General features: G+C 37.7%; 3 protein-coding genes across 5 annotated transcripts; 2 read left to right on the top strand and 1 right to left on the bottom strand.

Moving 5' to 3' along the window:
• Positions 1–2,043: 2,043 nt before the first annotated feature.
• ralbp1 (ralA binding protein 1) lies at positions 2,044–16,777 on the bottom strand. Of its 2 annotated transcripts, XM_084411913.1 has the most exons (11): positions 16,719–16,777; positions 16,543–16,625; positions 14,128–14,462; positions 11,123–11,563; positions 9,099–9,448; positions 7,741–7,902; positions 6,107–6,238; positions 4,371–4,481; positions 3,883–4,004; positions 3,617–3,737; positions 2,044–2,528 (listed from the first exon to the last, which is right to left on the bottom strand). In XM_084411913.1, exons 3-11 carry the CDS (start codon positions 14,372–14,374, stop codon positions 2,217–2,219), a joined length of 1,998 nt encoding a protein of 665 aa, XP_084268039.1. In that variant the 5' UTR covers positions 14,375–14,462; positions 16,543–16,625; positions 16,719–16,777; the 3' UTR covers positions 2,044–2,216. The 2 variants fall into 2 exon arrangements, with proteins under 2 accessions (XP_084268039.1, XP_084268038.1); XM_084411912.1 differs by lacking the exon at positions 16,719–16,777 and having other exon boundaries at positions 16,543–16,636.
• Positions 16,778–22,184: 5,407 nt separating this feature from the next.
• On the top strand, positions 22,185–59,008 carry creb3l3b (cAMP responsive element binding protein 3-like 3b). Of its 2 annotated transcripts, none has more exons than XM_084411768.1 (10): positions 22,185–22,321; positions 27,513–27,617; positions 29,217–29,472; positions 31,913–32,034; positions 40,399–40,509; positions 40,942–41,048; positions 47,291–47,359; positions 51,476–51,560; positions 53,117–53,204; positions 55,821–59,008. In XM_084411768.1, exons 1-10 carry the CDS (start codon positions 22,280–22,282, stop codon positions 56,069–56,071), a joined length of 1,236 nt encoding a protein of 411 aa, XP_084267894.1. In that variant the 5' UTR covers positions 22,185–22,279; the 3' UTR covers positions 56,072–59,008. The 2 variants fall into 2 exon arrangements, with proteins under 2 accessions (XP_084267894.1, XP_084267893.1); XM_084411767.1 differs by having other exon boundaries at positions 31,916–32,034; positions 55,821–56,414.
• Positions 59,009–63,453: 4,445 nt separating this feature from the next.
• Positions 63,454–65,715, top strand: rxfp3.2a (relaxin family peptide receptor 3.2a). Its single transcript, XM_084410175.1, has one exon. It carries the CDS (start codon positions 63,975–63,977, stop codon positions 65,172–65,174), a length of 1,200 nt encoding a protein of 399 aa, XP_084266301.1. The 5' UTR covers positions 63,454–63,974; the 3' UTR covers positions 65,175–65,715.
• Positions 65,716–104,846: the final 39,131 nt, after the last annotated feature.

Here is a 104,846-nt window from a genome sequence, read left to right as displayed (position 1 = left end):
ATGAAGGTGGAAATAGGTTATATCTGAAAAAGAATAATAATAATAAACAATCATCCAGTAGTACGTTAGCATTCAACAAGACAAAAATAATAATAAAGTGAAATCGACAGAATATATCAGTATTAAAAAGAAAAGAACTGGTAACAATCTAGTGCAAGTTTCCGCTAAAACATCAATCAGTGTGTCAGAACATCTGTAACAACTGTGCCAAACCTGGGTTGATCTCACAAAAACTGAATGTTCATATTTCACCCCCAAATCAAAAGAAAAGTAAGACCTTTTGCAGAAAGAAAACAAAGCCTTTTTTAGTGCCTTGTAATTTAATTAATCGCATCTAACATAAAAGTTTGTTAAAATATGTGTGTGTACATATACACATACATTTATACACACACACACACATTATATAAATAAACCTTTATGTCCGATGCGATTAATCGATTTGACAGCACTACTTTTTTTCATTTTCATGACTATTATTGTCAAAAAAAGCTTCATTTTTACTTATGCAAAATTTTCTTTTGATTTTGCGGTTAAACATTTCTTTTTGAGATTCACCGCATCACCTACACTTATTAAAGCATCCCATACTACTACCCCCTCGAAATTCATCATTAAATCAAAAATATTCTTGTGCTTCATGAAATTTGTTTAAAAAACATGTGACATAACGTGAAAGCACGGAAACGAACAAAAATGTTACCAATTCCACAACAACACGTTCTAGAAGTGCACATCTGCACACTTTAGTGCAGTTACAGGCCTATATACGTTGACTATTAAATAGTGAGATTTAGAATAAACGTTCAAAACCGATTCCTTTGAATATCTCAATAGGTAAAAATACAATCTGGTTGCATTACAATATCTTCAGAGTAATTCTTCTGTGCGGCAGCACACAGTCACCTATGGCACAGTGGTTTCAGAACACACACGACTTCATTTTCACTGATCGAGGCTCTAGACCTCGACCTACAACTGGAGAACTGGCAGCCCACCAGGATTTATGCACTTTTTTTTGTTTCCCACATTGGTAATAGACATCCAGGATACTTCTCGGTGTACTTTCTCAATTGAACTAAACTGCATAAATAAAGTGAAGCATTTGTTATTAATAACCAAAAAGGTAAATCTGCATGTTAGGCCAGGCGTCTAAAAAGATGATTGCAGTTTTTGCACTGAATGTCACATGAATACAGAAGATACGGATGTTCGTCGCCGGCGGTTTTGGAGCTTTCACACATCATAACAACCTATTATTTCATGGCTTAGTTTCTTGAAATGCTGAGGTGAATAATAAGAAAAGATGTCCAGAGGTTACATTTAAACGGAAAAATATTTTTGCATGAAGAAAATGCAAACAAGTGTTAGGACCATTAAGAAATATATATATTTTTTTTGCATTACAGCATTATTTTCATGACTATTAAGAACAATTTGCCCCTAAATTACTATAATTACTAATTTCTTAAATTTAAATCGGCATAAAGGCAGTACAAATAATGCTGTGATGTATACTTTCTAATGTAAATAATATAGCTTTTTTTTTTCTTCACACTTCAGTAATGAGATTGATGTTTTATTTGCATTAACGTAATGAGAATTATGGGAAAATGAGCTTAATTGTCATGCTAATAATTTTATAATGCAAATATATATATATATATATATATATATATATATATATATATATATATATATATATATAGTCCTAAAAAAGCTTAATTTTCTTCATGCAAAATATAATTATAAAATGTTTTGGGGGGATCGTGGGGTGCAACGTGAGCTGGACAGATAATATTCACTTTTTTAAACAAAAACCCCTAATACTCTTAACTGTTTACATGAAGAGAATTACCCTGTCCATTTAGGCACGGGTCAAATGGCAGATCTAGTGAATCCGAGCACTCACAAAGATCTGATTGTGCTGCTGCAACTTCACATACAAACTTAAACGTGTCAAAAGAATCCAATTTCAGTCTATTGTAAATAATGACCAATCAGAAACGTTTCCAACTCTCGTCTCTCTTTTGACCTACTGACCTACGTTTCACAGATTGAGTCCGATCACATCTTCCCTCTGTGATCTGCTGTCCAGTTTTCTCCCAGTGTAATGAACATCTCACTTCACCTTGTTGACCCTTCACCAAAGATGTCACAGTCATGTGATAAGCAAACACAAGAACAGCTGAAGTGTTTCATGATGGTCAGATGGTTTACAGGTTGGCCTCCCTCTTGTCTTTGCTGGGCGATGGCTTCATAGCATCTTTTCCAGGCTTTCCATTGGTTGAGGCGGCAGCTGCAGCAGCAGTGGATTCTATGGCGACTGCTGCGACACGTTTGATTGGTTCATCCGCTTTAGATCGTTCCTCTGGGCTGGGCTGGGAGGGCGGGGCCTGTTCGGCGGAGGGCGGAGCTATGAGCTCCTGCTGTAGCTTGTGACTCTGAAGGAGGCGGAGCTGAACACGCAGTTCCAATATGGCCTCCTGTTCCTCATGGATGGCCTGATTCAGATGAGTGTTTTTATTCTGGAGAGAAAATCAAAAACATGAGACTGATACATAGAACTCGATGAGAAGTCAGTCCTTTCTTCCCTATTGTGACAAGTGAAATGGCTTCTCAAACAAGAAAAACGGTTGATTTTCGCCATGGGGAATTGATTGGATCATTGTTGTTTGCTAATTGCTGCGATCTCATATGAGTGACAGGTTGCTGATACACTCATCAAAAGAGAAGAGATGTCATTGTGAGGGAGAGGGGAAGTTAATGTTTTTGATTAAAGATTATGAGGGCACATGAACGAAAAATTATTTATTTAATACTGCAATATTCCATTAAAAATTGATTTTGTGATCACAGATGTGTTGATGTCACAGTAGGGGGAAATTTGGAATAGCTTATACTATTGATATAATGTCAGCGCCACATAAACATTAAAAATCTTCTGTTTTTAGATGTACTAATGAACATAAGAGTATCCATAGACTCCCGGCATTCGAGCCACTGAGGACACACTGGATGAAGGTTTTTATGAAGCAAATGTGCCGAAGAAACTAGATAAAGTCTTATGTGTTTGTTCAAATCATTTTACACCCGACTGCTTCGCAAATGAGGGTCAGTTCGATGCTGGATTTGCACAAAAGTTGATTCTGAAAGATGGGTCAATACTGACATCCTACTAGCACCTTTACAACAATTCATGACGGAACATGCTAATCGATAGGGCTGGGACGATACACCTGTCTCCCGATTCGATACTATCACGATAACCCGGGAGGAATGTCATGTAGTCTCTACCAGCCGTTTGTTGTAGTCCTTAAAAAACAATTTCTGTAAAAGCAAATATCTCCCTTTGCTTTGAACTTTGAGCATTATAACTTTGCAGATGTTGTTCATGCTCAAACAGCAACATTACACACCAACTAAAGTTAGAAAAGTGAAATCATAATAAACCACCCCTTTAAACTTCACAGACACATTACGGGGAGACCTGAGACTTACATGACATCTTGTAAAAAGGGGCATATGTCCCCTTTAAAGTTAGCAGCAGTAACTAAAGAGGACGGAGCTCAGCAAATGGTCAAAGATTCACAAATCTTGTGTTCCTTCTTCTCACCTCTAGTTCTTCGTTCTGTTTCTGCAGGTCTTCCAGAATCATCTGCAGTTCCTCTTCATCTTCACTCTCGCTCTCGCTATCTGATGAATACTCCTCTGTTTCACTGCGGCCCTGCTGACGGCTGTGTGCGTGTCATTTCAAGCAGAAAATGGAAGATAAAGACTAATGATGACCCTTGCATGTTTCAGATGGTTTCCCACAGAAATCAAATGAATACAAACAAGCTTAATAATTAACAACAGATTTCCCAGTGGGTGAACTCTCACCTTTGTATATCTGCGATCTCAGCACGCAATCGTTCAATTTCTTCTTTCTCTGTGGCGATTTGCCGCCGCAGAACCTGCTCCAGAGATATCAGTTCCTCTTGCTCTGTTAGGATCTCATTCTCCTGCAGGGGGCGGCAGAGAAACAAATCAAACATCACACAGACACAGTCTTTGGCTGCATCCCAATCCACATACTATCCTTTGTAAAGTGCATTTTATTTGAGTATGTAGCAGAACAGTAGGGTAGTATTTGGACTGAAAAAAGGCCCTTTTGTCACATGCTGCTTGCACGCAGTCATCTGTACATTTTCTGTGACTTACTGTAGGTTCATATGTTACAAACGGCTGTATAATACGCAAAGTACAATGCAACCATTTGCTTATCATTGACCAGCTGATTTGTTTATCTGTCAGAGAGCTGTTTGAATGTCGAACCAGCACCTAAAGCGCAGTGAAAGTAGCAGTAGCGTCTGAACAGGTGGTCTCACCTGAGCCAGGAGAAGATTAATGACTTCCTCCTCGTTCTCAGACATCTCCTCCTTTGATACGTCCTCTTTAGACAGGCTGGCGATCTCCTGTGCGATTTTAGTCTCGCACTCCTGCAGATCCAGAAGGACAGAGTGGGAAGTGCGGCATGATAAAAGATGTGGTGTAAATTTAAATTTATAGTTGCAAATATTTGTTTTTAGTGGCCAGTTTCTTAAAGAAATGGAACGACAATAAAGTTTGTTGTGAGTTAGTTGTGATCTGTTCATTCATATACACTAACATTCAAAAGTTTGGAGTCGGTAAGATTTGTTCATGTTTTTGAAAGTCTTTTATGCTCACCAAGACCTCATTTATGTGATCAAAAATACAGAAAAAAAACATGAATTTTCAGCATCATTACACCAGTCTTCAGTGTCACATGATCCTTCAGAAATCAATCTAATATGATGATTTGCTGCTCAAGAAACATTTATGATGATTATCAATGTTGAAACCAGCTCTGCTTCATATTTTTGTGGAAACCCTGATCTTTGATGAATAGAAAGTTCAAAAGAACAGCATTTAATTGAAATAGAAACCTTTGGTAAAATTATAAATGTCTTTAGTGTCACTTTTGATCAATTTAATGCATCTTTGCCAAATAAAAGTATTCATTTAAGAAATAAAAGTAAAAACCTCTACTGATCCCAAACTTTTGAATGGTAGTGTAGTATAGTGCATTACTCTCAATCTTTCTCTTTCCTTTTCTTTTAAACATTATTTTTATTACTGATTTTTCAACTAAACGTATTACAGAAATATAGCAGAAAATAAAATAAAAAACAGAACAAGGGCTATACATTGTTTACATTACAGCACTCAATCCATTTCTCCCAATAAATTATAAATACACCCAATTTAAAGGTCAAAATAAAAGTCAGTTCTTCCATATTGTATATTTCCTTAACAATTTCTCTCTTGCTATCTCTATTTGGGTTTATAACTTTTTAATGGGGCTGTTTACACCTGGCCACTTCATGCGTTTTCTCAGATCGGATAGCTATCTGACTTATAGAAACGATTCCATTTACACCTGGTCACATTAATGTGTTTTTGCGAAACGGATATAAATCCGATCTTCAATTCCCGCGCTATATGCAGATTTAATGGAGCGCACGTCACCGAAAGCCACAGATATGAGCTGCATTTTATTGATCATCAGCTAAAAATTCTAAATCAAAGACCGCAATAAGAGAGAGCGGCAACAGCCCTGGTAAGATAATTTCGGTTCTTTACTTTTAATGAAGATGATTGCGTGTTAAGCGTCTGCGACTTACTTTCACTTTGATTTGCGATAGTTTGCACGTTGGCTTGATGAATAGATGCTCATCTGCTGTGATGCGTGTTGCAGTAGCGTCGTCATATCTGGCTATAACATGACATATAGCCTATAACATGCTTTCACGCGTTAATTTTTTTTAGCATTTTTGGGAAGTAAAATTTACATATGTGGTTTCAATAACCAGATGCATACACTTGTCTAGTTTCGTCTGGAGTACGGCCCAGACCTCCTCCTGAAGTGGTTTGAGCGATCGGATTTAAATCCGTCTCGAATGCGTTTCGTGGGCATTTACACCTGGTCTTTTCACGATCGGATAGCTATCCGGTCACAGAAAACGCATGAAGTAGCCAGGTGTAAACAGCCCCTATGTGTTCTGATGTGCAGGGGTCAGGGGTCAGAGTGTCGAGCTCTTGCCTGTCTCTTGGCCTCGCGGAGTTTGCGTTTCAGCGCGGTGACGATCCGCTGCACCTCCCAGAGTCTCTCCTCCTTGGACAGATCCTTCACACCGGCCTGCAGATCTCTGTGCAGACGGTTCAAGAGGAACTCCTGCAGAAAGACACGTGGACAGATGTGAAGACACGTAAGAACAAACACAAAATCACTGAAATTGATTTTTTTTTACTGAAACCGAAATTAAAATGTATTTTATAATCAATAATCACAAACATTTAAATTGCACACAAGACTAGAATTACGTTTCTACTCCAATTTGGATTTTAAACAGTGGCTGTAATAAAAACAGATTTGTTCAAACACACATTAAATAAGACATCACTAACAGGTTAAGTAAACATTTAATACGCGCCGTCGGAGAGGAGCCAATTAAACGTCACTGTTTCTGCTGTAGGTGATCACTACAAATTAATCTCTTTAAAATCTCAGTTGTCCTACAGCACATTTTTCCTCATGCTCTGTTTCCTGTTTCTCTTTCCTCCTGAGAAACACACATCAGCAATCTCTCTACTAGAGTTTCACTCAACAATGTTTTAAATTGTGTTCGGCAATCTGCAATCAAAAGTTAGAGAGCTCAATATGAACATTTCTCATCAAATTCTCCCAAGACCAAATGATCCGAACATTTTATAGCTCTAAACTCTAACTGTATGAAAACGATCAACTCATTTGTGTCTATTCTTATTATTTTCCTACAGAATTTTAGGAAAAACATCCGAGACAAAGTTGATACCTTTAACAAACATAACTTAAAAACATGAAGTTTCCAGAGATATGACAGAGCAACCTCTGAGCGACACACTGAAGCGTCACATCAGGGCTGTTTACGCCGTTCCAACTGTTTTTGTTTCCAGTCTCTCCACTCAGAGTTTGGATTCATCTCCTGTTTTGAATATCACATGCATTTCCCTGTTTCCCAAAGGACACATTTGCCTTTGACACATTCAAACTATTATGTAAAGCAAAACTTCTTCCATGATACAGGTTCCTCTTCCAGGTAGAAGGTACAATGTGAATCTATTTTTGAATGAAATTAAGTACATTTCTTTTAGTACTAAATGTCTTTATGCATAAATTAAAAGCACTACAACAAATACTACTGTGTTTTTATTTAATACAGATGTATTTCTTTCTTTTTATTGCATTAATGAGATGAGATTTGGAATGAAAGTGCAAAATTGCATTTTCTGAAAAGGTGTATTATTTTTCCTTCATCCAAAACAATTTATTTTCCTTCATGCTTTCTTTCTTTTGGGTGAACTGTGACCTGTTGAAGTGTTTTGCGAGATTCACACGCTTGAAGGCATTTTTTAAGTACATTGTACAGAGCAAAGTAACCAAACAGTTGATGGTAGCCATTGACTTCCATAGAAATATATAATAAAAAAGAAGTACTATGGAAGTCAATGGCTACCGTCAACTACTTGGTTACCCACATTCTTCAAAATATCATCTTCTGTGTTTAGCACATGGTTTGGATTGGAACAACTTGAGGATGAGTAAATGATGAAAGACTTTTGATGGGAAAAATCAGTTCTATAAATCTAAATCAGTCACAAATACAACGTCCTGTGTGTTTCAGTCGAGTGAATCACCTGTCTGCGGATCTCCTCTTTAATGCTCTTCTGGGTCTCAGGTAGAGTCGGCATGGTGGCCATGTTGGACCAGCGCAGTGGATGGACGACCGGCTTCAGAGGCACATCACCGAACAGCTCACGGACGTGCGTGAAAAACACGTACAGCACGCGGTTACCGATCTAGAAACCAGAGAGTGTTGTTGTCATACAGGAATAGTAATGGTAAACCACTTTAAAAAAGGTTTGTAGGAGTTAAATTTATGGTGTTATTGCCCAATAATATTCCGCCCCCTCTCTCCTCCACATAATTTGCAGTCGCTTCTCAAATAAAACTGACCCCAAACAAAGACCTCATTAGCAGTATGAGGGCACCTCCATCCTACATGTGTCCTGTGGGACTGTAAAGTAGGACAACCTTCAGTTTGAGAGCAGAAACACATCAAAAACTCTCTACTGGAACAGTGGGTGTATATCATGATTTTATTATACTAAACTTCCCATCAGAGAACCTTCACTGTGCAGTATACATCCATACAGAGTACAAAAGTAGCTTTTTGCCACACCTGTACATAATGTATTGAACATTTACAAAATATTACATATGGAAAAAGAATCTGTATTATCTCTGATATTTAATCTGAGAGGAAGATTATTGAGTAATATGAGAAACTAGAAATGTTGAATTTAAAATAATAATAATAATAATAATAAATAAAGTCTTGCTAATCAATCAAATCAAATTAGGATAAATGTTCATCCATAGGCCTATATCCAATATTTTGTAAATGTTTAACAGATTATATATAATTTAGTGAAATATTTATAACTTTTTAATATATTTAATATATTTATATATGTAAATACATTAAAAATGTATAAATATTTCACTAAATTATATATGATCTAGAATGATCATTTTTATGAAGCCCGTATATTTAAGTTCAGTAATTTCACTTAAATGGCAATGAAAATTACCTATTAATTGACATTTAAGTGAAATGACTGAACTTAAATAAACGAGCTTGATCAAAATGATCATTTTAGAAGAAAATTTCCGATGGCATTTAGAGGTTTTTGCATCTGTACTCTTCATATATATATATATATATATATATATATATAAAATGTATTAATAATGTATCATAAATTGTATATAATGTGTTGAATATTTACAAAATATTGCAAATGGAAAAAGGTCCAAAACGGTTCATGATATTTACACAGCTAAAATGAACTGTTTATAGATATATATACAGTATATATATATATATAATTTTTGATATATTGTCAGATTGACATGCCACTACAACCGTAGTATGATCCATATCATATCTAGAACTGATGATCAAAACATCACCTGTATATTCTAAGCTCACCTGTACAGTGGGATTGAGCACAATAGAGATGTTCTGGATGTTCATCTTGGTGTCGATTTCGCGGGCGATGACGTGGTCCATGTGAGTGATGAGCCAGGCCAGGAGGAGTCTGCTCCCCGAGGGCACTTCCCCCAGGAGCCTCTGAAACTCCTGCAGTTTCTCTGCCTCGCTGGGCCGCCCGCAGGCCTCCTCGAAGCGCAGGACCAGCTCTTTACCCAGCAGGTTATCGGGCAGCTCTCGCAGGTACTGCTTCAACAGGCTGGCCACTGTGTGTGGATCATACTCCTCCAGACACGGACACTCCTCACGGTCGTACGCCGCTTTCAGCTCGTCAACCTTAGACTTCATACCTATACAAACAACACCAGAGTGAACACAAAAGCTGCAAGGCGCATTTGATTTTGACTTTTTATGTCTTTGAAAAGAGCGGATAAGAGAAAAGCTGCTGTATTCACTGTCCATTCAGATATTCCTAACACATTTCAGATATTAGTTTTCAAGCATTCGCTTCGTTTCAGCAGTCTAGCTTTGCATTAAATATCATAAATGGAAAGTGGACTAATACTCTTATCACAAGAGGACCAAAAAGAGATCCAAGCCCACTTATGAGATGTACAAGTTAAAACTATTGTCTGCAATAACTGACTTCAAGGGTTAGTTCATCCAAAAATGAAAATTATCCCATATTTTACTCACTCTCAAGCCATCCTAGATGTATATGACTTTCATCTTTCAGCCAAACACAATCAGAGTTATAATAAAAAATATCCTGGATCTTATAATTTGAGTGAATGGTACCAAAGATTTTGAAGCCCAAAAAAGCGCCTCCATCCATCATAAAAGTGCTCCATATGACTCCAGGGGGTTAATAAAGGCCTTCTGAAGTAAAGCGATGCGTTTTTGTAAGAAAATATCCATATTTATAACTTCACAAACTATAATCACTGGCTTCCGGTAACGGCCGTACGCGACTCTAGTTCCTGCGGAAGAGTGACCTCTGACCCGACGTATGATGGATTACTTTTGCGCTTTTTTTGGGCTATTGTACCATTCACTCCCATTATAAAGCTTGGAAGAGCCTGGATATTTTTTACTATAACTCCAATTGTTTTTGGCTGAAAGAAGAAACTCATACACCTAGGATGGCTTGAGGGTAAGTAAAGCAGAACTCGGCAACTCTAGCGAACTCTAGTCACTTCTTCGCTGATTTTCCCTTTTGTTGTCGCATGTTTTGTCCACGAGCTCCCCCTATAGCTGTGGGGCGTATATTTCACTACACTGTCGTAAAAAACTCACTTGCGCCGGCCTCCTCCCCCTCTCTACCGCTGCTCATGTGCGTTTGTTATGATCGGAGCAAGCCAACTGTATCGTGTGGAGCTATGTCTACCGAGGTGGGTAATACATCATACATGCGTGTGTGTTTATGTCGAATTGCCGTAAAGCAATTCGTGTTTCGCGCTCGTTCTCGTTTCTCACGAGACTTCCAATTTCTATCTTGCCGGGACGCGATATTTTTTCCCCCAGGATTTGTAGGGGAAGACTCATGAATATTCATTAGGGAAGTCATCCCTGATTGGTCTGATGACCTACCCCTAACCCCGCCCCTAAACCTACCCGCCACTGGGGGTCTGATGACCTACCCCTAACCCCGCCCCTAAACCTACCCGTCACTTGGGTTAAGACCAATCAGGGATGACTTCCCTAATGAATATTCACGAGTCTTCCCCTACCATCCTGGGAAAAAAAAATATCGCTGCCGGGACGGTAGTCCCCAAGTTGCAAGGTTGGTTTTCCGCCTGGGAACGCTGGGGGGTGCGGGGAAAGTCACCAATATCACCAGAACAGGTTGTTTAACCATCCAAATGATTTCTAGACAGTTTTATTAAGTTAAAAAAGTTACCAAGTTCTGCTTTAATTTTTGGGTGAACTAACCCTTTAAAGTTGAGAACAACCCAGAATATTCCTTTAAATACACATAAACAAACATGAAATTTCAGTTCACAGGAAGTAGAAGAGGGTCATACCAGAGACACGATAGATGCCTTCACATTTCATGCCGTAGCTCTCGATGTAGTCCACGCACTCTCTGAAGACGGCCGGGAGCTGTATGCCATCGTACAGCGCTGTTCTCCTCACCGCCTCCACTAAAGGCGCTCCGAAGATCGGCCGCAACGTCGTCGTCGCCGTCGTCTCCGTGATCACGGGTTCGGGCTCTGCGCTTGGCTTTTTCTTCTTTTTCTTCTCTTTCCACTGTTTCACCACGTCCGCTGCCGTCAGGTCTTTGGACTTCTTGTCCTTGGCCTTCTCCTCTTTGGGTCCCTTCTCCTTCACTTTGAAATCCTTTTCTTTCTTCTTGGAGAAACTGGGCTTCTTGAAGACGTGGATGCCCTTGGAGCGCTTCATCTTAGACGGGCTCTCGGCCTCATCGGCAGAGCTGTCCTCCTGGAAAGCGGCGTATCCCTCAGCTACAGAGAGAGGAGATTAAAAAAAAAGAAGAGATAAAGAGACTAAATAAGAAGAGAAGAGAGAGAAGAGGTCACATCTTTCTTCCAAGACCTGATGCTGGACAAAAAAAACGTCCTATTAACTGCTGAGCAAAATTTACTGTCCCACCATCTGTGTCTCTCAAGGTTAGGCGAGACTGAAATGAGCAGAACGAAATGAGACTGAGAGAAAGGCACAGAAAACTGGTTTAAAGAGGTCAGCTAACAATTTAGCAATATCCCCCCGTGCCAGTTCTTTTTTTAGTGATCCATTTCCTCGTCCTGACACCGACCTCACCCTGAGCAGAACAGTAGTCGGCTGCTCACTAACAGCCCATCAGCCAGTGCTCGTGACGCCCCTCCTCAGCCACTGTAACACACCTACAGGGTGTGTCCTCAAAGCTCCATCACTTCCTGCTTGTGTGCAATAGGCTGCTGTAAGGCAGCTAAATATAGTGGCAGGAAAATAAAGAATTCACTCTGAAGAGGCACAGAAACTGGAACATTAGCATATCGAGGGCAAAAGTCCATACTACGAACTAGATCTCAATATATATACAGTGCTATGCATAAGTGAATACACCCATGCTAAAGTTGACTAAAAAGAGGAATAAAAAATCATATTTTAGAAATTGAACTTAATGCCTTAATTAAAAAAATTAGGAAAAATCCAACCTTTAAGGACACCAATTTTCTTTGTGAATGAATAATGTATCGTAAATAAATAAATGTTCTTCCTTAAAATACATGGTGCATAAGTGAGTACACCCCTATGTTAAATTCCCATAGAGGCAGGCAGATTTTTTTTTTTAAGTTTTTTTTTAGGATACTATGCATCCTGATAAAGTTCCCTTGGCCTTTGGAATTAAAATAGCCCCACATCATCACATAGCCTTCACCATACCTAGAGATTGGCATGGTTTTATTTCAGTTAGCCTAATAGCTGGTTTGATTTGCATTGAGAGATGATCTTATGGAAAGTACCCCATGCCAATCTCTAGGTATGGTGAAGGCTATGTGATGATGTGGGGCTATTTTAATTCCAAAGGCCAAGGGAACTTTATCAGGATGCATAGTATCCTAAAAAAAATTTTTTTTAAATACTTAAAAATAAAAATCTGTCTGCCTCTATGGGAATTTAACATATGGGTGTACTCACTTATGCACCATGTATTTTAAGGAAGAACATTTATTTATTTACGATACATTATTCATTCACAAAAAAAATTGGTGTCCTTAAAGGTTGGATTTTTCCTAATTTTTTAAATTAAGGCATTAAGTTCAATTTCCAAAATATGATTTTTTATTCCTCTTTTTAGTCAACTTTAGCATGGGTGTATTCACTTATGCATTGCACTGTATGTATGTATATATATATATATATATATATATATATATATATATATATATATATATATTCCAACCTTTTGATGACATTTGATACATACAGTACCAGTCAAAAGTTTGGGGTTGGTCAGATTTTTTAATGTTTTTCAAAGAAGCCTCTTTTGCTCACTAAGGCAGCAATTATTTGATTAAGATTACGAAATATTATTACAATTTAAAATGTGTTTTATATTTTAAAATGTAATTTATTCCTGTGATAAACAGATTTTTTTCCAGCATCATTACTCCAGTCTTCAGTGTCACATGATCCTTCAGAAATCATTCTAATATGCAGATTTGCAGCTCAAGAAACATTTATGATTATTATTAATAAAATTGTGCTGCTTAATATTTTTGTGGAAATTGTGATTTAATTCCTGTTTTTTTTTTGTTGTTTTTTTGATGAATCAAAAAAGAAATTTGTTTATATAAAATAGAAAACATTATAACTGTCTTTTCTGACATTTTTTTATCAATTTAATGCATCCTTGCTGAATAAAAGTATTAATAAAAAAACATCTTACTTTTGAACCGTATTGTAGGTCAAATAGAGGAACCATAATTTCAACCAAAAATGTATTGCTAAAATAATCCAGGCATGTTTCCCACAACCAACTGAACACAAGCAAGAAATCTATTAATGCATTTTCATTTAAATTAATATTTAATATGCACATATAAATTAACACACAGAGTGTGATGTGTGCTAATTAACATTAACAGTACAATTTGTTAATTGTGCAAATTAATAACTGACAGTTTGAACCGATTCACAGAAATCAGTATCTAACAGAATTTAGAAGCATCTAAAAAGCATGTTTGCTACTGAAATTCAAAATCATAAATGAAAGACAAGAAATGATTGTGACACAATCTAATGACTTGAAAAGCAAAGATCTACAGCGGCTCCAAAAGGCACTCAGATACTTAAAATGTCTGAATATGATTGCACTAAATAATAAAATCAAGTGCAGCTCAAATGCTGCAGGATTCAAAACAAACAAACAACTTTTTGTTAAATGTTTTGCATGAAAAGTGTGCCTGTGCTTTCTCTATTCCCTTTCTTTTTTATGCAATAACATTCAAGTATTTATTTACATGTGTGCGTCAGTATTGTTGAGTGTAAATATGGAGTGTGTGTGTGTGTTTGTTTATCTTACTGCGTTTCTCCTTCTTCTTAAACTTGTTCTTCTTCTTGTTGTGCTCCTTCTCGTCATCGGACACCACGTCGGGCGGCTCATGGTGGTGTCCGTCGTGAGGGGGCGAGGGGTCGCCCGTCCGGTACAGACCTGGGAACTTCGTAGGGCTGATCTCTTCAGAGCTCGGGGTGCGAGCCACACCCCCGGGATGCTCCGCCCTCCTCTGCTCCACAGGACTGCTACTGGGTGGCAGGAAACACTCGGTCATCTCTGCGCCGCCCTGCTATTGGCTCCTCGCAGCACGATGCCCTGGGATTGGCTGTTCGCTCTGATGACGCATCACCTCTCCATGTCACCTGAACAAGGGAAATCAACAGTTTCAGATTCTCATACTTTAAATACAATTGCAATTTTTATTGACACTCTTTCTGATGCACAATGGTGTTTGGGTGCACCCCCATCCTTCATGTTGACTGAGCTTTCAATGTTGTTATGGAAAGGGGTGATTGGTTGGTTCCTGTCACATGACCTGCGGTGCGTTTGCGGCATTCTGGAAAAGTTGTGTTTAATTATTTATTATAATATTTGTAATAACTTTCTGCGGCCAGCGTTTCTGGAAATGAACGAGGGTAAACACTTTTTTAGACCTGACTAAATGAAATTTAAGACCTAGGATGAAAATCTTTTTAAGGCCTTAAATTTAAAGTTCAGAATTTTAGACTTTTTAAGACCCCGCGGAAACCCTGATAATATATTAGTTTCTCCTTTTAAGTTGAATTACTGAAATGAATTAATTTTTGCACTATATTCAAATTTTTCAAGTTTGACCTGTATTGTGTGACTAAATGTTCAGATCTGCTAATGTGACTTTTTAACACTGAAAACACTGCCCTCTAGTGACCATAATGCTTTTAGCATCTTTAAAAGGACCCGTGAATTCTGTCACTAAAATAAAAAAAGGGGTTTATTGGTCGAGAAGTACAAACTTCAAACCACAAAAGCCACCTTCTTCATATCCAACAATATCAATAAATTCCTTGATGATTTATTGAATTATTGCAATTATGATTAAAGACCCAAACAACACCAAAAAAAACCCCCTGAAATTAGAGAAACCCATGCCTACCGTCAACTGTTTGATGAAACTCATACCGGTTTGGAACAACATGAGGGTGAGTAAATGATGACAAATATATCATTTTTGGGTGAACTATCCCTTTAAATAAACTCTCTCAGTCTCATATTGTGAACACTAAAAATATAGTACCAACTAGTAGCACTTTGAGCTACAATCTTTGTCATCTATAAATGGTTATCTTATTTGATTAAGTAAAATTAATTAACTGTACAACCATATTTTGTGAGGCCCACATCCAAAACAGCCCATTTGTATCCATAAATACCAACAAAAGCTCAAACATAACCTGCAAGATTAGATCTCATTAAAACCAAAAAAGGGGGGTGGAAAAATAAGAATGCAAGTACAATCATATCAGAAGCGGAGCAAGTTATTACATATCAATATAAAAAAATTACGGGGACCAACGTTTTTTTTCTTTAGAAAACCATGCATTTGTGAATGATCTCAAATCAATAATCTCAATTAGACCTAAACCGTGTATTTAGATAGTAAATATGGTCAATTTTGAGTTTGTTGACTTTAAAAAGAATCACAAAAGTCTCTATATCATGATAACATACGGTTATGTTAATAATATTAATATGTTGGTTGTAGACAAATATATTTTTTTTATCTGTATAAGGTAGTTTTTTTTTTTGTTCATTTAAACAATTCTGCTGTGTGACAACTGAGTACAAAAATTACGATAATTAAAAGGTGCATGTAAAATGATATGTGTGTGTGTGTGTGTGTGAGAGAGAGAGAGAGAGAGAGAGAGAGAGAGAGAGTTTATTTTATCTGTAATAGATTTTTTATTTTATCCCTAATAAATCAATCACAAAAAAAGAAACCACCATAAGAAATCACCTTACATTCAAAACAGAGGTACACAGCTTTAACTCACACAACCATCGTGATTTAAAGGCATTTCGACAGATTATGAAGAGAAGATTTTCTCCACTAAAGAGCAGAATAAATCTTTCCTGACAGCAGCTGTTTCGTTGAATTGAACACAAGCCACACCATATGACAGATTCTTTTAAAAAACAATGAATGAAACGCACTTAAAAGATACATTTCCCCCGAGAAAACGTATTAAAACCAACAATGATTATAACTAAATATTCAAAAGTACATAAAGGGAGATTCATAGCTTAGCATGTCTGCTAACGAACCTCGGATTTTATGGACAAAGTCGACATTTAAAATTATAAAAATGACTAATACACTGTATAAAAGAGAAAATAAGCCATAATGCTGATAAAATATTAGAGAATAATAATAAATATATTATGAAAAATAACCCGTGCACAAACCTGCTATGACCAATGTAACAGCTGCACTTCCTGTAGCTTGTTTACGTCCCATCTGACACGCGCGCATGCGCAGATGCAGCCGTCTTGAATTATGGGAGATCGAGTTTGAGTTCTCTGCTGATAAAATATTAGAGAATAATAATAAATATATTATGAAAAATAACCCGTGCACAAACCTGCTATGACCAATGTAACAGCTGCACTTCCTGTAGCTTGTTTACGTCCCATCTGACACGCGCGCATGCGCAGATGCAGCCGTCTTGAATTATGGGAGATCGAGTTTGAGTTCTCTGCTATTAACATAGTTTTAACCTTTTAGTTTTAATCTAACGTTTGGATAAATTTGAGGACATTACTTCTCATTTATATTACAAAAAAATAAATAAAAGAAGACGTAAGGATTTTGTTCTGCATATACTGTTTCTCCATATTATTTTCAGTGTTTTCTATGCGCCAGCAGATGAAGCTGTTGAGCAACAGAACAACAGTGCAGTGTTACAGCAGCTCAATGAATGATAGGTGAGTTCACTCATGTCTGTGATGTGGGAAGAACACAGAAAAACAGACCTTCCTCTGGTTAGATCATATTAGGGACTGCCGTGAAATCACACTCATGATTCAGGCATTATCGTTTTGTTTATGGTTGTGAGAAACATTATCTGAGATGCCAGATAAGAGTTTGGACATATTTTACAGCATCCGTCATAAAACTGCAGTAGAACATGTTTAACTGTATGAGTCAGTGGTTACTAGTAAAACTGGGACCAGTGTTATTTAATATAATTGAGATACTAAGTTTTTATTTTTATATTTTCCATTTTAGTTAAAGTTTTAGTAATTGTGTTGTGTTTTCGTCATTATTGTAAGTTACTATTTTTTATTATTTATATATATATGTAGTTTTTATTTTGTCAGTTTTTGTTATTTTAGTACATCAAAACTAAATTAAAAATGCAAAATATTGCTTTGGCAACTAGCTAACTTTCCATTGGAGTGTTTAATTGTTGATTGTTTTTTGCTTGAAATTGTTTTTACACTATCTTACTTGACCTTTGAACCTCCTTCCATCTTGATTAAACCACATGACAATAAAACCCTTATAGGAGGGCATCTGGCAGTAATGTTCCCTGTGTTTCTTCACTGCATATGGCCAAACATTGCTTTCAAAAATTCATGACAGCTCTGATGTGTGTTATAACAAATACCTGGAAATACATGAACGTTATTGTTTCATTTTTAAAACTTTCTGTTTCTTTCTTCATTGGATTTATTTGATGCCACAGCCAGAGCATTATTTCTGCAGACTGTGAATGCTGTTTAAATTGGTTTCTGTTCTAAAACTACACACACACACAGACACAGACACACACACACACACACACACACACACCTACACGCACGCACACACACTCAAACACACACACACGCACGCACGCACACAAACTCACGCACGCACGCACGTACACACACACACACACACACACACACACACACACACACACACACAGCACAACTGTTTTCAACATTGTTAATAAGAGCAGCAAATTATCATATTATAAATATTTCTGAAGGATCATGTGACACTGAAGACTGCAGTAAAGATGCTGAACGTTCAGCTTTGATAACAAGAATAAATGACATTTTAAAAGATATTCAATCAGAAAACAGAAATAAAATACTGTTTTCCAGGTTTTTACTATCTTTATGGGGACATTTGGCCATCAAAATGAAGGCAGCACCTGACACACACAAACACATACACTCACACAATTAGATAGATAAAATCTAAACCATTTTCTCGTCTTTTTAATCTCAATTCCTCTTTTGTGCATCCAGGATTTGGAGCAACGAGTGAATTGGTTTTCTTGTGGTAGATTCTATCAGAACCATTTCTGTGGGAGAATTGTTCTGGTGTGAGACCATAACTGCTTAACTTGCAGACATTCCACCTTTACCATTCACACACACACACACACACGAGTCAATAATGTCAAAGATCCTCCTAATACCTTCAGTTAAAGTTAACAGAAAGCAAAGCCTCACTGTCTGTTTGACAGAGCCAGTCTGACCTTTGCCCTTGAATGTGAGTGGTTTGCTGAAAGAGCGTCCCGTCAGGCTTGTTTGCAGGCATGTCTGGGAGGCATAATGTATTCTGACCCACAGTTATTTTAGTTTTTTATTATATTTTTATTCATATTCTGAATTGTTTTTAAACTCTATTTTTAATATTTTCATGTTCACTTTAAGTTTAATGTTTATTTATTTTATGTCATGTCGTTTTATTTATCTATTTGAAATATTGCTATTTAGGTTTCATTTAGATTAATAGTTTAATTTTTAGTTTTTATTTATTTCCAGTTTAATAATTTTAGTGCTTCGACTGAAACTTATTTCAGTTAATTGCCAATTAAGGCAACATCTGTAATTTTCATTTCGTTTAAGTTTTTCAACTAGTATTTATATTTTAATTTATTTTAGCTTTATTTTAATGAACAGAAATGATTGAATAGATTTAGTTTTAGTTTTGGTTATTGATAATAACCCTGTTCTGACCTATAAATGAACTTTTTTTGTTTGTTTGTTTGTTTGTTTGCTTGTTTGTTTGTTTTTAATATCGGCAGTAAACAGGCTGACAATAAACATCGTGGGATAATGTTTACCCCAAACACTTTCATTTCAATTCATTTCTGCAAATGCTTTTTCTTTGGTTTTACAACCTGAGTTGAAATTATTTTCTCTGATAATTGACAGTATGTCACATAGAGCTCCAGCTGTATTTAATATTCATTTCTGTTCAACTACTATATGAATATTGTTTAGTTAATAACTGTTTAGTTGCTGCTAAACGTGGTTAAAAGTGGTTCTGAGGCTGTTTGCACAATACTTTTGCACAATAAAAGTATACTATTCTGTCAAGCCAACATAAATAATCACTAAAACATGTCTGGAGTTTGTGCATGAGTTATGTAACACTTCCCTATTTTTTCTTTTCTGATGAGTATGGGCAGTTCCCAATATTAGCCTTATCCTCTGTGATAACAGCTGGGACAAATACAGGATAAGCGAGAACTGATTGTACAGTTCAGACTTATTTAGCTTAAGGTTTCGGTTTATCTGTGTGCCTAACCTCAGGTTAAGAGTCACGGAGACTGAATGCACAGGTCTCTGCACATGCATGTCTATTGTAGAGTTCAGTTCGTAAATATACACTGCAAGTCTATTTTACCTCATGGAATAAAAGTGAGATCTCTTCTAATGCAATGCGCATAATGACCAGATATATAAAAATATGTTATGACAACAAATGTCTTTACATTGCTTTATCAAAATAAAAAATACGTTTTTTTTTTAAGCATCAAAATAAGTTAAGCAACTTTTCAACTTTTTAAAATAAGTTTTACAAGATTCAACTCATTTTTTAAACTCAGTTTAATGTAATTTAAGTTGAAATGACTTAAACATCCAAGTTGATTGTACTTAAAAATTTAAGGCAGCAACATTTCACTAATCATATCATCAACACACGGTGAACGAGAAGTCATTTAAAATCCCTCTATCATTCTGACTGGATTATAAGAGCAGACTAATTGCTATAAAAGGAGGGAAGATATGATTTCAATCATTGTTTTCTTGTATATGCAATGACATGCAACTATCATCACTTTGCATCAAAATGGCCTCGCATGCAAGGAAATATTGCACCTGAAAGAACCATTTACTGGATCATCAAGAACTTCAAGGAGAGGTTCAACAGCAGTGAAGGAGTTTTCAGGACGTCCCAGAATGTCTCCTCCGGAAAAGTCAACTACAAAATCTTGTCACCACCAGTTCAGAGCTATGCCATGACATTGCCATGAATGCAAAAGCAACTTCTCCCAACGAACCAGGAGGAATTTGGTGATGATCTGTGCATTTTCCAATCCTCAAAAGGAGAGTGGACAAGCAGAAGTCCACAAATTGGGATCAACTCTGAACACTAATAAGGCAAAAAGTGATCGCCATCATTCAGGATTTGTGACCCTAGACCAGTGGTTCCCAATTCCAGTCCTCGTGACCCACTGCTCTGCACATTTTGTACAAGGACTGGAATTGGGAACCACTGCCCTAGGCCTAGACCACAAAACCAGTCACACGGGTCAATTTTTTTGAAATTGAGGTTTATACAACATCTGAAAGCTGAATAAATAAGCTTTCCATTGATGTGTGGTTTGTTAGGATAGGACAATTTTGGCCGAGATACAAATATTGAAACCCTGGAATCTGAGGGTGCAAAAAAATCCGAAACATTGAGAAAATCTCCTTTAAAGTTGTTCATTTATGTTCGCGATTGTGCAGCATTCACTCACAAAAATAAATGTTTTATATATTTACGGTAGGAAATTTACAAAATATCTTCATGGAACATGATCTTTACTTAATATCCTAATGATTTTTGGCATCAAAGAAAAATCGATAATTTTGACCCATACAATGTATATTGTTGGCTATTGCCACAAATATACCCGTGCGACATCATGTGACTGGTGACGTGATCCAGGGTCACATATGCCAGAGGTTTTGAAGAAGAAGGGGCAATATCGACTCTTTGCATGCAGTGTTGATTTATTTTGTTGTTGTTAATAAAAGCCTTTAAAACTTATGAAATGCTTATCATTTAGTATACCATAAAATAATCAAATACTGAAGCAGTAAACTTTGCGAAACACAAACTGTATGTCACTGCCATGGCTGTTGAGCTTTAGAAAAGATCTCAACAATGTCTCAGACTATGTTTGCCTTATTCGAAAGCGAAAGATCTCATTAAGAACTCAATTACTTTTCAAATAATCTATCCACATTCGTTTTATAGCTCTTCGCTCTCACTGTAAGTCAACTATTAACCCATTTTGATCTATTTATCTATTATCTCTTCAAAGGAATTTTCAGAGAAACATACGAGACAAAGTTGACACTCGAAACTTAACTTAAGTCTCTTGAGCTGTGAAAGAGAAACCCAAATAAAAATTAATAAAATCTTCCTCTGGGATTCCACACACTTTTAAGAAAAAGTTTTATATGGAAGCTTAAAGGGACAGTACACCCAAAAAAAGAAAAGAAAAGAATCTGTCATCCTTTACTAACCCTCATGTTGTTTCTTTCTTCTGTTGAACACAAAATAAGATATTTTGAAGAATGTTGATAATCAAACAGCTGATTAATCACTGGTTACCGTCAACTGTTTGATTACCAACATTCCCGTAATGGAATTTTGTTTGAATTAATTTTAACTTTAAATTTGCTTAACTAAATAGCTCATCATACTTCTTCAATAGTAAAAATAAAATGGAAATAACCCGTTAAATATGATATTATGCAATCATTTAAGACATTTCTCCTCATATAGAACCGAGTCAAGCACTATATAGTTCTATATAGAAACCCACTGAACCTTTTATCTAAGAGTGGATGTTTCCACTTAATTTACATTTAATTTAGACAATGATGTCATCCTGCTTATTTCATTTGATGAGATCATCGTCCTCTCCTCGCTGTGATTCTGACATGTATGACCTGTCAGTCAAAGCCCTGTAAACATTAACAATCCAATTGAATCATAGGCTCATTATCTGGAGTTTATCTGGAGTTTCAACTTTGTCCTATGAGAACACATTCAGGAACACCACTGTGAGAGGACAGCACCACACTGACATACTGTATATTTTTTCTCTCTGGATTTTAATAATCTGATTTCTTGCACATGGATTCTAGTGCCTGGAACATGGCACTTCTCTCAGACAAGGTGGAGTATTGCATTCCCTTTGCTTTTACTGTGATTTTCAATGCTTGGAATGGGGTCGTTCTCAGGTAACAGTGCCATTTTTATGCTTGATTTAAAAAAATTATAATAATAATTTCACTTGAAAAGGTTACTGCCGAACCGGCTGCACCTCAGGCCCTGTAAAAGCCATAGACATTATGGACCAGCATAACTGAGTGTGTCCTCCAAAATATTGTATGCTTCAAATTCATATATTTAGAAACATAATTAAGTATATAACAGTGGTATCAGTCAGTTTAAAGACTCATATATATACACTGGTCAAAAGTTTGGAATAATTTCGATTTTTTTGTTTAATGTTTTAGAAAGAAGTCTTTTATGTTCACCTTATGCTCTTTTGCTGTAAAAAATAAAAAAAATAAAAAAATAAAAAAAACAGTAAAAATGAAATTTATTCCTGTGATCAAAGCTTATTTTTCAGCATCAGTACTCCAGTCTTCAGTGTCACATGATCCTTCAAAAAATCATTGTAATATGCTTTTCGTTGCAGCTTTAGTGAGCATAAGAAACTTATTTTAAAAAGATTACAAATATTAAAAAATGATTACAAATGTTTGACCGGTAACCTATACAGTAATGATTCGTTGAATTTAATAAAAAAAATGTATGGTATGTGGTTGCACACAATTGATTTTAGCTACATTTAAACAAATGCATTAAGTTGAACTAAAATTGATTAAGTTCAACTTAATGCATTTGTTTAAATGTAGCTAAAATCAATTGTGTGCAACCACTTACCATATATTTTTTTTTAGTAAATTCAACGAATATTTTTTTTCAACGAATATTTATATGAATGGGGACATGCAAAATGTTTGATGATCCAATGAAAAACATTTAAAATATTTTTTCTCTTTTCCATTTTTTTATCCCATTACACACTAAACAGAGCTATGGCACCGCTTCTTGAGAATGACCCAAATAATGTAGTTGAGCTTGATGATCTGAAGATGAACAGCACAGAGAACATTGTTTGTCTAGGAAGAATTTGATTAAAAAGGGTTTGAGTTTTCTGGCAGATCTTGGCAAATCTGAGACATAATTAAGATCTCTTATGAAACTCTATAGTTGAGATATGTGTGAGGCTCTTTCACTCTTTTAAAACTTAAATTTGCTCTCCATTTATATCTCATCAGTCGAGAACAAAATGGCATCCTGCTATTTTGAGGTTTTATTGAACCGGTGTATTTGCCGTGCTTGGAAGCTTGTGGAAATGGCAATAATACAAACCCCGAGGATAATTATCTTTTCCTAATTAGTCTAGTAACTCATCAGCGTGCTCGAAAACAAGAATAAAACCCAAGGCTCCTCTCAGAGTTTTTCCATTAACAACAAGATGAGGCAGAGAAAGTTCAGCAGATCTGCTCAATAGACTAAAATGTCGCAATTACTCACACGCACTCATCCAGTGTCAGTGTTACTGTCTATAATCATGATTTAGTACAGCAATCAGTTTATATTAAACCTCCCAAGTGAAACTGGAAGTTAAAGTTAGCTCTTTTGCATGTTTAGCTTTCTTTTGTTTGATGACAAAATGCAAATCAACACATCTGATTTTGAGTCTCACTTCACAGACATCCTTGAAACCGCCAGCTATGTGAAACTGCTCTTTAGAGGTTGACTCAAGTATGCCGTGGTTTTGTGTGACTCTTCTGTGCTATTAGCACAAGCCATACAAAACTTTGCTCAGATGAGATAAGCTTATCTTCACTGCTAAACTGCATGACCAGGAGCGATGTGGGTCGCATGCTGCTGGAGAATCCTGCCAATGAAACACAAATAAACTGAAGGTTGAGAGAACATGCCCGTCTGGAATGAAAAACTAAGCCGAGGTTTAAAGATCCCAAGGGTTTGTGTTATTCACTGGAGAAATGTATCTGGTTTGGGATTAGATACCCACTGCCACCTTCTGATTCTAAGCACGAGCTATCATCGCTTTCAGTATGGCTTTGTCATACCAAATTAAACCTTTCCTTTATGAAATCCGTCAATTATAAACCATTTTTCACAAAGGAAAGTTTAATTGCTCTTTAATCAGTAACAAATAATTTCTACTTTAGCACATTTTTCAAGTATCTATATGTTTTTATTTTGGGAAACGTACGTTTAATTCACTACATTCCATAAAAACATGTCATTCCAATGTCAAAAACATGTTTAAAAACAGCTGATAATCAGGGCCGATTATATCCTGTCAATCAAAAGGGGCGGATAAAACGTGTTCAGATTGAAACTCATAGTGTGTGTGAAAGAAGAAAATCTCTCGTGTTGAATTTAGGACAATACCGCATTAACAATAAAAAAAATAGCGATTTCTGATTCATTCTGCAAATATGCACCAATATTTCTTAGTAGTGCTGGCTAGAATAAATAGCTATATCGTTCATTGATCAGAACTTTTTACTTTTAATACTTAATAAGCACATTTAAAAAATCAAGTACTTTTTGACTGAAACTCTAGATGAGAGAAAAATCTGAGAATACTTTGGGCCAGATTTACTAAACAGGGCAAATTAGTGTTAGTCTGATAAAAGTGGAAAGTTCTGCGTGTGATCGACTGACAAAGCTTCAAATGAAAGCACACAGCCGGATCATTTCCATAATGACCAACACAATCTACCAAGAGCAGCACCAGTTAGCATCTGGTTTAAGACATGCTATTTATTGGTGGTAAATAATGAAACAAACACCAGTAAATTTAGTAAATCAAAAAATAACCCTGCCCATGCCTTTTCAGGTGTGTCTTTAGTAAATTTAGCTTTTTAACACCAAAAGAGGGTTTGTTAGTTAATCTGGCCCCCTTCTTTGATCTCCGTTCAGTTTTATTGCTGTCAGGAAGAATTGAGATACTGAACAGATACAAATAATATTGATGATAGCTCAAATTGTTTGGTCTTGGCAACATTTGATTTCATATCGAACGTTTTGACAGCAGTTTTTTGATATCATCTGTGCACACTTTGCTACTGCATCTCATTGCAGAGATAAATATTACTGCAACATGTTTTTCTGAAGATAAATCTGAGCGGCAGGAGATTTACAGTAAGCAAACGTCTCGATTTTATCTCCAACAAATCTAATTGCTGTCTGCAAAATGCAATTGAGATCAAATGAATAGATCTTATTAATGATTTTCCTTCCCGAAGGCATTCATTGAGGACTTTGGTCTACCAAGATAGAAAGAGTACATTTAGTCACTAGAAATCCCCTTAGGGAAAAGTTATTTTCTTCCTCAGCATTTGTCTTGTTTTCCAGCACCAACATCTAAACATTCTTAAATCAAGAGACAATAACTTGAGAATCAAAATCACGTAAGTCTTGTTCTCTGAAAAATGTATCAAAATTACACTTAAATCAAGAAACAAGTAAATCAATCAAAGTTTTCTCTTTAACTCACTTAATTTACATACATTTTTAAGTAAACAAGACTTAATATCTTAAGTAATTTTGCTTCTCAAGTAAATGCATCTCATTTAAGGATGTTTAGATATTTGTACGGGAAAACAAGACACAAATACACAGGAAGAAAATAATTTTTCTTGTTTTTTTTTGTGCAAAATTGAATTCTGCACAGTTAGCTAATCAACTAAACCATCTAAAAACAGAAAACCAATAAAACAGAGACTCAAAGCCAATCTTTTCTGTCTCGATCAGTGTGTGTGTGTGTGATGCTGAATCAGACTAACTGCTCAGGGATCGACTTTACTTTCTCTGGCAGAAGGAATCTTAACTCTTGTTTGTTACGAGCATTGATATTCTTTTTCTTTTGTATTTCTCTTCAACATGGCAGATGTAAAGCACGATCTAGGTCACGGGTTTTGTGTCCTCGTGCTCATTATATCAGGTGCATGGCCTGGTCACATCTGGATTCATTCATTTTGTCGTCTTTTCCTGACACATTTGATGCTATCCTGTTGCTTTATGCTGTAACCAGGCTTGAAGAGAGATGCTTCTGTCAGCTGTGTCACAAACAGCCAGCCAGCTGTGCTTCAAATGTCATCGTCTTTACGCTAACTACAGGTGTTCTCTGTGCTACAGCACTAACAATGACTCTGAAGACTTTCAAATGAATACTTAATAATGCCCAGCGGACATGGTTAAACTTTTATGGTCGGAAAGCAGCTTCCTGCCTCACTCTTTAATAAATTGTGGAGGGAAGTTTTACATTCAGGAGCCCGGACATGCGGAAGTAATGAAGACAATTTCTGAAGAAAATCTGAGAGGTCACCAGGATGGTTTCTAGAAGAATGCTTACTATCCTAAGACAATAAACCTCTATGATATTTTTCTTGCAAGGAAAACCCTAGTAATATCACGTGTCTTTCTCAACAAAGTGCTCAGATTTGCTTTAGACATTGCTTAGACAACTCTACATTTTGCCCTTCCGTCCACACTGAGATAGTGTTTTTGTCCTGTGAAAACTGAGCTTGAAGAACAATTTTTATTATTATTTTTTTTATTCAATCTATGAAGGTACTGTAAATTGAATCACTAAATATTTCATGGTTATTGTACAATATATGGTATTTTTTAATGTAGAGTTTACCATTAATACAGACGCTGCATCCATTGCATCTGGCATGTGTTCTCACTGAGTCGACCTCAAGTTTCCCACTCGTAATTACGACTTTGTAGTGACGTCAAACTTGTAAACATGATCTTTCCGACATGACTTGAATGCACTAAAAGACAGAATGCCATTGCTTTAGTGAACAGCACATATGTGTATTAAATGCTTAAAACTTAAAAGCTGTTTTTTTCCACCTGGTTCAGATGGTCGATTAGCCTGATCAGCTGATAAGTGCCCAAAACCCCTTTAATACCAGCAGACCAGATTAGCATGGCCAGCTAAAACAAGCAAACCACATTTCACCTGGTTTAGATGGTCAGCCAGCTTTTCTCTAAACCTGACCAGCTGATATCTGCCCAAAACCCCTTTAAAACCGTTTAAAACCAGATCAGCTTGGCCAGATAAAATGCTATTGGTGGATCTGGTGTGAGTGACAGGTTGCTCCGCCCTTAACACGTCATCAGAGAAGAGATGCGCGAAGGTTCATGGTGACTTTATTGTGGGAAAGCACCTTCTGACATAACTTACATTTGTTTTTCTCCCACGTTTCCTCCATCTTTTCACCTTTCCTCTATATCTCAGGGTTATTCCGGGATCGAACTCCTAGACCTGCTCCTCGAGCCCCATAAGGTCTCTCATATGGAGAGCGATGGTGACCTCTCTGCGTGGTCTATCACGGATCAAAGCGTGAGTGAAATGCCATTTGATATTTATGAGTTTATCTGATCAATCACAAGACAACCGTCCTACTGAGAGCGCACTGAGAATATTTAATTTTTTAGTTATTTTAATAAATGAGGCACCCTGAAAATTCTTCTTGTGTGTCTTCAGTGACATGTCTGACCCAGATTTGTCTGTCAACTTCTGTGCGTGTTTGCATCTGATATGAAACTGTTGTGTATTATTCTAAAACCATAGGGAACTGTGGATAAGATTCCTTATAAGGCTGCATGTATTTGATCAAAAACACAGTGAAAACAGTAATATTGCGATACATTACAATTTAAATCGATTCTTATATTTAAATACATTTTAAAATGTAATTTATTCCTGTGATCAAAGCTGCATTTTCAGCATCATTACTCCAGTCTTCAGTGTCACATGATCCTTCAGAAATAATTCTAATATGCTAATTTGCTGTGTATCTATTTAGGAAAGCATCGCATATTTTAATTCATGTTTGATTACTTGAAACATGCTGTTACATGAGGGAAATCGATGCATGTCATCGCTGGTTGGGTTAATTTGTTAAAGTTGCCATTAGTACATACTAACAAGGGTGCAAAGCAATACTTGGGACAGAAAGAAAACGAAAATAGGAAAAATAAGAAAACAGGACTTATTAACTGATCTAAATACAAAGATTCATGTTTTATAATTTTAACATTTGTTTATGACTAAGATTAAACTTATTTAGCAAGATGACAAAATGCACCTATACTGTAAAATAACCACATTTTTGTTGGACAGAAATTGCGATGACAATATTTGCATCAAAATATATATTAAAAATGTATATATTTGTATATATATTATAAATGGAAATATTTGTTTTCTTATTTTGTGTGTTTTGTGTAAATATAGACGTATTGTTACTTTATCTTAAAAATAAAGGTTATTTATTGCAATTGATGGTTCCATGAGGAATATTTTACATCCATTTTCTTTATAGAAATATAAATATAATATTTCTAAATATAAATTTCTTTATTCACTGTCAGAAATAGGAGTACAGTAGGAGTCAATTTCTGTCCCCCAAGGTACAATCTACACTAACGTACCCCATAGGGCTTATTATTGGACCTCAAGGTACACATATGTACCTTTTTGAGGGTCAAAAAGCATTAAAAGGTACAGATATGTACCGTTTCTTTTAAAGGTTAAGGTACAATATTGTACCCTTGAGGGTACAGCCCCAGTGACAAGCCATTGTACCCCTAAAGGTACGATTATGTTCTTTATTTTCTGAGAGTGAGAGGAAAAAGGGTATTTAGATATTTTTAAATGCTCTTCACTCCCCAAAAAGATGTTCTTTAAATGAAGAACTGGTCACTGAGAGGTTCTTTAGGTATATCCACTATATCTATAGCATCGCTGTGAAAACCCGCTTTATCTTTTGTAGGAGCAATTAAAGTCCATGTTAAAGTAAATGAAACATGAAATATTGTACTTTAGAGACACAGATGACGCATCTGCAATGAGTGTGTATCATGGTTGTGCATGTGCGTCTCTGCTGTGACACAGATGTGTGTTTATTCTCTGTGTTTTGTGTCTGCATCCCTGCAGAGTCAGAGTCACGGTGAAGGTGTTGTTGATAGCTTCCTGGACTCCCTGCTGTCGGAGCCCTGCTCTCCTCTCTGGGTCCCTTCACCCTGTGACAGTGGAATCAGTGACGACACCCCGTCAGACCACCTGGACAGCCCCCCACCACCCCCCACCAGCCCGCTCTTCGACTCCATCTTCCTCCCCCAGCATCCTCATCTTCTTCCTCAGCCGGCCGCTCATGCCGCAAACGCAGAGCCGGATATCTCCATTGATCTGGGTGAGACCTCACTCTTCAAACTGCAGTCCCACCAGAATCTTGTTGATTACTTTGCAGTCAAAACAACAACAACAATCATTATGTCAATACAAGTTTAAAGAGTACAGTTCGGGTGACTACACACTGCATCAGGGATGCAATAAAGTAGAGATGCACCGACATATCGGCCAATAATCGGTATCGGCCGATAAAAGCAACTATATTCATTATTATTTCAATTATTTACTTGCTTAAAAACAGCCAATGATCATGGCCGATTATATCCTGTCAATCAAAAGGGGGCAGAAAAACGTGTTCAGACTGCAACTCATAGTGCGTGTGAAGAAAATGTTGAATTTAGGACAAGTTAATGTGACAATAACGCAGTAACGGTTAAAAAATAGCGATGTCCGATTCGTTCTTTCCAATGAACCTGTTGAATTGGTTCACAAATAACACTGCAAATATGCACCAATCTTTCTTATTCGTGCTAGGAGAAATAGCTATGGTTCATTCATCAGTACTTTTTAACTTTAATACTTAATTTTTACCTTTAATACTTAAGTACATTTAAAAATCAAGCACTTGTGTACGTTTATGTCAAACTTAAATAAGTAGGCTACTTACACTTTTCCTGGAGTAATATTTGAATAGGGTATCTGTACTTTTACTCAAGTACTTGATTTGTGACATTCGTCCACCACAGTCTTTTATAGCTCAGGAAACTTCTCACTTATGTTTCAAGTATCAACTTTGTCTCAGATGTTTGTTTGTTTGTTTAAAATGGCATAAAGGCATTGTTGAAATCTCTACTGGAACTAACGCGACAAATAACGCATTAACAGTTAAAAAATAGCGACGTTAAAGCAGGCTCTATTTGACCCTATGAATTACCTGTAGTTCAAGCCAGGGTTGCCAGATCCACAGTTTTTCCCTACACTAAACATTATTTGTAGCACGCCTCCCATCCCATAATCACAAGGAGCTTTGTGCTTTGTTACTTAAGAACAAGTAAACAAGACTTGTAAACAAGTCTTAGCTTTAAGATTCTGTCCATTTTATCATTTTATGCATGAATATCAGAAGTTACTTCTGTATATAGTATACTTACTGAAATGAATCATGTCTCATATAATCACTTAATCAGTGTTTCAGCCATGGAAAGATGTCAATAATTTAATTTTGCATTTACCTCAGGAAAGTTATCCAATGTTCACAGTTCGTTAGTTAGCTATTAAAAACACTATAGAGGAGCTTATTTACTAATTATATATGCTTAAAGGGTTTGTTCACCCAAAAATGAAAATTCTGTCAGTAATTACTCACCCTCATGTTGTTCCAACCCCGTAAGACAAGATATTTTTGATTAAATCTGAGAGCTGGATCACTCCTCCATAGGCTTCTAAGACATTATAACTTGCTGGCCCAGAAAATGCATTAAAGACATCGTTAATATAGTCCAAGTGACTACAGTGGCTCAATCTTAAGTTTATAAAGCGACGAGAATACTTTTTGTGCGCAAAACCCCCCCCGAAAATAACGACTTTATTCCACTATTCATTTCCTTGTCTCTGGGCCTCGAGTTTTTTCACGTAGTGTTTAAGCGCAGCGCGTCTGTGTTGCACGTCACACGTAGGCTCACTATTGGCCGACGCTGGTCATGTGTGTGATGCGAAATGTGCTAACAACCACAGAGAACACCTAGCATTAGCATAGTAATGCCCTAACAAACACCCAGAAATGGGGTAACAACCCCTTGGAACCCCTTAGTGCTAACAACCATCAGAACACGCTGGCAACTGCACAGCAACAGCCTAGCAACCACATAGAAACTTGATAAACACACAGAACACCTTAGCAACTGCATAGCAACGCCCTAACAACCACCCAGAAATGGGGTAACAACCCCTTAGTGCTAACAACCATCAGAACACCCTTGCAACTGCACCGAAACGGCCTAGCAACTACCTAGAAATTTTATAAACACTTCTACATCTTAGAAACTACATAGCAATGCCCTAGCAACCACCTAGAAATAGGGGTAACGACCCCTGGGAACCCCTTAGAACTAACAACCATCAGAACACATTGGCAACTGCACAGCAATGGCCTAGCAACCACCTAGAAATGTGATAAACACTTAGAACACCTTAGTAAGTAGTAACTGCATAGCAACAGCCTAGCAACCACATAGAAATGTGATAAACACTTAGAACACCTTAGCAACAGCCTAGCAACTACCTATAAATGTGGTAAACTCTCAAAACAACCTATCAACTATTTGCCAACATCCTAAAAAACATCAAAACTCTATCTACCATCTGGCAATGTAACAACAACCTCTCAGAAAATGAAAATATATTTTTTGTCTGTTGGTCTTCAGACACAGTGTGAAGTAAATGCATTCTGCGATGTAAAACGCTCCTCTGTGTGTGTGTGTGTGTGTGTGTTGTGCGTGCAGCAGATTGGGAAGCCTGTCTGTTCACTGACGGTCTGACAGACTCTCAGTGCACGAGAACTCAACCAACCCCCGGTTACCAGCTCACTGTAAAAGACCTGCTGCTCTCCAACATCGGAGAACCGGTGAGTACTGAGTCTGACAGAACATGAACAGACACCATGTTGTGTGTGTGACTACACAGTCAAGTCAAGTCAAGTCATTTTCATTTATATAGCGCTTTTAACAATGTAGATTGTCTCAAAGCAGCTTCACAGAGATAAATGTATAATATAACGTAAGATTGTTTTGGCTTTATAGCGGTTCTTTAATAAAGTTATTTTCCAGCTAAAGTTAGTTTTGATTGATTCGCTTCCGTCGCAACAATCATTTGTTTTTAAATTAGGGCCGCCAAGACGACACCATTCTCTCTACACAGACTTTAGCGAACCTGTGAGAAACGCTGATGGCGTTCAGATGCGCATTAAGAACGGGTTCTATAGTTATGTGCGTTTGAATATATGTGTGCAGGTTTGGAATTCCCTACAAACCAAACCTAAACAAATTACTGGTGTTTCCTTATAGTTTTGATTCAGAATTTTATTTTATTTTATCAATTCGGGGTAGATACGCAAATTGAGTTTTCCCGACGACGCGTTATCTGTAGAGTGGGAAAGGGATCCTCCATAGGGAGAGACTAGTTGGCCCTTCAGCACTGCGTTGACATCGGGTCCAGGCGAAGGTCCTTCATCAGATCTGGAAACGGCCTGGATCCGGCAGGCTGCGGGAAAACCTTGGGATAAACAAAGACACTAAAATTAGCGTAGATGCCATTCTTCTCATGATGTAACAAGTACATCAGGATTTATGGGAAGTGTTCCCGGTTCCAGCTGACCTAATCTATGCAGCCTAATATTGAATTATAGAAGTCTATAATGTATTATGTGAACGCTATGTCAAAGAGATGTGTCTTTAATCTAGATTTGAACTGACAGAGTGTGTCTGCTTCCCGGACAATGGTAGGAAGACTGTTCCAGAGTTTTGGTGCTAAATAGGAAAAGGATCTACCGCCAGCAGTCGATTTAGATATTCTAGGTATTATCAACTGGCCGGAATTTTGAGATCGCAATAGACGTGAAGGAGTATAATGCGTTAAGAGCTCGCTCAAGTACTGCGGAGCTAAACCATTTAGTGCTTTGTAAGTAATCAGCAATATTTTAAAATTGATGCGATGTTTAATAGGGAGCCAGTGCAGTTTTGACAGAACCGGGCTAATATGGTCATACTTCCTGGTTCTGGTAAGAACTCGAGCTGCTGCGTTTTGAACCAGCTGTAGTTTGTTTATTAAGCGTGCAGGGCAACCACCCAGTAGAGCATTACAATAATCTAGCCTTGAGGTCATGAACGCATGGACTAATTGTTCCGCATTTGTCAATGAGAGCATATGGCGTAATTTAGATATATTTTTAAGATGGAAAAATGCGGTTTTACAGATACTAGACACGTGACTTTCAAATGAAAGATTGGTATCAAAGAGCACACCCAGGTTCCTAACCGACGACGAAGACTTAACAGAGCAGCCATCAAGTGTTAGACAGTATTCTAGGTTATTACGTGAGGAAGTTTTTTGTCCAATAATTAGAATCTCTGTTTTTTCAGAATTTAGAAGTAGGAAATTACGAGTCATCCAGTTTTTTATATCAGCTATGCATTCTGTTAATTTAGTGAATTGGTAAGTTTCGTTAGGTTTTGAAGAAATATAGAGCTGAGTATCGTCGGCATAACAGTGAAAGCTAATGCCATGTTTCCTAATGATATCTCCTAAGGGTAGCATGTACAGAGTGAACAGCAGCGGTCCTAGTACTGAGCCCTGTGGTACGCCATACTGAACTTGTGATTGATAAGACATCTCTTCATTTACTGCTACAAACTGATAACGGTCAGATAAGTATGATTTAAACCATGCTAGTGCAATTCCACTAATGCCAACATAGTTTTCTAGTCTATTTAAAAGAATGTTGTGGTCAATGGTGTCAAACGCAGCACTAAGATCGAGTAACACTAATAGAGAGACACAACCACGATCGGATGATAAGAGCAAATCATTTGTTAGTCTAACGAGAGCAGTCTCAGTACTATGGTATGGTCTAAATCCGGACTGAAAATCCTCGCAGATATCATTTCTTTCTAGAAAGGAACATAGTTGTGAAGATACTGCCTTTTCTAGTATCTTTGACAGAAAGGGTAGATTCGAGATCGGCCTGTAATTGACTAATTCTGAAGGATCAAGTTGCATTTTTTTAACAAGCGGTTTAATCAAAGCCAGCTTAAAGTTTTTTGGTACGTATCCTAGAGACAAAGAGGAATTAATGATATTAAGAAGAGGATCTATGACCTCTGGAAGCATCTCTTTCAGTAGCTTAGTCGGTATAGGGTCTAACATACATGTTGTAGATTTAGATGATTTAACGAGTTTAGTAAATTCTTCCTCTCCTATAGCAATGAATGAATCAAATTTTTCCTCAGGGAGACTACAATGCACTGCCTGATGCGATACTGTAGTAGACGGTTGCATAGTTATAATTTTGTCCCTGATATTATCAATCTTATAAGTGAAGAAGTTCATAAAGTCATTACTGCTGTGCTGCTTGGAAACTTCTGTGTTTGAAGCTTTCTTTTTCGTTAGTTTAGCCACTGTTTCAAATAAATACCTAGGATTATGTTTATTTTCTTCTAATAGGTTTGAAAAATAAGCAGATCTAGCAGCTTTTAAAGCCTCTCTGTAAGCAATCGAGCTCTCTTTCCATGAAATGCGAAATACCTCTAATTTTGTTTTCTTCCAGTTGCGCTCCATTTTTCTGGCTGCTCTCTTAAGGGCCCGAGTGTGCTCGTTGTACCACAGCGTTGGATTATTTTCTTTAATCTTCTTTAAGCGCAAAGGAGCAACTGTGTCTAAAGTGCTGGAAAAGAGAGAGTTAAAAGTTTCTGTTGCAATATCAAGTTTTTCTAAGCTATCTGAGATGCTGAGATGATGAAACTGGTCAGGAAGATTATTAATAAAGCAATCTTTAGTAGCAGAAGTGATAGGTCTAACATATTTGTAACACGGAGTCGGCTTTGCAGCCTTGGCTAAATGTAATTTACACGAGACTAGATAATGATCTGAGATGTCATCGCTCTGCTGCAGAATTTCAACGGCATCAACATCTATTCCGTGTGATAATATTAGATCTAGAGTATGATTACGACGATGAGTAGGTCCTGACACGTGTTGTCTAACTCCAATTGAGTTTACAATGTCTTTAAATGCCAAACCCAATGCATCTTTTTCATTATCGATGTGTATATTAAAATCACCAACAATTAGTACTTTATCTGCAGCCAATACTAACTCTGATAGAAAGTCCGCAAATTCTTTGATAAAGTCTGTATGGTGCCCTGGTGGCCTGTATACAGTAGCCAGCACACATCTCAAACGTGATTTATCATTTTTACTATATATTTTTACATTAAGCACTAACACTTCAAAAGAATTATATTCGAAACTTGATTTCTTAGTGGTTTTGAAAATATTACTATAAATTACAGCAACACCACCCCCTTTGCGTTTCAGACGGGGTTCATGTTTATAACAGTAATCTTGCGGGGTGGACTCATTTAAAGTAATGTAATCGCTTGGTTTTAGCCAGGTTTCTGTCAAACACAGCACATCTAGGTTATTATCTGAAATCATATCATTAACAATGAGTGCTTTTGAAGTAAGCGATCGAATATTCAGCAACCCAAGCTTTATCATTTGCTCATCTGTATTATAGCTGTTTTTTATTTGTTGAACATCAATTAAATTTTTAACCTTAGATAGGTTTAAACATTTTTTGGATTTCCAAAATCGGGGAACAGACACAGTCTCTATATGATGATAGCTAGGTGAAAGAGGCTCTATGTGATGGGATTTATCTGACCTGGGTGACGCGAGGCCGCTAGCAGACGGTTGGTTTAGCCAGTCTGTCTGCTTCCTGACCTGGTGCCCAATTTGTCATGTTTGAGCTCTAAGACTATGAGCCATATTACTAGATAGAAGAGCAGCACCATCCCAGGAGGGGTGAATACCATCTCTTTTCAACAGGTCAGGTTTGCCCCAAAAACTTTTCCAATTGTCTATGAATTCTATATTATTACACGGACACCACTCAGACAGCCAGCGATTCAGTGAACACAATCTACTAACTATCTCATCACTCCTGCGAACAGGAAGGGGGCCAGAGCAAATTACAGTGCCTGACATCGTACTTGCAAGTTCACACACCTCTTTAATATTAATTTTGGTGATCTCCGACTGGCGGAGTCGAACATCATTAGTGCCGACATGAATAATGATCTTAGAGAATTTACGATTAGCATTAGCCAGCACTTTTAAATTTGCTTTGATGTCAGGCGCTCTGGCTCCCGGCAAACATGTGACTATGTTCGCTGGTGTCTCTATTTTCACGTTCCGTGTGATCGAATCACCAATTACTAGGGCACAATCAACAGAATTCTCAGTGGGTGTTTCACTGAGCGGGGCAAATCGATTTGTTGTGGTAATCGGAACGGAAGAGTGGTTTTTTGATCCGCGACTAGAGCGATCCCTCACTGTCACCCATTTGCCCGGCTGCTCAGGCACTACTTCAGCTGGAACCGAATCATGTAAAGAGTTCACTATGCTAGGCGCATCCAAAATAGTATCTAAAGCTCTAGCACTCTTACTATCCTCAATTAAAGTTTGGATGCGTGTCTCTAATTCTGAAATCTTCTCTGTCAGCCTAACTGTCTCCTTACATTTATCACATATAAATCCTACATTGCCAACAGAGAAGTCTATGCTAAACATGTGACATGAAGTGCAGGTGACAATAACAGGACAAGACATTACTCACCGTGTTTGTTGACTGATTATTACTTACCTGAGCTTTTATGAACTCAAAGGCGCGAGCGCGCGAGAGAAAAAAATAAATAAATAAAACAGCTGAGCGCACGGGTGGCGCGTTAACAGGCTAGCAGTAGCGAATTAGCGTGTTGTGTTAGTAGTAACGGAAGCTAGCGATGTCAATCTGAGATGTTGGGTAAGCTGTATTTAGTATAAACAACTACAAATTGTAGTAAATGATGGTTCAAAACAAAGAAATACGAGGCTAAGACGGAGCTTACAGCACCGAGGCAAACACACTCACAGCAGGCAGCGAGGCAGACAGGAGCAATCGATCAGCGATCCAACTAGAGATGGCCCGCTTGTGACATTCCTGAGACAGTCCTGCTTGTGACATTCAATGTGACATGGATGCCATTGGCAACCAGGAGAGGAGAGAGAGAGAGAAAGCAGTGGAGATGATTTCATTCTAGAAAACAGGAGATGTGGAGGGAAGAAATACATGACAGAGAAAGAGAGAAACACACAATAGCTCTAAAAAGGCTTGTAAGAAAACAAATTTAGATTTTGGCTAAAATTAAAGGCAGCTTATTGCATGCGTTGGTCACTAAGATGTGGAAGCTTGTTTCCGCCACTGAATAAAACTAAAGAACAATTACGACTTTTTCCTCACAATTCAGACTTTATTTTCTCTCAATTGTGCGTTTACATCTCGCAGTCCTGACCTTTTTGCTGTATATAAACTCGCAAATCAGATTTTTTTTCTCGCAATTCTGATTTTTTTACTCGCAATGCAAAATTCGGACTTCTTTTCTTAGAATTGTGAGAGATAAACTCGCAATTGCAAGTTATAAAGTCCGATTTTGAAGTAAAAAATTGAATTGCGAATTTATTCAGTGGCGGAAACAAGCTTCCATACTAAAAAGTCAATCCCAGAGTGACCAAAAAAGTTTCATGCATTCTTTTTTTTTTAGCAACAATGTGAGTAAGTTCATAAAAAAGCAACATTTTGAACAAAAAACGCTTGTTGGACGAAAAAGCTTGTTTCTGCTAATTCTTCACCGGTGTTTTGATCCAGAGACTCTAGTCTGTACTCTCTCAGAAGATGCGTAATAGCGCCCCCTACCGTATAACAGTGAAAACACGGAAAGCCGGAAAAATGCTTCAAGGCCAATTTTACAAGAATCAGAAATGACGTCACGGTGTGTAAAGTTAGTTCCGCTACGGGTTTGCGGCTATCACATAATATGCCCTTTTCTCCAATATTGCTTCTTACCTTTTCTGTTTCATCTGTTTTCCAAGTTGCTGTTAATCTACGAAGAAATTAATTTGTAGTTTATACGGCCACTCAGACCGTGCTCAAATTAACCGGCGGGGTTTTTTAATTCACCGGCTGTCATGTGACAGAAACATGTACCCAGTACACGTTTTTTCCCAATAATTCCCACTACGTACACACAGTTATAAATATATACTGGTATGCATTCACACGTATATATATATATATATATATATATATATATATATATATATATATATATATATATATATATATATATATATATATATATATGTATATGTAAGGGATAATGTAGAGCGAGGCAGTTGTTGGCTGATCAACAACCCCGACAGGCTGATCGGTCTTGAATTAGCCTGAAGGGGTTGTATTCGCTATAACAACCACCTCGCTCTACATTATCCCGCTTATTACATATACCTACCAAATAAATCAATAATTTGACACAAAATATTGATTTTAAAAAGGAGTTTATTGATTTAAAAACGATTGTATTGCTTCTGCTAAAGAAAATAGTCCGTTCCGTCTCTACGGTTTTTCATGGCAACGGTTTGTTATACTTAGCAGCGGTCTGTTATCAAGAAATAACACACCACATTCTACATTAGAATTCAACCAAGCCATGTAATAAATATATATACAGTGCAATGCATAAGTGAATACACCCATGCTAAAGTTGACTAAAAAGAGGAATAAAAAATCATATTTGGGAAATTGAACTTAATGCCTTAATTAAAAAAATTTGGAAAAATCCAACCTTTAAGGACACCAATTTTCTTTGCGAATGAATAATGTATCGTAAATAAATAAATGTTCTTCCTTAAAATACATGGTGCATAAGTTAGTACACCCCTATGTTAAATTCCCATAGAGGCAGGCAGATTTTTATTTTTAAAGGCCAGTTACTTCATGGATCCAGGATACTATGCATCCTGATAAAGTTCCCTTGGCCTTTGGAATTAAAATAGCCCCACATCATCACATAGCCTTCACCATACCTAGAGATTGGCATGGTTTTATTTCAGTTAGCCTAAAAGCTAGTTTGATTAGCATTGATGCTATGTGATGATGTGGGGCTATTTTAATTCCAAAGGCCAAGGGAACTTTATCAGGATGCATAGTATCCTGGATCCATGAAGTAACTGGCCTTTAAAAATAAAAATCTGCCTGCCTCTATGGGAATTTAACATAGGGGTGTACTAACTTATGCACCATGTATTTTAAGGAAGAACATTTATTTATTTACGATACATTATTAATTCACAAAGAAAATTGGTGTCATTAAAGGTTGGATTTTTCCTAATTTTTTTAATTAAGGCATTAAGATCAATTTCCAAAATATGATTTTTTATTCCTCTTTTTAGTCAACTTTAGCATGGGTGTATTAACTTATGCATTGCACTGTATATGTATATAATGGGCCAATCCGGAAGCCAAAAACCCGGATGTGTAAAATTGGCGTTTGGCGGCAAGCGTTGTCTCATAAATGACGGAAAATTCTGTCAATGGCAGGGAAAGAGTTAAGTGTGCATTATCTAACAAAGCAGCTGCCTGTGTAGACAGTAAACAGCTTAACAGTGCTCTTTGAACAGATAAAAGCATGTTGAGAGGCAATGTGTTCAATCAAACATAGGGTAAACATAGGGTCGTCCTGTAGCATACAGGTAATGACTTTGACCTGTAAACATTACCGGGCAACATAAAGCACAATTGAGAGCTGTTAGTGCTTTTCACAGTGTTTTAAGGCCTCCACAGATGCTGTTTCAGTGTTTGGGTTGATGTGGCATTGCGTCTGATTTATGCGTTATGATGCATGCTGGATAAAATCACACAGATGAACAAATGTATCCGCAGCACTTTTGCTGTCATAATGAGGTCATAATACTTGCGTGAACAGGTTTATTTTTGGGGCTGACCTTATTGCATATGCATTTGTAGGAGTTTCCCTTTCAGAGAATATTGAAATTAATCATGCAAGGTGCTTTACTAAGTTGGTTTGTGCTCGTCAATTTACTGGTGTTTGTGCCATTATTTACCGCCCAAAAAAAAGCATGTCTTAAACCAGACGATGATTTGCGCTGCTCTTGGTAGATTGTGTTGGTCATTATGGAAATGATCCGGCCGCGTCTTTAATTTTAATTTAATTTAATTTTTTAACTCCCATCTGTGCTTTTTTGGAATTGCGCTCTCAAGCTACTTTGCCCTGTTTAGTAAATCTGGCCCTAAGTAAAGTGTCTTTAATCATAATCAAAACATATGCAGTTTTTGAACAAGAGCATGAAATGAAATGTGTGTTTCTGTGTCTAGACAAAACCCTCCAACCAGCAATCCCAGCAAGAACTGATGCTCAATGAAGATGAGAAGAAACTTTTAGCCAAGGAAGGAGTCAATCTTCCCAGCCAACTGCCTCTAAACAAGGTACGTTGAACACACACATGTTCCACCTGAGTTAGACCAAGGTCACATGGCCACCTGTAATAATCTATCCATGTCCTGCACGTGTCATTGCTCCATGTCTCTGCATTTACTGCTGGAAGCCAGATCAGACATCAGCAGGGAGGAAAGAGGCTTTTATAAAGGCTGAGATGAAGGAAGTCAGTGATGAAAGGCAAAGGCAGCTCTCATCGTAATAACACATTCTCAGCTCAAGAGGTTTTTCCCTCTGTGTATACGATAATGATAATGACATGATTAAGCTGATTTGATTCAACTGACATGCTGCATACTTCAGACCTTCCGCTACAATCTGTATCAGAGTAAATGTTTGAAATGTAGACACTTGTGCCATCTCAGTTCAAGATGAATTCCTCTTAACATTTTGTCTGGCTTGTTCTCTCATGTTTATATTAGTACGAAGAAAAGATTCTGAAGAAGATTCGAAGGAAAATCCGAAACAAGCAGTCGGCACAAGAGAGCCGCAAGAAAAAGAAAGAATATATAGATGGACTGGAGGGCAGGTAAACACAAACAGAGACACACACACACGTTGGGTTTTCATGTTTTATGGGGACTTTCCATAGGCATAATATGATGACATAATTACATTTATACTGTCATTATACATATTAAACTTTCTGCATTTTTACAAAAAAAAAAACAAAAAAAAACATTGATTTATAAGCGGTTTTCCCCATGGGGACCAAAAAATGTATTTTGTCCCCATAACATAGGGAATACCTGAACCACACACACACACACACTTGCAGACATAATTTCTACAATTTCAGCTCACTCTTTTTTTAACTTGCATATTGTGGTAGATTTTTCCCTAAACCTAGCTATCTGGGTCTCGTCTACAAATCGACGTCCCCCCTTTAATGTCTACTGTCGACGTTTAGTCTATCTGGGTCTCATCTACAAATCGACGTCCCCACTCAGTATCTGGGTCTCGTCTACAAATCGACGTCCCCCCTTTAGCGTCTACTGTCGACGTTTAGTCTATCTGGGTCTTGTCTACAAATCTACGTCCCCCCTTTAACGTCTACTGTCGACGTTTAGTCTATCTGGGTCTCATCTACAAATCGACGTCCCCACTCAGTATCTGGGTCTCATCTACAAATCGACGTCCCCACTCAGTATCTGGGTCTCGTCTACAAATCGACGTCCCCACTCAGTATCTGGGTCTCGTCTACAAACTGACGTCCCCCCTTTAACGTCTACTGTCGACGTTTAGTCTATCTGGGTCTCGTCTACAAACTGACGTCCCCCCTTTAACGTCTACTGTCGACGTTTAGTCTATCTGGGTCTCGTCTACAAACCGACGTCCCCCCTTTAACGTCTACTGTCGACGTTTAGTCTATCTGGGTCTCGTCTACAAATCGACGTCCCCACTCAGTATCCGGGTCTCGTCTACAAACTGACGTCCCCCCTTTAACGTCTACTGTCGACGTTTAGTCTATCTGGGTCTCGTCTACAAACTGACGCCCCCCCCTTTAACGTCTACTGTCGACGTTTAGTCTATCTGGGTCTCGTCTACAAATCGACGTCCCCACTCAGTATCTGGGTCTCGTCTACAAATCGACGCCACCCCCTTTAACGTCTACTGTCAACGTTTAGTCTATCTGGGTCTCGTCTACAAACTGACGTCCCCCCTTTAACGTCTACTGTCGACGTTTAGTCTATCTGGGTCTCGTCTACAAATCGACGCCCCCCCCTTTAACGTCTACTGTCGACGTTTAGTCTATCTGGGTCTCGTCTACAAATCGACGTCCCCCCCCTTTAACGTCTACTGTCAACGTTTAGTCTATCTGGGTCTCGTCTACAAATCGACGCCCCCCCCCTTTAACGTCTACTGTCGACGTTTAGTCTATCTGGGTCTCGTCTACAAATCGACGCCCCCCCCTTTAACGTCTACTGTCAACGTTTAGTCTATCTGGGTCTCGTCTACAAATCGACGCCCCCCCCCTTTAACGTCTACTGTCGACGTTTAGTCTATCTGGGTCTCGTCTACAAATCGACGTCCCCACTCAGTATCCGGGTCTCGTCTACAAACTGACGTCCCCCCTTTAACGTCTACTGTCGACGTTTAGTCTATCTGGGTCTCGTCTACAAACTGACGCCCCCCCCTTTAACGTCTACTGTCGACGTTTAGTCTATCTGGGTCTCGTCTACAAATCGACGTCCCCACTCAGTATCTGGGTCTCGTCTACAAATCGACGCCACCCCCTTTAACGTCTACTGTCAACGTTTAGTCTATCTGGGTCTCGTCTACAAACTGACGTCCCCCCTTTAACGTCTACTGTCGACGTTTAGTCTATCTGGGTCTCGTCTACAAATCGACGCCCCCCCCTTTAACGTCTACTGTCGACGTTTAGTCTATCTGGGTCTCGTCTACAAATCGACGTCCCCCCCCTTTAACGTCTACTGTCAACGTTTAGTCTATCTGGGTCTCGTCTACAAATCGACGCCCCCCCCCTTTAACGTCTACTGTCGACGTTTAGTCTATCTGGGTCTCGTCTACAAATCGACGCCCCCCCCTTTAACGTCTACTGTCAACGTTTAGTCTATCTGGGTCTCGTCTACAAATCGACGCCCCCCCCCTTTAACGTCTACTGTCGACGTTTAGTCTATCTGGGTCTCGTCTACAAATCGACGTCCCCACTCAGTATCTGGGTCTCGTCTACAAATCGACGCCCCCCCCTTTAACGTCTACTGTCGACGTTTAGTCTATCTGGGTCTCGTCTACAAATCGACCCCCCCCCCTTTAACGTCTACTGTCGACGTTTAGTCTATCTGGGTCTCGTCTACAAATCGACGTCCCCACTCAGTATCTGGGTCTCGTCTACAAACTGACGTCCCCCCTTTAACGTCTACTGTCAACGTTTAGTCTATCTGGGTCTCGTCTACAAATCGACGCCCCCCCCTTTAACGTCTACTGTCGACGTTTAGTCTATCTGGGTCTCGTCTACAAATCGACGTCCCCACTCAGTATCTGGGTCTCGTCTACAAACTGACGTCCCCCCTTTAACGTCTACTGTCGACGTTTAGTCTATCTGGGTCTCATCTACAAACCGACGTCCCCCCTTTAACGTCTACTGTCGACGTTTAGTCTATCTGGGTCTCATCTACAAACCGACGTCCCCACTCAGTATCTGGGTCTCGTCTACAAACTGACGTCCCCCCTTTAACGTCTACTGTCGACGTTTAGTCTATCTGGGTCTCGTCTACAAATCGACGTCCCCACTCAATATCTGGGTCTCGTCTACAAATCGACGTCCCCACTCAGTATCTGGGTCTCGTCTACAAACTGACGTCCCCCCTTTAACGTCTACTGTCGACGTTTAGTCTATCTGGGTCTCATCTACAAACCGACGTCCCCCCTTTAACGTCTACTGTCGACGTTTAGTCTATCTGGGTCTCATCTACAAACCGACGTCCCCACTCAGTATCTGGGTCTCGTCTACAAACTGACGTCCCCCCTTTAACGTCTACTGTCGACGTTTAGTCTATCTGGGTCTCATCTACAAATCGACGCCCCCCCCTTTAACGTCTACTGTCGACGTTTAGTCTATCTGGGTCTCATCTACAAACCGACGTCCCCACTCAGTATCTGGGTCTCGTCTACAAACTGACGTCCCCCCTTTAACGTCTACTGTCGACGTTTAGTCTATCTGGGTCTCGTCTACAAATCGACGTCCCCACTCAATATCTGGGTCTCGTCTACAAATCGACGCCCCCCCCTTTAACGTCTACTGTCGACGTTTAGTCTATCTGGGTCTCGTCTACAAATCGACGCCCCCCCCCCCCCCCCCCTTAACGTCTACTGTCGACGTTTAGTCTATCTGGGTCTCATCTACAAATCGACGTCCCCCCTTTAACGTCTACTGTCGACGTTTAGTCTATCTGGGTCTCATCTACAAAACGACGTCCCCACTCAGTATCTGGGTCTCGTCTACAAACTGACGTCCCCCCTTTAACGTCTACTGTCAACGTTTAGTCTATCTGGGTCTCGTCTACAAATTGACTCCCCCCCTTTAACGTCTACTGTCGACGTTTAGTCTATCTGGGTCTCGTCTACAAATCGACGCCCCCCCCCCCCCCCCCCCCTTAACGTCTACTGTCGACGTTTAGTCTATCTGGGTCTCATCTACAAATCGACGTCCCCCCTTTAACGTCTACTGTCGACGTTTAGTCTATCTGGGTCTCATCTACAAACCGACGTCCCCCCTTTAACGTCTACTGTCGACGTTTAGTCTATCTGGGTCTCGTCTACAAATCGACGTCCCCACTCAATATCTGGGTCTCGTCTACAAATCGACGTCCCCCCTTTAACGTCTACTGTCAACGTTTAGTCTATCTGGGTCTCGTCTACAAATCGACGCCCCCCCCCCCCCCTTTAACGTCTACTGTCGACGTTTAGTCTATCTGGGTCTCGTCTACAAATCGACGTCCCCACTCAACAAATCGACGTCCCCACTCAACAAATCGACGTCCCCACTCAATATCTGGGTCTCGTCTACAAATCGACGTCCCCACTCAATAATAGTCACCTAACTAACTTGTTCCCCTAAACTAACTTACTTCCTAAACTAGCTTCCTGCGCAGGAATAAATCGACAAACAGACCTGCAAATGTCCCTTAAATGCTTTAATCACGGCCAGGAGATCTTACCGAGCAGTTCTCAGGGAATCTCTCCCAAGAAGCAAGGCCGGAGGATCTCAGACAAATTCCATTGAGAATCCCACCGTAAAACACAGATACAACAGTTTTTATAGAATCGAGAAAACAAATAAGACTAACATGTCACCTTCAATATGATTGGTTCAATTGGTTCAAAAGCCCCAACCTTTTTCCTCTGTCACAAGCAAACTCTGTTTTAACGATGACTTCATTTGTTAATCACAAGATTCTAACAGACTGTCTAGTTTCATTTCCCAAACTGTGTTATTTTTACATACAGACACGCACACAGTCACAAGTTTTCCCCAAAGAGTTTGGAAACATTAAAAGCATTTGAATGTTATTCCTGCAAGAAAAACAAATGTTAGTTGATTAATTAAAGTTGATTAATTAAAATCCATCACAATATGTAGAATGAGAAAGCAGAATTGGATACACTACAGTTCAAAAGTTTGGGGTCAATTTAATTTTTTTATGATTGCTAATATTCAGAAAAGACATGCTAAATTAAAGTGACATCACAATCTTTTACATTGTTAAAAATATTTATATTTCAAATAGATGAAATGCAGTTATTTTGAGTAAATCAGCATATTAAAATGTTGTCTGAAGTATCATGTGACACTGAAGACTGATGATAGTAATGATGCTGAAAATTCAGATTTAATCACAGGAATAAATTACATTTGAAAATATATTCAATAAGTCTCTATTTCTCAAACTTTTGAACGGTAGTGTATATTGTGACCTATTGAACTGGACCTGTTTGTGGTACAAGTCTCAATGAATAAATATGACATCAAAGAAAAACTCATTAAGAAGTAAACTTGCAGTGAAGTTGAAATTGAGGTTGAAAGTCATTAAAAACCCAGGCTTGAACTTATCTAAACTTGGGATCAAAGGAATGGAATATCCTCGGAGAGGCTGGAGAAATTTTTGAGAACGCACTGCTGCACAAACTTAGGCCATGAAATTGGCCTTTAAGGAAGAGCCCGTGGGTTTATCTATCCGAAGTGCTGCAGTCATTAAAAGCATCGAAGCCATCTTGTTGTCTTTTATTCACACTCACAAATCACACTGCAAAAAAAATGCTTTTCTTACTCAGTTTTCGTCTGGTTTCCAGTCCAAATATCTAAAAAATTCTTAAATCAAGATGCATTTACTAGATAAGTAAAATTAGATAAGATATTATGTCTTGTTTTCCAGGGGAATTAATCAAAATGAAGTGAGTTTTTGCTTAAAAACTCACTTCATTTTGATTAATTCCCCCTGAAAACAAGACATAATGTCTTATCTAATTTTACTTATCTAGTAAATGCATCTTGATTTAAGAATGTTTTTGATATTTGGACTGGAAACCAGACGAAAATACTAAGTAAGAAAAGCATTTTTTGCAGTGCAGTCGTGTAAACTTACACACAACGTCTGCTAACAGACATCTGTGGGACTGTACTGTCCTCAAAGAAAACAGACAGCTAATTTTCTACTTTTCATATTTTGTCAATAAACATACAATTATTCAATAAAAACACATTTGAAATATATCAGCATTTTCTTAATTGGATTGCAATTTCAAAAAAGATTGACCCTTTATATATATATATATATATATATATATATTACCACCATTATCTAATGTAATTGATGCAGCAGCACCACACACACACTATGTCGCCTTTGGCTTTTGGCTTGCTTAGTTGGGAACATTTAATATTCAACAATATTATTGATCTGCCTGCATTGACTCCATTATATTATGGTTTTCCCCAGAGCGGCTATATATATATAAATGAACTAAATAACTTTTTTACAACAAAAATGAACCAGCATTGAACTTACATAAGGTGAACTATGATGCTATTTTCTTCTAAATCAAACAAACTTTGTAGCATTATTTTCCTGTTATCACTGCAAAGCTGCTTTGAAACGATCTATATTGGAAAAAGCACTTTGTAAATAAATGTGACGTGACTATATAGTGTTTGTGTGTGTCTGTACACATGCTGCTGTGACAGACAGAGGGTGTGTGTGTATGTCAGATTCATCACTGTGAGTAATTTGCCAATATTCTCTGGTCTAGGATGGCTGCCTGCAGTGCTCAGAATATGCAATTACAGCGGAAAGTCATCCACCTGGAGAAGACCAACACGTAAGTCTCGTTTTACAACAATATCAGATCCGCTCCGCTCTGACAAGGCTATAAATCAGTGGTTCTCAACTGGTTTTGCTTTAGGATCCCGACATCAAGTGGCCACAGAGTACTGAAATTGCTTACCCTATAAAAGGAAACTAAGGGGGTGTTTTCACACTTGGTTCGAGTGCCTGGTCCAAACCCGAGTTCGATTGCTCCCTCTCCCCACTTGATTGTGTTCACATTATATTATTTAGGCCCGAACTGCAGGGCGTTTGCATCAGACCGACGGCTGTTTACCCCTGTTGTTTGGTAGCAGGAGAAGGTGGCAAAAGCATAGCGCTGATTACTTTTATACTTTTGTTTTTTAACCTGTGGTTTCAGAACATAATAGCACTTGCGTCTATCTGCCGTGAATGTAATGCAAATGTTTTAAAGACTGTGGGAGTCCATTAGTGCTGAAGGCGAGACGAAATGACATTAGATGAATGATACATTCTCTCTGCTTGCAGTGCGTCAGTCACTCTTGTCAGGAAAGTGAGACACAAATACACAGTTTTATCGAATCATACGGCATCAATAGCAGCTCACTTCAATGATTTAGTACGATTGCGTTTATATCATCAGCAAACTGGAGTTCACATGAACTGAACCCCAGACCACACTTTTTTAAGCAGACTCGGTATATGGTTAACGGGTGCTTACCCGAGTTCAGAAAACAGTGTTCACATCATCCAAACAAACCGGACTCTGATGTCAGTCGAACCCGAGTGCACACCAAAAGTGCTAGTGTGAAAGCACCCTAAAATGTCCTTTTAAATAAACTAAGAGTGTGTTCACACTTGTAGTCCGGTTCGCTAATGCCTAGTTCACACTACACAACTTTAAACGTCGGCAGATCGCTGTGCTGTTTAGACTACATGACTTGCTCTGGAGTCTTGAAGTCGTTGTGGTGTTCACACTATGTGACACTACGTAAATGATCTGCAACACGGGGTTACACACTACACGAGCTGACAACAACTCTGTCACCCAACGACTCTATCCGGTCCCAAAACCACATTTTGTCACGAAAACATGCGCAAGAAGTGGAATGGGAAATGGCGCATTCCAATGGCACATTGTCTATTTGAAAATGGACGGTCAAATATTTGTCTGGCGTCGGCGATGTGTCAGCGAGCGTTTTTGATGCGTCGGTAATAGGGGTGTAACGATTCATCAACTACATCGATGTATCGATTCATATTCTTAATGATCCAACTACATCGATCTGTGCTCGGCAAGTTATATCGATCTAGACATATATCGGTCTAACATCGTTTTAAAAGGTAATGAATCGATTGTATCGATACTATGAAATAACGCATTGGATTTAAGCACGTCAGACTTTATAAGGATGTTTTTTTTTCTTAGCACTTTTAATGATAAAGGCGTTAAACGTTAGAAGTGATCGTCATACGTGGCGCGCCAGCAGCAGCGCAAAGACAACAAGCAGCGCAAAGTCTCTCACCTCAGAAAGACTTTCCTGTCCTCTCAGCCGCTATACTGCAGTAGCGCGCACTCTTCAATTGCACGCGCAAATGCGGCGGCGCGCACTGCAGGTTATCGTTTCACTAACCTATATAAAGCACAAATTAAACTACAAGCATGCAACGTCGTTACAAATTAGAAAAAAAACGTGTTGTCCAGATTCAGTATCTGCGGTCAGATGATGTTGTCAGGCTATATGTCAGTGTCATTATTCTATCATTATTTTCATAACTTGTAACGAAATAAAGTCTCTCACCTCAGAAAAACGAAATCTCATGTCCTGTCATCGTTATACTGTGCTCGTAGCGTGCACTCTTTAATTGCACGCGCATAATCAATTGATACCTGATTCCCTTTCAAGACATTTTGGTTAAAAAGTCACTGAATCGATTTCAAGTCACTGAATCGTTTCGGATCGTATCGTTCTAAATGAACCAATATCGTCCTTGAATCGTATCGACAACCACGAATCGCGATACGAATCGAATCGTTGTTAAAAAGAATCGTTACACCCCTAGTCGGTAAGTATTTCACACTTAACGATTGGTGAGCGCGGATCACCCGCAGATTTGCACGAGATTACAGCCCGACCTGTCAGCGAGCTCGTTAATTTGCAAACGGGCTTAAAATCCTGTAGTGTGAACTAGCCATTAGTTCGTTTGGTGTGGACCCAAAAAAATCAACCATTTAGTACACAAACGAAGGTATGTGTGTGTGACGGAGCGATTCCTGACGCTGTTTTGACTCCTTTACACATTTCATAAGCTCTTCATGAGTTCTCAGCTGGTCATTATACCATCATAATATGCAGCTACACGCACACAGTGAGTGCATTTATCCCAGAACACAGCATTGTTTGGATGTTCAGTAAGTTCCGTCTAGGCAATACGTCATAAACACCGACCATTCAGGGAGGGATGAACGTATCCCTATGCTAATGCCAATCAGAGCAGGACTAAATGTTTTTTTGTTTTTTTTTAACAAGCCAAACGAACTGAACTACAAGTGTGAACACACTCTTAATCAAATGAACCGCATAATAGAGCAACCGCACCAGGGTTTTAATCGAACCAAACATGCCAAGTGTGAACAGTACAATTTTTTCCCTACAGTCTTCAAAAATAAGGGCATTTCACACAGCCTTCTTTATATTTACATTTATGCATTTAGCAGACGCTTTTATCCCAAGCAATTTTATTATATGCAGCTTCTACCATTTTCTGATTCGAGAAAAATCATACAATTTGAGGTAACACTTTAAGGTCTGATTGGTTAACATTAGTTAATGCAGTCAACTAACATGAACTAACAATGAGCAATATATTACAGCATTTATTAAATTTTGTTAATGATAACTGATAAACATGTCCATGTTGGTTCACAGGGCATTATCTAATGCTAACAGATACAACTTTTGATCTTTTAATCAACACTTTTGATCAAGTGTTATTAGATTTAATTGGATATACCACCCGCAACAGATTATTGGAAGCTCTTTCTCCTCCCTTTATAAAATGACTTATTTTGCTATTTGAATTATGCAAGATTATATACAGTAGCTATTTAATCTCGTACTATATGTCAGTACTGTATTTTACCATTTATACTTATGCTCTTCTTGTCTGTATGCATGTTTTTATGTGAATGAACCACATTTTGTTGCACAGTTGTGCAATGACAATAAAAATATTCTATTCTATTCTGCTCTTTGCATGTTTTTATTTGCATTTAGCATTGTTTTCCCCCTGCTTCGATCAGAACGTGGTCCACCAGTTGAGATCCACTGCTGTAAAATATGTAGGTTTTATAACCCGCTCATGCACACAGCTCTTTAACTGTGCTATAAACCTGACCCTCCTGAAATCATCTTCTATTATAAGATCATTCACATAACGTCTCTTCTTTCAGTCTTTTATTGGTTATTTTACAGCAATAACCCACGAGAGGCTGTGCATTATAATGATTTTTTACCACAGTTAAAGGGTGTTGTTAGGCAAGACGCAGAGACAATTTGTTTGTAATATGCATTCAAGACCCCAGAATATGTCATCCTGAACCAATCAGCACTGTTAAAATATGTTTAATGCGATTCAGTTTTGATGCTTTTTGCAAAGTTTACACCATCAGTATTAAAAATGTGTTCAGCCCCTTGTCAAATAATCCTTAATGAATCATAAATTTGCATAATTTTCCCAATCCAAATGGAATCAAACAAGAATCCTATCACAATAAAATATTTGAATAAAATGTACGATAACTAAATTATTTATTATATTATTTATTATATATATCAGAATTTATTCAGAACTTTGAGAATTCTTGTTTGATCCTATTAGAATTGGCTTCAAATGTATGGCATTCAAAGGAATATATTATGAGCTTCAGAACTTGGTTTGATGGACTTTTAAAACTTATTTTATCCATCTTGACATTTTTAAAACACTTTGCTGCACTCTGAAATCCTCCAACTCTCGGCATATTTGTCCTTAGATGAGGCAATTTCCTTTAAAAGCACGACTTCACACTTCCAAAGTTCACATCAAATGACTGTTTTGCTACTTCCCTCCTCTAGCTCATAATGCACTCTCACCATCTATCTGTCAGGTCTCTGGTGGAGCAGTTACGTCGCCTGCAGTCTCTGGTGATGAACGGCTCCTGTAAACCGGCTCAAACGGGAACCTGCATCCTGGTAAGATGACAGCGGAGGAGGGGAGGAAGGAAGGAATAAAGGTAGCATATGCTTTGAAGTAACCCGCTCCAAGGGTTTTTAGAGCTCAAGCACAATCAAAGTAAACACTGGCAGAAGAGGTAGAAAAAGGAATCAAACAAATCTTCAGTGACACGTCGATCAGAGCAGAGAGATTTCAGCCGTGTCCTTTTCTTCTTCATTACAACTGATTACATCATTGACTGCTCATGAAAACTCTCTGCCACCTTCCATTAGAGAGATCCACAGCATCTCAGACTGAGCTCACATTTGCCAAGATACCAAAGTATGCACTCAGAAGTCAGACATATCAAACACTTCTTCCAAATATTCTCAGCTGTGCTCTTCACACACTCCTCTGAGAGAGAATTAAAGTAGACCTATTGCTTTTTAACATTTTAAACTGTCTTTAGTGTGTAATGTTGCTGTTTGAGCATGAAAAAGCTCTGCAAAGATACAAAGCGGGAGTTATTCTCTACATCAGTGTCAATGTTTCTGAACTCCCTGAAACACCTCCATTGTAGTCTTGAGTTTTCTTCCGGGAACGAACATGTCGCAGTATTCCTTATTTAAATAATTCCCGCCCAAGGCATACGCTAAATAAAGGGGCGGGGCCTGGTTGAGTTAGTTAATAGTGTGTTGAAACTTGCAATTATGGGAAGGGGCGGGACATTTCCCAAACACACGTGAAGCGGTTGATCAATCACAACACGTTGGTCCAGCCGACCAATCAGAGCACAGTGTGCTTTTCAGAAGGAGGGGCTTCATAGAGACAGGAACTAAACAGAGCGTTACTGACAGACTGGGGAGAGAGGTGCTGCAACAGTAACTAATACGGGAAAATAATTTGTTTTTGAACATTCAAGCATGAAAACCTATTCTAGTAGACCCCAAAAACAAAATCAAGACTCTGTAAAAGGACATAAGTCCTTTAAAATGAAATGCATTGACAGTGAAAGTAAATAAAACAAAAGAAATAATACTCACAGTCTGTGTTTTGTGGTTTGTGCTCTCTGCAGTCCGTGCTCTGTTGGGATGTGCCGGTCGAACTCTATTAATAAATTCAAGCATCAATCTCTCCCTTAAGCAGATGAATGAATAATTTCGAAAGTAACTCGGGAGGCACCGGTTGGGTATTTGAATTCAAATGAGCACAGATGCCATGAGGATAAATTAAGTGAACTGGCTGGATAATACAATATTGCTGACGGGTGTAAAGAGCAGACTTCGTGATTTACAGCATCTCAAAAACATGTTTAGAAAGGAAAGGGGTGAAAAAGAAGGAAGAGGGATAAAAGAAAATAAGTCATGGCCCGGAGGAATTTTTTTATTTAAATTCTATTATTGCAAATTATAGAATAGAACATTTATTTTTATCTTTCCTGTGCATGTGGCAGATAGAGAACGAGAATGATGTGATGATTATAATGAAAGTGTTGATTATACAAGCCTGTTTAATGGATGTAGGTCATAAGCTGACCCATATAGCAGCACTTGTTTATTTACTTCTTCTCGTTTAATATTCCTTCTTTTCCTAGGTGCTGGTCATCTCTTTCTCTCTCATTCTCATCCCGAGCCTCCAGCCCAGGAGGGCCGCGGACCCCGGGGACTTCAGCACTGCCAAAGGTTCGTCAACATCAGCAGCATTGCAGACACAGACAGCATCATGAAACTGTGAATTTGACTTCAATTACATGTGCTTCCGAACGCATTTCGGTATCTTCCAAACATCTCTTTTTGCCATCTGAGGCGTGATCGACGTTTACTGACCTGAGATGTCCATACAAACATATAATCTGCTGTTTTTCATTTAAAGAGGCTGTATAGTACAGACACATAAGCACTAGGGCTCTACATCAAGGCGTAACCTGATTTATATTCAGGTTTGTGAACAGGTTAAAGTGGGAGGCTGCAGCATCGAAGCGAACAGACAAGCTCACATTCACCCGTCTCAGGCTCTTCTGTTCTCCTAGAGCAGTGACAGCGATCACAAAGCAATGGGGTCATGGCTGTCAGACATTATACAATGCCTGCTTTTCACAACCACAGAAGTTCAGAACGCTCACCTGCATTCATTTTTCATGTGGCACGACTCTTCTTCTCAAGTCGTGTTTGACCTTTCTTATATTCTGCTTGGTTTAATCTCTGACAGTGTTGGTTTCAATATCTGCTTGCACTCAACAAAACAAGGTAGGCACAATAGTAGGAGATGCTGAAAACAAAGCACCTCTGGTACTTCTTATTCTCTAGTCTAGAAAGCATCTGGTGTTTTAAAGCAGGGGTTTTCAAACTGGGTTTTATAAGGCTACGATCACACTGTCAGTCCAAATTCGATTATTTGTGTATCCGATTGGAATCTGATCTTATTTACAACATGACAATGTGCATTCGCCGCCAGTCTCAAACATTTATTGTAATTTTCTGCTCGTCCGACACTTTGCAACACAACCTTGTTTTTGCAGCGACTTTCAGCACGTTTCCTATAACAGCGTCAGAATTTTTTGTTTTACGTGGCGTGAGGAAGTTACATAAAGCACGGAAAATCAGATCAGAGCAGTCCCAGCTAGCAAAAAGTCGTCTATTAGACGTTGACTAGACGTAAATCTTCAACATCTAATTACGACTTTTCAACGTTAAAAACAGGAAAACGTTGAAAACAACATCTTGATGGAATATGTAAAACTCGAAAAAATGAACATGGTTTGGTAGTTTGTTTTTCTCCGTTATTTTAGCATGTAGGCTACCAGACTTATCCTGTCTTAGATTATTAGTTAAAAACACGTAGTCAAACAGTCCGGCCGAAACTACTTAGTTGAAACCAGTCCAATGCGGACCGACTTATTTTCAACCATATTTCAACGTTGAAAGACGGTAATTGTTTACTGGGGTCAGACTGAAACGGATTTCCAGAAATGCGATTTGAATAAGATTTCAAACCACATATGGATGACGATTGAAACGGATTTGTAAAAATCGCATTGGAATCTGATCTTATTTACAACATGACAATGTGCATTCGCCGCGCTGGATTACTTATGAGGCAGCGGCAGAAACGAAGGAGGCTGGTATGAGCGGCTTTATGCCGCGCCGTCGTCTCTGTCAGTCTCAAACATTTATTGTAATTTTCTGCTCGTCCGACACTTTGCAAAAAACACAACCTTGTTTTTGCAGCGACTTTCAGCACGTTTCCTATAATTCCTAAAAAAAATTGTTTTACGTGGCGTGAGGAAGTAGGCCTACGCTTAAGTAGGCTACTAGGAAGTACATAAAGCACGCAAAATCCGATCAGAGCAGTCAGACTGAAACGGATTTCCAGAAATGCGATTTATTTGAATAAGATTTCAAACCACATATGGATGACGATTTGTAAAAATCGCATTTCATGTGATTTTTTGCAGTTCACACTTGCTAATTCTTGCACAAAAATCGGATTTGGACTGATAGGCGGAACGCTACGTTGGAGGTCCAAACATTTTTTGATTTAGTGTAGGCTGCTACACTATACAATTTTTTTTTTTTTATAAAAAAACAAAAACATTTTTAGTCACATCTATTATTATTAATGTGAAAGAGCAAAGTAAATTGAAGAATAAATTTAGATAATTGAATCTGAAGAACCTATAATGTCGCAATCTAGAAATTATTTTAACCTCCAGAGAACTGTATAGCTCAACTCAAGAGCACTATACAGCCAAAACTGATTCTGGATAGAAAATGATTCCAAGAACCTAAAAGTACTGAAAAGAACTATTGAAAAAAACATTTCAAACAGAGAGTTCCAGAGTCATTTTAACCTTGTACACTCTAAAAAAAAAAAAAGGTTTTGTTTGCGAACAGACATTTTCAAAAGGTACACTTTTGTATCTGAAGGTGCACTTTAGTAGGCTACATAAAAGAAACAAAAGTGTACTTTGTAAAAAGGTGAGAGCTATTGTTCCTTTTTTTCTGAAAGTGTATCATTTTGACTCTAAAGGCTGAGAAAATTATGACAGAATAAACCCAAAAGAGCGCTACAGTATGTCCAGACATTTACGATAGTACATACTGTTATTTTTCTTAAATCCAGTTTTTATTCTTATGTATGATGGAAATGCTCTCGGGAGAAAGTTTAATTCTATGTACATACAAATGAAATAAATTCACTCCCAGAGACAGAACACACTGAATATGCAGCAGTGAGTCACTGAAATGATGAAGCAACTCAAAACAAGGTCTGTTTTCCTCTTCCCCTCTCTCCTGCAGTTCAGTCCAGGTCACTGCGCTCGGTGATGGAGGTGTACAGCATTCAGCCGGGCTACTCAGTCAACAGGGATGTGGAAGTGTCCTCGTCCCCCCATCACAGAGAGCTTCAACTCAGGCCTGAGTACGCCGACATGAACCCTCTCCATCACAACCACAGCTACAGAGACCGTGAGCATCACCACAGCGACCCCATCACCGGCCACGCTGCCTCACTGAGCTGGCTAACACATCAGGAGAAAGACAGGAAGTGATGTAACCGACTGGCGCACATTGCACCAGACTTTTGACTATGGAAACGCAGCTCATTCCGGCCACATATATGAAGTGACCGACCGTCTGACTGACATGCTTCTATGTGGCATTTAGTTGTGGGCTCATCTGAATAGATTTGACCACAATAACAGACTGGAATGGAAAAAAATAATTAAAATAATGATGCAGCAGTCAATGCAAAAAGTTGTACAGAAAACACAAAGATAGTGTAAAAGGTTGGAGGATTATGTGAATAGATTTTACCCCAATACCATACTGGAATGGAAACATAAATCATGCAAATAATGATGCAGCAGCCTATGCAAAAAAAAAGTTTTACAGAAAACACACAAAAAAATTATAAAATATAGTAAAATGTCTGAATAGGTTTTTTTTTTTTTACACAGTAACATGATGGAATGGAAAAATACATATTTCAAAAAAATAAAGTAGCAGCCTATGCAAACCGTGCAGAAAACAATGTGTAAAACATATATCACAGACGCTTAAGCTGACTTGCATGGGACTTAAAACTCAAATGATGTGACATTTTTTTTATATTCAAGCGTTCATTGCATCAACATTTGTAAACATGACTCTGTTCTCAGTTCTACTGCTACCTTAAATTATGTTTTATTAACAAAGTTCGGGAGGAGCACGTTCAGATAACTACGCATAATCTTTACTCTGTTTAATTGATGTAAGAGTGAACTCGTGAAATTGCATAAAACCAGTTAATCAGATTCGATTAGATCATAGAGGAAGTGTTTTCTGTGCAATATGCATCAGTGAGCCAGCATAAGCATCCACAGATCTGCAGGAACATCAGATGCTGGCCTGCGTTTTAAATGTTGCCATTGGGGAAGAGATTAATCATTCGGAAATGTCTTAAAACGGCACATCGCATCAAAAGCGAAAGCTCCTGCCAAAGCGTTGTGTGGATCGCCGGGCCAAGATCACGTTTAATAATTCAGATTAATGCGCAGACAGCTAATCTCATTCGTGCAGAATCACGCACAAACACAATGTACCAGCACACGACTGGGTGTTCGTTCCAGACGTTCGTTAATGTGAGTTTATATCCAGCAATATTTTTGTACTTAATGTACTTTTTTTATACTTAATTCTTATCTGAGGGGTCGGTTTTAATATCCTAATTTTTTTTATGACCAGCTTACATCTTTTAAAAGTGACCCATATCCAATATCTGCTCTATACTTGCCGAAACAACCCAAGGTGGACTGACCTGGAAACCCTTAAAAAGGAAGTTAAAACGGCGCGATTTGCAATGGACGCAGATGAAATGATAATACAAGCTTTTGCTTTCCTCACCAGGTCAGCAAAAAATTGGGATTGAGCCTTCGTCCTCCATTGCGCCATTGAAAAGTGTCATGTGATCGCGGTTGGCGTCCACCTAAGTTGACGTCACTTTTTCAATGATGCACGACTTTCATATATATATACTTTTTTTCCTGCTAACAGGTGTGTGGGTCATATCCGATCTGTGCCACATGGAAGAAACAAAATGGGAATTGAGTCCCTTGAAGCATGTAATGTAAATGTGGCCTAACTCATTCAGTGCACAGAGCTCCCTCGAGTGCTCTGACTCACGGTCGAACGCGGCTCCTGAATGCTAAACGACACGTTTACTTTTTGTTGCTCCGTAAACTAGACACACAATCCATTTAGTATTCCAACAGGCAGCAGCTGCGAAACCTAAAATTACTGCAGAATAATAAAGCAGTGAATATGGTGTCCACCTCTGTGACCCTCCAGGCAGCTGTTGCTTGCCTGACAATCACAATATGTGTATAATTGGACCTGTGGAGTATTACACATCTCGAGACCGGAGCATTCATCAGCGCTTCGGAAGAGGTCAAGGCCACGAGTGTTAACAGCAACTTTGGCTTCGTCATGCACAAGTGTTTCAGATGCTGAGCCGAATGCGCTACTCGTGTGGCGTGCTTTAGAGGTGAAGGAAAAGCAGTGAGGAATAACAATTACCCGTTTCACACAAGGCCAGTCCTTTTGCATCAAAGCTGCTTGTGTGGAGCCACCGGAAATACAGTGCAACCTTGGGCAGAATAAGCAGTTCTCCTCTCCCTCATGGGTTTTTGTTCTGTAAAATCTTGTTCTAAATCTTATTTTTTATTTTATACTGCAGTGAGTCTTAAGAATATTACTGATCAATTGGGAACCACAGTATTATGAGTATGTGGCATTATATTTTCCAAGATAAATTTGGAAGCTTTCAAGGTTTTACAGTAATGTGTACTAGACCACAATAAATTGAATGTATTTATTTCCTTCTGCTTTGTATTTTTAGACCTAATGGCGTCCAGTTGCATATAAATGACCTCAGGTGTTGCTATGTGTGGGTGATTCATGGGAAGTTTCTTATAGAGATTTGAAAATCCTCTGATTGACAGTGGTATAATTAATTTGTTCATTTTGCATTCGTAGGCTCAATTTATTTGTATCCAGCATTATCTGAGCCTTAACAATGAGCTTTATACATACAAAGATATCCATCTTTAGAAGTTGCTCAATATCTTTACATCAGTGGATGTAATTCATCTGCAGAATCTCCTTTCATATATACACCAAGAACCAGTCTCTCTTAATTAAAGCTCCCAGTCACAAGGCATTTCAATCAGGTATAAAGGTAGCAATGATACATTTTAATTTAAAAAGAACAAAATGTTAACAATAAACGAGTAACCTACATCATAAAACATCTTCCAAACTGTGTTTTTGCCTTACCCAAAATCACTGCAGTATAAAGCCTATACTTTTTTTATTATAATTATTTATTTTTATGTATTATGTTTATTTCATTTTTTTTGTGTATGAGTGTTGAGCAGTTTTTTTTTTCTGTATATTGACTGGTTTATGCCATTTTGTTGTTTTCAGATATTGTATATTGATATTGATATAAAAAATTATAATAAAAAAAGAATAGTAAGCCTTTAATAATTTCTGTGGAAACCGCACACTTATTTCGTAAAAAGGTCAGGCTACTACTAGTAGCCTATAGACCCAGCAAGCACAGAACGTTGGCACAACGTACCCAACCTCCTAACAACGTTTTAACAACATGGCCAAAAGGTTGCTATAACTACGTTGTGTGGTGAAGGTTGCTATGGCAACGTCGCTATCTACATGCTCGCAACATTGTAACGATGTAGAATTGTAAGACGCACCAGGGCTGTAGCAACGTTGTTGCGCGACATTCAGCAATAGTCCAGTCATTTTAAGCCAAAACAGGGGTCAACCTTGAACAAATTGCAACAGAAGCAAACTCAACTGATTTTGTATCCTCAATATGTCCTGAGTAAGGAAAAAAAAAGTCCCGAAGAAAAAGACCCAAATATAGCCTATTCATACGCCTATTCATTATTTTTCTTACGTTAATTTGGGTAAAGATTTTAACCTTTAGATATCACCATGAAAATTACTGAGTTGATTACTTGCATCAAGACAAACAAAAAAATGTATGACAAGTTTTTTGAAATTGTTTGTTAACATGGACAAACGGTGCACAATCTAATTACGTATGTGCTAATTTGCATAAATACCACAACAGATCTAAACATTGGGTATAGCCAGGTGAAAATGTCTTGTTGACACATAACAGTAAAATACTTGATGTTAAGGTCTGAATGGAACCCATTTAGGCTACCCATGAACATTAATACATAGAGGCAAGAAGAAGTACTTTAGAAACCAGTCTTTATTAATTTTTAAGAGATGGGGTTTGGGGCTGGGTCCGTGGGACTGTTTCTGGGGGACGAGTCTGAGGGAAGAAGAGGAGACAATGGTAAGGAGAATGCAGAAGACAAAAGGTAAGTAAAATAAAAAGTGAATCCCCAGAAACAGTCCCACGGACACAGCCCCAAACCCCATCTCTGCAATAATAATTAATAAAGGCTGGTTTAAAGTACTTCTTCCTGCCTCTATGTATTAATGTTCATGGGTAGCCTAAATGGGTTCCACATACCTCTGCTCAGCCACAAACTGGTCCTTGGTCGAAAGGGTCGAAAGCTGATGACGTAACATGCAGGTAGGCCCGCCCTCACGTGATACTGATTGGTCGATTGATAAGCTTAAATCTGATTGGCTAAAGAGTTCGACTCATTTGTGTTGTAGGAGGAGTTCGCTGCCAGGAAAGTCTCAAACACACACACACACACACACACACACACACACACAAATCCAAGGCGATTCACACGTGAATGACTATTTGCACATTCACATTCAAGGATAAACTCGTACATTTTAAACATTCAAAGGTTTTTCTGCACAGTTGTATATCTACGAATTGTGTTTTGCATTTGTGAAATGTATTTTATGAATATATAATTTTATTTTGCGCATGTGAATTGCTTTTTGTGAATGTATATTTTTTTCACGCACGTGAATTTTTGTGTGTGTAGCCTACGTGAATTAGGTTTCATGCATGTGAAATTGTCTATGCATGTGTGAATCATGTTTTTTGCGTGAATTATAATTGAGACTATTCTGCCTCCGTCCATATAATCAACCCCTGCAAGTGTAGCCTACACTTTGAAGAGTAAAAATTACATAGAAGGTTAGCTAATTCAACTTTATTAAAACTGCATATGGTAATCAAATTGCACTTCCAAAAGTCATACATTTGTGAGAAAAAAACAAACAAATACAGGGAGTGGACTAACGTTAATAGCATGAGCAGACATGAGAAAATCAAAGGAAAAAATAAACAGGTGTGCCAAAAGTTACAAACATTTTTTTTCCTCTGTGCGTTTCCACACACACACAAAAAAGGAAAAAACATTAAGTGCAACAAGTAGGCTATACACGCTTAAGTCGCTGCCTGTTCAATGAGTGCTGAAATCAATTACTCATCATTAAAGTCATTTTGGCTTCATACTTTTGGCATAAAGTTAAATATTTGTCATACCTGACCAGAAGATGTTCAAATAAATGTCACATTAGACAAGGAAGTTGTAGGTTGTGTTTGAATAATTCATAAAAATCTATTTAAAAGGCTGATTTTCCGCTTCAGGGCAGTGACGAGTAGTCCAGTGCATGTCCAGACCATAGACATAATAAAATAATAGTAGGCCTAGAAATGCAACGTGCCACAGACGTTGCCACAACGTAAATGTGTTTGCTGGGTAGGTTATGCATTAACGAAAAGTGAAAGCGACACCAATAATAAATCACGAATCAACATAGTTGCATCATATATGCTGTACATTGTTCTCAAAACAATGTTTGTTGGTAACAATGCCAATCTCTTAGTCTATTTGACTATAAATTGCCAAGTTATAGTTTAGCTACACCATTACCAGAAAAGCATTGGCAAACTTTTTGTAACATTATTTTAAAATAGTTCACTTCAACAAGTCATAACAACAACGGCACATAATCTACTTACCTGCTCATAAGAAATACAGTATTTTCAGACATCCCTCTTTCGTTGTTGGGAGAGTTTTGATCTCATCAATGAAAATGCTTTCATCTGTACAGCCTAAAGCATCAGATTCATCCGCACGAAGCACAACTCACGTCATTATCACAACAATGTTCCTCCGCGGTCCGCATGTAACTTGTAGTTTAATGATTCAACCCCTAGGGCTAAAAGCTTTAGTATAGCTTTAATAAAAAAATTTTTAAAAAAAAATTCTTTCAGTTATCATATTTTTGGGATTAAAAATGATAATTGATTTGTGTGAAAATTATTAATTATCCAGTTCTTATTTGATTCTTTGAGGATTCTTGTTTGGTCCCATTAGAATGATTTAAGATTGATTGTTAATTATTCCTCATTATATATTCTATTCACATACAACGTTCAAGAAGAGACACTTAAACAATCCCCGACGGAATATCTCAGAATCTGCGCAGTCAAAGCCAGTTGTCCTGGAATGAACTCAATTAGTGCATCAGCTGCTTTGAGGAAAAGGCGATTGACCCTCCTCCTTGAACATGATCAATCACTGTCTCACAGAGCCCAGGGCCGAGTAGTTCGTTCTGGATTACAGGATTCTTCTCAAAGAGTGTGCATGTGTGGAGAATCACTGACTGCTCTGATCTCTCTCTCTAACTGCATTCCCTTTGCATTGCAGTAACACTTCTGACGGGATATGAAGTCTGAATACTGACCCATTTTTACAGGCAAAATGTCATCAAGGAAGTAAAATTTATAAACTTAATGTTATTTAAAGATATATTAGTTTGCTTTTAAGTGAGTTGGAAACAATTTAATTAATTTGATCAGAGCTGATGTTTTTGATCAAATGATTTCTGCTTCACTAACATGAAAAATAAATATTTTCAGCATTTCCTATTTTCTATTCTCTAATAATCTTGTTGTTTTAAGAATATAGATTAAATGGTAATCAATTTATAGTTCTTTTTTTCCTGTCATCAATTTAACTTCATTCTGTTAGACCCTTCATGAAACATCATCCAAGAGACATTGTTTGAGTGGTAAAAAAGCATGATCATATCATATCAAAATGAATAAATAAATAGATTTGCACCACTATTTTTGTTTAGCCCTTATACGTACTTGTATGGAAAAGCATGATGACGTTGTCTTTTCAATCGTTTCAGCAAATAATTACCTAAATATCAGTCTTTGTTTCATAAGGATTTGCTATTAAGAAAAAAAAAAAAAAAAAATGCATGTACAAGGAAAAAGGAACACATCCATTCAGAAAAGTACCTTGTTTGACCTATAAAAGAAAATGCATTCTTAGATTATATAATTAAATACACAGAGACAATCTCTGTATAAATCTCCCAAGAGTGAGATAGGAGATATGTGTTCCAGTAACTGTACTTTGCTTCAGTCAGAAAAGGCTTTTGTGTTTCAACCACAAAAATTCACTCTTCATCAAGCCCACGATTCTAGTTTAGGACGATGTTAATGGCTTTGGGGTTCATTTTGTATGTGAGTGTGTGTCTGACCCACTTTTTATTACAGTGAATATTTCTCAGGGTGAGATTATTTTTAAAGAACGTTTGAGTATGCACACTCTCTAAAGTCTTTGCTAAAACAAGCTATTGGCCATTTCCACTGACGATGAAAAAAAAAGTCATCTGTGCACAATTAATGACAAAAAAAAAAAAAAAATGCAATACAACTGTAATATGCAATATGCAAATGCAATAGGGTTGCCTTAAAAATAATGTTTTCAGACGTTTTTCTTAAAATATGAAACACTAAATAAGAGTAAAAAATATCAATAAAATTCAAAAATTCAATAAAATATATTTTTTAAATGCATTGCATTGCATGCAAATGCAAAAATGTCTGGGTCATTTTTAACCTCAATAAACAAACAAATAAACAATGTTATATTTTGCTTAAAGATGAACTATTTAATGAATCATTAAAATCTAATTGTGATAGTTTAATGACAAATAAGATAACATTTCCCCATCAGTTGTCATTAACGTAATGCAAAAATAAATGGCATTAGAGAATCTAAATTATCCATTTATAATCATAATGTAAAAAATAATCATAGACATGTTTTATGCCAACTCCTGTAATTTCCAACAGCTATTTGTGGAATTTAGCAGATGCTTTAATCCATATACTCAATGTCTGTTAAATAATAATAAATAAAAAATAATTTAAAAAAAACCTATATTTATGTTCTCCTTTTTAACGCTAAAAGTGCCAACCTCTCCATGTGACAGTGGCAGTCTCCGCTATAAAAGCGCAGTGATGCTCCACGAGCTCATTCAGGTGCGGAGAGTCCGAGGAGAGAGAGGAGCAGCACAGATTCACAGCAGTCTCTGAATATTAGGCTCGCATGCTGCACCTGTAGGATGACTTTTAGGGAAACAATTGTGCAGCACATGGAATGTTATAGAAATCGTATGGGTGCGTAAAGCCGTGCCATGATGCAGGGGAACAGCAGCGCGTTGGCACCGGGTTTAGGGTCGTGCGGTCCGGCACTGGACGAGGGCGATGCGCTGTCGAACCCGACTCACCAGAACCTGTCGCTCCGATGCTGGCTCCAGCTCCTCTCCAAAGAGTCTGCGCCCGAGCTCTACGGCGACAGCTCGAGCATGGCCATGCGCGTCGTGATCGCGCTCGTCTACCTGATCGTGTGCGCGCTCGGGCTCGTCGGGAACCTGTTGGCACTTTACCTGCTCCAGTCGCGCCACAGACTCAAGCAGTCGTCCATCAACTGCTTCGTCATGAGTTTAGCCGTGACAGACCTGCAGTTCGTCCTGACCCTTCCGTTCTGGGCCGTGGACACACTTTTGGACTTCAGGTGGCCGTTTGGAAAGGTGATGTGCAAGATCATCAGCTCGGTGACCACCATGAACATGTACGCGAGCGTGTTCTTCTTGACGGCCATGAGCGTGGCGCGCTACTGCTCTCTGTCCTCTTCCCTACGGATGCAAAGTCCCAGAACGGCTTGGGCCGAGGTCAAGTGGGCCAGCTTGGGGATCTGGCTGGTGTCTGTGGTGGTCACCATCCCTCACGCGGTGTACTCGACCACGGCGCAGGTGTCCGACGACGAGCTGTGCCTCGTCCGCTTCTCGGACTCCGGTAGCTGGGACCCGCAGCTGCTGCTCGGTCTCTATCAGACCCAGAAGGTCCTTTTGGGCTTCGTGATTCCGCTGGTCATCATCTGCGTTTGTTACCTCCTCCTGTTGCGCTTCGTTCTGCGGCGGCGCGTCAGCGGCATTCCCGGCTCGGACAGCGAGAGAGGGCTGCACAAGCGCCGCTCCAGAGTCACCAAATCCGTCACTATTGTGGTTCTGTCGTTCTTTCTGTGCTGGCTTCCCAACCAGGCGCTGACCGTTTGGGGAGTGCTCATCAAATTCGACCTGGTTCCGTTCAGTAACGCGTTTTACAACGCGCAGGCTTACGCGTTCCCCATCACCGTGTGCCTGGCGCACACCAACAGCTGCCTGAACCCGGTGCTGTACTGTCTGATCCGACAGGAATACCGCTCCGGCCTAAAACAACTGCTGTTTCGAGCCACTCCGTCCATCCGAAACCTGGCCAAACTGGTGTCCAGGAGGAAGAAGGTCGCGGAGGCTCCGCCTGGATTTGCTGTGGTGCAGATGGAGATCGGGGTGTGACTTGAGACTTGTTTGAACTTTTAAATGCATCATCGTACACCTCTGCAACATGGATTTATCAGACATAGCTGATTTGAAATAGAATCTATATTTTATTTTTATTTATTTTCATTTAATGGGTGAATTAAAGCAGATGTAAATGATGATAAAAGCATTAACAAGTGTCCAGCAAATGGGAACGCAAAAGTTTTTTTCTTTTTTCTTTTTTTTTTTCCAAAAGCTGAGCTTCAGGACAACTATTATTCTCTCCTATTGAGGGGAAAAAGGACAGAAAAATATTGACTGAACTTTTACAGGAAAAAGTCACGAGGAGAGAGACTGTTTTCAGTCCATCTCTAAACGTTTTCATTGGATAACACAAATCCTGCTGAATGCAGTGTGAACAATCTTCGCATCATCTAAACAACAACGCTGTCTTTCTGATGGAGTTTCAAAGCAATGTGTCATTTTTGAGAGAAACTTTTAAATGTGTTTACACTTCAGATTCATCTTCTGATAACATGAGTCAATTGTAAAAGTTCACTTTACTGACTTGTAAAATGGGTCATTGTGAATAAAAACGTTTCAAGCATATCCATTTTTGGTTGATTATTCCCTTTTGTTCAAATGATAAAGTCAATGAAATTGAGGAAAATTGGAGTTTGTTATTGGAGGTGCAAGATTTGTCAGGTAGGCTACTCTAAACATGTGCTTTATGTCTTAATGTGCTTTATGATTTAACATCTAAATCCAGTTGTTGAATTCATTCATTTTTAAAATGAAAATTAAACATTATTTGTTAATTTGAAACAATTCTCAATTCTGCATTGATATTCAAGATGTCAATGATGAGTGAGGCGGCGGTTCGCACAACACTAATGTGAAACCAGACTTCATTCGGCCAAATGGAAAGCATATTTACGCTGTCTTAATCGTTCCCTATCCCCTATATAGTGCACTATGCGCCATTCATCATGTAGAAAATAGAAAATGTGTGAACAAGTGACCTTTCAGCCACATCTTTAGCGTCTATTTATAATGTAGGGGGCGGAGCTTCAGATTCTAGAGAGCATTTGATTGGACAGAAAATCTAATGAGAAGCTGAAGAGTGACGTCTTCAAAATCATTGATACATATTGGCGGAAGTGAGAGACTGTACGTTTTGAATGCTAATATCTTCTAAATGTGAATTTTTCATTGTTTTGGAGCGGACTAGCTTATAGATAACAGTAAGAACATGTTCATACTAAAAGCCCAAAAACTTTCATGGGTACTTTAATGCAGCATTACTGAAACTAGCCATTCATTTCCAGTTCCCAGCAAGCACAGAGAGTGTAAATCTAAAAATGATTTGTAAAATATTTATCCAAAATATCTCCTTTTTGTTTCACAGAACAAAGTAACTCATGCAGGATTGAAACGACATGAAGATTTTCATTCTGAGTAACCTATTATCCCTTTGAAAAAAAATCAATTTCCAGTGCATGGAACCTTTGCCCACAATCAAATTAGGTTTAGCCACAGAATTATTATTATTTTGAGTGATTGTGCATTTACGTTAGCCCGGCTTGTAAACAGGTCAGTGGCAAGAATGGGAACGTGATGATGGGGTTTCTATAACATGCGTCTCGCTTGATGAAAGCCATAAAGCTTCATGCACGCAGAATAATAATGCAATGAAACTGAATTCTATTCACTTTGGAGAATAATTTCACTGCTATATGCATGATCGTGACCCCTCATCTGACATTCATCATTATGAGCTGTCAGTCTTGGTTAAGTCTTCTCATCTCTCCACATACTCAAATGTGCGATGCACAAACTCAGGTCACTTTATTTATCATGTCTGTCAACTGACAATACAGTTCTTCCCTCTTGCATCAGTTTGTGTAAATCAGTTTCAGATCGCACAGCTGTGACTGAACAGTAACATATATGGTGGTGGTTGAGGAGATTCCCCCCTTCCATGTAAAAAACACGCTATATAAATGGAATGAATTATTATTATAACCCCAATACACTGGATCCTATTTATATTTGTAATTTTACATTATTATATGCATTTAAATCTAAATATTCAGATTGAGATAATGCCTATATGAATTTTAAAAGAGTGGTCTTTTGTGCATTGCTTTAAAACAGAGCTGGCATTGATTTATTTTTGGGATTCTGTGGTAAATCTTAAATTTGTTTGCCTGTTAGCAGGAGCTCTGGAAGAAATTGCTGAACACTCTGTGCTGGAAGATTAACCTACATTTTTCATGGACTTCGGGAATAAAGCAGCATAGCAAATACATGGGCTTTGGTTTGATTCAGTCAAACCAAAATGCAGCACAGCAAATATAGTGTAAATATCTTAATAATCAGTGCCATTATAATCATAATTCTGTTTGACGGGCCTCTTTGTATGTCATTGTGTCATTTTGAATAAAAATGTAAAGTAAAAAAACAATAACCTGTAATGTAATGTAATGTAAAAAAACAAACAAAGTAACCTCTAATGATTTTGAGAAATAAAAAACATTGAGAATAAGTAAAGTTGTATTTTGAAGTATAAAGAAACATCCTTTGTGATTTTTTGATGTAGTAACTTTGGCCCTGTTTACAACTGGTATTGCGTTTCAGTCGATCGGATCACAACAAGTAGACGAGGGAGACACATTCCCATTTACACCTGGTGTTTTAATCCGTCTCTTTTGTCCACTTTCAAACACTTCTGTCCTGATTTCTTTGAGGGGAGGGTCTATGGGCTGGTAAATATATGTTTTTTTTTTTTTCAGATCTTTCGATCAAATGAACAAAATAAGGTCATGCAATTTCCATATGAACTGGACTGGAGACGACGGAAAAACACACGGAGAGCATCAGCTTTAGTTTCTGCTCTGACAGCCGCAAGACCAGCCGAGTGTGTGTTAGAAATCAGGAATGATGAGAGAACATTGTGCTTGGTATGTTTTCGTCTTCAAACCAAACTTGGGTCTCTAGCTGACAGTTTATCTCGTCTGGCTAGAGCTCTTTCTATAAAGTTACGCATTAGGTCAGTAGACGGTCTTTTGTGGCTGTTTGAACACATTTGTCCACATGAGAGTTTACACTACGAAAGCAATCGAATTGGTCAGATGTGTTTTCAACTACCTCTGGAAGTGGTTGAACGTGGACAAGCTCAAAAAGTTTTAGACCCGGTTTACACCTGTATTTAGTGTTGTCCACTTGTGATCCAATCGACCAAAACGCATCTTAATACCAGGTGTAAACAGGGCTGATTATTCTTTTCACTCCTCTATCAGAAATCTTGCGAGGAGCACTGGTCGAGGCAAATTTATGGTGAAATGATTGTCTTTCCACTTCCGTATTATGGCCCCAAAAGTGCTCACTGGACCATTCAGAAGCTTAGAATGGCGCCTATAACCAATGCCATCATTATGTTTTGCAACAATTAGGTTGCGAAGGTCTTGAGACAGCTCTTCGCTTTTACCCATCATGAGATGTGTCTTGTGTGACACCTTGGCAATGAGACCTTTTTGTAGGCCATCATTTGGGACTGAACCAGCTGTTATTAATCTCCACGGACAGGGGGCTGGATTGCTTTTTAATTACTGTAAGTTTTCAGCAGTTGTCTTGGCTTCCCATGCCTTTTTGCGCCTCCCTTTCTTCATGTGTTCAATACTTTTTCCCTGTGTCATTTCACATTATTACACATAACTTAATTTCTGAACTTATTTTTGTTTGTTTCTTTGTATGTATGGCTTACTTGGGTTGTTACCAACATCTGGTGAAATTTTCATGTCAATAGCACCTTTGGAAATATATGTACTGAGAAAAATGATGACGTGTTCAATACTTATTTTCCCCGCTGTAGTCCGGCTATGAGTTTACAGCCACTTTACAGCCAAAATAACCTTGAATTTGGTTACATGTAGTTTTTTTGCCAAAATAACTTGCGAGATGTATGATATTCCATCATGTAAGCAAATGTGTTTGTTCATTTCTTCACTCATTTCATTTCTTTGTTATCTAATTGATATAGTCTATTCTTGGGCTATGGTTTAGACGTTTAGTACATTTTCACTGACAGCCCAAATTTTGTCTTGTTTTAGCCTAGATGTCTGGGCTGTGTCTGGGCGGCTATTAGACATCTTTTTAAAAAACAAAATTGCTTGCTGGCTATTTACTCTAAAGGGTGCATCCAATAGACATTTTCCTATCCTGTGAAGCCACGTGAGAGGATTTATGAATTGCAGTGAAGCGACGCAACTGATGCTGTTAGGTCACGTGACAATGACAATATGAATGTAGTTCGCCTGGATTACAGTTATAGGCTACAACACACTTTCATACAGAACTTATTTTTTTAACGGTCACAAAGTAATTACGCGTTCAAAAGTACCTCAGAGAGTAAGCCTATGAGATTTCGGATTATTATTTAAATAATTTATTCAATCGATTCGTTCACAAATGAATTTGTTTACATAAAAAAAAAATTGAATGTAGCTAAAACACACACATCTGTAATGTTTCAATGGCTCACCATCAAAACGGCAACCAGCGTTCATGAATGCTAATGACTTAATTCGCAGTCTTAACACACATCCCTTGCGTTTGTAAATCAGTTTGAAGCATTTGGCAGTGCTGACAGCGGCAAGCCATTACTCACCTCATGTCTCGCTGGATTGCCAGAAGAAAATCAGTTTCAGAAGCTGCCGATAAGTGACAGATGCAGGGAAGATAGAGAACATTTTTGACAAGCATTGCTTAAAAAAACAGATGCCAAAAGGTTCAGTTACTCTGATTCCTGCTGTTCAGTGGAAAGCTGTAATGGAGGATAATTCACTGCAATTATATGGACATTATCTGCTGTGCTGCTTCTGCTTTGATGGATGGTGTCATTTGCTTACTGCCTAATCTGTCTCCCAGTCTGTGGACAATTATTCATAAAATAGGCCTATACACACTCTAAATATCGTGGAAATGTGATGGCAAGATTTTTTACTCTCATCAAAATGCCTCACACAACAAAATATTTAGCTTTGCACTATAAAAAAAGAAAATGCCTCAAGAAGGCTGTGTTAAGCTGAAACGTGTTGTAATGTCTGATTTCACAGTCAAGGCATGTTTGAGCTGTTTTAACTGAAAGCAACTTGCGCTGATATCTTAAAATATGCCACTGCCATTGTTTTGTCTCAAGTGTTTTTAAAGGCACGTCTATAAAAGCTACTTAAATGTCCTTTGAACTAAGGCTTAACCCTGGCTTAAACTAAGTCTTGTCTGTGAAACCAGGCCTTCATGTTTTAATGACACAGCCCAGTCTGTTAAAGGAATTTTACGCTTAACCACGTGAGAGCCTTGTAATATTTTGTCAATATATATATATTTTTTTTCCATAAAACTATTTCATGCAGACGCATTCTAATAATTTTATAATAAACCTAAACATAATTCTCTTAATTGAAATGGAATGCCATTAAAAAAAAAAAAAAAAGTCAGTGTGTAGTTTTGGTATGCTTACACACATATGATATTTTTGCATACTAATATATATACACTTAGAAAAAAACATCACTTTGTGTGGATCTTGAGACAAAACAATGGCTCTGACATATTTTAAGATATATCAGTGCAATTGCTTTCGCTTAAAACAGCTCAAACATGCATTTTAGTCTGGGACTAAGCCTTATATGAAACCAGGGGTTTAACACTGTGTGGTGAAGCCAAATTTTCACACCGTGGACAAATAAAGACTATTAACTGACATATTATAACCTGATATTTTTTTATACCTCAACTGCATGATAAAACAGCCTTGAAATAAAGAAAAAACTAATATACTGAGGTTCATAGGGCTCAAGGGCATTGCTGGACAATTCACATCATTTAACAATTCACAGTAGCTGTGTGTATGATCTCCATTGCCCTGAGAGCTCCACAGCAGAGACCCCTCTCCATTATCAATATCCAGATCGAAACATGTCATTGCATGAAAGCACTGGTTGTAATTTAGCAGCCAGACCAGGTCAAGACAGTTTAATTTGGTTGGTGTGTTACTGTAGTTGTCTGTTAAGTTTAGCATCACTGTGAGAAAAATGCAGCTTTCTTTGTCAGAACTGGCTTGCCAAAGAGAATGAAGTCTCACGTGGCTACCCTTCTTGAATAAAGGTTAAATGAAAAATGGAGTTTAAGAGAAAATAGATGAAGTGGATTTGCCATTTAAAAGTGTCGTTTTAGTGAATCTGGACATCTTTCTCAAATGTCATTAATGCTCTGCTGTCAGTTTAATCAGGAGCTCAGAGTCGAATATCTATAGGACAGGGAAATATGGCGTTAATATCATGGTATGATGTTACAAATTTGAATTAAAGACTGAATTAGTCACAACAATACAAAAAATACATTAATAAAAAGATACATAATGAAAAAATTAAAGGGGTCATATGATGCGTTTTCATGCTTTCCTTTATCTTTAGTGTGTTATGTAGCGGTTTGTGCATGTATAAGATCTGCAAAGTTACAAAGCTCAAAGTCTCCCACAAAAAGATTTATTCCATCCAGTATTGAGAATTGAACCCACAACCTTCAGAATACCAGTCTGACTCTCTATCCATTAGACCATGAATGACCAAACACTTATCAAATTACTAATTTAAACGTAGTAGTTAAAGACACCAAATATCTACAGTGGGACTGCGAATTGACCAATCAGCATGCAGGACCATAGATCTACAATGATGCACAGAAAACAAATATATTTCTGAATCCTAACACAAACACACAACATAAAACACAACCTACAGGCTTAAAATGCCTTTAAAAGGATTTAATTTGAAGAGAGACCAATACCACAGCACCTTCAGTTCAATAGCATCTGTAATATGCAACACAAGCAAACAAAAACACAAATGGCCAATCTCATATTCACCCAGGATTTCCTATGAGACGTGATCGCTCGCTGTTGCTAATTAATGAGTCTGTGCACTAAAATGAACACTTAACCTTTAACACACACCTTGTATGAAGAACCATGCGAGTTCCACCGAGAACCACCTTGTATGAAGAAGCGAGTTCCTTCCGCTCGCTCTTGAACATGTGCGCGTATTATGCAGGACGCAGAAAAACTGTGATTGCAAACGATTGAGAGTTGTCTTTAAGAGTGACATTTGCTCCCTGTGGGCTGAGATTATATAGGCTACAGGGTGAATACTCCAGATTACTTTATATGAGACCTGAGGAAAGCTGTTAGCATTCACATTCATCTCAATGACAGGTGCTCCCAAAAGATCAGCCACTGCCAAACATTTACACTATAAAGTACTTGCAATTGATATGTTGCATGGATCATTTTGACATGTAAACAAAATCAAGTGAGATTTAATTATTTTTAGTTTTGTACAGAAATTCACACATTGGTCTACAATAGTGTTATTTTAGTTATTGATTAGCTAATTAACTGAGCGATATAATTACTAATTTGTTAATCAGAGTTTCTTGTTAGTTAATAGTAGCTACTAGGATGTTACTATTGCGTTAGTTATTTGTTCCTGTGTAGTTTCTCATTAATGACGGAACAGTATTCGAAAGTGTTACCCATGTTTGTATAACCACTGTCCATCACTGAATTGAGTTAAAGTATCATTTTTTTAATGAATGCACCACTGTAAACAAACATAAAAACTAAGAAACAGTTGGACACGGTTTTGTCCTCAGAGCTTCACTTGTATTAATTCCTTTGAGTCTCAGCTTTGAGAGCACGATCCCTATCTTTGTGTTAAGGAGTGAATCGAAACTGAAACCATCGCTGTGTTCGCGTTTTTAAAACGACCTAAAGTATAACAGTAAAGGTGACAGGTCATAGCTAGAGGACATGACCAAACTGTTGATTTTATTTCAGAATTTAAAGAGTTAGGGCTGAGGAGAGATGTCCTGAAATCAAGTCAAAATATTTCTTTAACCAGTGTTTCTGACAACCAATCAGCAGAGCTCAACCCCACTGTTATCATGAGGAGCTTTAATAATTTATAAAGCAAATCAAGCAAACCTTCCCGTTCCCAGCAGTCTCTGAAGACCTTCAGCTCTGGTCTGCTGGTCATTGGTGGCAGACACAATAAAGATCCTTCACTCAAATGCACAGAGCATCCATATGATGATCTGATTCTCTCACGTGCAGAGTCACATTGCATCACTTTCATAAACTAATTTTTTCTTTTTATAGAACAATAAAAATCAGTCAAAAATAGTCGATCTCCGAATGCGAATGAACTGACTCTGAATTTTAGTATTGTTTCTAATATGAGGATCCTTTTTCAAATAAAGGTCAATATTGATTTTCACTAACGACAAAACAACAAATTATCCGTGAATTTATATGGAACTAAGCTTCAGGAGCTTTCCATCTTTACTCTCCTCCCTGTTACAGAGATCGACTACTTTTGACTGTCAAAATGCCGGCGGACGGAAACACAGAGTTGTTCAAAATCTTTCTTTTTAGTAAACTCTGTGTACACAAACAATGTCGTCAATGCTCGAGTTCATGTGATGAGCCCCTGGTGATACTTCAAGCACAGTTTTAAGTTGTGTCAAGCCTTCTTAGTGTTTTAAAAATAGCAATTTTTTATGCTATCATAGAAGTGCCCCTAGCACTCCCATTCAAAAGGCAATTTGACCGAAAACGAAAATACAGTGGCGTTTCCATTCTAATTATGCTTTTAAACGGAAGTTTGACTTAGTAGTAATCGGGTAGATTAACAAAAAAACCCTAGGTTGCATTTTGGCGAGAGTTAGCCTTTAATGTTGAAATTAAGTGTAATGTTTCTAATGTCTCTAATTAGAAATCTACCCAGCACTGGACAGATGTGTCTGAAAGACTGTGCTAAGTTCAGTGTACTGTTGGACTAACTGAACCGCTGTTATTGCCATGAGTTGGCAATAACCGGCATCATAGGATCATATAGCCTACTGCAGGATATTTTATGCTAGCCTATACCAAACTCTGCTACTTCGCTTTGCTTTGTAGACAGAGTCTGGAAGGGCGTAATTGAAAAGCGTTTTCTTTCTCGCGGGGGCGCTTGTCTGAAGTTTAAAATCATTGGTTACCCGTAAGCTAATCACATAACGTTTGGTTATGACGTGTGTTATGCGCTGGCTCAGCCACATCAAACTTCCACTGTAAACACATGTATGATGCGAAAACAAAACCATCGAGCGAAATACCGGAGTGAACATGGCTGTGAACGACTTTTGCAGATTATGTGAAGTAAATCTAAGCATCCACGGTACAATCAGCGTCTACGTCACGGCTCTCACCCCGCCCTCTGTTCGTTGATTGGCTGGCTGTTTTCAGGCCGGAGGAAAGCGGGGAGATAGGTTGCTATCTCAGACTGAGTACAGAAGCGAACTGAAATTGAGCGGAAGTACGAAGTCTTACGTAGGCTAATTTTACACATTATTTTCAACAAACCATATTGTAGATGCGTCGTCAGATTTGAGATTAACCGCGGTGCAAGTGTGTGCCGAACCGTGGGTGGAGAACGGTACGTTTGATATTTTACCGAGAAACGTTATATCCCTATCAGGCACGTCTGTTTTGATTGAGTGACTTGTAGATCAGCGCTGACTCGACCCAAGAACTGTTTTAGACGGTTTGGTATGATTTGGTAAACTGGTTCAAACGGTTCTCTAAAAAGAACCGGTTCAAAAGACCGATTCGTTCACGAATTGCACATCACTATTTCAAATAGTTACGTCGATAGTTTCTTCCATGAACTAATCAGCGTATAAATAAATTAAGATAAATAAATGCTATTACTTATAAACACTGTTCAAGTTTTGTGTGGGCTGCTAAAATACACTCTCAGAAAAAAAGGTACAAAAGCTGTCACTGGGACAGTACCCTTCAAAAGGTTTCTAATGTGTACCATTTAGGTACTAATATGTACACTTTTGGTACCAATATGTACCTTTGAGGGACTAATATGCACTCTTTAGGTACAAAGGTGTACCTTTTGAAAAGATACCGCCACAGTGACAGCTTTTGTACCTTTTTTTCTGAGAGTGTATTTTAAATTCTCATCCAGTTCCTGCAAATTCCTTCATTTGGTTTCCTCAATAGCTCCACATGCCTCTGCTCTCCATCTCTGAAACTGACACATGAAATACAAGTAATTGCATTCAAAAGATTATCATAATTGCTTCTGTGTCCCATCACACCGGTCAGGCCATGACCTTTCCCTCTGGCCTGGCTGGATGACAGTGATCTGGTTGGAGCGGGTAGTTTAGCTCAGCATTGAGATAGCGCTGGACGTGGCTCTTGGTTATCAGGACACAGTTGCGCTCGTCTCCCCGCAGACGTCAGATGATATCAGCAAAGCTCCGGCCACGAGTAACACGTACGGCAGTTAAAGAAGAAGCCTGTCTGCTGAAAAAACACGCCTGCTGCACTCTATGATGGAGAAACATTTGTTTGTGGTAAAATGACTGCTGCTTTTGCAAAGAAATCCCTGAATTTATTCAGATAAAGTGCTTAGCTGGGTTGTGATAGGATGGCATTATTGTATTAGGAGAGTCCAGAGGCAATTCCATGAGTCTAATCTGAAATGGGCCCAATATTTGCGTCCTGTGATGATTAATGTATTTAAAAGCAAAATATCAGACTATACATCATCATCACCCTCAAATCTCTCAAAATTGCTCACTTTTGAAAAATTGGACTATTGGGTAACACTTTATAATAATGTTCAGTTGTAAGTCATTTATAAGTGGTTAGTAAATGATTAACTAATCATTTATGAAACATGACTATGCGTTCATAAATGATTAATAAGTATTATGTTCATTATTTTATGCATGTTTTGTAGATTCAGTTATAAGTCATTTACAATTGATTAGACATGTCTATGCGTTTCATAAATGTTTAATAAATGTTAAATTTTTTTGTATGCTCACATCAGGTGCACAGTGGTTAAAGACCCCATGTGTTTCAGAGAAGACAGCTGTCTATACCCTCACCAGTCAGCACTTACACTGCAGTACACACTACAGTGTTCAACACCTGTTATAGATGATGTGTAAACCACTTCAAGAATCAATAAGGCATAAGATCTATGAATGTTATCTTCGAATGATGTGTAACACATTTACAAGTGATAAATAGTTTACACTTTAGATTAGGGGATGCAGAAAGTGTTGTAAATGATTTATTAATGCGTTTAACATATCATTGTGTTGAACACTGTTACTTACCTGTTACAAATGATCTGTACATGTATACAAGGCATTTACAACACTTTCTGCACCCTCTAATTGCTACATACATACACAAAAAAAACATCATTTATTAAACATTTATGAAACGCATATTCATGTTTTGTAAATTATTAGTTAATCATTAACTAATCAATTGTAAATGACTTATAACGGAATTTACAAAACATACATAAAATGTTAGTATATCACTTGCTAATCATTTATGAATGTTTTGTAAATGATTAGTTCATCATTAACTAAACCACTTATACATGACTTACAACTGAACGTTATTATAAAGTGTTACCGACTATAACAAAGTTCTCCAAGTTGTGACTAAAGATGAATCTCTTTCAATTTCATTGTTCTGTCACTGTCTTTATGAAGTCTGAATCTTGCCGACAGCTGCGGTTCTCTCGCAGGAGCTCAAAAGGTTCCAGCCAAGAAACTCTGCGTGCATCCGTTCATCCATCAGTTTGTCCGCATCCTCGGAATCTGCCAATATTAGATTTGATTCAAGGATGTCACGCTCATGCTTCAAACCTGAGGAGCAGAAACACCATTAAAGTGATATGGTCTGGAGAGTTTGCAGCGATGTTTCAAAGCTCGGGAGGTTTCATGGAGCGCTCAATATGTGTTGTTTCAATGTCAACTTTTTGTTTCTCCTAAAATGAAACATTATTATTTTACAAATCTGACTTGTGATGCAGCTTGGAAAACTGGTCCCTCGACTGAGCCTGGTTTCTCCCAAGGTTTTTTATCCATTTCTGTCATCTGATGGAGCTTGGAATTAGTTGGGGTTTAAAGGGTAACTAAACCCTAAAACAACTTTTTTTTAGTTAATGATCTGGGCCCGGTTCCCCAAAACATTCTTATCGCTAAGTAGTTCTTATACCTATTCCTTAACCTCTCTCTTAACGTTATGGCACGATTCCCGACACGTTCATACGCTAAGTATATCTTCTGTAAGTCACACTTTCGTAAGGTTGGTCTGGACCACTCTTAGCTTTATCACTGTTACAGGTCTATACGAATATAATTCTGAAGTTTTAATACACCCAGACAGTATTCAATTAGGCTAATTCAAGTGTTTTCATGCAAAGAATAAAATTGTCATTACACTGATTGTTGTTATATTTTTAATTATATTATTATACAATATTATTAATTTAATTAAAAAGCGCTTTTAAAGGCCAGTGAAAGCATAGGCTACTGTCAGTTAAGTCCTATTCGGATGCTAATATTGTTTCTCATGGGCTTGTATGGTATTTTAAACATTTATAGGGGTAAGTCTGTGATTTTAGTGCCGAAACTAAATTCCAATAAATTAAAGGTATAGCGGAGGATTTTCCCGAATTTTAGAAAAGAACCGCCCTCTCCACTTTTTGAAAAAATGCACATGCGCAACACTCTACCTGCTCCCGAGAGGGAACGCCTATTAACCCTCTGATGGTCTTCGGTCACTTCTGACCGAATAATTTTCTGTTTTGAATTTTTAAAAATCACAGCTTCATCGGAAGGTTATGATACTTGGTGACTTTTCTGGGATTAGGTATGTGAATACAAAAAAAAATTGAGGTCATGATCCGAGCATGCTAAGTGGCCGTAAAAAAAATAGTCCCTTTCGTGGTCTTCGGTCAAAAATGACCGACCCATAGGAAATGAATGGGAAATTTACAAAAACGCAAAAATTCTCTGAACTTTTGACTGTACAATCTACAAATCGGCCACGATTCTAAAAAAAAGTACACCGCAGTAAAGGGGTGACACTCTACAACATCAAGAGTGCAAAAAATTCACACCCACCCACACACACACACATACAAACACACTTTTATACACATACACACCAATAAATTCAGACTACAAAAATCTGTTTTGAATTTTTAAAAATCACAGCTTCATCAGAATATTACGAAACTTGGTGACTTTTCTGGCATTAGGTATGTGAACATACAAAAAAATTGAGTTCATGATCCGAGCATGCTAAGTGGTCGTAAAAAAATTTGTCATGATTTTGGTCTTCGGTCAAAATTACCCCCATAGGAAATGAATGGGAAATTGACAAAAACACAAAAATTCTCTACAAATCAGCCACGATGCAGAAAAAAAGTGCTTAGCAATGAAGGGGTGAAGCTCTAAAACATCAAGAGTGAAAAACATAACATAATTAATAATTATAATTAATATATGTATATATAATTAATATAATAATTATTAAAATTATTAAAATAATAATTAATAAAGTGTTATAAACCTTGGCAAAAAGTATTATTTGAGAATTTCTAAAAAAATACATTCAATCCACATCTTAAAAGTAAGTAATTTGGTCTAAAAACAACTAGAATTCACAAACATCTCCATTTAGAGCTATACAGGCATCTAGTGGTAAACCCATGCAATAACATGTTTTATTTAATTTTATGTTTAATAAATTGATTAATTTTTTTTTTTTTTTCTGAAAGCCTAGTCTCTATTTTACCCGAAAATACTGCATAGAATTTTTTTTTTTTTTTAATCAAAAAAAAAAAATTTATCATTATTTTCAATGGCAAAAAATGGACTATAAATATTGCATAAATATTAATAAGTTCAATCAAATTGTCTCAAAGTTCTAAATTAAAAAGAATAAATATTATAGAACAAAAATAAATTGCATTGGTTTTTACTGGGATGGAGGAAGTTTCATTTTTAGGTGTCCGGTCATTTATGACCGGGAAGGCCCCCAGTGTGACTGCTAAACGAAGACCATCAGAGGAGAGGGTTAAACGTGTGCACGAGAGAGCATGCACGAGCCTAGTTCTCCTCGTGCACGCTCTGTTTACAAGTTGCTGTTGGCATGGCTCATACAAGCCTACTTTCCTTTACCTGTCGAGTAGAAACTTCACGACTGAGGCATCAGTGGGAAGCCCAACCTGTGCTTTTAGCGCACGCCAGCGTGTGAAATATTCTCCCAAAACACTCTAACTCAAAAACATTCATGCAAGACAAAATGTCAAATGCCCTTCCGTGTTTTATTTACTTATTATACTGATCGATTGAGTGAGTACTCAAGACATGATCTGCAATGGAGAAGTAGCTTGTTGCATTTGTGTAATAAATACTATGTGAACACATTGGAATTATCAAAAATGAACACACAAGGTTTTAGAACATTTCAGCGTGATACCTTTTACCATTTGGTCATAAGGCTAGACAAATTGAGATGTTTACCGTGTCTGTGCGGTGCGTGACTTGTGCCAGGGCTAGCATTGCTAATCATAGCTTACATTAGCAGTGATTTTAAATGGATTTCTCCAAATAGCATGCCAAACTTTACCTGTCGAGTAGAAACTTCGCGACTGAGGCATCAGTGGGAGGCCCAACCTGTGCTTTTAGCGCACGCCAGCGTGTGAAATATTCTCCCAAAAACACTCTGGTCTTGTTTCTTTCTTCAGAGGCCTTTCTCTTCTTGTCATACAATTCGTATAGACACTTTTTCTCTTGCGACCCTCAGACATTTTGAAAAAACCCGGTGAGAACGAGCGAGCTTCAATGAATGGCTGAAACCGTAGCTCACAACACACATACACCCGAAAGTGCGCATGCGCAGAAAGCGAAAACTACCTAGGGACGAGCACGTACGACGGCCTTACGTAAACATATCACCAGAATGATTGACAACTAGGAGGACCAATAGTCTTGATGATCCACCCGGAAAAAGAAAATCCTCCGCAATACCTTTAATATGCGAGCGCTGAAAAGACATACACGCATTATTCCTTTGCCCACCATTGGATTCCGTCGTTGGGCCAATGGGTGGTCTTTACATAGCTGAACACAACTCATTTCAAACTTTATGAACTTTACAGTTATTGAACTAAACTGAATAAACACTGACTTGAGCTGATAATGACATTGTCTTTTTTCAGAATTTGAATTTGTCACATATTTGATTAAGTTCTCATCATTGATACTATTATACCAACGCTATCTCAAGACCAATTCATACTTATTTTACGAGGTGGCTAATTTGTACGAATTCGTACGATTTGTCTAAACCCCAGTGACGGGTAGGTTTAGGGGCGGGGTCAATAGGTCATTCGTACGAAAATTCGTAAAATAAATACTATTGAGCAAAAATCTCACAAATTCATATGAGTGAGGTCGTACGAATTCGTACGAATTCGCCTTGTAAAATACTACGAATTGCCATGAGATCGGGTTGGTTATACAGTAAAGCTGCTTTGAAACAATCTGTGTTGTATAAAGCGTTATATAAATAAATGTGACTTGACTATCCTGGCAAATCTGAGCACATTTTGAGACATTGTTGAGATCTCTTTTGAGGGGCAGTTAATGTAATGTAGGCCAGTAAGAGCCTCCCAGTAGGACCGGTTACAATTACATGACACTGTTTTCAACTAAAAACAGGACACGGTAAACAGTTCATTTACACAACAACTGCGTTTAGGGGCCTGAAGAATGGTGACGTTGTGCGCATGTTTTTTTACAATGTGACAAATTGGTATATTGGTATGTATAGTGTCTTCTGCTCTTCATCCACAAATACATTTTATTCAGTTTGGAATAATAAAGCAGCCTACCTGTAGTTAAAGCACATCATTTTAATTTTAATGAAACCGCTCTGGTTTTCCTCAAATATAATAATGTTTATCACTTAATACGTTGACATGCTGTTCCTCTAATACTAATGCTATTCTAAAAATAGAATCGTTAAAATAGTCGTTTAGCTGTCTCTCTCTCTTAGAATGGACTCAGACGGCGAGTGCACGTTGAGCAGAAGGTGAGCCGTCACCTGTGTACTTCAGGATCAATGCTCATTTAAGTGAAACGAATGAAACTGGATGTGTCAGGCGTATAGTGAATTTACAGTAATTTACCGGGACAGTCTGTATCTGCTGAGAGTGAAGGTCTTGTAGGCTTTATGTATGTCAGCTGAATTCTATTAAGATCACCAGCAGTGCCAAGTCTTCTGACAACATGGATGAAAATCAAGGTGCCTATAAAGGATCTTCGGAGAGCGGCACAAATATTTTGACGTCCTCTTAAGCCTGGTTCACACGGCAGGATAATTAGGCCGATTTTAGCCCCGATTCACCCCTTCTGACAATCTTAAGGATGCTCCGATTATCGTAAAATAATCTGATCAGATATTCCTGCCGTGTGTGGTGTGTTAAGACTGCTCTCGTCTGCTCGGAAGGACGTCGGGACCGCTCCGATCTCAAATCGGGGATATCCAACATTTTTGGCCCGATTTCTCCTCGTGTGTGGTGTCCCCGGGGACAAACGAGCACGCAGCCTGTGGACTGTGGCGTGTAGCCAATCAAAAAGCGAGGTGACGAGGCAGCGAGGAAGCACCGGGAAACAAACTCAAAACAGCCGGCGGCATTAACTCTGAAGTCACGTTTGATCTCGAGGGATTTTGCAAGATTTCCCGTCTGACCTGGGAATGCTCGGGAGTCAAATCGGTTCGTGTGTGATGTGTTGATTTTGCCGTGTGGCTGCGCACCACACACTGTACGACCAAAACTGTTAGACCTGTGATTTTTTAATCGCCGTGTGTGGGGTCTCTCAGGTTTGGAAAATCAGCCGACAATTTTAAAATCGTCCCGTGTGAACCAGGCTTTAGAAAGACAGTTTGTTAGCATTCTGAACCCTGTGAGAGAAGTCAATTCTCCCATGATTCAGTGTGCTAAACCCACCAAAGTGAAAGAAATCGAGATCTCTTAGGGGCAATTTGTATTGCACGGCACCTAAACTAAAAATGGAAAACTTTTTATGAGTTTTGGCCGTTTATTTAGGCCTACACGACAACAGCGTTTGGGACTGCAAGCTATTAAAACCGGTGCAAAAAAATTGCACGGTTTTGAAAACTATACTGTTATCGTCTCCAACTACAAAAACGTAAATTTGTGAAAATTGTGACGCAATGCACATGCGTATTACGTTTTCAGTCTATAGGTGCGTGTGTATCTTTACTGAAGGTGCAGTGTGTAATTTTTAGCGGCATCTAGTGGTGAGGTTTGCGAATTGCAAACAGCCAGTCACTCACGGCCTATCCCTCAAATTGCAAACTCGAAGGAGAAGCTACGGTGGCCGACGTAGGATCGAAGATGTCTGAGTCTGAGTCAGCAGAGAGTAGCAAGTCAAGCAATGAGGTTTCTTTATATTATATTTTATATTAAATTATATTTACTTAATTTTTTCAGTAAAACCACGTTATTGCGATTGTTATTTTTACTTGTTCATCATTGTGTTAGTCTTTTATTCACTGACTTTACCATAGCTTGTTTCCATGCTAGTTAGTATAAGATAAGAGCATCAAAGCAGCTAGGTAAGGGGAAATATCTAACGTTACGATGTCCGAGGCGTCGTTCAGACAGCATGTTTTTCTCCACGTTTGCAGAGTCAGGGACAACCTGAGTATTCTGCTGCGTCTTTTTCTGCTGCTTCTCATTCAAGTTAGTGACGAAACGCGCTCTGTAGCGCTGTTTGTTCGCTGTCGGCTACGGTAGAAACATGACGTCACGATATGTCGACCTTCACAGAAGGGGGGTGCCCGCGGTTATGTAGATATAAATGACTCATTCTAAGGTAATAAAAACATAACGGTTCATTAAGTAAGGTCTTTTTACACCACTGAAAACATAGTTATGGATCTTATATTGCATTTCTGTCAATAGATCCTCCGAAATATTACACATTGCACCTTTTACTAAGTGACATCACCATCTACTGGCCTGCAAGCATATTAGCATAATACAGCGTTTTTAGTCATTTTCGCAGATCGGAAATCACTGGCTGACAATTTCATCAGCAACAAGGAACAATATTTTTTTTAGAGAATGTAGTGGGATAAAAAAAGTACAATATTATGCTTTGGTATGTAGTGAAGTAAAAGTAAGAGAGTCAGGTGTGGGTGTGATGGAAGGAGCAAGGACTCAATTGCAGGAGAAATAATGGGCTTTATTAATTGGTCATTGTATGACTTGTGAAGAGGTCTCTGAAGTGGACTTAATGGGCAGAATGAACGCTGAGTATCAGTGGATGTTATTAATCATGTGTTTAATATTCATTTATGGGTCACTAAACTCATTTGATCGATCAACAAAGCAGGAACAGTTGTTATCAGCATAATCTCTCCAGAACTAACTGACACAAATGAAAGATGCCTTCCCAGCAGAAAACAGACATTCATTAAAGTGTTTTGGCATATTAACCACAGATAATGGAAGCAGTAGAAGCCATTTTACAGCGCTTTGTCACCACTGATCTGTCTAATGACTCTATATGGATCAGTGATTGTCACAGGTGGCCAAATGTTCTGTCTTTGCTTATCGTGGTAATGACCTGCAGGTTTTTCATTTCTAAACGCTTACAAATAAAAGTTTTTCAAAGGTTCTTTGCAGCAACTTTAGCAAAGTGAACTACTCTGTGGTCTTCAGTTGCTATATGACTCTTGACAGATAAATATAGTTCTTGATGCATCAATCCTTGTTGTTTGAATCAGTATTTTAGTTTTGATTTTGTTAAATGCATGATGTAATTTTTTTCACATAAACGGTGGGAGATCCGAGGTCGCTCCTATATGGCAACAGGCTGTAAAGCTCTTTATTTTTTATGTGTCTGCTGCATATGTGACCCTGGATCACAAAAACAGTCACAAGTCGCACGGGTATATTTGTGACAATAGCCAACAAAACAAAATTATCGATTTTTCTTTTATGCCAAAAATCATTAGGATATTAAGTAAAGATCATGTTCCATGAAGACATTTTGTACATTTCCTATCGTAAATATATAAAACATTTATTTTTGTGAGTGAATGCTGCACAATCGTGAACATAAATGACCAACTTTAAAGGAGATTTTCTCAATGTTCGGATTTTTTTGCACCCTCAGATTCCAGTTTTTTTCTTTTTTAAATGACCCATGTGACTGGTTTTGTGGTCCAGGGTCACATTATGACATGCAAAAACAGTCAAGTACAGCCAAATGAATATGACATGCACGAAACAGACATTGCATATTGTGCATATTTAAAATAGATCTGCATTATGAGTATTACTCAATACATGTATAATGTTTATTTTTGTTGTTGCTGAATTAACTTTCTTTATACAAGTTCCTGGTGTTCTTGTGAACAAATCATTGATAAGAAATATTAGTCTTTGTAATCTTTGTTAAAAATGCAATGACATCTCTACTTTTCAGATGACGTCACCAATTATTATGTTCTAACTACTCCATATTATCCCTTTGAATGGATCCTAAAATTATTTTCTTGGCTTCTCTGGCCTGCTTATCTGCAGTTAATGTCAGAAATTACTCGCACAAAGCTGTTCCCACAGTTCACAGCATAAAAGGCTGGCAGTGAAAATAGACTGGCTTTAAAGTCATCACTATTTGATTGAACTGACCTTTACAGCGATTTCAAACCTTCTGTACTCGATGCATAAAAAATGAATGAGTCCGACAGCAAAGCAGAAAGGGCCATTCTGTGTTCAGATGAGTTGGGAAACATGAGAAAAACAAGAAAAGTAATAAATTATCTCATAATGCATATTTTAAATGTATTATATTAAATATACGTAATGCATACTGCCCAATCAGCATAAAAACGTAAACTGTCATTAGAAAGAAACAGATTAGGGTCACACTTTAGATTAGGGTCCAATTCCCACTATTAACTAACTATTAACTACAACTTCTGCCTCAATAAACTCCTAATTACTGCTTATTAATAGTTTGTAAGGTTATAAGTTTAGGTATTGGGTAGGAATTGGATAATTGATTTATATAAAAAAATAAAAACATTTATTATATTTATTTATGACTACACTTTGAATTTATGAATATACTAAATAAATGTTATATATATATATTATATTTATTTAATAAATAAGTATATATATATTTATATATTTATTTATAATTATAATTATATTATATATATATATATATATAATTAATTTACAAACATGATTATACTGGGCCATTCTCAGTAAATGGAGACATGTGAACATGAAAATTTCATACACACTATACAAAAATGATGATCAATAAGTTATGACAACACAGCAATTTTCAACTTTTTTATGTTATACAAGATTCAACTAATTTTTAAGTCAGTTTAATGTAATTTATGTTGAAATGGCTTAAATATCCAACACTGAAAAAAATTATTCGTTGAAATTAATAAAAAAAATATCGTAAGTGGTTGCATACAATTGATTTTACCTACATTTTAACAAATGCATTAAGTTGAACTAAAATTGATTAAGTTCATTTGTTAAAATGTAGGTAAAATCAATTGAATGCAACCACTTACGATACATTTTTTATTAATTTCAACTAATCATTTTTTTCAGTGAAGTTGATTGTACTTGCAACTTCTTTTCCTGTGTATATATAAAATCCAGCATTGCAATATAATTCAATATAATTTCAAGACAAAAAGTATAAGGATGTGTTGTTCACAATGAAGGGAACTTCAGGTTTGTACCTATAGCCTACTGCAGAAGAAAAGTGGAGAAACCCCCCCCCCCCCCCCCCCCAAATAGAGCGAAAGAAAGAAAACGAGAGACTCAAGGTTTACGTGACTTAATTGAACATAGTTTAGACTTTGTTTCTTCTGCCTGATGTTTTCTCTTTTGCACTTTGACTCGCTCCTATGACAAATGAATCAATGCGACTGTTTTAACTCACTGATTCAGTGACATGATTAATCTGACCTGCCAAGAACACAAACCACATGAGCTTTCGTTTTCTGTCTGGTCTGTTACAGCTAGACACTTTCGTCACACGACTTCATCACCTGTTTGCATAAATTTAACACGGAATAATCTTTTAAGACCATTGTCATGGCTTCCAACCCACACCGTCACAGCGTTATCACTCATAACACCACATTACAGGTGGGCGATGCTTCCCGTCAGTTAAACTCGTTAAACTCATTAAACCTACAAGTTTTCTATCTTGCTTTGTTTGTGAACTCTTTCTCAAAAAAAGAAACAGAGAAAAAAGAAAAAAGAAAAGTGGAGCCATGTTACCATCGCTTACATATCAAAAGCAACAGACAACCTTTATATGGTTCACACTCAATAATCAGTTACAATGCATCTTAAACCATATCAGTAACCACAAAGGTTATAGATTACAAGTTTGCGAGCCATAACCTTATGGACTGAAAGAGGAGGTATCCGTGGCAACAGGAGGAGGTATCCATAGCAACGGAACAAAATTTCGTCCACAACAAAAGTTTGGTCATCAGACTGTAATGCAGTTATGTAACAGTCATATGGATAGCTGGGATGGATGTACAATGACAAAAGACGTTTCTCAATATGCACTCTTGTCTGTACTTTTGTTTTTGTGAAACGTCATCAGTCGCTGCCCAAGTACTGTTCCAAGTGGAGTTCAAATTCCCGGATGTGTTCTTGCTCCGTCCCCTTTATGGAGGAATCATCATCTTGTGTGGACTTGACACAGACACACTGTAAAATTTACAGTAACTTACTGGCAGACTTTACATTGTAAATTTACAAGAGTATTGTAAATCATTATCTACAATTGTAGTGTAAAAACACAGCACACAGCTGTATACTGTTAAATAAGCCTTTTTTTTTTACAGCTGTTACTGTAAAATTACAGTAGTAATAATGAATGTATACTATAAATGTGACTGAAATTACATGTCCTTATTATACATGTAACAGTAAAGCATTTAGTACCTTAATAAAACCAAATGGAAACTTGGCATACCAATATATGGTAACACTTTAGTTTAGGGTTGAATTCTCACATATTAACTAGTAGCTTATTAGCTTGCATATTACTTGGATATTGGCTGTTTATTAGTATTTATAAAGCATACAGTATTAATGCCATATTCTACTTGCCTTAATCCTGACAAACTACCTTACTAACTATTAATAAGCAGTACATAGGAGTTTATTGAGGCAAAAGTCATAGTTAATAGTTAGTTAATAGTAAGAATTGGACCCTAAACTAAAGTGTGGCCAAATAAATAATAATAATAAATCAAACATAAAAGCAGCTAAATAAAACGTTTGCTGAACAACAGATCTAATCCTAATAAAAACCTGCAATCTCAAACATTCTCAAAGAGTTTGTTCACCACAAATGTTTTATTTTTGATTATTTACTTGAAAAATCCTGAAATGTTTTCCTCAAAAAACTTACTTTGTTTTCCACTGAAGAAAGAAAGACATGGACATCTTGGGTGGCATTGGGGTGAGTAAATTATCAGGAAATTCTCATTTTGAGGTGAACTAATCCTTTAAACACGAGGCTAGCAGGGCACATGCTACAGCGCCTGGGCAGGTCTGAAGGATACAGACAAAGCCATAAACCAGGACGGGGAAATATAATTAACCAGCTGCACAAAGATGCTGTCAACAGTTTGTTTGTGGAAAGGAATAGCCTAGAGAACACGTTAAAGTTGTAAAAGACCTCGTTTTATTCTGTGCAAAACAAGACATTCCCTTGCGTGGGCATCGTGAAACTGAAGAGGCACTGAACAAAGGCAACTTCTTAGAATTATTTCAACTGATCTCCAGCTATCACCCAGAAATAAAAAGGCGACTGGACGATTTGCCTACAAATGCGAAACTCACTAGCCATGATATTCAAAATGAGATACTGGAAAACGCAGCATCATTAATTATCCGCAATATAAAGGCGGATTTGCACGATGAGACAGACACGCGTGTGTGTGGTGTTGTTGCGCGCAGTGCAAATGCTGTTCTTATCGTCATGTTCTTAACACTGCTTATGATGACATACAGGCTTGTGCTCTGATTAAACGGTGGTGTATTCAAGCAGGTGTAGTTGTTTGATAACAGATGCATTTTAGGCTAGGCCCACCTACGATTCCTGGCTACGCCAGTGCTATGAACTAATCCTTTAAGGCTGGAGACTACATGACTTTTGCCTTGAGTCGACGCAAGTTGCTGAGCTATATTCAAGGGTGTAGAGTTATATTCAAGTTATATTTTAAAGCTATTCAAGAAAAAAAAAAAACTTTTAAATATGTAATTTTAGTGATCAAAAGTTTTAAAGGATACAATTATTGACTGCAGGGGGACTTTAAAATCTGTTTTAAAAGTTGTGTAATGTATTCCAGCCTTTAGCTAACCGTGATAGCGGCACCAAAGGACAATATAAACCTCAACCAATTGAAACCCAAAGTATTACTGACAAAAATGTCTTTAAACACACTGTGCCATTCAATATTTGTAATGGATGGACGAACAAAGAACTATAATTTAATGGAAAATCCAAAATTCAGTCCTTTCAGACAGGCGTTTAAGATCTCACAAGAGTCAACATGAGCTTTCATCACAACAAAGCTCAAAAATGACTTGATTTCCTCAGATGAGAGATGGAAAACCCTGTGGTTTCATATACCTCTGTTTTCCTCTGGTGGTACTGTATGATTGGTCTGATCTGTCTGTATCCACACACTGCAGTTAGCAGTTGGTCTTTTGTCTATTTAAGCCCAGTCACACAGTAAACATCTCTTTGTTTTGTTTTTTGTGGCTCCCAGCTGTCAGAAAGATTTTTTCACACTTGTGAAAAACACAGAGGACACAACATTACTGCTTTTCCCCCTAAAAGAGTGTAAAAGTAACGAAACAAGCTGCCAGGAAAAAGAAAACAGCACGAGATGATTACAGCTTTTAGTTTATTTGTAAGAAAAGCATTTCTATCTCCCAGTCTGGCAACTTTTTTGAATAAAGAGGAAAAGCATATTTTATATAATGGCTCCTCTCTCACATCTTTCATCACAAAGAAGACTATCAGACTTATCGTGTCATCATGGTGATGGCCTATTTACAGACATATGTCTGGCGTCACATTACCATCCACTCATCAACATTTATCAGAAAGCACATCTGCATTATTCATGCAGCAATCTGTGTTTTCAGTTGTGTGTCATTTAAAGGATAATTCCGGTATTTAGCACTTTGAGTCTCTTTTCTGGTTTGTTTTGGATGAACTAGAGTGGTGGACACAGAAATGTTGACGATGGGTCCTGTCTCGACTTTTTGACTTGTTTAGAATCGCCTTTGACCGCTTCGGCTGTCTACCGGCATGCACAAACATGTCCTTAAAACAACCCTTAACGTTCGTTTTCAAAACTGTGCAACTCACCGAGAGGTTAGTGATGTTCGTTGATGTTCCAAAACAAGTAGCATAGCGAAATACAGTTTCTGTCGTGTTTTATTTGGCATTTTGTAAAATCCCATTGATTTCTGTTGGAGGACTAATTGCTCGTTGATATTACTGCGCTTCAGACTCAAATATCGAGCGGAAGTTTATACGCGGTTGTGAGGTATCTGAAAAATAGTTCCACTATAGCAAATAACACGGATTGAAATCATACATTGCGCCGATATATTTGTTTTAATCATCAGCGAACACCACTAACCACTCGGTGAGTTGCACAGTTTTGAAAACGAACGTTAAGGGTTGTTTTAAGGACATGTTCGTGCATGCCCGTAGCCATCAGCCACTCTGAAGCGGTCAAAGGCGATTCTAAACAAGTTACAAAGTCGAGACAGGACCCATCGTCAAAATGTCTGTGTCCACCACTCTAGTTCATCCAAAACAAACCAGAAAAGAGACTCAAAGTGCTAAATACCGGAATTATCCCTTAAGTTTCAACTTTGTCTCAGAAGCAAAACTGACACAAAAACACATACAACTATGAACTTTATAAGTATACTGTATAGTTCTTATCATTTAGTGTTGTAAGAGTTTGGTGAGAAATATTTGAGTTAATTCTGGGATCTCTGAACGTCAATAACATAAACATGAATAACTACAATAAGCCTTGGGGAAATTTGATTCATCAAATGCTGCTCTTTTAATTTCTCAGAAGACTTATCTGAGTTTTTTTTTTGTTAGGTCTCATTTTAGTACAAACTTTGTCTTTCCTTCCGACAAACAAAAATAGTCAAATGGGTCAATATTTGTCATGCAGAGAGCTAAAAATAATATGGATAGCAGATCAGATCATTTGATTGTCTAAGAATTTGATGATACATGTTTGAGTTCATATTGAGATCTCTGACTTTTGATTGAGATTAAATTAAGTCCAATATCTTGGCAAATCTGAGATGTTGCTGAGATGTCTTCTGAAACTCCAGAGGAGACACTTGTGAAATTGATTGTTATCGTATAGGAGAAACATTTGTACTCCACATAATCTCATTACACTGTTGTAGAAATAGCCTAATTAAATCTGACATTTTACTTTATATCCCCATGAATATAAAGTCCTTCCCCGTTAAACATATCCCATTTCAATTGCAAATGAGCCAGAAGTGAAATGGGTTGCAAACATTCATGTTGACTTTAGCAAGATCTCATTTGTGATTTTTCTTCCCTAAGTGTTTACGGGTAAATTTACACAGGCAGATAAACTAGTCGTGCATTGCGTGTCTTTGCTGACAGTCCTCGGCGATGACCTAGAGAGAAGCTGGCCACGTATTGATTTTTCATCCGGGCCTTCAAGGTTCAGGCTTCAGGAAGAAGAGAACAAGAAAACATTTACAGACACAATCCACAGCCATCAGACACGAGTCGAGGGTGACGCACACACCAACACACCGACACCAGATAAATACCAGCAGTCTCACAAGAGGAAAGGGCAAATTCATCTAATTAAGCATTTAACCTCTTAATTATTAAAGTGCCAGTATTATGCTTCTTCAAATTTTAACCTTTTCATGCAGTGTAATATAATATAGCTGTTTATAAATGTAAAATGTTAGGGATCAAATGTAAAGATCAAAGTGCACAACAATTAAAGTTATCGTCTCCTAAAAGAAAGTCTTTATAGAGCTGCCGTATAGCAGAATTTGAATTTGTCTCATATTTGATGATGTTTGCATCATGGATTGTTATTTTCATGTTTACTGTGAAGCTTCTGTGAAATGATCTGTCTATTGCATAAAGTGCTATAAATAAAGGTGACTTGATTTCTCTTTCAACAACACTTCATAACCTTAAAAAAAAAAAAAAAAAAAAAACATTTGCACTAAGTATTTTTTCATTTCTGGGTGACTATCCCTTTAAGATTTCTATAACATTTCACTACATTCTTACTGCAATTGTTACAATGTGCAAACTGAAATAAACTGATAAAGGAATAAGTCCATGTTGTCATTTGTAAATATAATGTAAAATCACTATATATATTGTGATGGATTTTTAATGAATAAGATAGTACACTGTCTTTTAAACTAACCATGATTCTAATAACACATAAACTTTACTTCCCCTTTTAGGGCTAACATCCTAACACTTTGAAACACATTGTACTAAAACGTTCTGTTTTTGTCTGTTTGCGTTATGGAAAATTGTCGAGTGCTGACCATAACAATATCAAAAATATACTGTCTCTCTTGTCTCATATTGCTTCATATTAATAGAAGGTGACAATGTTAAAGTCATGAGTTAGGCACGATGATTTTGTTTTTATGTGTCATGTCTTTATATTATAAAACCTGATGTATTATTCTATGTGGCTGAGATTCTCTGAGAACTGCTCAAGAACTCCCGGCCGTGATTAAAGCATTTAAAGGACATTTGCTGAAGTTTGTCTATCATTTATGCTGAGCGGCAAGTAAGTTAGGGAAGCAAATAAGTTAGAGTAAGAGACTCGGCCAGTGGTCGACTGAAGACGCAGGAGCTAGAGTATAAAGGTATTGGGTGTCGATTGGAGACGCCCCAGATAGTTAGGTTTTAGGGAAAAATCTACCACAATATAAAAAAGGATAGTGTGCTGACGCTTTATTTTACCAATTAAACTTTTTACATCCAGGAAACAGAAAAAAAATGAATTATCTCAACAACAGTAATTGTTGTTTCAGTTGCTGTGACGAGAATATATTTATGCGCAAAATACGACAATCAAAATTGCATGAACGAACAAATTTACGTTGTCTAAACAAAGTATTATTACTGAGAAGAACTAAAAAATCATTGTAGAGACAACTCAAAAGTCTTACTGCATCAAGCTGCCTTATATTTTTTACGTTTCTCAACTATTTATTTTTTACAGTGTACCAACTCAGTTTTGTACCTGACTGACATGCTTTTGATTGCAATGTGTGGATATGAACACGTGCTCCATGTTTATCTTAAGTCATTTTTGCTTATTAGTATGGTTTAATTGGATCACCCAAGGTCAGCAGCAAAAGACATTGGCTAATAAATGTATTTTGTGTTATTTAACATATTTAATTATTGCAGGTTTGAGTAATATTCTGAATTTACATTTCACTGTTTTGTTTATTTTGAATCTGTTTTTGTACAAGTGAGAATAGTCCATGTATAGAACTACAATAACCATAATGTTTATACAAATTTCACAACGACTATACGGCTTTACTAGTTACTTGGAAAAAAGTAATCTGATTGCGTTACTTGTAATGCATTACTACCCCCAATACTGCCCTTAATGCCTGCATAACCAGGAAAAGGGTTTGTAAAATATTTATAAAATAAAATAAAAAACTGGACATTTTGAACGTCATTATCATAACCTAATGGGAATGTTAGCAAAACATTCTTAGAACATATTTTTGTTAGCTGGGAAAGCTCCTGTGTATTCTGCCCATGAAGCTTCAAGCACATACTACCATTAAATTATGCAGAGATTTGTATGACCTTGTGAGATGCAACCTACATTAATACATTACATTCATCTGCTTCAAAGTGAGAAAGCCATAGATAGACATTTCATCTCTGCAATGTAATTAGACACAAAGGCTTCTCATTATTCATTGAAAGTCAACATGGCCTGTCTGCTTGCATAATGAATATGTATTTAAAAGTGAAGATGGTTGTTTTATCCTGAAACTTTGTAGTTTCTTTCTCATTGTAAAATAAAGAAATTACATTATCTAAACACAAATGCTTCATGCACATGCAAACAATATTTATTTTGTACTTGTGTCTTTGACTACTGTGCTCACATGAGCAATGTGAACACTTTTCCTGTTAATATGCCCAAAAAATATGCATCTTTGTGATTATTGCCTTGATGCCAACAGCATTTATCATCAGTCCCATTCAGTCTACGTACGTTGGCTTTGTTCATGAACTGGCAACACAAAATCATGAAAATATCCGTCCGAGTGTCACCGTCCAATATTCTGCACTGGAAGAAAAAAACAATCACAGTTTAAGTAGAATTACAGAGAGCTAAGCAGACAACCAAATCAAGACACTAACAAAAGACAGAAAATGAGAGATGGATTGATAGTGATTGGTTCTGAAAGAGCAGGATATGGACCGACAGATAATGAGAATCATTGAGAAGAAAAGCAGAGGTGAGAGTAGCCAGCTGTGACGTATTGAGCTTTTTGAGAACCAACAGAGGAAATTAAAGGGGAAAAAAAGAGGAAAGGACAGAAAATACACGGTGTCAGGCTTTGTCACGACAGTCTTATGGCGAAAGAGGACCCAGATGCAGAATGACCAAGGGACTGAATTTTTATTGACAAGACAAGGCACAATAGGGATGGTTAGGAGTGAGGATGATCCAAAAAGTAGGACAGGAGAAAGGGAAGACAGATGAGATCCGACCCGGGCAAAGCTAGGCAGGACAACCGAGGAGATGGGGTAGCACCAGATAATGACAACACTGGATTTCTGTGGTCGTGTCTCCTAAGCGGTGGTCCTACTTCACACAGTTAGAGAGGTTCAAAGACGGCCATTGTCACGGTCTTGCGACCAAAGACAGTCTGCGATCATTTACTGACAGTGTCGGAATTCATCATGATCATCTTACAGTGTGTTTGCTGCTAACGACCTACAGATACGGACTAGCCAATAAAAATCAACATGAAATGGCATATTGATAAACACGACATGGGGCCCTATTTTAACGATCTAAAACGCAAGTATCAAACGCGAAACGCAAGTAACTTTGTGGGCGGATCTTGGCGCAAATCTAAAATGGGTTGGTCTGAAGTAGCTTCATTACTCATAGGTGTGGTTTGGGCGTAACGTGAAATAAACCAATCAGAGCCTCATCTCACATTCCCTTTAAGAGCTTGTTCCATGGCGGATTTCTATTATAATGGAGGATTTGCCAGGCACACGCCAGGAGCGGTTCACATCCGAGGAGACCGACGTTCTCGTCAGGGCCGTAAAACACAGAGAAGTGACATTGGGGATGGAGAAACCCACCCAAATTAGCTTCGGTTAAACAGGCGTATAATAATTTGGGTAAATGTGTAAGCTAGATTTATGCCAATTTTTTCACATCTTCATGGACACCACAATAATTTCCCTTATGTGGAATATTTTTCCTTGTAATTATGTATGGTTTGCAAAAATGGCAACTGCTGCTTCTGTGTAGATGAGAGAAGCAAAGTGCATGCGCGTTGTGCACACGCTAAATTATGACCAAGCATGCGCCCTTAAAATAGCATCTGAACGCCACTGAAAACGAGCCACTGACTCTAGACTAGGTTTTTCCTGGTCAGTGGTGGAATTGGTTTCTGAAACTGCAAAATAGCACCAGGGAACGTTTGCGCCGGAACACGCCTCCTCTTTTCGCTGAACCGCCCCCGGGAGCGCAAGTTCATTCCCTAGTTTACCGACGTGCGTCTGTGGAGGGAAAAGTCCGCTGTGCGCTGGTGCAAAATAGGAATGATACATGCGTCGGTGTACAAAATCAATTGCGCTGGGTGCAAGATGGGGCCCATGGCGCTAAAACTTAAAACTAGTTACCTAAAGCTTCATTTGCAAGATTGGCATGCCAAGTTGGCCTCTTTTCCCTAGCCATGACCACGTCTTGAATTCCTCCTCTTTTTTAGCTCACATAAAAACCACAAGTGCGATTGATTTTGCTCTATTTGTTTACCACAAGTGCATGCCGATGATATTTTATTCTTCTATACTATCTTGCGTCGTAGCCTACGATTCAATATGTGTCATCATCATACAGTCTACATGTTGCACCCAAGTTTATTAGATCCATGTCATACAGTGTGATTTTTAATCATCTTAAAGGATTACCGAAAACACACCGTCTTTAGTAGGCATAAAAGGTTACATGCATAATAGCTGAATGAGAACTGAGACATAAAAAAGAAGCAAAAGGGCATTCATCAATAGAGATGAAGGAAGCTTCCGTGTTCCTTCAGACAAAAGCAAAACTCCTGCTGCGTCTTTGTAAGATTCCACATCCGTAAGAGCAAAGCATGGATTTCAAGGTGCAAGAGCAGGAGAATATGAGTTTACAGATCAAAGCAGCTCTCCAGCAAATAGCAGCACATTCAAAGAGCTCAAGTATCCACATGACTTAAAATATCTGCCCACTGAACAGCGGATTATACCTGAAACGCTGTCAGAAAAGCCCTAATCCCTAATCCCATCGTTTTCTGATGTGCTTTCGACTCCATGTGAGATTTTCTAACGTCGCTTTAATTTCACTTAAAGTGTCAAATGTGAAAATATGAGTCGGTTTTCATAGATGTAGCCTATATAAACTATAGAGAGCTTAATTTTGTACTGAGTGTGCTCTATTTAGATACTCATGGTACAACAAAACCCTTAAATTACTCAGTACAGTTACTTTTTTTAAATAAATCATATAATTAACATCAAATGTTCAACAAAGTGTCCTAAAATCCTTCTGAAAATATAAATAACAGTTTACTCATAAATAAAAAAAAGAAACCCATGTGTAAATTAGTCTTTAAAAGAAAAAAAATCATACTCACATTTTTCACAGAGCCGCTGAAAATGCTTGCATGAATCTCACTAATTAAACACCTAACACCTACATTTAAAGGTACAATATGTACGAATTTTGTAATAAAATATCCCAAAATCACTTGCACAGTGTGATATATTTCCTGCAGTTGTGTACTTACAATATCCCAAAAGTTCCCAAAGATTTAAAATTTCAGAGAAATTCCAATTTTAAGTAATGGCTCGTCCCTGTTCACTTGACGCCTGTCAATGACGTAATATTCTCGTTATCCCTGGTTTCCGCTTGTACTGCCATAGTAACCATGGCGACAGATGTGGACAACTGTGTTACGTCTAGGGGCACACTCACGCTGTTGTTGTTTCGTTCAAACTTTATGGCAAGCAGACTTTGGGACAAAAGGAGAACTAAAACGAGGATCAATATCAGCGTGGCGGTTTCGAGATGCCGAGAGCTCCGCGTCCGCGACTAACTTCGACTTGACAGAGACGCACAAATGTACATACAACTAATCAATGTTATATAGCTCAACATGATGAAATGTTAGAATATGATCAGTATGTTATTCTAATGTTGATCTAGCTCACTGCAAGTCTCATACAGCCAACAAACTAACAGAGAATATCATTATAACTTTCAACACACTCAAATGCAGTTTAGTGTGAAAGTGTAGAGCAAGTGAAACAGCGCTGCGTTACCTCACAAGTTTCATTCGTCTAATAAACTGACCTGTGTGAGTAGTAATTCAGCACTTGCGGGTAAGTTAGTTCGGTAATGAAATGTTCTTATTCCTTTATATCCGCGGGACTGTCTAGATCCGCTGATATCTGTCTCTCATTAGCAATCGTGCCCTGCTTCATACCACAGTCATGTTAAAAACATCAGTGTATTCACTCATCCATAAACATTATTAGATCCTTCGGCTTGACGACAAGTTCCATAATTCCGCTTATGCATCATCAACCGACGCCTTTGTTATTGTAAGAGGTCAGCGACCCCTAGCGGAAAAGAAAATTACATATTGTAGCTTTAAGCCAGAGTGAAAGAGTTGTGCCATGGGAAATTCACTCATCATTTCCTCAAAGTATGAGCTCTATTCTTCACTTCATGTTCCAAAATCTTCTGTTTGGATTCTTGTCCATCTGGCCTCCATTGGTCCATCTGCTCTGAAGGGTAAGTTAATGAATTCGGGACTGGTCCACTTTAAGGATATGCTTCAAGGTAATTGCCTCAAGGGGCTCGAGGTCATGGTGCAAAGGACCCTACACTGTAAACCCGAATAAGTTAGCAGAACTAAAAAAAATTAAGGAAATCGATTGCCTCAATTTTTTTTAAGTTTTGAAATTCAAAGTTTAAGTAAGCAAAACTGGCAGATTTTAAGTTTGAACTTAAACATTTAAAGTTAAGAACAATTAAAATCAGAGTACACTATTTCATACATTTAACTTTAAACCTTCATTTAATCTCAATGTGAACACTTTCATCAGTAATAACTTATAGTTTTAACAAGCTAGTTTGCTAACATACTATTATGTTATCATGCTACAATAGTATGTTACACAGCACTTGCTGTATGAGTGCAACAATATAAAGATTTTATTTGCTCTCAAATCAAGCCGCATGCACCACTTGTCACCATGATGGTAACTATCCTAAAACCAACATTAACAGCAACTCTTCTAAGTTAGCATAACAAAACATGAATCAATACTCAATCTCCCACTTAACATTAATCTTGCACAAAAAAAAAACATTATATTACACTTAATTTTAGCATTTACTCTCCCATTCAAGTGCCATCGGCAAAGCATGCTGGGAAATAGACATCCCAGCCGTTTCAGTTAAACTTAAGTTTGTTTAAATTAAAATAAATAATTTCATAAAACTCAAAACAATGAAACAGTTCAGTTTACTTAAAATATATCAGCTCTGTGAACTTGAAAGAAAAAGAAAGTGCTAAATACTCATAAAAGTTAATTTGACTGAACTAATTAGTTTAATTTAAGTTTGTCCTACTCAAACCAATTAATTATTTTGAGCGTTAGGTTGATTTTACTCCGAACCATCCCTTTAAGTCATCATTAAATCGAAATTATGACATCACAACGTCTAAATTATAGACATAGAAAGTCCCAATTTTTTTTATCTCATAATTAGTATGTCATAACTATGACTTGATATAATTTTGAATATTTATGTCTTATTGTGATTTTTTTGATTGTGTGATTTTTTTATTAATTTTTTTTTGGTGGAAATGTTCTTCCATATAAACTCCATGCCGCTGAAAAAAAAAAATGCAATGTTGGCCTACTTATACAATACTTATACTTACAAACTCAATAGCATATTATAAACAGCATTTCTCAAATAAAAGTTTGCCAGCATTAATCAGCAGCTATTTATACATGATGGTTCCCCTTGAAATCGGTATAAACTTTCAGCAACTAGCAGCAGCAGTAGCGTTCAATGGACTATAGTCTCACACACCATCCACTAACCACTTTAAATATGAACCTTTGGTAGTCTGTTTATATTCAGCCATGCTAAACGCATACATCGGCTCTCACAGACTTATAAATGCCTCACATTTCTCCCCTTCAAACTGAATTTTTCAAACCATTTGCATAATGTGATAATGCACGTGGAGCTTTGAAAAGAAGGAAATTGGGTTCATTGTTGGAGAGGTCAATTGTCGTACATTGAAAAGAATTACGCTTCAATATGAGCAATTTAAATATGCTTTATGGCATGATTCATAATTGTGCCCAAAGTACAAAATAATCAGACATAAAATTTCACTTTAGCAGCTCATGTGAATATTAAACATATGAACTATCACATGGATGGATTTTGTCAAATACACAAAAAAATGTTTTGTTCAATGTTTGTTCAACAAAGTTTAGGTTGGCACAATAATAATAAAACAATAAATAAAAAAATAAAAAAATGTTGTTGAGTCTATGTAATACTAACTAGAATTTGAATTTAAGAATTTTACACTTAAGAAATTAAAGGGATAGTTCACCCAAAAACTGGAAATTCTGTCATCATTTACTCAACCTCAAGTTGTTCCAAACCTGTATGAGTTTTTTTCTTCTGTTGAACACAAAATTATATTAATATTAATACATATATTAATATTTTAAAACATGTTGGTAACCAAACAGTTGACAGTAGCCATTGACTTCAGGGGCCGTATTCACAAAGCATTTTATCTTACCAATAGGAGTACTCCTAAATCGCACTAAAAGATTTTAGCTAGGAGTTTTCTCTTAAAAGTTATTCACAACGCCTTTCAGACCTACTCTTAGTAAAGAAAAATGACAACTCCTAAACTAAGAGTGAGTCTTCGTTACTATGGATGACGTCATTACTCATGCACGAGCTTGACTGAAGTGACCACTTTGATTGGCTGATGATTGTAACGCGGGAATGATTCACCTCCCCTACGATGATGAGTGACAGGTGACAGGTCTGAGAATGCGTGCGCTACACAAGTAGTGCCGTGCGAAGGACGGAAGATGATGAATAACTGAATAAATAGCCTAAATGAATAAAGAGTAAGGCAAAACAAATAGCCTAGTAGCCTAATGAAACATATGGATTGATGCAATATCTTTGCAACATTATTGAATTAATCTGTCACTATATGCCTCTGCCTACGTTTGCAAAGAGAAGAACATTTTAATTTGATTCACAATGAAACGTTACAATTAGTTTACATGCAATGAGTAGCCTATTTTGGTTGTTGTTGGTGGCGTTATTGCAGCCCTAGTTATGCCTACAATGCAAAATTGTTCCCTCGCGATTGGAAGCTCCTGTAGCCGCCGCATACGCATTTCAAAACATCGCAACGTGAAATGCCACAAAAAGCGGTTTGTGAATAGGTCTTAGTGAGTTAGGAGTCCTCTCGACTTCTTTTAAGCTGTCCCAGGCTTAGGTGCTATTTTTAGGGCTAAAATGCTTCGTGAATTACTTTTAGTCAAAAAAATTAGGAGTCCTAAAATTACGAGTGACACGCCCATTATTTTTAGGAGTTGCTCCTAAATTCGCCAGTTAGGAGCTACTTTTAGCCTTAAAATTCTTTGTGAATACGGCCCCTGAACACTGGTCTGGTTACCAACATTCTTTAAAATATCTTCTATTTTTTAGGAATGTTGGAATGGAATTTTTTATTTCTTACACATATGTTGTGATTATTTTATCATTATTTTAATCCCTTTTATGTACAGCACTTTGAATTACCCTTGTGTCTTGTCTTGTCTTGCCTTGCCTTCTTTTGTGTTTAACAGAAGAAAGAAACTCATGCAGGTTTGGAACAACATGAGGTTCAGTAAACGAGGACAACATTTTCACTTTTGGGTGAATCCCTTTAAGAATTTATTATGTAGATAAGAGATTGGTATCAGAAGTGACTTTAGCTATCACTGTGAAGTAACTAAACTTGGATCATAACTATAGTGTGTAGCTACACACAGCTTAAGCTCAGCACAATGGTAACCACAAAATTAAAAAATATTCTAAATGTCAAACATAACCTAACATTAAACACTACCGTGGATTTCACTTTACTGAAAAAGCACATCAAATATCACTTAATCTCTAAATGTGTACTCTCATTGCAAAGCATACTGGGAATATCCCAGAATTACATGTCAACAAAAGTGATTTATGTTCTTCCACACAAATGGGATGATGTAAACTTCGTTTTTAAATATATAAGGTGGACTGAACACAGTGAAATTAGTTGTTGTGATTAATTACTAATTAAATCACATTGCTTTAGCTAATTTTAATGAATTTATGTTAAAACCCACTGCAATACCTACCAACTCTTGTGCTGTTGTTTTCCCTCCAAAATGATGTCACTTCCTGGAGGAGGATGCCTTTAGGAACTGGCCTGAGAACACAGAAAAAAACTGTTAAACAATATCCCTAAGAAAATATTAATTGTTTTAAGCATTTCAGTTAGCGCAAGGAAAAATGAATAGACTTCTGTAATATTGTTTTTAAAGGGAATTGTTTTAAAATGCACTCCTATGTTTACTTAATTATGATGATGATGATGATGATGATAAAAGAAACCTAACTAAAATGATTTCCTTATTTGAAACGCTTTTAGCAAGTTATATTATATTATAATTATATGAAGACATTCACTCCTGTTCAAAAGTCTGGGCCTATAAGATTTTTTTAATGTTTTTGAAAGGAGTCTCTTATGTTCATTTATAAAAATGCAATAAAACAGTAATATTGTGAAATATCATTGCAATTTAAAATAAGTGTTTTCTATGTGAATATACTGTAAAATGTAATTTATTCCTGTGATGCAAAGCTGTATTTTCAGCATCATTACTCCAGTCTTCAGTGTCACATGATCCTTCAGAAATCATTCTAATATGCTGATTTGCTGCTCAAGAAACATTTATGATTATTATCAATTTTTGAAAAGAGTCATAGATACTTCTTTTTTAAGATTCTTTGATGAATGGAAAGTTATAAAAAACAGAATTTATTTGAAATAGGAATCATTTGTAACATTATAAATGACATTACTGTCACTATCATCAATTTAATGCATCCTTTCTGAATAAAGGTAAAAAATTCTTTCAATAATAAAATCGCTTTTTAAGGACTACAACAAACGGCTGGTAGAGACTACACAACATTCCTCCCGGGTTAGTGACATCACCAACCCTAGAATTTGCATAAACCCCGCCCCCTGAACACGATTTATAGATTATCATGACAGAATATGCCAATCAATGACTAGAAGATAACTACACATAAGGTACATAAAATTCATCAACCATTCAGAAATGTCCTGTTGCTTCTACATGTTGTCACTTCTTCTTGAGTCTCTCCATCTTTCTGACTTCGGTTTGAACATAAAAGGCTAAAAGTTTTAGAAATTTCCAGTGCATGTCTGTGTGAGGTAAAAGGACACGAGCTCTTGAAGCTCCGCCCCCTGTGCCGGGAGCAGCAGCTCATTTGCATTTAAAGGAACAGACACAAAAACAGTGCGTTTTTGTTCACCCTCAAAAAGTGACAATTTTAACATGCTGTATAAAAATATCTGTGGGGTATTTTGAGCTAAAACTTCACACACACACTCTGGGGACATTAAAGACTTATTGTACATCTTGTAAAAAGAGCATTATACCACCCCTTTAAACAAAACTATATTACCTCCGTAATCAATGCATGTCAACCCTGCATGTCTTTCTGCCCAACTTGCAGTCTCACATTGTCAGCATGCGACAGTCCCTGAAGAGGCTCCTTCTGCTGAAGAGGTTATTCACTTTTCTTTTTAACCAGCTTTGTTTTGTTTAGCTATTTGCAAACTGCAGTGAACCTTTTCATTTCAATTTGAATTGGAAAGGGCTTTGTGTCAGAGTGTCTCCTGGTGAAGCAAAAGAAGAGTGTCTCACTGTGAGATAAGGCAACACTTATGGCTCACGGCATCTCTGCCACAACGGAAGCGCTGTGCATGGTCTGCAAATTGGTTTGAGGTATTTTGAGTCTTTCTATATCTGAGGGCAAATGGCTGTGACTGTATCTGAGCCAAGGATCATGGGATATGCCAGGATGATGTGATTCGCAGAAACCTGTGCTGCTGTCATATTTTCAGACTGTCGAATCGGCTCATTAGTGCTGTGCTTTGACTCAAAGTCTGCGTTTCATGTGTTCAAAAGTGAATGTTTTATCACATCTTTTTTGTGAAACTCTGCTCTCCGACACACTCAGCAGGGGTGTAACATCATCAATACAGATGGCACTTGAGTCATGCAAATTAGGAGTTTTGGTACTGATATAAATATTAATTAAACTTAATTTGGAGTACTTCTTTATTGCACAATGCACATTTCTTAATATTAAGCCTAAAATGAATATCACTATTAGTAAGGAGAGTATGATCTCTGTATAATATCAATATCTTTAAATGCAAGATATTTAAAGTGTACCCACTTGCAATAGTTCCATTTTAGCACAATCAAATATACTTAAGTATATATTCAGTTGGACCTCAGCACTACTTCCGTATAACTAAAGTGCATTAATTAGAAAATTAGTCATCAAAATTAGTCATTCCATTTAAACAGTGTCCGTTTAGCAAAGTGTCCAGTGTGTGTTGTGTACTGCCGGTGCTACTCGGGAATGCCTGGTCATATAAAACTATATAAAACCCTCCCTCTTGCAGCAACATCTCCTCTCTTCTCTTATGATGATGTGTTTACTGACATGAGGGCGGGGCAACCTGTCAGTCACATGAGATCCACCAATAGAAAACCACAACCATCCAATCAGTTCCACACAATCAAGCCCCGCCCTACATTTGTTCTTGTTCTAGAAGCCGTTTGACTGGGATATATGTCCCAATAGGGAAGAAAAGACTATCCATTTCACTTTAAGGGACTTTAATGGTAAAACACCAGTCCAGATATATACACTTTTATAGCTTATATAGTGAAAATGTGGATCATATACTGAACGAGAAAAAAAAACAAAAAAAAAACATTGCCTTGTTTAATTTAGAGGACCACACTGAGTAAAATATATTGTTATTTATAAAAATACGGACAAAATAATTATAAATAACAGCAAATCTGGAAGTACAAATGAAGTTCAAAGATTTCCCGGAGATGTGAATTTCCATCCCAATGTTATGGAGCAGGTTTGAGGAGTTTTCTGCTGATAGTCATGAGAGCCCTTGAGAAGTTTGTTGGATAATAAAGTGGAAGGTGTTGGTATTCTGCGGAGGCCACAGGACTGTTGAACAGCCCGGAGGGGGTGCTGAGATGTTCATTCTGAGATTGGCTGGATGTGGAGGCCGGGAATGATTGGAAAATGATGTCTAAGTGTTGAACAGCAGGTGGTCTTGAGGCTGAACTTGCAACATGGCACTTCAGGTGTCTGCCAACTGAGAACACCTGCCTTCAAATAAAGCTATTTCTGCAGTGGCATTTTCTGGTAGACTGTATACAATTCTGCAAAAGAGATGTATAAGATGGTGTTTTATCCTTAAAGTTGGCATGAAACGGAAGATGCGATAGTCTTTTCTTTTTGAACAAGAAAAAATGTAGGCTTTGGTTGTAGTTTGCTATTGGTCGATCTCATGTGATTGACAGGTTGCCCCGCCCTCGTGCCAGGAAATACATCATCAGAGAAGAGGGAGGGGAAGTTATTTTGATTACAAGGCACACAAATTGAAAAAAGAAGAAGAAGATGTGCACAGATACATCATCATTTATAATGAATAATGCAATATTCCATAAAAAATAAGAATTGAGAGATGAACAAATAACAAAAGCCAGATGGATTATATTAGATGAATTATTTTTCAACAACAACAAAAAATTATATATATATATGTATGGATAATCAAGTATACCTAAATTGCTTAAGTTCAGTAAGTGTTCATCTTGAAATATTATTAACAATATAAAAGTTATTTTTACGTTTAGATCTATGAAGGGGGGCATTTTTACATTTATACTAAAAGGCTTTTGCTTGCTATGAAAAAGTATAAACTATCAATCAGACGACAGAAGGCATGTACAGTAGGAGATTGTGTGCAACAGGTTATATCCGTTTTGATCATGTTGACAATTTAGCGGCCTTAGAAATTAATATGAAATATGAGGGTTAAAGGCTGCTTATTGGATCAATAGAGTATAGATGTCATATCATCGAGA

This window comes from Rutilus rutilus (assembly GCF_951802725.1).
Source record: "Rutilus rutilus genome assembly, chromosome: 6".
Taxonomy (NCBI): Eukaryota; Metazoa; Chordata; class Actinopteri; order Cypriniformes; family Leuciscidae; genus Rutilus; species Rutilus rutilus.
This window is presented reverse-complemented; position numbering and strand designations above follow the sequence as displayed.

Excerpts from the sequence above, each read along its gene's own strand:
- ralbp1 (XM_084411913.1), bottom strand. The coding sequence starts at position 14,374 with ATGACCGAGTGTTTCCTGCCACCCAGTAGCAGTCCTGTGGAGCAGAGG. Across the intron at positions 4,005-4,370 it reads TTAATCTTCTCCTGGCTCAG|GAGAATGAGATCCTAACAGA; the intron begins GTGAGACCACCT and ends CGCCCCCTGCAG. Across the intron at positions 2,529-3,616 it reads AACAGAACGAAGAACTAGAG|AATAAAAACACTCATCTGAA; the intron begins GTGAGAAGAAGG and ends TTTTCTCTCCAG.
- rxfp3.2a (XM_084410175.1), top strand. The coding sequence starts at position 63,975 with ATGATGCAGGGGAACAGCAGCGCGTTGGCACCGGGTTTAGGGTCGTGC.
- creb3l3b (XM_084411768.1), top strand. The coding sequence starts at position 22,280 with ATGGATTCTAGTGCCTGGAACATGGCACTTCTCTCAGACAAG. Across the intron at positions 27,618-29,216 it reads GGTCTATCACGGATCAAAGC|AGTCAGAGTCACGGTGAAGG; the intron begins GTGAGTGAAATG and ends GCATCCCTGCAG. Across the intron at positions 53,205-55,820 it reads GGACTTCAGCACTGCCAAAG|TTCAGTCCAGGTCACTGCGC; the intron begins GTTCGTCAACAT and ends TCTCTCCTGCAG.